This window comes from Trachypithecus francoisi, unplaced genomic scaffold (assembly GCF_009764315.1).
Source record: "Trachypithecus francoisi isolate TF-2019V2 unplaced genomic scaffold, Tfra_2.0 Lachesis_group2, whole genome shotgun sequence".
In the NCBI taxonomy this organism is placed as follows: Eukaryota; Metazoa; Chordata; class Mammalia; order Primates; family Cercopithecidae; genus Trachypithecus; species Trachypithecus francoisi.
This window is the reverse complement of record NW_022681465.1, coordinates 37,544,602-37,688,780: the sequence shown is the minus strand read 5'-3', so window position 1 is coordinate 37,688,780 and position 144,179 is coordinate 37,544,602. Positions and strand designations below refer to the sequence as shown.

Genomic DNA, 144,179 nt, shown 5'->3' with positions numbered 1-144,179 from the left:
TAATTTTAAAATGGGCAAAACAAATCTGAATAGACATTGCTCAAAAGAAGACAAATGGTCAGCAAGTATATGAAAAAATGTCCCAAATCACCAATCATCAAAGAAATGCAAATCTAAACCACAGTGAGATATCATCTCACCCCATTCAGAATAACTATTATCAAAAAGAAAGGAAATAACAGAAGCTAGCCAGGATATGGAGAAAGAGGAACCTTCATACACTGTTGGGAAGGATGTAAATTAGTACAGTTACTATGCAGAAAAGTATGGAGATTCTTCAAAAACTATAAACAGAACTGCCATATGATACAGCTATTCTGCTTCTGGGTTTATATCCAAAAGAAAAGAAATCAAAATATTGCAGAGATATGTGCACTCCCATATTTATTGCAGCACTGTTCATAATATCCAAGATATGGAATCAACCTAAGTGTTCATCAATAGATGAATGGATAAAGAAAACGTGGTACATACACAATGAAATACTATTTAGCCATAAAAAAGAATTAAATCCTGAGCTTATTATGTTTAGTGATAAGAAACCAAGCACAGAAAGACAAATATTGCATGTTCTCACTTGTATGTAGGGGGAGGATACAAAGGAGGAAAGGATGTAGAAAGGTTGATTTCAAAAGTTTTTCAAAAAGAAATGACAAGAGTCTCTGAAGAACTTCCATGGATATGGATTACATCTGCCAATATTTACTATAATTTATATTGATTAAATTGAAAAACACTATGTACTGACTCATTTTAAAATAACCATAATAAAGAATTACCTGTTCACTATTAATGACATATTTTATTTAAAACCAAAAATTTAGTGAGAAAGTAGTATTTTCCATTTTTATCAATCTCTTAAATGTTTAGCTAATAGAAAGAAGACAAAGAGATTCTCATGTTTGCTTATACTTTTAATCTGCTACAACATCTTGGTTATGCAGCCTCTGGAAAACTCCACAATAATACACTGTGATAAGTATGAAGGGCATTGATATTTCGGCAATTATGAAAATAATTTTTAACTTTCAGATCCCTCGGAAGTATTTTCAAGAGATCCCAGAAAACCATGTGAATAACCACTATCCTTGAGTGTTCATTTGTTATCTAACAAATATGTATCCAGCAGTATTGTACACTGTGAGGTACACGAGAAAAAGAGAAAATTAAACCCCTTTTAAAAACTTTATATTCTCGCTAAAGGGATTCAAAATATACATATTCAAAATTTCATGACATTTTAAGGTATTTCTTTTTTTTCTTTCCTGTACTATGTTAAGAAGTGTATATGCATTAGCTCCTTAGGTGAGATTATAGATCATAAAATTAGGGGGAAAGCCAAAATAATTCAAAGGAAAAAAAAATAACTGTAGCCTGAGAAAATTTCAAGAGTGGAGTGACTTGAATTGAACCCAAAATAATCAGTAAGACATAAATGGAAATTAAATATTGAGAAGGAGATTTCAAACAGCATGACAAAGTAGGTGCACTCATGGTTCTTTCAGAAGTTGCAGAGGAAACACATGTAAAAGCAAAACGAAAGACAGAATTAGACTGGGACTTAATTGTGGAAATATTTGAATTTGCATTGAGGATGTCAGAATATTATGTAAGTAATGGGAATCACAAATGCTTTTGGATATTGGAGTAAAGTGAAACGTGTAGTCTAGATAAAGAAGAAAGAGGATTGGAAAGTGGAGAAGTTGGAAAAGGATGAAATCATATAGGCATTGCACAACCAATCAAAAACATTTTAAGGAATTTTAGATTTTGTGGACTAGAGTTAGATGATATATTCCACTACCGCTAACCACTTTAACAGCATCAGTAGCCAGGCCCCCTTACCATGCAAAATTGAGAAAGATTGGATAGCATATATCACAAACACCCACATAAATTCTGAACCGCAACAATTTGCAAAATCTGTAAACCATCACATAATTCAGTTCTCTGGGTTTCACCACTGCCCACATATCCTATAATTAATAGCTTTTATCCTTGCCATGAAACACCTGCCTCTGAGAGGGACCAACCATTCTCCTGGGGACTTGCAATGTGATAGTTTACCATTGGCACTTTCTGCTAGTTTCTAGGGCATGCTATTATCCAGATTTATCTGACCATTATAGTTTCCATTCTAGCCAATACTTTTTAAATCAGGAAATAAGTAGGAAATGGGAAGTTAATATCAGCAGTCATCATTTTTTTCTATGTTATGATCTTTTTGTGGACAAATTATTATTGCTATTATTATTATTATTATTATTACTATTACTTATGGTGTGCTTACCATGGGTCAGCTATTTTCCTAAGCAAAGGAAACATTGTAATCATTTTTAAGATGGTTTTTCAGAGGTACTACTTAGTGAGATGTTTTTCTATCCTGCTGGAACTGGATATAGGCCATTCTGTTTGTTTGTTTGTTTTTAGACTGATTTTCGCTTTTGTGGCCCAGGTTGGAGTGCAATGACATGATCTTGGCTCACTGCAACCTCCACCTCCTATATTCAAACTATTCTCCTGCCTCAGCCTCCTGAGGAGCTGGGATTATAGGCATGCACCACCACGCCCAGCTAATTTTTTGTATTTTTAGTAGAGATTGGGTTTCTCCATGTTGGTCAGGCTGGTCTCAAACTCCTGATCTCAGGTGATCCACCCACCTTGGCCTCCCAAAGTGCAGGGATTATAGGCATGAGCCACCGCACCCGGCCAGGATATATTTCATTCTTAACTGCAATCTGGGAAGATGAATATTCTAGTTTTCCAGTCTTTCTAGTGGAGGAAATCAGGGAAAAGGTGGTTGTAAATGGCCTTGGTGCTAACAATTACAGAATCTGTCATAATACCAAAGAATGGCAGCATTATTGCTTTTGTGGGCCCTTGGTACTTTTACCTTTGTGAGTCTCTTTCTCTGTGAAAATATAAATATACGTCTTTATTGTGACAAAATAATGTTTTGTGACTATCTTGATATAAAAATGAATGTATTAAAATAATTATTTCAGCCTAAAAGCTTACTTTTTCTTCTGGCTTTATAAAAGATTAAAATTTCTTGTGAGCTCCTAAAAGTATTGTTGGTTATAACTCTATTGTGTCTAATGATTGAGATTTAGCACTATAAACTTTCCTCTTGAAATTGTTTTAGCTGTGTCCCAGAGATTGCGGTAGGTTGTAAATTTGTTTTCATTATTTTTAAATAATTTCTTGATTTCTGCCTTAATTTCATTGTTTACCTAGAGGTATTCAGGAGCAGGTTGTTCAACGTCCATGCAATTGTATGGTTTTGAGAGACTTTCTTAGTATTAATTTCTGTTTTTATTGCCCTGCAGTGCAAGAGTGTCATTGGTTTTTTTTTTTTTTAATTTGTTGAGTATTGCTTTGTGGTTTACTATGTAGTTAATTTTAGAGTATGTGCCATATGTAGATAAGAAGAATGTATATTCTGTTGTTGTTTGGTGGAGTGTTCTATAGTTGTCTCTTAAGTCCATTTCATCAAATGTCAAGTTTAGGTCCCAAATATCTTTGTTAGTTTTCTGCCTCAATGATTCTTAGTATGATTAATACTTGATATTTGTATTAATACTGTCTTGGTATTTATGTTAATACTGTCTTAGTATTAATACTGTCGATGGCGTGTTGAAGTCTCCCATTATTATTGTGTGGTTATCTAAATCTCTTTGTAGGTCTCTAAGACTCCCTCTTTGTCTTTTATTATCACCGTTGTTTTCAAAAGGTTTAAAGTCTCTTTTGCCTGAAATTAAAATAGCAACCTCTGCTTTTTTGTTTTCCATTTGCTTGGTAGATTTTTCTCCATCCTTTACTTTGAGCCTATGGGCATCATTGCATGTGAAATGGATCGCTTGAAGACAACATACAGTTGGGTGTTTCTTCTTTATACAACTTTCCACTCCACTCCACTCCATGCCTTTTAAGTGGAGTGTTAAGCTTATTTACATTCAAGGTTAATATTGCTATGTTCACATTTTATCCTGTCATCACATTGTTAGCTAGCGTTTATGCAGACTTGATTATGTAGTTGCTTTAAAGTGTCAATGTACATATAGTGTTTTTGTGGTGGCCAGTAATGGTCTTTTGTTTCCATGTTTAGCATTCCCTTAAGGACCTCTTGTTAGGCAGGTCTGGTAGTAACAAATTCCCTTAGCATTTGCATGTCTGAAAAGGATTTTATTTCTCCTTCACTTATTAAGCTTAGTTTGACTGGATATGAAATTCTTGGTTGGAATTTATTTTCTTTAAGAATGCTGAATATGGGCCCCCATTCCCTTCTGGTTTGTAAAGTTTCTGCTGAAAGCTCCACTGTTAGCCTGAAGAGGTTCCCTTTGTTGGTGACCTACCCCTTCTCTCTAGCTGTCTTTAATGTTTATTCTTTTACATTGACCTTGGAGAAGCTGATAACTATGTGTGTTGGGGATGGTCATCTTATAAGTATCATGCTGGGGTTCTCTGAATTCCCTCAATTTGAATGTTGACCTCTCCAGTGAGGTTGGGGAAGTTTCCAAGGACAATATCCTCAAACATATTTTCAAAGTTACTTGTTTTCTTTCCCTCTCTTTCAGGGATGACAATGAGTTATAAGTTTAATCAGTCTCTATACATAATATCATATTTTCTGTAGATTTTGTTCATTCTTACTTTTCTTTCTTCATTTTTGTCTGACAGAGTTGATTCAAAGAACCTATCTTCAAGTTCTGAGATGCTTGGCCTGTTCTGCTGTTAATACTTCCAGTTGTATTATGAAATTCTTGTAGTGAGTTTTTCAGTTATATCAGCTTAGTTAGGTTCTTTCCTAAAATGGCTATTTCATCTTTCACCTCTTGATATCATTTTATTGGATTCCTTAAATTCGTTGGATTGGGTTTCAACTTTCTCTTGAATCTCGATGACCTTTGCTGCCATCCAAATTCTGAATTCTAAGTCTATCATTTCAGCCACTTCAGCCTGGTTAATAAGCATTACTGGGGTGCTAATACACTTGTTTGGAGGAAAGAAGACACTGACTTTTTGAGTTGCCAGAGTTCTTGCCTTGGTTCTTTCTCATCTGTGTAAGCTGATGTTTCTTTAATCTTTGAAGTTATTGTCCTTTGGAAAGGGATCTTTGCTTTTATATTATTTTATGCCATTAGGGTTTGATTTTAGTTTCAGTCTACTGGCTTAATTTCTCGATGATATCAGGGTGCCTAGACTCAGCTCAGTACTCCCGGGCTGCATGCTGTAACTCCTGGGCTGCATGCTAGGGGGCTGGGCCGAGGCCCACAGCTTTGTTCTCTTGTCTCTCAAGGTTAAGCAGTTGCTGCACTGGAGAGGCTGAGGTATTCCTGATCAATTGGCAACAACATTCTTGTGGGGAATGCCAGCAAAGTACTTCACTGAGCCTTGGCAGCAAGGGGTCAATGCTTATGTGCATGTGCCAGCAGCAGCCAGGCAGTGGCATGGCAGGATCTATACATACACTTCCACCATCGGCAGCAACGCATCAGGGTTTGTGCACATGTACATGCCACTGGCAGTAAGGCAGCAAAGTCCAGGCATGTGAATGCCAGCAAAGTGGTAGGGGGAGGCCATGGGTGAGTTAATGTGAGCAAAGTGGTGCTGGAGGCTGTGAGTGGGTGTGTGGTGGTGGGGCCTGTCTGCTAGATCTCTCTGATGGTAAATCAGGGTCTGCTAGTTACAAGGCAATGGCAGCAGCTGCTGGGATGTAGCCTGGTTGGGCATCCAAGGCCACGCAGCCAGAAAGGGACCCTGGAAGAGGCCGGCAGACAGCAGGGCACTCAGATCAGACTGGCCCTATCCCACACGGGAAGACAGTCCTGTTCTGTCCAGGTCCACTGGTTAACAAAGGCCAAAACCACCTGGAGGAGCATGGCAGGTCTTGGGAGATGGGCATACATAGCTGTGCTACACTGCAGCCATTCCCACATCAAACTCTCTGGGCTCCACACGGCTAGAGTCCTGCTCCTGCCACTTCTCCAGGCAGCTTTTCCTGCCTGCTCAAATGTCCATGGGGGTCGTGGGGTCTCCTGCAGCTAGGATTTCAGAAGTCTGTAGCAAGAGTGGGCCATTCCTCCCCTATTCAACTCAGTCTTTCCCCAGGAGACACTGGGGGCTGGGAATGAGTCCCTATACTCAGCAACCCCATATAGGATCCCGTTTCCTCCTTCTTTGGCCTAGGGTCTGCATCCTCTCTCATTAGCTCTCAATGACTTCCTTATGAAGACCTGCTTAAAGTGTGCCAGTCTTCTTGATGGTCCAGTCTATTGGTCAGTATTTTAATATAATTTGATTAAACTCCATTTCCTGGAATCCTCCTTATGGATCTTCCAGTACCTGCAGGTCACCAGGCAACAGAGCTATGGCAGAGCCACCTGTCCTCACCAAGCAGAGGGAATGGAGCAGTGGAGATCCACCAGGACCCACTGAGCAGAAATAATCCACATATATTTCTTATTTTCTCTTCGGGGATAACCAAACTGAGTATCAGGAAGACTATTGCCTTGACCAAAGTAACACAACTTCATTGTTTTATTGGCCATGAGAGAAGCTTGAACTGAGTGGAGGGCAAATCCCAAGAGTTCCAGCACTTGGCTGCGTATTCTGGGTGGGGGCTGGAGAGCACCATCTTGGATGCAGCAAGATTTGGGGAAGTGCCTGACATGGTAGCAGCTACATGTCATAGGCTGGGTTGGAGACTGGCCCTCTCCGAGTGGAGACAAAGCACTCTCCTGCAGATTGTACTAGCAACTAGTCATTTTAGAATAGAAAAAGAATATAAAGTCTTTATTTTTTTTTTATAAAAGGGCTCAAATTATTTTTGTCTCCAAAGTCTTTTGAGAAACAGTCAAGGTCTTCTATGACATCAAATTCATTTCTTGCCACCAGACCAAGACTACGATGCAATCTAGATATACTAAGGAGTTTAAAGTTTCCAAATATACCATGTTAACTGATTCATATTTCTATAACTCTGTGCTGAATAATTTCCATTTTCCCTTTTTGTATATTACACAGTGTATTACAAAAATTATTTAGCATTAGTATATCATGATATCAGAGAATATCTGGAGCTTTAGAAAAGAGAAGAACTTCAACTTTAAGGAAGAGAAGATAATTTCAACTTACAATAAACATGATGACAGAGAGAGGCACTGGAATGTAAGTTCCATGAAGAGACAGAAATTTTTTCTGTCATTCATCAATGTACCCAGGACACTGCCAGATAAATAGTGGAGACTACATTCATCTGCTGAAATCTGCATGCAAAGCCCTATAAGGTAATCTAAGAGGTACACAAATTGTGACTTCCTAGAACACTTATTGTTCTATGTGACCCTTGATTCAACCTTTAATATAAATGTGGGGCAGCTCCAAGATGGCCAAATAGGAAGAGCTCCAGTCTACAGCTCCCAGCGTGAGCGACACAGAAGATAGGTGATTTCTGCATTTCCAACGGAGCTACCGGATTCATCTCACTGGGGCTTGTTGGACAGTGGGTGCAGGACAGTGGGTGCAGCCCACCGAGTGTAAGACGAAGCAGGGCAAGGCATTGCCTCACCCAGGAAGCACAAGGGGTCAAGGAATTCCCTTTCCTAGCCAAGGGAAGCTGTGACAGACGGCACTTGGAAAATCAGGTCACTTCCACCCTAATACTGTGCTTTTCCAATGGTCTTAGCAAATGGTACACCAGGAGATTATATCCCACACCTGGCTCAGAGAGTCCCACACCCACAGAGCCTTGCTCATTGCTAGCACAGCAGTCTGAGTTTGAACTGCAAGGTGGCAGCGAGGCTAGGGAGGGGCACTCACCATTGCTGAGGCTTGAGTAGGTAAACAAAGTGGCCAGGAAGCTCAAACTGGGTGGAGCCCACTGCAGCTTAAAGAGGCCTGCCTGCCTCCATAGACTCCACTGCTGGGGGCAGGGCGTAGCCGAACAAAAGGCAGCAGAAACCTCTGCAGACTTAAATGTTCTTGTCTGACAGTTTTGAAGAGAGTAGTGGTTCTCCCAGCACAGAGCTTGAGATCTGAGAATGGACAGACTGCCTCCTCAAGTAGGGCCCTGACCCCTGAGTAGCCTAACTGGGAGGCAGCCCCAGTAGGGGCAGACTGACACCTCACATGGATGAGTACCCTTCTGAGATGAAGTTTCCAGAGGAACGATCAGGCAGCAACATTTTCTATTCAGCAATATTCGCTGTTCTGCAGCCTCCACTGCTGATACCCAGGCAAACAGGGTTTGGAGTGGACCTCCAGCAAACTCTAACAAACCTGCAGCTGAGGGTCCTGATTGTTAGAAAGAAAACTAACAAACAGAAAGGACATCCACACTGAAACACCATCTGTACGTCACCATCATAAAAGACCAAAGGTAGATAAAACCACAAAGATGGGGAAAAAACAAGCAGAAAAGTCAAAAATTCTAAAAATCAGAGCACCTCTCCTCCTCTAAAAGAATGTAGCTCCTCACCAGCAATGGAAAAAGCTGGATGGAGAATGACTTTGATGAGTTGAGAGAAGAAGGCTTCAGACGATCAAAATTCTCAGAGCTAAAGGAGGAAGTCTGAACCTATCACAAAGCAGCTAAAAACCTTGGAAAAAGTTTAGATGAGTGGCTAACCAGAATAACCAGTGTAGAGAAGTCCTTAAATGACCTGATGGAGCTGAAAATCATGGCACGAGAACCACGGGAAAAATGCACAAGCTTCAGTAGCCAATTCGATCAACTGGAAGAAAGGGTACCAGTGATTGAAGATCAAATGAATGAAATGAAGTGAGAAGAGAAGTCTAGAGAAAAAAGAGTAAAAAGAAATGAACAAAGCCACCAGGAAATATGGGACTTTGTGAAAAGACCAAATCTACGTCCGATTGGTGTACCTGAAAGTAACGGGGAGAATGGAATCAAGTTGGAAAACACTCTGCAGGATATTATCCAAGAGAACTTCCCCAATCTAGCAAGGCAGACCAACATTCAAATTCAAGAAATACAGAGAATGCCACAAAGATACTCTTTGAGAAGAGCGACTACAAGACTCATAACTGTCAGATTCACCAAAGTTGAAATGAAGGAAAAAATGTTAAGGGCAGCAAAGAGAAAGGTTGGGTTACCCACAAAGGGAAGCCCATCAAATTAACAGTGGATTTCTTGGCAGAAACTCTACAAGCCAGAAGAGACTGGGGACCAATATTCAACATTCTTAAAGAAAAGAATTTTTAACCCAGAATTTCATATCCAGCCAAACTAAGCTTCATAAATGAAGGGGAAATAAAATCTTTTACAGACAAGCAAATGCTGAGAGATTTTGTCACCACTAGGCCCGCCGTATAAGAGCTCCCGAAGAAGGCACTAAACATGGAAAGGAACAACCAGTACCAGCCACTGCAAAAACATGCCAAATTGTAAAGACCATTGATATTAGGAAGAAGTGCATCAACTAATGACTAAAAGAACCAGCTAACATCATAATGACAGGATCAAATTTGCATATAATAATATTAACCTTAAATGTAAATGGGCTAAATGCTCCAATTAAAAGACAAGACTGGCAAATTGGATAAAGAGTCAAGACCCATCACTGTGCTGTATTCAGGAGACCCATCTTACGTGCAGAGACACACATAGGCTCAAAATAAAGGGATGGAGGAAGATCTACCAAGCAAATGGAAAACAAAAAAAGACAGGGATTGCAATCTTAGTTTCTGATAAAACAGACTTTAAACCAACAAAGATCAAAAGAGACAAAGAAGGCCATTACATAATGGTAAACGGAACAATTCAACAAGAAGAGCTAACCTAAATATATATGCACCCAATACACGAGCACCCAGATTCATAAAGTAAGTCCTTAGAGACCTACAAAGAGACTTAGACTCCCACACAATAATAACAGGAGAATTTAACACCACACTGTCAACATTAGACAGATCAACGAGACAGAAAGTTAATAAGGATATCCAGGAATTGAACTCAGCTCTGCACCAAGCGGACCTAATAGACATCCACAGAACTCTCCACCCCAAATCATCAGAATATACATTCTTCTCAGCACCACATGGCACTATTCCAAGATTGACAACATAGTTGGATGTAAAGCACTCCTCAGCAAACGTAAAAGAACAGAAATTATAACACAGTCTCTCAGACCACAGTGCAATCAAAATAGAACTCAGGATTAAGAAACTCACTCAAAACCGCTCAACTACATGGAAACTGAACAACCTGCTCCTGAATGACTACTAGGTACATAAGAAAATGAAGGCAGAAATAAAGATGTTCTTTGAAACCAGTGAGAACAAAGATAAAACATACCAGAATCTCTGGGACACATTTAAAGCAGTGTGTAGAGGGAAATTTATAGAAAGCAGGAAATATCTAAAATTGACACCCTAACATCACAATTAAAAGAACTAGAGAAGCAAGAGCAAACACATTCAAAAGCTAGCAGAAGGCAAGAAATAACTAAGATCAGAGCAGAACTGAAGGAGATAGAGACACAAAAAAAACCTTCAAATAATCAATGAATCTAGGAGCTAGTTTTTTGAAAACATCAACAAAATTGATAGATCGCTAGCAAGACTAATAAAGAAGAAAAGAGAGAAGAATCAAACAGAAGCAATAAAAAAATGATAAAGGGGATATCACCACCAATCCCACAGAAATACAAACTATCATCAGATAATACTATAAACACCTCTAGGCAAATAAACTAGAAAATCTAGAAGAAATGGATAAATTCCTGGACACATACACCCTCCCAAGACTAAACCAGGAAGAAGTTGAATCCCTGAAGAGACCAATAACAGGCTCTGAAATTGAGGCAATAATTAATAGCCTACCAACCAATAAAGGGTCCAGGACCAGACGAATTCACAGTCAAATTCTACCAGAGGTACAAGGAAGAAATGGTACCATTCCTTCAGAAACTATTCCAATCAATAGAAAAAGAGGGAATCCTCCCTAACTCATTTTATGAAGCCAGCATCATCCTGATACCAAAGCCTGGCAGAGACACAACAACAAAAAAAGAGAATTTTAGACCAATGTCCCTGATGAACATCTATGCAAAAATCCTCAATAATACACAGGCAAACCAAATCCAGCAGCACATCAAAAACTTTATCCACCATGATCAAGTGGGCTTCATCCCTGGGATGCAAGGTTGGTTCAACATACAAAAATCAATAAACATAATCCAGCATATGAACAGAACCAAAGACAAAAATCACATGGTTATCTCAATATATGCAGAAGAGGCCTTTGACAAAATTCAACAGCCCTTCATGCTAACAATTCTCAATAAATTCAGTATTGATGAGATGTATCTCAAAATAATAAGAGCTATTTAAGACAAACCCACAGCCAGTATCATACTGAATGGGCAAAAACTGGAAGCATTCCCTTTGAAAACTGGCATAAGACAGGGATGCCCTCTCTCACCACTCCTATTCAACATAGTGTTGGAAGTTCTGGCCAGGACAAATAGGCAGGTGAAAGAAATAAAGTGTATACAATGAGGAAAAGAGGAAGTCAAATCGGCCCTGTTTGTAGATGCCAGAATTGTCTATTTAGAAAACCCCATTGCCTCATCCGAAAATCTCCTTAAGCTCATAAGCAACTTCAGCAAATTCTCAGGATACAAAATCCATGTGCAAAAATCACAAGCATTCTTATACACCAATAACAGACAAACAAAGCCAAATCATGAGTGAACTCCCATTCACAATTGCTTCAAAGAGAATCAAATACCTAGGAATCCAACTTACAAGTGATGTGAAGGACCTTTTCAAGGAGAACTACAAACCACTGCTCAATGAAATAAAAGAGGACACAAACAAACGGAAGAACATTCCATGCTCATGGATAGGAAGAATCAATATTGTGAAAATGGCCATACTGCCCAAGGTAATTTATAGATTCAATGCCATCTTCATCAAGATACCAATGACTTTCTTCACAGAATTGGAAAAAACTACTTTAAAGTTCATATGGAACCAAAAAAGAGCCCACATTGCCAAGTCAATCCAAAGCCAAAAGAACAAAGCTGGAGGCATCACGCTACCTGACTTCAAACTATACTACAAGGCTACAGTAACCAAAACAGCATGGTACTGGTACCAAAACAGAGATATAGACCAATGGAACAGAACAGAGTCCTCAGAAATAATACCACACATCTACAGCCATCTGATCTTTGACAAACCTGACAAAAACAAGAAATGGGGAAAGGATTCCCTATTTAATAAATGGTACTGGGAAAACTGGCTAGCCATAAGTAGAAAGCTGAAACTGGATCCCTTCCTTACACCTTATACAAAAATTAATTCAAGATGGATTAAAGACTTAAAAGTGAGACCTAAAACCATAAAAACCCTAGAAGAAAACCTAGGCAATACCATTCAGGACATACACATGGGCAAGGACTTCATGACTGAAACACCACAAGCAATCGCAACAAAAGCCAAAATTGACAAATGGGATCTAATTAAACTAAAAAGCTTCTGTACAGCAAAAGAAACTACTATAAGAGTGAACAGGCAATCTACAGAATGGGAGAAAATTTTGCAATCTACTCATCTGACAAAGGGCTAATATCCAGAATCTACAAAGAACTCAAACAAATTTACAAGAAAAAAACAAACAACCCCATCAAAAAGTGGGCAAAGGATATGAACAGACATTTCTCAAAAGAAGACATTCAAACAGCCAACAGACACATGAAAACATGCTCATCATCACTGGCCATCAGAGAAATGCAAAGCAAAACCACAATGAGATGCCATCTTACACCAGCTAGAATGGCAATCATTAAAAAGTCAGGAAACAACAGGTGCTGGAGAGGATGTGGAGAAATAGGAACACTTTTACACTGTTGGTGGGATTGTAAACTAGTTCAACCATTGTGGAAGACAGTGTGGCGATTCCTCAAGGATCTAGAACTAGGAATATTATTTGACCCAGCCATCCCATTACTGAGTATATACCCAAAGGATTATAAATCATGCTGCTATAAAGACACATGCACATGTATGTTTATTGAGGCACTATTCACAATAGCAAAGACTTGGAATCAACCCAAATGTCCATCAATGATAGGCTGGATTAAGAAAATGTGGCACATATACACCATGGAATCCTATGCAGCCATAAAAATGGATGAGTTCGTGTCCTTTGTAGGGACATGGATGCAGCTGGAAATCATCATTCTCAGCAAACTATCGCAAGGACAAAAACCAAACACCGCAAGTTCTCACTCATAGGTGGAAATTGAACAATGAGAACACTTGGACACAGGAAGGGGAACATCACACACTGGGGCCTGTCCTGGGGTGGGGGGAGGGGGGAGGGATAACATTAGGAGATATACCTAATGTAAACGACAAGTTAATGGGTGCAGCACACCAACATGGCACATGTATACATATGTAACAAACCTGCACGTTGTGCACATGTACCCTAGAACGTAAAGTATAAATAATAATAATAATGATGTTAAATCTCAGAAAGTCAAAATAAGCTTCAAGAAGATATTTGTGAAAACTTTGCATTAGTCACATTAATCAAACAAAAGGGTGGCTCAAGCCTGTAATCCCAGCACTTTGGGAGGCCGAGACGGGTGGATCACGAGGTCAGGAGATCGAGACCATCCTGGCTAACACGGTGAAACCCCATCTCTACTAAAAATACAAAAAATTAGCCGGGCGAGATGGCGGGCGCCTGTAGTCCCAGCTACTCGGGAGGCTGAGGCAGGAGAATGGCGTAAACCCGGGAGGCGGAGCTTACAGTGAACCGAGATCGCGCCACTGCACTCCAGCACTCCAGCCTGGGCGACAGAGCGAGACTCCGTCTCAAAAAATAAATAAATAAAATAAAATAAAATGCGCAAATTCTTAGTACCTAGGTAACAAAATAATCTGTATGCCAAACCCCCAAGTCACAAATTTACCCATATAACAAACCTGTACATGTACCCCTGAACCTAAAATCAAAGTCAAAATATTTTTAAGTGCCTAAATTGTATATAGTAAATTTTGAAATGATTTTTGAATAAATAATAAAGAAAATATGTTCAATAAATAATTAATCCATGTAAAAGCAACTAAAATTAAAACTTCTCTATAAGCTAAGCATATGCCAAACTGAAAATAGACTTGTGGTAGCAGAAAGTGTAATATGAATACCAAATGGATTTTGTACATTGCATTGTTTCATCACAAGATAATTCAGGCAAAACTGTTGGTTGCAATTCTAGTCCCACAATATATGGATGAGTCAGTGTGCTCTAATCAGGACTCAAACCCAGTTCATCTAATAGTGAATAATGATATCTTTATAGAAATTTAAACCTAATTCCTAATCTTAAATGACCAAAATAGTATGTATTATTTCTTAGTCTCAAAAAGTCTGTGGCTATAAAGGAAGTTTAGTTTCGCGTAAATACATGGCTATGGCATGGGCCAATAGACACATGTAAGGTGTTCACATGCAAGGACAATCTGTACTTCTTTATGCCACTCGTGCTTAGCAGTATTTGGAATATACATATGTTCAATAAATGAACAAAGAATAAATGAAGCATGGATGAATTAAGTAACCCCTAGGCAATGACTGTTAACGGTTGCTGAAACAATTGGATCAAAAGCCGTTGAGAGGCTCTACAATATATGAATCAGGCTGAAAACACCTGATTCTACTTATCAATCTTAATGTCACAAAGCTAGAGACAATGAGACAGTATGAGCCTCCTCATGTGATGCAAAAGGAAGCACATAACATGAAATAGTGTGCTGAAAATTTAACCTGAATCTGCTCACCCCTCTGTGCCTTTCTACCAGTTTACAAGATACACAAGGACAGAGAAATGTTCCCTGCCACTTAGAATGCTATCAGCAAACTCCAAAATGTGGGACAAGCTATGATATGGACAAGCAAGTTTCTTCAACAAATAACTTGTAAGGAAAATAAAAGGAAAAGATAACCTATGGATCAGACTATGAGATGTGGAGGGGGAAATACTGTCAAAAGAACAGAAAATTAGGGAAAATTGAATATTCAATATGGATGACACTAAAGAATTACTGTTATTTTTGAGCCTGATACTCTTTTGCTTATGTTAAAAATAAATGAAACAGAATCACTTATCTTTTAGAGACTCATACTGAAGTATTTGCAAATAAAATGATATGTAGTCTTGAATTTCCTTAAAAATAATGTAATGGGATAGAAGTGAGTGCAGGCATAGGGGAAACAAGGTCAACTGTGTGTTACTAATTATTGAAGTTGCTTGTCTGATAGATAGAGATGCTTTTTACTTGTTTTTCTTCTGTAAATGGGTGATAATTTTTTAAAATATAATTCAGTAATTGTAAAGCTCCATACACACTATGTAGCCCAAAGTAAGCACTTAATGAATATTAGCTAATATAATTTTAAAAAGTAAGTGCTGTGTGGATGGTGCTTACCTGCATCTGTTTACTTTGTGCAACTGTATGTATAATGTAATTTCTTAATGTTTACATTCCTTTTATGGTAATGACAGAATAGCTTATTTCAGACTAACTCTCCCACTGATAATTAATATAAACTCTGGGCAAAATATTTTCTTTTTTTTTTTTTTTTTTTTTTTTTTGAGACGGAGGCTCGCTCTGTCACCCAGGCTGGAGTGCAGTGGCCAGATCTCAGCTCACTGCAAGCTCCGCCTCCCAGGTTCACGCCATTCTCCTGCCTCAGCCTCCTGAGTAGCTGGGACTACAGGCACCGCCACCTCGCCCGGCTAGTTTTTTGTATTTTTAGTAGAGACGGGGTTTCACTGTGTTAGCCAGGATGGTCTCGATCTCCTGACCTCGTGATCCACCCGTCTCGGCCTCCCAAAGTGCTGGGATTACAGGCTTGAGCCACCGTGCCCGGCCAAAATATTTTCTTAAAAAAAAGTTTGAATGCACTGCAGTAAAAACAAAAGAAGGCATATATGAGAGAGGATATACTATGTGAAAGAAAGGAAGCAAACTAGATGACTGCCTTTAATCACTGTTCCCCTGAGGGCACATCCTAGTTTGCTATGGAGTCTAGTGAAATCCATCTCAGATGGAAAGAGGTAGCCTTAATGGGCTATTACAAAATACATTGGGTTGTCAGAAAAATCCTAGAAAGGAGGAATTCACAGAAAGGGAAGAACAAAATCTGCATTAAAATTTTATTCAAATTATTGGTTGACTATTAAACTGTTCATGTATAAGAATATGATCCATGACTCAGAAGAAAGCAACAGCTGAAAGGCAGGAATTTTACCAGCCACCTAGTTCAGGGGATGCATAGTTTGGCTTTTAAGTCTTACGAAGTTAGAGGAGCCTGATGAAGACATCAGGCTTTCCAACAAAAGCCCAGAAGGACCACACCTTAGAAAGAAGGCCAGTACTAAGGACTACGCTGTCTAGGACTAAGGACAAACCAAAAAGTAACCCACTTTACACCAGCCAAAACCATCTATCCATAGGTCAAGAGGTTTACTCAATAATTTAACAGCCCAAAAGAACAAAACGCAACACCTTTAGAGGAAAAAACAAAATCCAGAGTTTCTACAACATATCAATCATCATGTCCCATAATACAGTCAAATAATACAGGACAAAGAAGCAGGAAAATCTGACCCATAATCAAGAGAAAAGGAATACAATAGAAGCTACCCCATAAGTGGCCCAGCTATTTTTATTAGCAGATAAGAACTGTAAAACAGCTGTTACAAATACGTTATGGGTTTATAGAAAAAAAAAAAAAAGACAGAACAGGGGATCTTGGCAGAGAAATGGAAAGTTTAAAAGCATTTAAAGTTTATTTTAAAAGAAGGAATTGTTTGGCTTACAAATTCATCAACCAGTAAATAAATAAGAGCAAAATGCCTCTGAGTAGGTCCTGCATGGCAGCACATTCAGTCATAGGGTGGGAGAGAGGTTGTGCTGCTACCCTTCAGCCAGAGCAGTGTCTATTCCCTCCTTTCTTCCCGCCTTGCAGGCCTAACCTTGGGACAGATCCAAATAGATAATAGCTCATGGGCTCCAGACCAGGCAGGTGGCTTCCATGCTTCCATAAGTGACTGAAATTAAATATTAACTACAGCCTGTCAAATTATAACAATAGACCCTTGTATTTTGTATTTTTATGAAACTTTATATTTAGCAAAGGCTTCCACATATCTTTCCAATGTTCCTGGCAATAACTAGAAGCTAGTGTGATATGAATGTCATGGTCCCTTCATAAAATAACTGTCTCTCAGATAAGGTTTCAAAAGATGCCGTTGCCTTCAGTATCTTAAAAAGGATTGCTATACAATTAATTGGTAAAAAGCTCAAGCCTCATTAGAAAGAATGGCATCAACTCTGAGCTAGGGGACCCTGAGCATATGGGGGTACCAGGTGATGTATTTATTTTGCAATTATCCAAGAGTGCTTGACTAAAAGGTAATTGACAATCCTCTAGATACTAGATGTTGACTCAGTTCACAGCTTCATCTTGAGAATCTGGTCTATAACCAGCTCTAATCTCAGAAATCACCACAATAAATATATCATTGGAAAATGATCTACAAATCACCGCATATCTGAATCTGAATTCTGTCATCTTCCAGAATTTCTAAGTCTGTCTTAAAATACATTTAAAAATCACTAAATGCCTTTTACTAAAGTAATCTTCAAAGTTTCATTTGCAAAAAAAAAAATTACACAGTTCAAAAGATAGCATCTCTGGTGAGGCCTTGCCTTGCCATTATGTGATGGGAGGACATTCTGGGTAAAGTATCTAATAACAGTGATAGCAAGTGAGGAAATCTGAAAGGCAGAATGCCACATAAGCTGATCAGGTCATTTTGCCTGAATGCCGAGGCAATCAGTTAAAAGTCCTCCTTCAAATGCCACTTAAATTAATCACCAAACAATTCGTTTAAATACCCTTTTGACACATCAGGCTACTGAAAAGCTTTTATTTGGGTCTATATTGAAATTTTCAAATCAGGTCAGGTGTAATTGCAAACGCCTTTAATCCTAAAGTTTTGGGAGGCCGAGGTGGGAGGGTTGCTTGAGTCCAGAAGTTCAAGACCAGCCTGGGCAACATAGCGAGACCCTCTCTATATAATTTTTTTTTAAATTAGCTTGTTGTAGTGGTGTATGCCTATAGTCCTAGCTACTCAGGAGACTGAGGCAGGAAGATTGCTTCAGTTCAGAAGTTCAAGTCCAGAAGTTCAGTCCAGAAGTCCCTGAGCTAGCAATGCACTACTGCAGTCTAGCCTGGGTGACAGAATGAGACTCCATCTCTAAAGTAAAAATTTGTAAAATCAGTTTCTATGGTGCAAAAAAAAAATGTATATTATGATTTCCAAAAAGACACAAATGAAAAACCATTTTTCAAAAATATTTCAAGTGAAAGAGTTCTATTTCTAGGATGTTTATAAAATGTCATATATGAATATCCTAGTGGGTACGTTGTAGATTATTTGGGTGATGGATACCTCAAAAGCCCTGACTTCACCACTACACAATCTAACCATGTAACAAAATTATACTAGTACCCAAGAAATTTACACAAATAAAATTGTTTTTAAAAAATCACTTAAAGATATTTTCTCCAACTTGTTACTTGAAAAGATATTTTAAGAAGTAATTAACCCTTTCTTCATACACCATATACCAACTTAAAAATCCAGTTTCAATGTTCAGGCTCATAGAGAGTGAACCTTATACCCTAGGGCAAATGATGAAATCTGAGAAAAACTTACTGAAATTTTATATAGCCTCACAGTATATTTACTGACTTAAAATGAAGCCTAGTCATCAAGAATTGGACATCTTTTCGAAAACATTTATCTATTAAAAACTTAAGAATGCAAAGTTCTACTTAATGCTGGCCTTAATATTTAGAAACATATCATTGCTATGTTTACACAATGTCAAATACATTATTTATTTTATTTCTAAAACTAAATCAGGGGATGACATTCATTGATCCACCTGACTTATATCTAGGATAAGATTCCATTCCTCTACCCTGATCAGTATGTACCTTACTGGGTGCATACTAAATTGAGTTACTTCCTAAAATAAAGAAAGGTGCAGGAAATCATTTGCCATAAGTTTCCAGGAAAGTTATTGACCCTTCAGGATGAGCTTTCTGGTGACCATAAATTCAGTGCGCATATAGGTCTAAGAGTTGCAATAAGTCTCTCAAGTTACAAAAAAAAAAAAAAAAAAAGGCGGAGAGCATTCTTTCTTAGTCAGAACTACTGGTATAAGAAATGCATTAGGTCCACTGCCTAAGAGTTTGCAGGGCCAGTTATTCCGTTTGGTCTGCAAACTTTCAGATGAGCCTGCAAGCAAGTTGACAATATTTTAAAATACATGGACAAAAAATTTATCAGGTAATGTCAGGATAGTAACAATTATATGAATCAGTTTCAAAATGAATCATGAAAAAGCACTGTGTTCCACAACAAAGAAGTGATTTACATACATAAGAAGAGTAAATTAGTTTTGTTTGTGTGTGTGTGTGTGTGTGTGTGTGTGTGTGTGCCTGTGTGTGTTGTCCCAAATTTCAATGCAGAAGTCTAGCATACCTGAGTTTTCCCCATGCTTCAGTGTTAAGAAAAAAATACAGGTCATGAGAGTTGATCTTTTCATAGTAGGAAAGGCTCAAATAAATTACAACTGAGAAAAATAATGTGCAATAAAAACCACATTCGAGAACAACAACAAAAAAATTGCCTGAGAAAGATCTTATTCTTTTATGTGGCATTTGTAACCACCTAGATATAGTTTGTTTGTTCTTTTTGTAATGGGGCCAGATGTCACTCAGAATGTGTTTTTCATTCCACATGTAGTATCCAGATTGAAACGAAATGAGGTAGAACTGACTCAGGCTGGACAAGGAAGGACTATGGAAGAGTTAAGGCAGGATTTACATAAAGTAATAATGGTAGAATTATCGATCACGTCTCCTTGGGTTTGTGCTCTTTTCAAAAAGGAAGATACAAAATTAGGTAAGGGGGGAAATGTAAGATATAGGTATGGTTGACCTCATCTGCACTGAGTCATGTTTGGAAGGTTAAGTCCAGGAAGTAGTAGGAAATTGACTGAGCAGAAAACAGAAGAGAAGAAAGTACTCCGACTGAGAGGTTACTTACTTGGCCCTGGAAATAGAGAAGTATTTAAAAGCTTACATCTCCCAGAAAATTGGAATTCAAAAGAAAGAATAATAGGTGGTAACAAAATAAAAATAATCATATCTAACATGTGGGTGGCTTTATTTACTTTTAATTTAAATTCTTATTATGAGTCTAAAGGGTATTAGTTGCCCACTGTAAAGATGAGGAAACTGGAGCTCAACGCTATTAAATGATGGGCACAGTGACACAGAGGTCATAAACAAAAGGCCCAGAACCAGAACTTCTGTTTCCAAGTTCATATTCTGTACTCTGTAGCTCAGCTGGCTCTATAGCAGGGGGAAAAATGACTCAAAACAGTTTTTCTTCTCCTCTTCAATTGAATACAATTTTATTCGACAACTGTGTATTGAATATCTATGTTTTTTACACTTTGAATATATTTATAAAACACAGTCTCTTTCTTGTTTCAAAGACCTTCAAAAATAATTCTGGGAAAAGGAAAGTAAAGATAAATAAAGTCATAGATGTAGAAATAAATACTAAAATATATGTGTGGAATATATACATGTACATTAAATATACAGATTTATTTTTGTAAACTTTACTATTTATGAAAAATCAGCAGTTATGTATTGGTTGTAAGGAAATTTCAAAACATTTCCTAAGCTTATCTGGTGATAATAATAACGACAGCAATAATAATAGTTAATATTTATTAAATGCTAAATGTGAATCAAGCATTCTTCTAAGTACATTTATCTATTAACTCTTTCAATCCTCATAACTCTCTAAGATAGATAGCATTAGACCTATTTTATAAGTAAAGAGGTAAAATAGTTTAACCAAGATCATATGGCTAATAAATTGCAGTCAAGATTCAAACATAGAAAAATGGTCACACAGATCAAGCCACCTTATATTAAGCCCTAAATATCCATGAACCTCAAAAGTTTATTAGCTTTCCTTCTCTTACTAAATTAGCCATGAAGGTAAACAACTGTACTTTTGTATTTAATGAAGATTAAATGCTTTCCATACCCCAACCTGCAGCTGAGAAAATCAGTCACATTAGTTTCTTTTCTGTAGGTGACCATGCTTTCTAATTTGGGATTTCATGCTATAACATATGATCTCAACTAAATGGACCACAATTTGTGCCTGTGTCAATAGTAGCTGTCCATTGGCAAACCAATGGCAAGAATGTTTTGAGCACATTCTTTCATGTCCTCAAGATGCATGTCCAGCACTGGGTAATAACAATGGTGCTTAAACTAGAGACATTACAAGAAAGTTGTCTGTAGAGCAATAGAGTACGGATCAACTTACCCAAGAAGTAAGAGTTATTCTTTTGCTAGAGACCACTCATGGGATGTCTACATATTTCCATGGCATTTAATAATTTTAGCTGTTGAAATGTCTGTAATTGTGACTTCAGTGAGCTAAGTTTAGTATTTCTTAAGTGCTACAATAGTGATATTCCCTTGATACATGGCACATCCTCAAGGATCAGGTAAATTGAGCTAATTAACATATGAATTAGCTCATAAATTTACATTTTGTAGTGAGAACACTTACAATCTACTGTCTTAGCTATTTTCAAGAATATAATACATTGTTATCAATATAGTCAACATGTACAATAGATTTCTTGAACTTACTCATCTTATCTAACTGAAATTGTGTATCCTTTGACCAACATCTGCTCAAATCCCACCGCCAACCCTCAGTCCCTGGGAACCACCACTCTATTCTCTAGTTCCATGAGTTCAACTTTTAAAAATTCCACATATGAATGAGATTATACAGCATTTGTCTTTCTCTGGTTTATTTACTTAACATAGTGTCTTTTGTCTATGACATAAGGTTCATCCATATTGTCGCAAGTAATACGATTTTCTTTTTTATGCCTGAATAGTATTTCACTGTGTGTGTACCTTGAAAACTCTAAAACATTGATTGAAGAAATTGAAGAGGACACAATTAAATGGAAAGATATTCTGTGTTCATGGATGGAAAGAACTAATATTGTTAAAATATTCATATTAACCCAAGTGGTCTATAGATTCAATACAATGACATTTTTCATGAAAAGAGACAGACAATTCTAAAATTTGTATGAAACCACAAAAGACCCCAAATAGCCAAAGCAAGCTTATCCTAATAGGACAAATTACAAAACGTGATACTTTCTCTCTCCATTTATTTGCTGGACACTTAGGTTGATTCCAGATCTTGGCTATTGTGAATAATGCTAGGAACGTCAGAGTTCAAATATCTCTTCCACATACTGATTTCATTTCCTTTGGATATTTGCACAGTTGTGGGATTGCTGGATCATATCATAGTTCTAGCTTTAATTTTTTATCAAATTTAAAAATTTTTTAATCAAATTTTAGAAATTAACTTAAATATAATTTTTGAAGTTATGTTTTTTGTAATGCCTATGCTAATTTACATTCCCACTAACAGGATACAATGATTTCCTGCTCTCCACATCTTTGCCAACACTTGTGATTTTTCATCTTTTTGGTAATAGCCATTCTAACAGGTGTGAAGTGATATCTTGTGTTTTTCACTTGCATTTCTGTGAAAATTAATGATGCTGAGAGTTTGTCCATCTACCTGTTAGCCATTTGTATGTCTTCTTTGAAGAAATAACTAGCCAGGTCCTTTGCCCATTTTTAAATCAGGTTATGTGTTTTCCTGTTATTGAGTTGACTTTCTTATATATTTTAAATACTAACCCCTTATCAGATGTATGAGTTGCAGACAGTTTATCTCATTCAGTTGATTGTCTCTTCACTCTGTTGATTGTTTCCTTGGTTCTACAGAAACTTGTTAATTTGATGCAATCTCATTTGTCTATTTTTGTTCTTGTGGCTTATACTTGGGATCATATCCAAAAAATCATCCCTAGATCAGTATCACAAAGCTTTTTTTTCTATTTTTCTAGTAATTTTATAGTCACAAGTTTTACATTTAAGTCTTTAACCCATTTTGAGTTGACTTTTGTATATAGTGTGAGATAAAAGTCTGAATGTGGATATCCAGTTTTCCCAACATCATTTATTAAAGAGACTGTTCTTTTCTCATTGTATGCTCTTGGCAACTTTGTTGAAAATCATTTGGTTGTCACCTGTGGGTTTACTTCTGGGCTCTCCATTCTGTTCCATTGGTATATATGTCTGTTTTTATGCCAGCAGCATGCTTTTTTGATTACCATATCTTTGTAGTATATGTTAAACTATGGTAAGGTGATGCTTTCAGCTTTGGTCTTTCTGCTCAAGCTTGCTTTGGCTATTTGGAGTCCTTTGTGGTTTCATACAAATTTCAGAATTGTCTCTCTCTTTTCATGAAAAATGTCATTGTATTGAATCTATAGACCACTTGGGTTAATATGAATATTTTAACAATATTAGTTCTTCCCATCCATGAACACAGAATATCTTTCCATTTAATTGTGTCCTCTTCAATTTCTTCAACATTTCAGAGTTTTCGAGATATATGCCCTTAACCTCCTTGATTAATTTTATTCGTATTTTATTTGTGACTGTTGTAATTTATTTCTTTTTTTGCATCCTATTTCAGGTTCCTATATATGTGTATGTGTCTGTGTGTGCACACGTGCACACACACACTTGTATATGAGTCATTGTACTTCTTATTTCTAGAAGTTTAATTTCAATCTTTTTTATATATTCCATATATCTACTTAAATTGTTTAACTGTATGGAATATCATTATATAAAACATTTAAAATGTTCTTGTCAGCTAATTTTAACATCTGTGTCAGTCCCAGGATGGTTTTAATTGATTTGTTTTTCTCCTCACTATGGATCCTATTTTTCTGCTTCTTTGTATGCCTGGTGATATTTGGTTAGTTGCCAGACATTATAATTTTACCTTATTGAACTAGATATGTTGTATTTCTATAAATATTTTGCTTTGGGACACAATTAAGTAATTTGGAAATAGTTTGATCTTTATACATCTTGTTTTTAAGATTTGACAAATGAGAGCAAAACAGTTTCAGTCTAGGGCTAATTATTTTCCCAAAACAAGGCAAGACCATTTTGAGTACTCTCTCTTCATTGCTCATGCATTATGAGGTTTTTCCCTTGTGGCTAATAGGACAAAGCAGTGTTCCAAGCCCTACCTGGGCATTAGGCACTGTTCCCTCTAATCCTTTCTGGTAATTCTCTCCTCACTCTTGGGCTGTTTCTTCACAGGCATATGCTGGTTAGTAAATATTAACACTCTTTAGAATATACTTTATAACAGATTATAGAGTCTCAAATGTCCAAGATACAATCCAAACTTACTCAACATTCACAAACCAGAAACATGTTACCAAATCTCGAAGAAAGACAATCAACAGAGCCCAATTCTGAGATAACCCAGATGTTGGAAATATTACAAAGACTTAAAGCAACTATAATTATGCCCAATGAGGACAAGAAAAATATTCATATAATGAACTAATGGATGGAAAATAGCACAGGAATAGGCAATCTAATAAAAACAAATGGAAATTTTAGAAATGAAAAAACCTAACAGGTGAAAATGTAAAATTCAGCTTCATAGCAGAATAAAGATGACAAAGGAAGGAATCTGTATACATAATAGATCAAAATAAATTATCAATTCTGATAAACAGAAAAAAATTATAAAATAAATTTTAAAAGCCTCAAGATTATGTAGGACATATCAAAGGGGTAATTGGAGTCCCAGAAGGAGAATAGTGAGACATGAGTTTGTATATATATATACACACACATACACACATACATATACATTATTTCTTTGAATCTTTGAATATCTATAAATATATAAAAAGAAACAATATCTATAAATATATAAAACTCATGTCTCACTATATATATATATATATTTATATCTTTACCTAGTTTTACCAAATTAAGTGAAGGTATGAATTTATAAATCCAAGATGTCCAAATCCCCAAACAGCATAAATATGAAGAAAGCCATGCCTAGACACATCCAATTATTGAAAATTAAAGGCAAAGAGAACATTTCAAAAGCAAAAGAGAATAAGAAACAACATGGCCGGGCGCGGTGGCTCAAGCCTGTAATCCCAGCACTTTGGGAGGCCGAGACGGGCGGATCACGAGGTCAGGAGATCGAGACCATCCTGGCTAACACGGTGAAACCCCGTCTCTACTAAAAAAAATACAAAAACTAGCCGGGCGAGGTGGCGGGCGCCTGTAGTCCAGCTCCTCGGGAGGCTGAGGCAGGAGAATGGCGTAAACCCGGAAGGCGGAGCTTGCAGTGAGCTGAGATCCGGCCACTGCACTCCAGTCCAGGCGACAGAGCGAGACTCTGCCTCAAAAAAAAAAAAAAAAAAAAAAAGAGAATAAGAAACAACATTACATACAGAGGAAGAAAGACTTGAATGGTCACAAGCTTTCTGCCATCACATAGCATAAATGCTAGGAGACAGGGAACAACATCTTTAAAGTACTGAAAGAACAAAACTGCCAACCCACAATTCTCAAGTGAAAATATCTTTTAAGAATAAAGAAGTGATGAAGACATTTTCAGAAAAACTGAAAAAAAATTAAAAAATATATGTGTACACCAGACCTATGCTATTAGAAATGCTAAACAAAGTTAAAGGAAATGATGTCAGAGGGAAACCTGGACCTTCAGCAACAAATAAAAATCATTAGAAATGCTTATTGTTAGTAAATTATACCTCCGTAAAGTTATTTTTAATTTTTTAAAGTAAATTAGTCTAGCTAACATCATGGTTCAAATTAGAAAAATGACAAAACTTAGAAAAATGAGGTAGAAGTATATTAGCTGTTTTGTACCAAAATAACCCAAGGAGGGTGAACCTAAGAACAGATTCTAAGCTTTTATTCATTGCCTTTGAAAGCAAAATTATTATTTTTTCTCTCTCTATGTCAAAAACAAATGTGTAGTTTTAAATGAGTTTTATATTCTAACTGGATGATAGATGCAATACATACCATCTTGGTTTTCAAATACTGGTAAAACTCAGCTCTGGAAGAGAATTAGGGATAAGTTATGGCATTCTTTCACCCCTGAGCCCATTCTAGTTCTCAAGCCAGAATGCTTAATGAGCTTCAAGTGAGAATTACATGGAGCAATAAGAGATTTAACGTTTTACAAATTCACTGGAAGAGCTAAAAAAAAATAGTGATGATCAAAACTTTAGAAATCAGAATTTGCAAACAAAGAGAAGCCTACAAGATTAATTAATGAGTGCATGGAAAAGAAAAATCAGAAATTAGAAACTGAAAATGCAATGGAAATGAAATAAATTGACTGAAGACATACATCAACAAAGTCAGTGAAATCAGACCCAGTTTTTCTTTGCTATCAAAATTACCACTTAGTTAAAAAGCAAAAACTAAGTAGCTTGACATTTCAGAAATTCTCCTTGAAATAACATTCAGTGTTAATTTCAAATGAAATTACGGAGCATTTCTGGATAGGAATGATTTACCTCCATTGTGTTTTAAATGAACTGATTCTAATATCTATTTGATTCTATGCATCTATGCGAAACAAACACTTGTAACCCCTTTGTTCATTTGCAAATCCCCACATCTACCAAACAAACAAACACAAATATGTTTATAGGAAGCAGGCTTTCACAATCGTGAGTATGTATTGCCCTATAAATTAGTTGTTGACATGTGTGTCTCCTTTGTTATAATGAACTCCCAAAGAGAAGAGGAATTCCTTATTTACCTTTGAGTTGCCAGTGCCTAGTACATGAGAGATGTTCAACAAAGCACTGTTAAATAAATTTAATTCTGCATTTATTTCTGCAGGGCTAGCTATATAATTTGAGAGCAAGAGTCCAGTGTATAATGATAAGGTGGGGTCCCTTGTTAAAAACATTATTAAAAATTTCAGGATGGTGACTATAGAGCATGAAAACAAGACCAGGTCCCTTCTGAGAATGAAGCCCAGTGTGACTGCTCAGGTCACTTGCCCAGGAACCCACACTACATTCCTGCTGTCAAATGCCTACCAGCATTTACTTCTGCTCCTGAATAGGAAGTAATTTAGAAATGACTCCATTCCAAAATGGTTAAATAATAACAATAATAACAACAACAGGATTTTTTTTTTTTAAATAACAGGCTTTTGGCCTGTTATATACAATGTACTAGGGGGAAAAAAACTGGAGAATCAGAGGTACAACAATTGAAAAGTGACCAGTTCCCAAATAAGGTTAAGAATGCAAAACAGTGAAAAATGTAGTGGGAAGGTGACAAGAATTAATGTCCAACATTTTACTAGTCAGTTTTGTAGCTTTGCTCTTTCTAAATGTACCTGTTTAATAAAAATGGTACAATTAATCAGAATATTTGATTAGTCAAAATATTTTTGGATAATTTCAAGTTCCCTATATTTACACGGAGGATTCTAATGTCAAATATTTGATATTATGATAAAATGTCATTGATGCTAAATATGTTTTTTGCATGATTCAAAAGACTCTTCAAGGCATTGTTACAAGGTATCTTTTTCCTTTCACCTTCAGATGCAAAGGGTTGAGTTAATCAGGTCGTGTAGGTCAGGGCATATTATTATATCGGGCTATTAAAAAAGTCTCTTTTCTTTATTTGGTTCCTTTTATTCCCTCTCCTACATGCTATTCACTACTCCCCTCTAGGCAGTCATTTCATTCTGTTCAATGTGTTTCTTTTTCATTATATGTTTTACTATAAAAATGTGAATTTTTTTTGTTTTAAATGCATGAATTCCAATTATGATTTCTAATATATGAATTAATTTAGGTAAATAGTGTTTTCATGTTTTTACTAAGCACTGTGTTTTTAAAATCCATCTATATTTGCTATATGAACATAATTTACTGTTTCTAACCACTATATAGTATTCCATAATATACACCCAACACATTCTATTATCTGCTCTGCCAGTGATGGTTTGTTCAAATCTCACCACCCCAAATAATATGGCAATAAACATTCTTGTACATGTTCCTTAATGAATCTGTGCAAGACTTTCCTTGGGATGTATATTGAAGAAAGAAATAATTTAGGCATAAGGTATGAGAATATTTATTTGAATAAGTGAGCTTATCTTGCCCTTCTGAGTGGATACATTAGTTTTATCTCCCACCAGCAATAAATATGAATACCTATACCTCTACAAACTTGTCAATATTTGGCATTATTTAGCATTCTACTTATTGCCTGGAGCATAGGTATAAAATGGTAGCTCATCATCCTTTTGATCTGCATTTTCAGCATTACAAATGAATTTGAGCATCTCTTTGCTTGTTAACCTCTTGAGACACTGCTTTGTAAGCTGCCTTTCAAATCTCATGTCCATTTTTTACTGGGGTTTCTGTTAGCTTCTTGTTAATTTGCAAGAATTCCTTTTCTAGTCTAGCTATTAATGCCTTATTACTTGTAGATATCGCAAATGATTCCCTCCTTTTGTCATCCTGTTACCTTTGCATTATCATTGTGATGTCCTTCTTTGAACAGATATTTAATTTTGATAAAAAATATGATCAGTTTTCTTCTTATGCTTTACAGGTTGAAGGTTGTGTTTAAAATCTCCTTCCCTACAAGGCTACAGTAACCAAAACAGCATGGCACTTGTACCAAAACAGAGATATAGACCAATGGAACAGAACAGAGTCCTCAGAAATAATACCACACATCTACAGCCATCTGATCTTTGACAAACCTGACAAAAACAAGAAATGGGGAAAGGACTCCCTATTTAATAAATGGTGCTGGGAAAATTGGCTAGCCATAGGTAGAAAGCAGAAACTGGATTATTTCCTTACTCCTTATATGAAAATTAATTCAAGATGGATTAGAGACTTAAATGTTAGACCTAATACCATAAAAACCCTAGAAGAAAACCTAGGTAGTACCATTCAGGACATAGGCATGGGCAAGGACTTCATGTCTAAAACACCAAAAGCAATGGCAACAAAAGCCAAAATTGACAAATGGGATCTAATTAAACTAAAGAGCTTCTGCACAGCAAAAGAAACTACCATCAGAGTGAACAGGCAACCTACAGAATGCGAGAAAATTTTTGCAATCTACTCATCTGACAAAGGGCTAATATCCAGAACCTACAAAGAACTCAAACAAATTTATAAGAAAAAAACAAACAACCCCATCAAAAAGTGGGCAAAGGATATGAACAGACATTTCTCAAAAGAAGGCATGCGCACAGCCAACAGACACACGAAAAAATGCTCATCATCACTGGCCATCAGAGAAATGCAAATCAAAACCACAATGAGATACCATCTCACACCAGTTAGAATGGCAATCATTGAAAAGTCAGAAAACAATAGGTGGCTGGAGAGGATGTGGAGAAATAGGAACACTTTTACACTGTTGGTGGAGTTGTAAACTAGTTCAACCATTGTGGAAAACAGTATGGTGATTCCTCAAGGATCTAGAACTACAAATACCATATGACCCAGCCATCTCATTACTGGGTACATACCAAAAGGATTATAAATCATGCTGCTATAAAGGCACATGCATATGTATGTTTATTGAGGCACTATTCACAATAGCAAAGACTTGGAATCAACCCAAATGTCCATCAGTGACACACTGGATTAGGAAAATGTGGCACATATACACCATGGAATACTATGCAGCCATAAAAAAGGATGAGTTCGTGTCCTTTGTAGGGACATGGATGCAGCTGGAAATCATCATTCTCAGCAAACTATCGCAAGAACAGAAAACTAAACACTGCATGTTCTCACTCATAGGCGGGAATTGAACAATGAGATCACTTGGACACGGGAAGGGGAACATCACACACTGGGGCCTATTGTGGGGAGGGGGGAGAAGGGAGGGATAGCACTGGGAGTTATACCTGATGCAAATGACGAGTTGATGGGTGCAGCACACCAACGTGGCTCATGTATACATATGTAACAAACCTGCACGTTGTGCACATGTACCCTAGAACTTAAAGTATATAAAAAAAAAAACTCCTTCCCTGCTCCTAAATCACAAAAATATTCTCCTGAATTATCTTCTCTTACTTTATACAATCACTTTCCACATGTAGGTATTTAATTCAGTATACATTGTGCAGTACTCTATATAGAGAACAAATTTTCCTAACATCAACAATAATCTATTCTTTCCCATGGATTTGTGCTGCAACATCAAAATATTGTGCTAGCAAAAATTAAATGCTAAAGAAGTCAATTTTTGATAACATATCATTTTATGATTTGCTTTCTGACATGCTGAGCAAAAAATAATGAAAAGTAAATTTTGTAAAAGGAAAATTTGTAAATGGAAATTTGCATAAGAATTTGCATAACAATTTAAGACACTCAATATTGGGACAGTAGCCACAAGAAAAGCGTCCTTTCTGTCACTGGAAGTATTTAAGCAGAGGTTGAATGTCCACCTGATGGATCCTATATAATAAGTGTATGGTTGATGATCTGTCCTCAGTTCTTTCCATGTGCAATATAAGAGGGCCATACTATCTACTATCTAGGACCTACATCAGATTAAGTTCCATGATTCTTTAAATCTGTGCCATCTAAATTTCCTTTCAGCTTAAAGAAACTCTAATTTTTTTTTAAACATTCAGTCTTCTCTCTTTTATAGAATATTCTTAAAATTGGATCAAATATCATAGCCCTAGAACCTTACCAGTAATTATGTATATATCTTCATTCATAAAATATTCAGAGTACCTTGACTACAGCTCCTTGGTAAATGAGATGAACTGTCCCCAGTATTTTTGCTCACCTTAGAAAACTTCTGGACCAATTTTTCCCAATAAATAAGGTATATCCAGTAAGACTTGTCAAAGGATTGCAGAACTTTCCTTGTAGACATCAAAAGTAAAGTCATGCACACTGATTTATTTGAGGAACAGCTTTGTTTGTTTGTTCATAACTTATCAAGAGCTCATTAATCATATTAAGTGCCCAATAAATATTTCTATGTTCTACCACTTTTCAGAGTCTTTAAAACCCCCGATTAAGTGTAAAAATTTGGGGTATGGTGGCAAAGTAAAAGTTCACAAGTCTTAATTTCAAATCTTATCCCTGGGTCAGAAGCAAAGAAAAAAGACATTCTCTTAAAAGTTGACATCACCAGCTAAAACACCATGCCCAAGTCTTGCCCTAACTGCCTCTCTGAAAATAGTTTATTAATATGTTACTGAAAAATTAACATCTAAATTAAACCTCACATTATTTTGTGTCTGCCTGAGACCTTAGCGATACATCTCGTGTTAGAGAGGTGTCCATAGATTTCTAGTCAAATCTAACTAGGAAATTATAAAGACAATGAACCTATTACTTATGAATAAGTGCATTTGCACAATAATTGTGTTGAGAAGGTTACATTATAGCGATATATTACTCCCTGACACTATTTGGGCCAAGGTTATTACATTACAGTCAAATGACTAGAGTAACAGTAAGATGCTGTTTGATTGTCTAATTATTATTAAAGAATGCCTCCTGAGCCCAGCCTCAGAGGCTTCTCTTTTGAATCATCTGCAACTCACGCTGCTTTGCATGCATTATACATTAAACTCATATGGCCGTTTGAGTGGAGGGTCTCTAGAGAGAAGTTTCATACTGCTTTTTTCACTGCAAGAGGGAGAAAGGTAGAAAAAACAAGAAAGAGAGGAAAAGGGGCTAGTGAGAAGGAAGGAAGAACGTGACTGGGCAAAGATCAGGATCCAAGCAAAGGTGAGTCCAATTAATAAACATCAAATAGAGATGGGAGCCAATTCTAGAAGATATTGTTTACATTTTTGTTGCTGAACTTGAGGGCGCTCCTGAGCAAGGGTGCTGTTTTTAATCTGTCAGTTTTTAGTAAGCAACTCTACTCTATCATTTCCTAAGATGAGAAAGAGCTGGAGCTATTTGTCAAAAATGTATATATACAGTTGAAGTTTGACTTTAATGAAATCATGTTAAAAATTACTATTTAAAAGGCACCTATGCAATGTGGTACATCCAAAAATATTTCCCCAAGTTTGACAAAATACATGTAATTTTACTGAAAAATAATATAAATTCCCCAATATGCTCAGAACTCCCCCACTTAAAGTTCCCCTTTGAGAACATATAATAAAGTACTAATTCCTCAGAAATTAGTCACAGAATTCCTTCATCCATTCTCAACAGAGTAATCCACTTGTACTTTAACTTATGCAAATCCTAAAAGTAAAACCTATTTATTAGTCATATTCATTCTTATTTCTCTGCTCTGGAACCAGTTCTATCCTTCAGCTTCAGTAGATTATGAATATCACCTAATAAATCAAATACAACTAAGCATTAATCATATGTCAGGCATTATGCTAAGTATTAAAAATCCATTATTTTATTTATTTGTTATAACAATCTTATCCGATATATATTCATATTATTGTAATTATTTTCACTTTACAGATGAGAAAACTAAGGCTCAGAAAGATTTTATATTTACATAATGTTCAGCTCTATGTTAACTTTTATAATTTAAATACTAAATTATATAAAAGGCAATTTTTAATTTTTGTTCTTGCAATGTATAGATGGATTGATGCAATTTCATCTTTAATTTGATTAGTCATCTTGTCCACAGAAATATATTTAGCCTTCAAACTCACAGGTCATTTTCTCAGATTTTCTTAAGAGAAAAACAAAACTAAATGACAAGGACAACAAAACTATGTGAGATTAATTATTAATGATATTTCAGCCAATGGGCTGTTAAATGTTCTCCAACTCACATTTTCATTATCTAAACCTTCCTATAAATGGAGTTACATTGTTTTTTGATGCAAATATTAATTTCCCGATTAAATAATTATCATTTAAAATATTTTTTAAAGAATCTGATATAGGTTAGTAGCACAGAGTTGATGGAAGAGAAGCATGCAAATAGCTCTGAACAGATTCTCTGTAGTTTTAAATGAAGCAGGACTCCAAGAAAGCATTACATTTTACTATTCCCATAAAGGTGGTGATTTTCTGTTTATAATTCTGGCTTCTTTTCCCTGCTCCTATTTAGCAAGGTGCCTAAGTGAGCTCCAGATCTTATTTTCTCACCCTGGCTTCCATTAGCAGCAGACAAAGTATCTCCCTCATGGCCAATCTACGACTAACCCATACGTGGCACATCATCTATCCCTTACTAATCAGAATGAGATATGCATCTGTTTTCCCAAATTATCAAGCATGTGAATTACTACATGTGAATAAGAACTGAAAAGAACCAGTTAAAATATAAAATTGTCCATTATGCAAAATCTTGAGCACTTCCCTTTCTGAAATAATATAATCAGAAATTGTTATATTTGTTTTCTTGAGGGTAAATGGTTCTCAGGAAATATTCATTCAATTACAATTAAAAAGGAAGTTTTAAATAAATGCCTATCAATATTCCATTGCTCCACTTTAAAAATTAGGAAAATAGGGCCTTAAAACTTCCTTTAATAAATACAATTACATGCAATGTACGTATTTGTTTCTATCTGTGTTTTCCATTGGATTGAGTCAAAACCAAGAAATATTTCATTTATCTTTGCAATTTGCCCCACTGGTAAGTGCTTTCCACAACACCTGATAAATAGAAGAGTCTCAATAAAATTTATTAAATGATGACTGAATAAACAGATAAATATGTAAAAGAAAAAAATTCACAAAATAATAGAAAGGAGATATTTAAAGTTTATGTAGCTCAACAAATGGGAAAATTAATGGCTTTAGGTATAAAAAGAAAATGTCTGAAATCTGGTTAGTGACAGAACCAGAACTGAGTCCCAGCTCCACTCACCATGCTTCCTGCTATTCCACACTTAAACTCTGAACTATGTCCACATAACTGTGAGATACAAAAAAGGGATTAGTGACTAGAGATGTATTTGTGCAGACAGAAAGAAACAGACAAATGGGAAAAAACATAGAGAGAAGCACAGAAACATAGTACAATAGACTCAAAACTACATGGAATATAAAGACTCAAACCCAGAGATAGACTTATGACCCAGTATCCCCATCTATGAAGCTCTGTTGCATTTTCGTAACTTTAAACAGTGTTGTTCACCAGTTGGTATGTCCATCAGTAGGAAGTTGGTTAAATCGTGGTGCAGGTATATAATGAAACACTATATAAATGTTAGGTGAAAGATATACATATCTGTATATGTGTGTATATATATACAGATATATATGTATTTGTATATGTGTATATATAGTATATATTTATATAAGTATACATATATGTATATACTGTATATATACTGAGATAGACCAAGTTTTTTAAAAAGTAAATGTAAAAACAAAGTGCAAAAAAGTAAGAATCAGATACTACTAAGGGGAAAAAAGAAAGTATAAGTTACAGATATTTACATACATGATGCTTGGAGAGACTAGAATATCTCGGAATATGTATACACAAGAATCCAAAATCTGGTTGACTTCAGAGAAGAAGCTAAAGGACTAGAGATAAGAAGTGGGCATTTGTTTTGTTATATGTATTCTCTTTGGCAGTGTTATCATTTCTTACTAGATACAGATGACTTTTTAAGAGAGAAAAATGAAAATAAAGGATTTGCCTGGCTCATAATTTACTATAATACCATTATTGACATTCTTTTTTGAAATTCTCAAGTTTTACCATGATTTTGGAACCAATAGTTATTAATCAACAAGAATTAAAATTAAAATTAAAGGAGATTATATTAGAGGTTATAGATGGAAAGAAACTATGCATTCTAGTTCAGAGCACAGTGCTAGACATCAAATAGACAAAAAATCACAAAACCTGATGCTAATAATCAGTAAATTACAGAGAAAGATCACTTTCTTCCTTCTCCCTTCCAATCAAACCTCTCTCCAAGATCTACCTATTACTTCTCAGAGATTCCAAGCCAAAAATCCAAAAGTCTTATGACTTCTTTTCAGTTTTGAAAGTACACTTTATCACCCTTTGATTAAGCCTCTGAATAGGAGACCTAGTAACACTGTTAAGCATATGGTTTGATATGGGCATTTGAATTAAACCACAAGACCAATTACACTAGACACTTTTTCTCTAAGATGGCAGGCGTAATTCTTGAGAAAATATATTTCTGACAGGGAGCAACTGGAATAATACAAATTTTATAGGTACATAGTAGGTGTATATACTTATGGGGTACATGAGATATTTTGATACAGGCATACAATGCATAAAAATCACATCAGAGTAAATGGAGTATCCATCACCTCAAGCATTTATCATTTCTTTGTGTTAAAAACATTCCAATTATTCTCATTTAGGAATCTGTAGACAATACATTTATGTTGACCTAAGTCACTTTGTTGTGTTGTCAACTACTAGATTGTATCCATTCTATCTAAATACATTTTTGCACCTATTAACATGCTCAACTACCCACACTTCCCTTTCCTGCCTCTGGTAATCATCATTCTATTCCCTGTTCCCATGAATTCAATTGTTTTCATTTTTAGCTACCACAAATGAGAAGAATATGCAAAGAATAAATGCCTGGTTAATTGCACTTAATATAATGTCTTCCAGATGCATCCATGTTGTTGCAGATGACATAATTTTCTTCTTTTTTATAGTTGAATAGTACTCCATTGTGTGTAAGTATCACATTTTCTTTATCCATTTGCCTGTTGATGGACATTTTTGGTTGCTTCCAAAGCTTGGCTATTATAAATAGTGCTGCAATAAACATAAGGGCACAGATATGTCTTTGATTTATTTTCTTTCTTATGAATATATACCTACCAGTGGGATTGCTGGGTCATATGGTAGTTATATTTTTAGTTTTTTGAGAAACCTCCATACTCTTTTCCATAGTGGCTGTACTAATTTACATTCACACCAACTGTGTTCTATGGTTACTTTTTCTCCACGTCCTTGCTATCTTTTCTTACTGCCTATCTTTTGGATAAAAACCATTTTAACTGGGATGAGATGATTTCTCATTGTAGTTCTGATTTGCATTTCTCTAATTATCAATGATGTTGAGCATCTTTTCATATATCTATTAGTCATTTGTATATCTTCTTTGAGAAAAGTCTATTCAGATCTTTTTCCCATTTTTTGATTTAATTACTGGATTTTTTTCCTATAGACTGGTTTGAGCTCCTTATATATTCTGGTTTTAAATCCCTTGTCAGATTGGTAATTTTCAAATATTTTCATGGCTATTCGAGTTATTTTTTGGTTCCATATGAATTTTCAAATAGTTATAATCCCTTTGAATAAACTTCCTACTCCTATCTCTTTCTCTACCTCCTCTTTAAGGCCAGTAAGTCTTAGATTTATCCTTTCAAGGGTATTTTCTAGGTCTTATAGATATGATTTTTTTTTCTTTTGTATCCTCTGATTGTGTATTTTCAAATAATCTGTCTTCAAACTCACCAATTGTTTCTTCTGCCTAATCAATTCTGCTATTAAGATATTTTGATGCATTATTCAGTATGTCACTTGCATTTTTCTAGAATTTCTGTTTGATTCTTTTCAATTATTAATATTTCAATCTCTTTGTTAAAGTTATCTGAGAGAATTCTGACTCATTCTCCACACCACACACCCACTGATGGTGGACAGGAGAGTGGTAGTGTTGGCAATACAAGACTGTCTCTCCTACCCAATTCCATGCCTCTTTCAGTGACGTGAAGTTAAATCCAGGTACTGTGATTGCTGAACCTGATATTGATTCTTGTGATGGTGCTTTTCTCTGTGCAGATAATTGTTGAAATTTGGTGCTCCTTTCAGGCAAACCCTGTAGGCTTCTATGGCACCATTTTGGTCTGCCACCCTCCTCTTGATACTAATTTCCAATTTTATTCCATTGTGGTTAGAGAAGATACTTGATATGTTTTTTTTTAATTTTTAAAGACTTGTTCCTTGGCCTAATATACAGTCTGTCCTTAGATATGATCTGCATGCTAAGTAAAAGAATGTACATTCTGTAGTCACTGAATGAAATGTTCTGTAAATATTAATATCTATTAGGAACATGTGGTCTATAGTGCAGATTAAGTCCAATTTTTTTTATTTCTTTTCTCCCTGGACCATCTGTCCATTACTGAAAGTAGGCTGTTGAAGTCTCAAGCTATTATTGTATTCAGGTGTTTCTCTCTTCTTAACTCTAATAATATTTGGTTTATATATCTAGGTGCTCCAGTGTTGGGTGCATATATATTTACAATTGTTATATCCTCTTGTTCAAATGACTTATTTATCATATACAATGACCCTCTATGTCTCTTTTTATAGTTTCTGTTTTGAAATCTATTTTATCTGATTAAGTATAGCTACTCTGCTCTTCTTTTTGGTTTGCATTGGCATGGAATATCTTTTTCTATCCTTTATTTTCAGTCTACGTGTGTTTTTATAGGTAAAGTGCTTCTTGTAGGCAACAGATCATTGGATCTTTTTAAAAATTGATTCAGATACTCTATTTTTTAATTAGAGACTTTAGCTCATTTATATTTAATGTTATTATTGATAGGTAAGAACTTTCTATTGCCATTTCATTATTTGCTTTCTGATTGTTTTATAGTCTTCTCTTCCTCTCTTCCTTTCATTTTTTTTCCTTTTTTGTGTGAAGAGGACTTTCTCTGCTCGTGTGTTTCAGTTTCTTGCTTTTCATTTCTGTGTATCAGTTGTATTTTTCTTTTTTTTAATTATTATTATACTTTAAGTTCTAGGGTACATGTGCATAACATGCAGATTTGTTACATACGTATACTTGTGCCACGTTGGTGTGCTGCACCTATCAACTCGTCAGCACCCATCAACTCGTCATTTACATCAGGTATAACTCCCAATGCAATCCCTCCCCGCTCTCCCCATCCCATGATAGGCCCCGGTGTGTGATGTTCCCCTTCCCGAGTCCAAGTGATCTCATTGTTCAGTTCCCACCTATGAGGGAGAACATGCGGTGTTTGGTTTTCTGTTCTTGTGATAGTTTGCTAAGAATGATGGTTTCCAGCTGCATCCATGTCCCTACAAAGGACACAAACTCATCCTTTTTTATGGCTGCATAGTATTCCATGGTGTATATGTGCCACACTTTCTTAATCCAGTTTGTCACTGATGGACATTTGGGTTGATTCCAAGTCTTTGCTATTGTGAATAGTGCCGCAATAAACATACGTGTGCATGTGTCTTTGTAGTAGAGTAATTTATAATCCTTTGGGTATATACCCAGTAGTGGGATGGCTGGGTCATATGGTACATCTAGTTCTAGATCCTTGAGGAATCGCCATACTGTTTTCCATAATGGTTGAACTAGTTTACAATCCCACCAACAGTGTAAAAGTGTTCCTATTTCTCCACATCCTCTCCAGCACCTGTTGTTTCCTGACTTTTTAATGATTGCCATTCTAACTGGTGTGAGATGCTATCTCATTGTGGTTTTGATTTGCACTGAAAGCCAATGATGATGAGCATTTTTTCCTGTGTCTGTTGGCTGTATGAACATGTTCTTTTGAGAAATGTCTGTTCATATCCTTTGCCCACTTTTTGATGGGGTTGTTTGTTTTTTTCTTATAAATTTGTTTGAGTTCTTTGTAGATTCTTGATATTAGCCCTTTGTCAGATGAGTAGATTGCAAAAATTTTCTCCCATTCTGTAGGTTGCCTGTTCACTCTGATGGTAGTTTCTTTTGCTGTGCAGAAGCTCTTTAGTTTAATTAGATCCCATTTGTCAATTTTGGCTTTTGCTGCCGTTGCTTTTGGTTTTTAGACATGAAGTCCTTGCCCATGCCTATGTCCTGAATGGTACTACCTAGGTTTTCTTCTAGGGTTTTTATGGTATTAGGTCTAACATTTAAGTCTCTAATCCATCTTGAATTAATTTTCGTATAAGGAGTAAGGAAAGGACCCAGTTTCAGCTTTCTACTTATGGCTAGCCAATTTTCCCAGCACCATTTATTAAATAGGGAGTCCTTTCCGCATTTCTTGTTTTTGTCAGGTTTGTCAAAGATCAGATGGCTGTAGATGTGTGGTATTATTTCTGAGGACTCTGTTCTGTTCCATTGGTCTATATCTCTGTTTTGGTACCAGTACCATGCTGTTTTGGTTACTGTAGCCTTGTAGTATAGTTTGAAGTTAGGTAGCATGATGCCTCCAGCTTTGTTCTTTTGACTTAGGATTGTCTTGGCAATGCGGGCTCTTTTTTGGTTCCATATGAACTTTAAAGTAGTTTTTTCCAATTCTGTGAAGAAACTCATTGGTAGCTTGACGGGGATGGCATTGAATCTATAAATTACCTTGGGCAGTATGCCCATTTTCACGATATTGATTCTTCCTATCCATGAGCATGGTATGTTCTTCCATTTGTTTGTGTCCTCTTTGATTTCACTGAGCAGTGGTTTGTAGTTCTCCTTGAAGAGGTCCTTTACATCCCTTGTAAGTTGGATTCCTAGGTATTTTATTCTCTTTGAAGCAATTGTGAATGGAAGTTCATTCATGATTTGGCTCTCTGTTTGTCTGTTACTGGTGTATAAGAATGCTTGTGATTTTTGCACATTAATTTTGTATCCTGAGACTTTGCTGAAGTTGCTTATCAGCTTAAGGAGATTTTGGGCTGAGACAATGGGGTTTTCTAAATATACAATCATGTCATCTGCAAACAGGGACAATTTGACTTCTTCTTTTCCTAACTGAATACCCTTTATTTCTTTCTCTTGCCTGATTGCCCTAGCCAGAACTTCCAACACTATGTTGAATAGGAGTGGTGAGAGAGGGCATCCCTGTCTTGTGCCAGTTTTCAAAGGGAATGCTTCCAGTTTTTGCCCATTCAGTATGATATTGGCTGTGGGTTTGTCATAAATAGCTCTTATTATTTTGAGGTACGTTCCATCAATACCGAATTTATTGAGCGTCTTTAGCATGAAGGGCTGTTGAATTTTGTCAAAGGCCTTTTCTGCATCTATTGAGATAATCATGTGGTTCTTGTCTTTGGTTCTGTTTATATGCTGGATTACGTTCATTGATTTGCGAATGTTGAACCAGCCTTGCATCCCAGGGATGAAGCCCACTTGATCATGGTGGATAAGCTTTTTGATGTGCTGCTGAATCCGGTTTGCCAGTATTTTATTGAGGATTTTTGCATAGATGTTCATCAGGGATATTGGTCTAAAATTTTCTTTTTTTGTTGTGTCTCTGCCAGGCTTTGGTATTAGGATGATGTTGGCCTCATAAAATGAGTTAGGGAGGATTCCCTCTTTTTCTATTGATTGAAATAGTTTCAGAAGGAATGGTACCAGCTCCTCCTTGTACCTCTGGTAGAATTCAGCTGTGAATCTATCTGGTTCTGGACTTTTTTTGGTTGGTAGGCTATTAATTATTGCCTCAATTTCAGAGCCTGCTATTGGTCTATTCAGGGATTCAACTTCTTCCTGGTTGAGTCTTGGGAGGGTGTAAGTGTCCAGGAAATTATCCATTTCTTCTAGATTTTCTAGTTGATTTGCATAGAGGTGTTTATGGTATTCTTTGATGGTAGTTTGTACTTCTGTGAGGTCAGTGGTGACATCCCCTTTATCATTTTTTATTGCGTCTATTTGATTCTTCTCTCTTCTCTTCTTTATTAGTCTTGCTAGCGGTCTGTCAATTTTGTTGATCTTTTCAAAAAACCAACTCCTGGATTCATTGATTTTTTGGAGGGTTTTTTGTGTCTCTATCTCCTTCAGTTCTGCTCTGATCTTAGTTATTTCTTGTCTCCTGCTAGCTTTTGAATGTGTTTGCTCTTGCTTCTCAAGTTCTTTTAATTGTGATGTTAGAGTGTCAATTTTAGATCTCTCCTGCTTTCTCTTGTGGGCATTTAGTGCTATAAATTTCCCTCTACACACTGCTTTAAATGTGTCCCAGAGATTCTGGTATGTTGTATCTTTGTTCTCATTGGTTTCAAATAACATCTTTATTTCTGCCTTCATTTCGTTATGTACCCAGTAGTCATTCAGGAGCAGGTTGTTCAGTTTCCATGTAGTTGAGTGGTTTTGATTAAGTTTCTTAGTCCTGAGTTCTAGTTTGATTGCACTGTGGTCTGAGAGACAGTTTGTTATAATTTCTGTTCTTTTACATTTGCTGAGGAGTGCTTTACTTCCAATTATGTGGTCAATTTTGGAATAAGTGTGATGTGGTGCTGAGAAGAATGTATATTCTGATGATTTCGGGTGGAGAGTTCTATAGATGTCTATTAGGTCCGCTTGGTGCAGAGATGAGTTCAATTCCTGGATATCCTTTAACTTTCTGTCTCGTTGATCTGTCTAATGTTGACAGTGGGGTGTTGAAGTCTCCCATTATTATTGTGTGGGAGTCTAAGTCTCTTTGTAAGTCTCTAAGGACTTGCTTTATGAATCTGGGTGCTCCTGTATTGGGTGCATATATATTTAGGTTAGCTCTTCCTGTTGAATTGATCCCTTTACCATTATGTAATGTCCTTCTTTGTCTCTTTTGATCTTTGATTGTTTAAAGTCTGTTTTATCAGAGACTAGGATTGCAACCCCTGCTTTTTTTTGTTCTCCATTTGCTTGGTAGATCTTCCTCCATCCCTTTATTTTGAGCCTATGTATGTCTCTGCATGTGAGATGGGTCTCCTGAATACAGCAGACTGATGGGTCTTCACTCTTTATCCAGTTTGCCAGTCTGTGTCTTTTCATTGGAGCATTTAGTCCATTTACATTTAAGGTTAGTATTGTTATGTGTGAACTTGATCCTGCCATTATGATATTAACTGGTTATTTTGCTCGTTAGTTGATGCAGTTTCTTCCTGGCCTCAATGGTCTTTACATTTTGGCATGTTTTTGCACTGGCTGCTACTGATTGTTCCTTTCCATGTTTAGTGCTTCCTTCAGGGTCTCTTGTAAGGCAGGCCTGGTGGTGACAAAATCTCTAAGCATTTGCTTATCTGTAAAGGATTTTATTTCTCCTTCACTTATGAAACTTAGTTTGGCTGGATATGAAATTCTGGGTTTAAAATTCTTTTCTTTAAGAATGTTGAATATTGGTCTCCACTCTCTTCTGGCTTGGAGAGTTTCTGCCGAGAGGTCTGCTGTTAGTCTGATGGGCTTCCCTTTGTGGGTAACCCAACCTTTCTCTCTGGCTGCCCTTAAGATTTTTTTCCTTCATTTCAACTTTGGTGAATCTGGCAATTATGTGTCTTGGAGTTGCTGTTCTCGAGGAGTATCTTTGTGGCGTTCTCTGTATTTCCTGAATTTAAATGTTGGCCTGCCCTACTAGGTTGGGGAAGTTCTCCCGGATGATACCCTGAAGAGTTTTTTCCAACTTGGTTCCATTTTCCCCCTCACTTTCAGACACCCAATCAGACATAGATTTGGTCTTTTTACATAATCCCATACTTCTTGCAGGCTTTGTTCAATTCTTTTTCTTCTTTTTTCTTTTGGTTTCTCTTCTCGCTTCATTTCATTCATTTGATCCTCAATCGCTGATACTCTTTCTTCCAGTTGATCAAGTCGGTTACTGAAGCTTGTGCATTTGTCATGTATTTCTCGTGTCATGGTTTTCATCTCTGCCATTTCGTTTATGACCTTCTCTGCATTCATTACTCTAGCTATCAATTCTTCCACTCTTTTTTCAAGATTTTTAGTTTCTTTGCGCTGGGTATGTAATTCCTCCTTTAGCTCTGAGAAGTTTGATGGACTGAAGCCTTCTTCTCTCATCTCGTCAAAGTCATCCTCCATCCAGCTTTGATCCATTGCTGGCAATGAGCTGCGCTCCTTTGCAGGGGGAGATGCGCTCTTATTTTTTGAATGTCCAGCTTTTCTGCCCTGTTTTTTCCCCATCTTTGTGGTTTTATCTGCCTCTGGTCTTTGATGAAGGTGACGTACTGATGGGGTTTTGGTGTAGGTGTCCTTCCTGTTTGATTGTTTTCCTTCTAACAGTCAGGACCCTCAGCTGTAGGTCTGTTGGAGATTGCCTGAGGTCCACTCCAGACCCTGTTTGCCTGGATATCAGCAGCAGAGGTTGCAGAAGATAGAATATTGCTGAACAGCAAGTGTATCTGTCTGAGTCTTACTTTGGAAGCTTCCTCTCAGGGGTGTACTCCACCGTGTGAGGTGTGGGGTGTCAGTCTGCCCCTAGTGGGGGATGACTCCCAGTTAGGCTACTCAGGGGTCAGGGACCCACTTGAGCAGGCAGTCTGTCCGTTCTCAGATCTCAACCTCCGTGTTGGGAGATCCACTGCTCTCTTCAAAGCTGTCAGACAGAGTCGTTTGCGTCTGCACAGGTTTCTGCTGCTTTTGTTGTTGTTGTTGTTGTTGTTGTTTAGCTGTGCCCTGTCCCCAGAGGTGGAGTCTACAGAGACAGGCGGGCTTCCTTGAGCTGCTGTGAGCTCCACCTAGTTCGAGCTTCCCAGCGGCTTTGTTTACCTACTTAAGCCTCAGCAATCGCGAGCGCCCCTCCCCCAGCCTCGCTGCTGCCTTGCAGTTAGATCGCAGACTGCTGTGCTAGCAATGAGGGAGGCTCCATGGGCATGGGACCCTCCTGGCCAGATGTGGGATATAATCTCCTGGTGTGCCCGTTTGCTTAAAGCGCAGTATTGGGGTGGGAGTTACCCGATTTTCCAGGTGTTGTGTGTCTCAGTTCCCCTGGCTAGGAAAAGGGATTCCCTTCCCCCTTGCGCTTCCCAGGTGAGGTGATGCCTCACCCTGCTTCAGCTCTCACTGGTCGGGCTGCAGCAGCTGACCAGCACCGATTGTCAGGCACTCCCTAGTGAGATGAACCCAGTACCTCAGTTGAAAATGCAGAAATCACTGGTCTTCTGTGTCACTCGCGCTGGGAGTTGGAGACTGGAGCTGTTCCTATTGGGCCATCTTGCTCCCTATTTTTCTTGTTTTGAAGTTGCCATGAGACTTGAAAATAACATCTTACAGCCCATTATTGTAAACTAATGACAATTTAACTCTAATTGCCAAAACAAACCAACAAGCAAATAGAAAAGTAATAAAAACTTTACACTTTAATTCATCCCCCTGACTTTTTAACTTTTTGATGTTTCTATCTATATGTTATTATACTGTCTATGTCTTGAAAAGTTGTTGTAGTTATTATTTTTCATAGGTTCATATTGTAGTCTTTTAACTCAAGATATGAGTAGTTTATACACAATTACAGTGTTATACTATTCTATGTTTTTCTGTGTGCTTACCATTACCAGTGAGTTTTGTACCTTTCAGATGATTTCTTATTGCTTGTTAATGTCCTTTTCTTTCAGATTGAAGAATTTCCTTTTGCGTTTCTTATAGGAAAGGTCTGGTATTGATGAAATCCCTCACCTTTCATTTATCTGGAGAAATATTTATTTATTTTTCACGTTTGAAATATAGTTTCACTGGATTTACTATTCTAGGATAAAAGATTTTTTTTTCTTTCAGCACTTTAAATATTTCGTGCCACTCTCTCCTGGTCTGTTAGGTTTCTACTCAGAAGTCTGCTGTCAGATGAATTGGAGGTCCTTTGTATCTTATTTGTTTCTTCTCTCTTGCTGATTTTACCATTCTTTCTTTATCCTTGAACTTTGGGAGTTTGATTATTAAAAGTATTAATATAGTTTTATTTAGATTAAATTACTTGGTGTTCTATAAGCTTCTAGTGGCCAGGTTACCAATGGTTAGGGAAGTTGAGGTGAGGGGTATTGTTTTAAATCATCCTCCTATTTTTCAGATGTCTTGTTCGTTATTTAGGTTGTGGATAATAGATCCGGAGAAAATGAATAATATAGCTTTAAAGAAGGCACGAGTGCAGATGTGTAGGAATGCTAAGTATGGTTGGTTGATGCTGATAGTGACTATTATTAGTCCTAGTTGGCTTGAGGTGGAGAAGGCTATGATTTTTTAAATATCATTTTGTGTTAAAGCACATACTGCTGTAAATACAGTGGTAATGGCTTCTAGGCATAGTGTAAGGCTTTGAATTAATGTATTGTTTTCTATTAAGGGGTGGAAGCGGATAGAGAATATTGATATCTTTTCTTGGATTGTGAAAGTTCTCTGTTTTCTCTTTGCATGAATTTTCTACTCCCATCTCTTTCTCTACCTTCTTGTTAAGGCCAATAACTCTTAAATTTGCCCTTTTGGGCCTATTTTTTAGATCTTGTAGGCATGCTTCATTTTTTTAAATCTTTTATACAATCTCTGATTATATGTTTTCAAATAATCTGTCTTCAGACTCACTAATACTTTCTTCTACTCAATCAATTCTGCTGTTGAGAGAGTCTGACACATTCTTCACTATGCTAATTGAACATTTCAGCTATAGAATTTCTGCTTGAATTTTTAAAAATAATTTTAATTTCTTTGTTAAATGTATTTTATAGGATTCTGAATTTCTCTGTTACTTTAAATTTTGTTCAACTTCCTCAATGCAGCTATTTTGAATACTTTGGAGGATCACATACCTCTGTCACTCTGGGATTGGTCTCTGATGCCTTATTTAGTTTGTTTGGTGAGATCATGATTTCCTGGATGGTCTTGACATTTTTGGATGCTCATCGATGTCTAGTCATTGAAGAGTTAGGTGTTTGTTATAGTCTGAGCTTGTTTTGTACCCATTCTTCTTAGGAAAGCTTTCCAAGTATTCAAAGGGAATTGAGTGCTGTGATCTAAGTCTTTGGTCATTGCAGCCGTATCTGCATTAGAGGCCTTCCCAAACCCAGTAATGCTGTGACTCTTGCATACTCATAGAGATACCCCCTTGGCTGTCTTGGGTAAGACCTGAAAGAATTACCTAGATTACCAGACAGAGACTCTTGTTTTCTTCCCTTACTTTCCCCCAAACCAACGGAGTTTCTGTCTCTCTGTGCTTAGCTGCCTGGAGTTGAGGGAGGGGTGACAGAAGCACCCCTGTGGTACCACCACTGGGACTCTGCTGGATCAGACGGAAGTCAGCACAGTGCTGGGTCTCACTCAAGGCCTGCAGTGACTATTGTCTGTCTTCCACTGATATTTATTTAAAGCCCAAGGGCTCTTTAGTCAGCAGGTGGTGAATCAAGCCTGGATTGTGTCTTTCCCTTTAGGGTAGAGAGTTCCCTTCTAGCCCAGTGTGTGTCTAGAAGCGGTGTGCAGGAGCTAGGACCTGGAGGTGAGAATGTTAGGAATCTACTTAGTACTTTATTTTACTGTGACTGAGCTGCTAGTCAGGTTGTTAGACAAAGTTCTTTTTTTTTCTTTTTTTTTTTTTCTCTCTTTTCCTCAAGCAGGAGTCTCTTCTCATGGCCACCACCGCCTCTGTGGTAAGTACTGACTGGCTACTACTGATGTTCTTTTCAATGCGCAAGGGCTCTTTAGTCTGCGCGTGGTGAATTTTGCCAGGTTTGGATCTCTTCTTTCAGGGAAGTGGGTTCCTTTCTGCCCCCGGATGGGTCTAAAAATGCTGTCCAGGAACTAAGGTCTGGAACCGGGGATTTTAGAAATTTGCTTGGTGTCTTATTTTACTGTAGCTGAGCTGCTACAAGCTGCAAGAAAAAAACATTTTTACTCTTCCTTCTTTCACGAAGCAGAAGGACTGTCTCTGTGGCCACTACAACTGGGAATCCACTGTCACACCAGAAGCAGCACAGTACAGGGTCTCACCCAAGTAAGCACCCATGGCAAGTACTTCTTGGATACTGCTGATGTTTATTCAAGGCCCAATGGCTCCTTAATAAGCAGGTGATGAATCTTGAGGGAACCGGGTCCTTCCCTTCAAGGCAGCATTCCCTTCTGGCCCACGGTGTGTCTAGAAATGTCATGTAGGAGCTAAAGCCTGGAATGGGTGCTTCAGGACCCTGCTTGGTGCCCTATTCCACTGTGGCTGAGCTGGTAGCCAAGTTGAAAGACAACGTCTTCTTTGCTCTCCCTTCTTCTCTCCTTAAGCAGGGGGAAGGAGTCTTTCCTGGAACTGCGAGCTCTGCTGCCTGGGGTTGGGGGAGGGATTAAGCAAGCACTCTGTTGGCTGCTCTAGGTGGTGTCTCACTAGGTCATGTGTACCCCAAGTCCACTGTCTCTGAGCCCAGAACAGCACCAGGACTTACAGTCCTTGTGGCCTAAACTGCCTTTCAAGTTTATTTAGGATTCTAGATCACTTGGATCACTTAGGATTCTAGCCCATGGGAGTGAGGCTGGCTGGAACTCAGTTCCCAAGCACTGGAATGGGTGATTTCCCTCTGTCTAGGGCTGGTCTAAATCCTCCCTCCATGGGCACCAGCTGAGTTCTGCCCTGTATTGCTTTCTGCTGTAACAGGTACTACTGAGTTCCAATGCAAAGCCCACAATCACTGCACTTCCCTCTGTCAAGTGTGCAGATTCTCTCTCAGCGCTATACTGTGCACTGGGAGATGGAAGAGGGATCATTCAGGCGATTCAAGACTGTCTTTCCAACCCTCTTCAAGTGTCTCTTTCCTTAATGTGATGTTAAAACCAAGTACTGTGATAACTCACATGCTTTTTGGTTCTTATAAAGGTGCTTTCTGAGACAGGGCCTTGCTTTTTCACCAAGGCTGGAGTGTAGTGTTACAATCTCAGCTCATTGTAAGCCCTGCCTCTGGACTCCAGTGATTCTCCCACCTCAACATTCCAAGTAGCGGGGACTAGAGGCACACACCCCTATGCCTGGCTGATTTTTTATTATTTGTAGAGAGGTATTTTTGCCATGTTGTTGCCCAGGCTGGTCTTAAACTCCTGGGCTTAAGCCATCCACCCGCCTTGGCCTCCCAAAGTCCTAGGATTACAGGTGGGAGCCACCACACCTGGCACAAAGGTGCTTTCTTTTGTGGATAGTTCCATCTGGTGTTCCTGCAGGGGGTGGGGGATGATCACTGGAGGATTCTATTTGGCCCTCTTGCTTCACCTCCAAATCTCCTAGCACATATATTGATAGCCATTCACTTCAATTATTGAAGTTAATATATTTTAAAATTATTTTCCCATTTTTTCTTTCTCATCCCAGATTCCCTTTCTAAAACATGAATCCAATCATGCTCCTCTCTTCCTGATAAACAGCCATCAATGTTTCATATATATGTCTACAAGAAGTCTGCGTTCATAAACTACTTGGCATTCCTCAGCCTCAGTATGTGAACTGTGTAATATATACGTATTTTCAAAAAATATCTTCTGCTTGTTTCTATGACAAATTAGCTTACTGTGGATATACTGAATCAAGAACAGTTTATTTATAAGCTTCTTTTTATCTATTATTGAGCATTTAAAAATCAAAACCTGAACTGAGTAAAATCTTTTTAAGTGCTTGGCTGCCTCAGAAATGAGGACACTATGAACAACTTGCAATAGAAATGGGAGGAGCCTATGTGAAGATATAGATTTCTAACATGTTATATGTGGTTAGAAAATGTTGCCTGGTAGCATCATTAATCAAAGCTTAAAATTTACCTAATGGAACCCAGCAGCCCCAAACTCTAGCCATTTCCTCACTGGTTTCCTATAAAAACATACCAGTGTGAATTTGATTAACACCTATCCCTAACTTGTCTGTTCAGCCCTACCACCTGTTTTACAAATTATTATCAATCAGGGATTGGGATTGGTTTATTTGTCTTCAGGAAAGGTAGAACCAAAAAGAAGAGTTTTCTGGCCTAATTACATGTTTTTTAAACAGACACACCCACACATTCCTGTGGACTTAGCAAGCCTTTTGCCTGCAAATTGTGATGCTTTGATATGCAGTAAAATTATTTTCACTCTGATGAAAATGGCTAATTTTAGATTGAGCCATTTATCACAGAACATCAAGGACTATCTTAAAAGATGAAATGAATTGCGCCTCAATTGCCTAGTTAATTTCCTAAAAATAAAGGTTCCTTGTTTGTATTTAGCATGAGGATTACTCATGCAAACATTTAGTCTTCCTCACTGGGTGATTCTAAGTCCCTTAAGGTTAGGATTCCTGCCACACTCAAGACACACAAACACACACACACACACACACACACACACACACAATCTAGCCCAATGTCATGGACATAGTAAACACTCAGCATATCCGAGAAATTAATAATTCAAATTCTCTACCTTGTCTTTTTAGTATGTGCTAGATATTGTATACAATTCCAACTCCCGGTTAATTTTATCTTTCTGGTAATAGCTTGTTAGATTTGTGGAATTATATAGCCCACAGGCAGCTTCAAGGTTCACTGGATGCACCTCTTTATTTCCCAGATGAGAACATTGAGGTTATATGGAATTAATAAGAGAGTTGTCTAAAGTCATGCAACTAGGGAGTAGCAAATCTGGAACTAGTCTCATTCCTGAGTTCCGGTGATCTCTTCTCTGAATCACACTGACCTGTATCCTATCAGAGCCATCTAATCGTGTGGTTGAAATGCAACCCTATGAACCTTGCTATATCTGTTTATTTCCTAGGATACATCCTTTTTGCCTTTAAGTGGAAAATATGAATATTTGTCCAAGACATACATGGAACAATCTGAACATCCCCAAAGAACGTCATTGATTAAAAAACGCCAACAACTTTTGGTATTATCACAATAAATAATGAAGTGAGAGAAAGTCCTTGGACTTTATTCTTAAGTTGATTAGTGCAATGATTTCCTAGCCAAATTTACTATCTTACACATAATTTGCATTAAGTACAAAGACAGGAGTAAATAAAAAATAATACATTGGCTTCATCTAGTCTTTCAGATACCTTGATTGAGAATTAGCTTTGCCAGACTCTATGTGGAATAGATATAAAGAAACCGGTTTTCATTTTCAAAGAAGTAACATGAGATTTGATTGCTCACACTCCGTGAAGCACATGGGGACATTCATCACAGTCTACTAAATAAAGAGCGATTTTTTCATTGCCACACCTTAAATGCATAATAGCAACTGAACATTAAAAATTTCAGTGTTTAAGTAACTGATAAGCTCCTCTTACTCCTCAAAGTGTTTAACTGAGAAGATAGAAAAAAATGTTTTCAACTATAGTTATAGTAATTATAAAAACCAAAGAGAAGCCTCCAGAGTCCCTTAAGCTGGATATCACAGACAAAGCAGACAGTCCTCTGATGAGCTATGATGTGATCTTTGTGTGGCTAATGTTTAAGAGGAATGATGGAGTTCACAAGCTAGGAAAGTTTGCCGTGAAATTCCTCAACTTAGGGAGAGAGGAATGTCAACAGGAACAATGAAGTCTCTAGGAAAACCAAGGAAATAATTTTCACTCCCAGATATGTTTCTTCTCTTGGAAATCCCAACAAACCTGAAGAGGGAGTTTCTTGTGGAATTCGGAAGAGGCGGTGATAGCAATAACCAGGTACAACTAATGCACTGTAGGTGTTAACAATCTACCATGCCCTACTTATGTATTGATTTGAAATCAATATGACTGATTTAGTCAGCCCTCTGGCCCAGTGAATTCAAGGCAATCAAATAGTAAACGCAGATAGCTACACAAATGTGATCATTCTTATTTAAATAAGCTACACTGGAAAATAAAAATAGCAGCAACTATAAAAATGAAAATAACGATAGCTAATATTTGCTGAGACTTTGTCCCAGTTGCTCCCTGTGGATTATATGTTGCATTTAATCCTTACAATACCCTCTCTGAGATATATATTATCTGGCAAAACTCATGCTACTACCTTTTTCTGTTTGAATAAGCATTCCAACGCACTCTGTTGGTAATCTTTTCCAAGGCATAAGCATATTCTGCCTTGATTTCTGAGTTATGTGCTTGCTTATCTCTTTTTCCTGATTATAAACACCTTGAGAGCAGGAAGCATTACAGCAAAATAACAGTGCTTGCTATTTAAGTGAGAATCAATACATATTTACTGGATTGAACTGAATTAATTTGCATTGAAATGTAGATTGTAACTGTGCAGGAAAAATCCAAATTACATAGGAGTTAATTAGCAAGTCACTGCTCAGACTCCAGGTGTTTATATCAATTACTAGAAGATGCATATGGTTTTAAATTTAAGCCAATTTGCTCTTTCTACATTTCTATTCTACCGTAATTGAAAATATTATCAACCATTGTTATCCTGTTGAAGGATAGGATGGCTAGAAATCAGGGTATGAAATGAGGAGCAGACCCCAAAGCATATAATTCCATGTAGCCAGATATTGCTATGCAAGATTATTGATGCAGTAATTAATGCAAATATCACAGGTCATGGGAAAAATGTATTATACTGAATTCATTAAAATGTTACTCTAACATGCATTTTTGATGTTCTCTTTCTTACTATTACTTTCATTTTGTAGGTATTGTCCTGGATCATAGCTTTTAATGACTTTGTGTCATAAAATATAGTTTGCTTTGGACTGCATTGAAAAGGTGGATAATTAATTTGTTGGCAGAGAAACATACCTAAAGAATAAAGGTAACTTTCTCAGGAACTTAACGGAAGCATACTGCTGAGCAAGGCTAAGTATGCTGGACCCACAAGTCATTCTAGTCATTTTCTGTCACATACTGCAACAATCTTCTGAAAAGATATTTACTATTACTTTTTTCTTATATAGTTTTAGATAAAGAGACTTGCACAGGAAGTGTTGATATTGTTCTCCTAAGGTCAATAATTATATCATTTTTGGAACTAATGTTGGATTTATGAACTTTTATTTTGTACAGGTCATAGAACAATTTACAGTAGTGTGAAACTTCTTGTAGCTGCTCATATAATCTGTTTCCATTTTCTATTATCAACTATTACTAATTTGAGATAAAAATTATTCAGAAAATTACTACTAAACTGGAAAATCTTTTTTTTTTTTTTCTTTTTTTCTGGCAGAGCTACCTGAGGTTTTATTTTGGACAAAAAAAAAAGCAACTGAATTGTTTTGTAGCTGGAGAAATGGGTAAGAGGCCCAGGCAGTAAACTCCCTGGCAGGTGAGCTGAGGGCTAGGGCTGAGCCTCAGGTGCGTCTCCCATTCCCTGTGCTACTCCGCAAGCGGCCTCCCTCCCAGGCTCTGGGGCAGCCTTAAGAGGGTAGGCTGGGAGGGGCTGCCGCACCTGTCACTTGGGCAGGACGTCAGGAAGTCAGAGGACTCGGACACCAGCTTCCCATCGCGGGTTTCAATCTTCTTCACAATCACGGTGCTGGTGGAGCTGGTGCGGCTGAAGAAGCTGGAGTCCATGCCAGAGCCAAAGCTCGAGCCCAGGCTGTACCCGGGGCCCGGGCTTGTGAGGGACCCCATAGACCGAGCTCAGACCACTTGCCACTGGTGGTCTTCCTATGGATGAACACTAATGTTCTGCATCCCAGACTCCAGCCAGCTCTCTTCGCCCTCCAGCAGCTTCCTGTAGGTGGCAATCTCGATGTCCAGGGCCAGCTTGACTTTCATCAGCCTCTGGTACTCACGCAGCTGCCACGCTATGTCCTGCTTGGCCCGCTGCAGGGCAGCCTTCAGCTCGGACAGCTTGAATTTGGCATCCTTAATGGAAAGCTCCCCACGCTGCTCGGCATCTGCAATGGTGGCCTCCAGGGAAACCTCTGGCCTTTGAGGCCCTCCGTCTCAACCTGGAGCTGGCTGATGTTCTAGTTCATCTTAGAGATCTGAGTCTTTGTGCTCTGCAGGTCATCCGCGTGCTTCCCAGCCAGCGTCTGCAGCTACTCATACTTGATCTGGTACATGCTGTCAGCCTCAGCCCGGCTGCGGTTGGCAATCTCCTCGTAATGTGCCTTGACCTCAGCAATGATGCTGTACATGTCCAGGGAGCGACTGTTGTCCACGGACAGCACCACAGACGTGTCGAAGATCTGGGACTGCAGCTCCTGGATCGCCTCTTCATACAGCTGCCTGAGGAAGTTATCTTGTCAGTCAGCCCTTGCAGGCCAGACTCTAGCTCTACCTTGTGCATGTAAGCTTCATCCGCTTCCTTCTTGATAAGGACAAATTCATTCTCCATCTCTGTACGCTTATTGAACTCATCCTGGTACCTGTTCTTGAAGTCCTCCACCAGCCCCTGCATATTGCCAAGCTTCGCCTCCAGCTTCAGCTTCTGTGGCCCAGAGTCTCCAACTGCTGCCTAAGGTTGTTGATGTAGCTCTTGAACATGTTCTCCATGTTGCACTGAGCTGTCTTCTGCTGCTGCAGGAGGCTCCACTTGGTTTCCAGCAACTTGTTCCACTGCTCCAGGAACCATACCTTGTCTATGAAGGAGGCAAACTTGTTGTTGAGGGTCTTGATCTGCTCCTTCTCCTGGGTGCACACAGCCTGGATGCTGGGGTCCACCTCCAGGTTAAGGGGGCTCAGCAGGCTCTGGTTGACCATGAGGGCGGTGATGCCTCCCATGCCGCTGGCCCCACCATAACGTCTACCCAGGCCACCCAAGAAGCTGCTGTTGCTGCCCTCTCGGGAGAAGCTTGAGGAGCTGGTGCGGGCACTGGGCCCACTCGTGTAGGAGCAGCTACTGAAGTCCCAGGGGCCAGAGGTGGACACCTTGTAGGACTTCTGGGTCACCCTGATGGACAAGGTGGAAGCAGGAGTGGAGGCAGACAGGTGGGCTGAACCAGGCAGAGATCCCAGAAGGAGCAGAGAAACCGCTTCTTGGTGGAAAATCGTTTTATACTTTAGGATTTGTATTCCAAAGTATCAGTAAGCTTTCAAAAATGGTAACTATGACCCATGATAAGAGGTAATATTACAGCGTGACCCACGCAAAAACAAACATATATAAAACATGAATCAAAAGCTTTATTACATAGTACCTATCCTTACTATACACAACTAATTTTGACATTTTCTGTTAAATACTATTTTATTTCATGTTTTAAAAATACTTATCATAACATTAAATTAATTTCACAACCAATAATAATCACAGCCTTCATTTTTTTAAATGTCATGAACATTAGAACGATGATATAAATTAGAAGTGAGCTATTCTTAAATATATCCTTTTCTCTAGTGATTCCTTACAGATTTCCAAAAACTGCCACTTAGCACCTCAGCTAAATGATTAGATTTGTGGTTATAGACATGAATACTTTGCCTGTAAAGGTGATGTAAGTACTTCATCTTTTGGGTGTGTGGTATGTTAGTTTTGATTCAGAGCTGTAGACCCAGGCAACTGTTAGGTATGGGCAGAAATATTGATAATTTTTTCCTCCACAGAGATGAGAGTTCTTGAGAAAAACAATGAAGTACATGATAGAAATAAAAAGGAAGACTATGAGATACAGCTGAATAAAGATAAAAGTAATAATTAGTCTCTCCTTTCCCAGTCCCAGCAAATGGGATTATCTGGCCAGGTCAGTATCTATCTTGACAGAGAAAAGTGAAATTCCTTCTCAGACATCTGCTTGTAGTTTCAAAGTAGAAATTAACAAATAACAAAATCACCAAAAGAAACTATAAAGGAGAAATACTTTTCTTCATTTTCTTAAAATTTTTATCTATAAATTCAGAGGATAATAATTATTTAAACTATTTAAATTAATAATTTCCCCCATGTTGCTGACATTGTGTAAAGAAAGATTAATAGTAATATTTGTTGAATTAAATTTATTAATATGTCCAACTTATTAAAAAATATTTTTAATGAATTAATAAAAATCTTCTCAAAGACTTATGAGAAATGTTTAATATTACCTAGTCTTCTAAAGTAAGTTTATATTTGAAAATATGTAAAGTACAGTTTCTCTAACGTATTTTTTTAGTTCATTCATATTTACCATCTGCAATTATTAAATTATTCAAACAATTTCTTCATTCCAGTATCTTCTTACTTCTACTTAATTCAACGTCTAATCACCAGATGAGACAGTATTCTGGAAAACCAATATGTATTTCATTATCCTTCTACCTCATATAGCCAGTGCCTTCTAGTTTATATCCAAGGCCCTAAAATTAGAAATAAAGGTTTCCCTAACCTGGATCTAGCCAGTCTATCTCAGTCTAACTCCTTACTTCACTGTGTGTTCAACACTGTGGACAAATGGAAGCCAATGATAATCCCGAAAGACACACCCACAAACACCATAAATCCAAATGTTGAGCTCACAAAAGATCAAAATCCCTGACACCATAACTCTGCAGAAAGTAATTTAAAAATTATTTAAAAGATATTTACATTTTTTGAAAGGAGATTTATTTGAGAAACCTACAAAAACACAGCAGAACACTCATAAGCCACTTTACCCAATAACATAGGCAATAATAACACAGATTTAAAGTACGAACATTCAAGTATACTGATAGTCACACTGATACAACAGTTATGGGCAGATGAACTACATTCACAAAAAATAGGTCAAGGCCGGGCGCGGTGGCTCAAGCCTGTAATCCCAGCACTTTGGGAGGCCAAGAGGGGCGGATCACAAGGTCAGGAGATCGAGACCATCCTGGCTAACATGGTGAAACCCCGTTTCTACTAAAAAATACAAAAAACTAGCCGGGCGAGGTGGCGGGTGCTTGTAGTCCCAGCTACTTGGGAGGCTGAGGCAGGAGAATGGCGGGAACCCAGGAGGCGGAGCTTGCAGTGAGCTGAGATCCCGCCACTGCACTCCAGACCAGGCGACAGAGCGAGATTCCGTCTCCAAAAAAAAAAAAAAAAAAAGGTCAAAAAGCTAAATGTATGAATACCTATCACTATGGTTGGTAATAGTGTGTTTTAGGACTGCCGTCCTAAATACTATGAGGAACAAACTAAGTCTTTTGACATGATTGATCGAAAACCAGGATGGGTTACAACTGTACCAATCACCCAAGAAACCACGATCTCAAAAAATTTTATCTTTCACAAATGCAGATGTACAAAAATTGTCTTCATTTACTGAGGAAATTCCAATGGTTTTGCATACATGCCCCAATGCTTACACTCAAAGTCAATGTTGTGATAATGCACTTTCACGGAATCATATTTGCAAAAAATGCATAAAACAAATTAGAAATTTCTAGAAGTCTCTACACAATCTATACCTCCAGTACTGGAAATGATGCAAAGATAGAATACATATCATAGAGAATTGCAAAAGAAAAAAATGCCAAGAATGTAAAATACTGGGGAAAAACTGAAAAAAGTAAAAGAAAAAAACTCCAGAAAACTGAAAAGAAAATTTAGCATTTGAAAATGTGTATTACAAGGATAGATTATGAGCAATTGCACAGAGATAGTTCATAAGAGCTGGCTGACTTTCACGACATTAACAATATTTTGTACCCTAGCATCACAATGAGTAGCTGATTTGTTTTCTTTTACAACGTGGCTTTTCTCAAACAATATGTTCACCTTCACTTTCTACATGGTGCTGCTCTTTTTGAAATGCTTCTATGATTTGATATACACAGACATTAAGATTTTCTATTATATTTTCCCATCTTCTGTGCCATGCTTCTGTGTTGTTTTGCATACACAGAAATCTATTCCACAGGCACTTATATACAGACCACAAATTTGGCAGAAACGATAATGGTGATCAAACAGCAACATCATTGCTTAAGTGTCTTCTTATCCTACCATGCATATAATTATTTATGCAACAGTCAGCAACTTCACGAGCTTCTTCAGACAGCTTCAATTCATTAGAAGCTCCTGGAATATCATCAGCTGAAGGAAATGCCAACGCAGGCAATGACGCATTTTTAAACTGAAGTTCTCATTGTTGCTGTAACATGTGGCCAATCCTCTCCTCTGAATTTTCTGCCAAATGCATTGGCTGAATGGAAAAAAACAAACCTTATTGGTAACACCTTGAAATTCACTTTTAAAGCCTTGATGGCACCTAGTTCTAAATCCATCATTATGGCTTGGGGATTCAATTGAAATTCATTTTCTTCTGCAAAAAGACAGTAACAAGGTAATTGTTCTGCCTAACAATGCAACTATCCTGTGATTGTGATTTTCAGGATTTTAGGCATCAGGAATTTAAACTTTAGGGATATTGATCTTTAGGAAATTGGATCTTTTGGTATCTTATGGCCTCAGGATGGTGTCTTTCAGGATTATGACCCAAACCTCAAGAAATCTGTCCCTTTAAATATAGATGTATTTGTCTTTCTGCCTTAAGTAATATTCATCCCTCTTTCAAGAAAGGCTTCTCATTGTTTCAGCATCCAGCTAAATCCCACCCTTTACTTAAGGAGAAATTCAAGTCTTACCCAAACTCTCCTCAGGTCTTTCTATCTTGTGAGTAAAAATGGGGTTCATATTTCTGCATGGCTTATTCTTCTATAACTTAGTGGTTTTTTAAAAAAACTATTAATCACACTTATTAGTATTTCTCTTTCTTTCTCATATTAGGAATTTGGAAGAGGGTTGTCTAAGCAATTCTGGCTCAATATCTCATGAGGCTGCAGTCAGATGTGGGTCAGGACATAGTCATCTGAAGACTGACTATGTGTGAAAGATACGCTTACTCACGTGGATGGCAAGTGTGGGCTTTTGGTGGGAGGTCTCAGTTATCCTCCCTGTGGGCCCTTCCATAGGGCTGCTTGGTTTTCCTCAAGACATGGAGTTTAGTTTCTCCCACAATCCCAAACAACAAGGTGGAAGTTGCAATGCCTTTTATGTCCTAACCTCAGATATCATACACCATCACTTCCACAGTATTCTATCGGTCGCATGGGTCAGCACTAATTAATGTATATGGGCTCTACCCAAGGACATGAATATCAGAAGCCAAGGACTGCTGGGAGGCCTTTGGGAGGCCAGATACCACAGCATTAATTATAATAAATGGCCTATTTAGGGTCTGCTTCTACCCACTATTTGAAATACCTGGAGTCCCTCAAAGTTTCCCTTTATTATTTCTATAAGTATCTCATATGGATTGAAGCACAGAGTTATCTCAGCCACCACACAATCATTGCCATTTTTTTCTCTCTTTTGGCCTCAGGCTTATGAAATCCCATGAAGGCCCCTTTCTTCAATACCTGGCACAAATCCTGATCATTGTGACTGAATACACACCATGCACATGCCCCACTGGGCCAAATCCTCTCTGCTGTGCCAAACATGATGTGGTGCCCAAAGTTGCGAACCTTGGGAGGCCTCCCATACGTTTGATGCCATCAGGTGGCAGGCACACTCTGTTGTCTGTTCTCTGCACATGTATGGTAGAATGAATCCCAGGGAGTCAGCCCTTGTGGCACTGTACATTATATGGTTATGGAGCTCCCAGTGATTTCAGATCTTTTGATAAAAGAGCCCTTTCATGTGTTACCTCAGTTTTCCTAGCACTGGACCTAAGTTGTTTTAGGCTGAAGGATTAGCTGAGTGATAGGCATTATTCTATATTAAAAACAGCTCTTCACTTCCAGTACCTATCATATTATGGCATAGTTATGTGCCAAATTTCTTTCTCCCTTGTAATAATTATTTCCCAAGAGGTTTGCTTTCTCATAAAAATCTGTCTCTACGAGTCCTAAAGTCCATTCAATTTAGGTTCAATTGGGACTCCAACTACACTCCTCCTGCTAATATTCTTAAGAGGTCGCTAGTCTCAGAAATGCACAATCTTTTTATTGGAATAAACAGAATCTTTTCCTAGGCTTGACTCTGAGGGATGCTGTTATCAAGATAACAAATAGCCAAGAGCCACCTGTGTAAAGACTTTCCAGAAGCTCTAATGACAGAAGTAGTAGAACAACATTGATTTAACATCTCTTGTGAAAAGTTGATTTAGAATAGCTTTATCCGTTCCCTCACAGTATCACTTAAGGAGGCAAAGAGACTAGTTATATATTTCATAGGTTTTGAAGAAAAAAAAGGTTGAAATTAAAAGCCCAGTTTATCCACATAGCAGCAAAATATATTTGGTAAGTTACTAAGTCTAATTTTCCTCATCTGATATTATATGGTTATCATAAAAATTACCTAAGACTGTTCAAGTCTTTGTTTAAAAATAAATGATAGGAACGTTCACTATTATCATTAACATCCTAATAATTACTGAGAATGTCCCATAACAAGACTTCTCATCATTCTGTAAAACTCCCTTTTGTAGCTTTGGGGCTAATAGTGGACTGAGGTCCAGCCTGTAGCTGATTTTCCAGGTCATATCATCAACAGTACCCTCTTTGTCCCCAGAGTCAAATTTTAATTTTGGATCTTCAGGGCACAAGCAAGTGGGAGATTGAATCTCAACTTACTTCTAGTCTTTATTATGGGACTTGGAATAGACAAAACTCTATTGTTAATATCAAATTTGAAATCAATTTGAAAGGCAAATTCATGGAGTTTCTGACTACATTCCCTGCTCTGTTCTTTCCTTCTTGGTGGTTGTCTTCCTCCCCCTGCCTTTCCTCAGAATTCATCAATCAAAATCTCCCTGGAACTATGCTTCTCAAAGTACGGTCCCTACAGTGCTTACCACTTCAAGAAGGAAAGCATAATAGTTGAAGTTAAGATTCCCAGGCCCCAACCCCAAATCTCTCTCTCTCTCTCTCTCTCTCTCTACATATATATGTATATACACATATATATACACATATATACACATATATACACACACATATATACATATATATAAAACATACAAGTGTGTGTATATATATATATAACATGCACATAAACATATATATGTGTGTGGTTTTTTTCTCAACACACTTCTGAGGTGATTGATGTTCAGGAGCTTGGATCCAAACTTTGGGTAGCACCACCTGACTGCACAAAATGTTTGGGAGCCATGGTATCAAACCATCATTAATTAAGCCTCATGTTTAAAAGACCAGAAAAGCTAGGCTTGACATGGCTTACCAAGTAAAACTGGACTTTAACATTACTAAAATTTTGCTTTTGCTGTGGCTGTGTGCCACAAGAAGAAATGGTATTAATGAAACAGTAATGAAATGATTGATTGTTCCAATTCGCAGTTCTATATGTTTATTACACACAATATTAGGGAAGAACTTAATGATCAGCCACTAGTTTGGGTCACCTCAAAGTTAATTCTAGGCTAGTGAAATGCTGGATAACTTGTAGCTGTTCCAATGATTAGTGCTTTCCCATCTTGGGTTTTGCCCATCTTTATGCTGTAAATGATTTTCTATTTCTCCTCCTCTATCAATTTGTATTAAGTGTGGGAATCATACTTTCTTTCCTTTTATCCTAGCCACCATTAAAATATTTTACTCTAGCAACCATTTGCTTAGAGTGAACCTCATCTCACCTACTACTTCTATTACTGTCGATAAAAAAGCTTTTTTTCCACAATTACAGGCACAAATGTCCTACAGTCTGATATATCTTTAAAAAAGGAATCCATATGGTCATGGGGCTTTTTCTTTGGCTTAAAACACCTATGTACCCATCACCAAGCATTCCCCCACAATTGTAAGACATTCTTTGCCCTGATAGAGCAGATATTATTCCCTATGGGTCCTGTAGGGTTCAATCAACACACTGTTCATTCTATTTTCCATCCCTACTTCCTTTTACACAATGCCTTGGTGGAAAGTTCCTGCTAGGGTCAAAACGTTCTTTGACTAATGCTGGCAGGGACCCTCTAGTCTCCAGGGAAGACCATCACTCTTCCCTTGGAAACTAAACAGCCTTTTCTACTAGCTGCAACAATATTTCTAACCCAGTTTTCTATTGCTATGCCCAGGCTTGGAGATATATAAATAATCTCTGGCAGTACACATTTTCTCTATGCTCATGCTATTATCTGTTTAATACAAGGCAGTTAGTTCTCATCTTTGGGTAGCAATTAGTCCATGCTATGAATAGATGCTATACTAGAATTACTAATTACCCAGAGAAACCCAAGGAATATAATTTCTGTTTCACAGAGCACACCAGCCTGACGATTAAGAAAAATCATAATGGCAGTATATTATTTCTCTAATTTGGCTCCATTTCATGACTGTGGAATTTGCAGGCTTCCTTTTCCTTGGTGCCCACACACAGAAACTTCTGAGCTCTCACATTGCCTCTGTCAGTCCCTCCTTTCCTACTTTGGCTCTGACACACTGTGGTAGCCTAGATGGCTTCTGTCTGTGAAACCCCTTCCAGGCCCCTCTCCATAGGCAGGGAAGGTAGTGCCATTTCACACTTATGCCCTCTGCAGTCCAAGGTACTCTTAATGCTCCAACCACCCAGGGAAGCCCCTCTTCCTCATAACAAAGTTACACCCTGGGAGCACAAAGCAGAGTTGCTTTGTGGTCAGTATATCATCTTCCAGAAATTTTGGTAATGTTTGTCTTTTCTAGAAAACTTCATTTTTCTCAAAGCAGCTTTCTCCACATTCCTGTTTGTCCAGGATAAACAGTCCATTTAAGTACAGCATCAAGCTGTGTTCACTCCTTCTCTAACACTAGGACCTGACAAATGTAACAAATCTTTTTAGGAAGAGTTTATTCCCAGGATGCTTTTAAGTGTTCCATGCAAACGTATTCTCAGCATGTTCACTTTATCAGTGTCATAGATATACACGGTCCAACTTTTAGGGTGAACAGAGTTTTGCCTTATGCTCAGCTCTCCCCTTCCTCCACCTCTGCCTTTGCTAACTTCCACGAAGTACTCAAAATCCAACACTTGGTTGAAGGTACAGTCTTGAGTAGGTTACTAATTTTTTTATGAGACTTTAAGATGCTCAAGGCTGGTGTATTAGTTGTCTATTGCTGCATCACAAATTACCCCAAAATGTCATGACTGCAAACAACAAGGGTTTGTTATCTCACAGGCTCTGTGAGTCAGGCACGTGGGAGCAGCTTAGCTAGCTGGGTCTATCTCAGAACCTCCCATGAGGCTGCAATCAAGGTGTTGGCCAGGGATGCAGTTAACTCCAAAGTCAATTCAGAGACCTTTATAAAAAAAAACATTTACAGTGTTATGCCAAATTAGATATTGATTACATATATCATAAAATTAATAAATCAAGCAGATTTTTCTACTTTATAATTCATGTCAAATTTAATAGTCTCTTCACTGATTCTTTGTACTGAGAAAGGGCATTTTCATTTTCCCCCTCATTCTTAAGACTAACAAAGGACATTCTGTAATCTTCAATTTCTTGGGTACCAAGATGCTCTTATTTATTCCTTATATTTCTCAGTAGCTTTAATTTGGATAAATGTTTTCAGAATTTTTTTTTTTTTTCAAACCTCACGCTCAGGTCATTGTTGACTCTAGACTGAAAACACCAGTTCTTCCTCAAATCAGTCGCCCCCTAAGAGTTGCTCACAACATGGTAACTGGCTTCCCTCAGAGTAAGGACTCAAAAAAACAGAGGCAGATAGAGAAAGAGGGAGAGACAGATACAGACGGAGAGAGAGAGAGAGAGAGAGAGAGAGAGAGACAGAAACAGAGAGACACACAAAGAGAAAGAAAGAGAAGGAAGGAGATGCTCAGAATTCCTATGTCTGGCTACATGGATTTTGTGTATGTGATTTTTTCCATTGTAATTTAACAATATTTCAGGGTAGAGTCATTTTATAGTGTTTATTAGGAAATTCTAATGAGTATTGCGCTCAAGGAGAACTCTTTAGAAATGGCATGCGACAACTATGTGAATATTAATTCATTGCCATTACACTGAACACAAAATAATAAATATATCCAAAGTAATTGACTGTTTAAAATCACATTTGCAAAACAGCCTGTGGCTAAACTGCTTGTTAACTTGGCAGTGGCAAAATAGGACAATTTTATACTGAAATGATTTTTATATAAAAGGTCTCTGCCAGAACTAAGGACTTTCCTGGAAATGATTTGTAAAAGGCTTTGCATAGAGACATACTGCAAATAAGGCCACCAACTTCTTATTTCTACAGTCATTCTTTATTGTTGTAAGCTGAATAATACCCACCCCCCAACCCCAGAGATGTCACATTGTAATCCTTGGGATCTGTGGCCTTATATGGAATATCTACAATTAATAGGTGGCCTTACATGGTAAAAGAGGCTGTAGACATGATCAAATTAAGGGTCTTTGAATGGGGAGATTATTCTGGATTATCTGAATAGGCCCAGTGTAATCACAAGGGTCTTTATAAGAGAAAGAGGTGTGGCCTGGCATGGTGGCTTAAGCCTGTAATCCCAGCACTTTGGGAGGCCAAGTTGGGCAGATCATGAGGCCAGGAGTTCAAGACCAGACTGACCAACATGATGAGACCCCCACTCTACTAAAAATACAAAAATTAGCTGGGCATGGTGGTATGCACCTGTAATCCCAGCTACTTGGGACACTGAGGCAGGAGAATAGCTTGAACCCAGGAGGCGGAGGTTGCAGTGAGCTGAGATCGTGCCACTGCACTCCAGCCTGGGTGACAGAGTGAGACTCTAACTCAAAAAAAAAAAGAAGAAGAAGAAGAGAGAGAGGTGTCTCAGAGTGAGAAAGATGACTAGGTAGTGACACAAGCAGAGGGACAGAGAGAAAGAGATTTGGAGATGATGTACTGCTGACTTTGAAGACGGAGGAAAGGAGTCACAGTCAGGAAATACTCTGGCCTCCAGAGTATTTCTACTTGCTAGAGAAGGCAAGTAGATGGATTCTCTCCTAGAGCCTCTAGAAGGAACCAGCCTTGCTAACACCCTGACTTTGGTCCAGTGACACTGATTTTGAACTTCTGGCCTCCAAAATTGTAAGAGACTAAATTTATGTTGTTTTAAGCCTCCAGGTAATTTGTAGTAACTCATTACAGCAGTAATAGGAAACTAATATAATTATAAAAGAAATAGTGATGAGTCTGTCAGCATTTTTAGAAGTATTCCATGATAGGTTAAATGTCTTGAAGCTTTTTTAACAAACCTGTAGCCAACCCAGTTCTCCAAATACAGAGAGAAGCATCATTTCCACATGATGGAAGAGCTAGACTAAGAGGGCATTCCTCCTCAAGAAGACCTCTCCCTCTTCCAAGTGGAGGTGGGGCTGGGAGCACAGCCTGAGCATCAGCTGGGGTACAGATCCTCTACCAAGGGACACAGAAGGGGAGAAACCCTGGCAGCAACTATTCCCTGGGATCCCCAGTGGGCAGAGCCCAGGGACTGCAGGCATCATTGTTTCCATAGCAACCCATGGATTTTTTTTTTTTTTTGGAAGATTATATGGTGGCTCTATTCCTGCAGAAAATTAGGATTATTCACCCATTTCTACAAAGATGTATAAATTAAGAAATATGAAGCATATCCGTGTCTCCCATGGCCCAAGTTAAGCACTCCAATCCTTCCCTGAACTTTTCATTTCATGCTGAATTGACCATGAAATGAAATTTCAAACAAGGTTCTTAGAGCTCATGTTAGAGAAAGTTACTTGTAAGACAAAAGTACTTATTTTACAAAATATGTATACCTCTCCCACAAATATTCCATATAGTTTCAGAATCAAAACTAATTTATGAGACAAAGGTTTAACATATTTCTAGCCACTGTGGCTTTGTTTTATTTAGAAGACATTTTACTATAGCATTTAAAGAACCACTTGTGCATGGGAGATGAAGAGTTGGCAGACCTCTTTCTTACAAAAATGGAAGCCGTCAAGGGGACTTTGTAAAAATCTCAGAAATGAAAGTGTATGATAGCTCATTGGAGGAATGCCACTAACTACTGGGGAGTGATGCTGGTAGGCAGAGGGCATTTTCAGCTCATAATTGGGTTTCAGTGGCTTGGCTTGGGAGGCTTCACTGAGGAAAAGACTCAGGGCTCATTAGGCAAAAAAAGTATAAAAGCTAAAAGTAGTGATGTGTACAGTGCCTCCAGCTGCCTATCCCTTCTTCTAGTTGACCCCAAAGAGGGGCTCACTGGCAGGGAGGGCTGCTGTGCCTATTCTGTGGCAGGGCAGGCACTCCAAGTGAACATTCCCAGCATGAACACCACTACATAAACTAAAAAAGATTTCTGTAATTTAATGCTCAACAAAGAATCTGGCAGAGCCTTGTCCTGAATCCCACGGCACTCTATTCCTCAGTCTTCAAGGGTAAGGAGAAGCCCCTGGTGACTCCACAACCTCCCACAATCAACCATATTAAACTCAAGTCTCTGCCAACAGCACCTACCTTCAGAAGGACCTGTCCCCATGTAAGTGCCCACATGAGGCTGGACTCAGGGGGCCATAATGCCTGTCCACCAAGAGTTTTCCACATTTTCCCTGGTCCTCAATATCTCCATACTAGATAACCATGACATCATCCTCACCTGAAGGACCCACAAGCTAAAATTCTTTGAGCATTGCTGTCAACACTGCCTGCAACTCTGGAGGAATGCCATCCCCAGTTCTTCTCTTCTTTGACCAGCCCATTGCAGGGCAGATGTGCTGCCTCCCAGGGGATATGTTCACATACTCCCACTCCCCCTATATCTGGAGAGTAATCACATTATAGACCTAATAGTGATACAGACTTTTTTGTTTGTTTGTTTTTTGGCCAGATTCAAAGACCTCTGAAGACACATAGCTCTACCCTCTGCACTGCACACAACTGCGAAGGGGTCTCAGGCACTCTGTCACTTCAGTTCTTCAAAACCTAGAGAGCTTCATCTATGCAAAATAACCACAGCCCAATGAGATAACCAAGGGAGAGTCCTCATGGTCCCCATGAGTCCCAGCACCTGAGCCTATAGAGCCCAGCAACACATGAAACAACTATATTGAATAAAACAGTTCAGACTTGCAAAACCATCAAAATAAAGAAGACACTCTTACAGATTTTTCCCATGTACTTTGAGTAGATTTTCATACAGTTTTCATGTAACCTCCAGATAACTTTAAATGAATGAAATACTATCTTACCTCCTGGTCCATGGCCACAACTAAAACTTAAATGACACTTTAACAAAGTGGATTGATTTCATCTCCCTCAAATTCCTTATTCAGGCCACTCACTCACTCAAGCTAGGTACTGAGACATGTATATTCAGGACTATGAAAATTGAATTTCTGCCTTGCAGTGTTAGCGTAGAGATTTACATGCCTGTGGACAAGTTACTAACAGTTCTGAATGTTAAAACACCAAACAATCAAGGATATCCAGTGGTTCTTGGATTTGCATTAAGTGACCACTTTAAGCGCTCAATTTATCATGCCGCTCACAGGTTCTTCTGAAAGGAAAGAGATTTATTATGTATTTACACAAAGACAAAATATTTGAGTAACTGGAATCCCTGTCTGCCTCATCGTGATTTTATTCTACTCTGATCCAATCCAGGACACACAAGATGAAACTGTTTGCCCCAACATCAGAGTGGAGGCCATCCTATCTCCTCACTGGTGGAGGTAAACATTGGGCCTGCATCTTCAAGATGTTGGTCTCAGACATGGACAACTGCCTTATGAGAAAGAAAGAGTTTCTGGTCATTAGAGCCAACTTTGAGACATGAAATTCAGATAGTCTTTCATGGTGGCACAATCTTATCACTGCAGCCTTGAGTACTGAGGCAAGGGCAGACACACTGAGTCCCCTATTGGGTAAGATGGGAATGATTTTTAAATACTTCTGCTCTCATATTATTTATGGGTCAGACTGCATAAACCATCAGGGAAAAGCAAAGTTTCACAAGAGACAAAACAGAGTGGAAGAGGTTGCCCTACAGTCCCCATTTTCTCAATATAATATCCATGGAATATTGTGGCTGCTTGCCATCCTGGCCAAGGACACAGGTGAAAGCACAAGGGCTAACAAAACTTCTTGCTGTCACTGCTTGTTCCCAGGTGATATGGTTTAGCTGTATCCCCAACCAAATTTCATCTTGAATTGTAGCTCCCATGATTCCCACGTGTCATGTGAGGGACCTGATGGGAGGTAACTGAATCATTGGGGCAGGTCTTTCTCATGCTGTTCCTGTAACAGTGAATAAGTCTCATGAGATCTAATGGTTTTATAAAGGGGAGTTTCCCTGCACAACCTCTCTCGCCTGCTGCCATGTAAGACATGCCTTTCACCTTCTAGCATGACTGTGAGACCTCCCCAGTCATGTGGAACTGTAGTCCATTAAACCTCTTTTTTTTCTTTATAAATTACTCAGTCTCAGGTATGTGTTTATTAGCAGCATGAGAACAGACTAATACAATAGGATTTGTGCGGAGAATTTGCCTTTCCTCCATGACTTGCTGGCATCTGGGTGGTGGTGAGCCATTCATCAACATGCTGCCCCTTATCCCACACCTTGCCTCCTTCTGATCTAGCCACTGCTACACTGTTCACCAAGGAAATCTCCTTCTTCTGTGTGCCATTCAGACACCTGGGCTATTACTATGACTCTCAGTTTAAAAACTACTATTAAAAGCATTGTTTGAATTCTTTAGCTTTTGTATTCTTCTATCTGCTAACGTTTAGATACAAATCTACAGCCAGATGCAGAAAGTTAAACCAAACACGTGGCTGAAAGAGCATCCACTCAAGCTAACCCCATGGTCAGAAAGAAATGCAAACTATGTGGCTAGAAAAGCAATTATTGCAGGACTGGCTACATCATTTATGGGTCCGGTGTAAACTAACAACGTGGGGGCCCAATGTGGGGGTTCAAAAACTATAAGAATGTCAAGGTGGTGACAGCAGAGCATTAAACAGAACATGGGGCACTTCTAAGTACAGGGCCCTGTGCAGCTACACAGGCTGCACACACAGGAAGCAGCCCTGATTATGGGAAATCATTTCCCACTGCCCAAATTAGGAATTTTCACCAAGAATCCACCAGAACATGAGAAGCCTTTCTTCTCAACAATCCACAAGAAGCCTTGGCACACTCCAACTGGAGAAGAGAGCCTATAGATGATGGAACCAGCATCTGTTATTCTGCTGAGCCTGACCCAATGTGGCTACACCTGGGCTGTTACATTTTTTAAAAGATCCTGATCTGGGAGGAAATTCTAGATACCTCCCTTCTATTCTCACCTTGCTTGTGCTTGTTCTAGTCTTTGTAGTTTCTGCTTTCCTGGCTCCATAACTCAGCTTTGATATCTGATTCTGCTGCCTTGAGCTTGGTAATCATCCAGATGCCCCCTTCTGACTTCTCAGACTCTAGTTTCAGCTCTGGCTGGTTTCAGCTTTCCTGGCTCCCCAGGTTTTGATATCCCACATATCACATGAGACACTCTCTTTTTGTTTCCTCCCTAGTTCATTGTAATCTCACTGGCCAGACTAGCCTTCTTTCCCTTTTACATAGGGAAGGGAAAAACTAGAATCAGAAGGTAGCATATGTAACCATTACCTAGTAGTTACTTTCTTAAAAAATAGTCACTACTTGACTTCAAACTATACTGCAAGGCTACAGTAACCAAAACAGCATGGTACTGGTACCAAAACAGAGATATAGACCAATGGAACAGAACAGAGTCCTCAGAAATAATACCACACATCTACAACCATCTGATCTTTGACAAACCTGACAAAAACAAGAAATGGGGAAAGGATTCCCTATTTAATAAATGGTGCTGGGAAAACTGGCTCGCCATAAGTAGAAAGCTGAAATTGGATCCTTTCCTTACTCCTTATACGAAAATTAATTCAAGATGGATTACAGACTTAAATGTTAGACCTAAAACCATAAAAACCCTAGAAGAAAACCTAGGTAATACCATTCAGGACACAGGCATGGGCAAAGACTTCATGTCTAAAACACCAAAAGCAACGGCAACAAAAGCCAAAATTGACACATGGGATCTAATTAAACTAAAGAGCTTCTGCACAGCAAAAGAAATTACCATCATAGTGAACAGGCAACCTACAGAATGGGAGAAAATTTTTGCAATCTACTCATCTGACAAAGGGTTAATATCCAGAATCTACAAAAAACTCAAATTTACAAGAAAAAAACAAACAACCCCATCAAAAAGTGGGCAAAGGATATGAACAGACATTTCTCAAAAGAAGACATTCATGCAGCCAACAGACACATGAAAAAATGCTCATCATCACTCGTCATCAGAGAAACACAAATCAAAACCGCAATGAGATGCCATCTCACACCAGTTAGAATGGCAATCATTAAAAAGTCAGGAAACAACAGGTGCTGGAGAGGATGTGGAGAAATAGGAACACTTTTACACTGTTGGTGGGACTGTAAACTAGTTCAACCATTGTGGAAAACAGTATGGCAATTCCTCAAGGATCTAGAACTAGAAATACCATTTGACCCAGCCATCCCATTACTGGGGATATACCCAAAGGATTATAAGTCATGCTGCTATAAAGACATATGCACACATATGTTTATTGTGGCACTATTCACAATAGCAAAGACTTGGAATCAACCCAAATGTCCATCAGTGACACACTGGATTAAGAAAATGTGGCACATGGCCGGGCGCGGTGGCTCAAGCCTGTAATCCCAGCACTTTGGGAGGCCGAGACGGGTGGATCACGAGGTCAGGAGATCGAGACCATCCTGGCTAACATGGTGAAACCCCGTCTCTACTAAAAAATACAAAAAACTAGCGGGCGAGATGGCGGGCGCCTGTAGTCCCAGCTACTTGGGAGGCTGAGGCAGGAGAATGGCGTGAACCCGGGAGGCGGAGCTTGCAGTGAGCTGAGATCCGGCCACTGCACTCCAGCCTGGGCGGCAGAGCGAGACTCCGCCTCAAAAAAAAAAAAAAAAAAAAAAAAAAAAAAAAAAAAATGTGGCACATATACACCATGGAATACTATGCATCATAAAAAGGATGAGTTCGTGTCCTTTGTAGGGACATGGATGCAGCTGGAAACCATCATTCTCAACAAACTACTGCAAGAACAGAAAACCAAATGCTGCATGTTCTCACTCATAGGTGGGAATTGAACAATGAGATCACCTGGACACAGGAAGGGGAACATCACACACCGGGCCTATTGTGGGGAGGGGGAGGGGGGAAAGATAGCATTAGGAGATATACCTAATATAAATGATGAGTTAACGGGTGCAGCACACCAACATGGCACATGTATACATATGTAACAAACCTGCACATTGTGCACATGTGCCCTAGAAGTTAAAGTATAATAATAAAAAAAAAAAGAAAAAAAATAGTCACTAAAAAACCTTTACATGAATGAGGGAATACAATGGTATTCTCTGAGATCTCTTCTCCTTTCTATGGCATTTTCTCTAAGTGTCACATACTTTCTATAAATTACTAACCCCCATCTCTGACTTCATCGAAAATTTCAAACCCCTACATGGGTTCCTAGTGACTATTTTTTAAGAAAGTAACTACTAGGTCATTGTTACATATGCTGCCTTCTGATTGTAGTTTCTTTCTTTACTTGCCTGTTAACCTCCTTCTTGTAATGCTGTCTTTTAACTTTACCATTGTACTCTCCTCTCCTTCCTCATACCCAGCTGAAGTGCCTTCTCTTTTTTCTTTTCTAATTAGTCTTCCTCTTTCTACTTTGCTTCCTCCATCTCAAGCACCACAACTACCATGATCTTACTTTACTTTGCTGTAAATGTTGACATGGCACAGTGTACATTCCTGTGCTCTCTTCTCTTTTGTATGACGTTTTCCCTAAGTGTCACCACATACTTTCTACAAATTAATGACCTCCATCTCTGGCTTCATCTCAAATTTCAGGCTTGCATATTTTACTGCTTTCTTATATTCATGTATTTTGCTTACCAAACTGGCACATAGATTCTAAAAAGACTGTTATTCCCTCAGTCTTTCCCATCTTGGTAAGAGTAAATGTCAAATGTATTAAGCTAAAAACCAAGCAGGCATTAGTTATCCTGTTCTCTTCTTCACTCATTTATTACTATCAGTAAGGATTAATGTAGAGTACTACTGAATATACCTTCTGTCAATACACTTCTCTCCAAAGCCTCTGCTATCTCCTTTATCTGAACAATTATAAAAGAATAAACCTTATTTTTATAAGGTTATCAACTGCAAAGAGTTGAAATTCTCCTGGCTTTAAGTCTGTTGTTGGAATCATATAAGAACAGAAGCCTAAATCTTCATAGTCTGTATGTTGATAGCTTCAATACCATTGGTGGCCAATTGCTTTGACGGTAAGAGAAGGGTTGTTAACCTCATCTGTTATGTACAGAATACATAGATGGGAGGGCAATTAAAATTAAGATAATGGCGGGTAAAATAGTTCACACAGTCTCGATTTTGGGGGCATCTATGGTGCTAATATGAGTTAATTTTGTCGTGAGCATTAGGGAAATAATGTATAGGACTAGGGAACTAATTAGGAAAATAATTATAAGAGTGTGGTCATGAAAGTGTAGTAGTTCTTCTATAATCGGGGATGTAGCATCTTGAAGGCCTAATTGAACTGCATGAGCCAATAAGGCATATAGGGTTTAACCTATAAATTAACTTTGACAAAGTTATGTAAAAATCTTACTAATATCTTATCAAGAGGGCCACAGAGGTTATGGGATTGGCTTGAAACCAGTTTCAGGGAGTTCAATTCCTTCCTTTCTCATTTAGGTTTTCACATAGGCTGGCTCTTCGAATGTGTGGTAAAGTGGTGGACACTCTAAATTAGTAGATGGTTGTTCAATTGTTAGTACTTTTTGCTTTGAAACAAAGGCTTCTCAGATCATAAAGATTATTAGCATAACTGCTGTTAGTGAGATAAATGGGCCTACAGATGAGATAATATTTCACGTAGTGTACGCATCGGAATAATCAGAATAATGTCGAGGCATACTGGATAGGCAGAGGAAGTGCTGTGAAAAAAAGGTTAAATTAACACCTACGAATATAAAGGTGAAGTGGATTTTCGCATAGGTCTGATTAAGTGTATAAACTGAAAATAGGGGAATCAGTGGACAAAGCCTCCTATAATGGCAAATACCACTCCTACTGATAGAACATAGTGGAAATGGGCTACAACATAGTATGTGTCATGTAAGACAATATCTAATGATGAATTAGCTAATACAATGCTGGTTAAACCTCCTACTATGAAAAGGAAAATGAATCCTAGGGCTCAGAATATTGCAGAAGATCATTTGATGTTACTGCCTTTCAGGGTAGCTAATCAGCTAAAGACCTTGATGCCAGTAGGGATAACAATAATTATGGTAGCAGAAGTGAAGTATGCTTGTGTGTCCACGTCTGTTCCTACTGTAAATATATGGTGAGCCCATGTGATAAACCCTGAGAAGTCAATTGATATCATGGCTCGTACTAAGCCCATGTATCCAAATTGTTCCTTTTTTTCCAGACGAATATGTTATGATGTGGGAGATTATCCCAGAGCCTGGTAGGATAAGGACATAGACTTCAGGGTGACCAAAAAATCAGAATAAATGTTGGTACAAAATAGGGTCACCCCCACCAGCAGGGTCAGAAAAAGTAGTGTTGCGGTTACGGTCAGTTAGTAGTGTAGCAACAGTGTAGTAATGCCGGCGGCTAGGACTGGGAGGGAAAGGCGTAGAAGGACTGCTGTAATGAGGATTGATCAAACGAAAAGGGGTGTTTGATACTGGGATACAGCTGGGGGTTTTATGTTAATAATTGTGGTAATAAAGTTAATGGCCCTTAAAATAGAAGAGACATCTGCCAAGTGGAGTGAGAAGATGGTCAGGTCCACAGAGTGTCCTGCATGTGCTGAGTTTCCTGCTAAAGGGGGATAAACTGTCCAGCCGGTTCCAGCGCCAGCTTCTACTATTGAAGACGCAAGTAGGAGTAGAAAAGATGGAGAGAGGAATCAGAAGCTCATGTTATTTATCTGGGGGAATGCCATATCGGGTGCACCAATTATAAGAGGGACTAGCCAGTTGCCAAAACCCCCAATTATGATTGGTATCATGGTAAAGATTATAACGAATGAGTGGGCAGTAACAATAACATTACAGATCTGATCATCTCCTAGCAGAGCTCCTGGTTGGCCTAGTTCTGCTTGAATTAGAAGGCTTAAGGCGGTGCCAACTATCCCCAACCATGTGCCGAATAACAGGTACGGTATTCCCTTATCTTTGTGGTTAGTTGAAAACAATCAACGATTGATGAAGATAGGTGGGTGGTGGGTGTTATCTTATAAAAGAATAAGGTTTGTAGGCTTATAAAGAAAAGGCTTATAAACTTATTCTTTATTATAAAGAATCACTTGAATGATATCACTTGAATTATATCACAAGTGGTATCACTTGAATTCTGTGTAAAATAATTCTTAAAATGTCCAGGCATGACCCTTTCTCCAGTGTGAAGGCACTCAAGTGATCATGGACCCTTTTGAAGTTGAACTGGGAGGGTCAACAATAGGTTTATAAGCCTATTCTTATAAAAGAGTAAATCAGTTCTTTCCAGAATTACAGCAACAGCCTTCTAAATGCTCTCCCATCTTAGTTTTCCCCCAAAATCCACCCTTTAAATAGAACCAGAGTTATCTATTTAAAAACATAAATCAGAAATGTAATTTCTCACTTAGAACTCTCCAGTGTCTTCTCATTGAATTTAAAATAAAATTAAAATGCTTTACAATTCTCACACTTTCCTCTCCCACTTCAAGTCCTACCGCTCTCTCTTTAAGTCAATTTGTTTGACAACACTGCACTTCACTCTCTTCTCAATCACACCACAGAGACTTTGAATTTGCTTTGTCCCATTATTGGAATATTTTTCCCAGATGTTGAAACATTCTCAATTATTACCGAATGTGGAAAAGTATTTGCTGGCAACGCTATCAAATGTGGCCTGTCCTACCATCTGATTTCTCTATCTCATCCCTCCACCACTGCCGCCTTTTATTTCTTATTATTTTTTCTTGCTTATTTGCTTGTACATTTTTTGCATTCTCTATTTTTTTCTTTTTTCTGTTCTTTCTCTCTTCTTTCTTTTTATGTGCACTTATTTATTGTTTGTTTGTTTATCAAGGCAGAAAGCTTTCTTTGATTGTCTATTTTGTCCACCAATGTGTCCCTACAGGAGTTGACACACAGTATGTATTCAATATATATTTGCTGAACAAAAAGTTCAAAAAATTATGAAGGATAATGTGATTTAACAATATATTGGACAACAGATCACAACTCATAGGCCAAATGTGGCCACCACCTGTTTTGATAGATACAATTTTATTGGAATACAACTATGTGTATTTGTTTACAAATTGTCTATAATGCCTTTTGAACTATGACAGCAGAACTGTGTAGGTGCAAATAAGACCGTATAGCTCACAAAGCTGAAAGGTTTACTATCTGGCCTTTTACAGAAAAAGTTTTCTAACCTCTGCAATAACATATACCAGGCCAAGTTAACATTCAATTTAAAAGAAACACAAACATTGTCAGGTACTGTTTCTGAAAAGGTATATAATTTTCTGTTGCCGATGACTTGGCCCTGGATCTTACAGGACTTGTCTCCCTTCCTCTGGAGTTCATGTATCTTACCAAGGCCTCCAGGGCACTAACCATTCCTGCTTACCTAGTCCAATCAGCATGATGTCATCAATATAATGGATCAATGTGACATTCTGTGAGATGTCAGAGAATGCATATCTCTTTGGAATATATTATGTCACAGAGGACAAGCACTGACATAACTCTGGAGCAAACCTATAAGTGAATATTGGTGTTCATTCTACACAAACTTGAACTTCTTCTAATCTTTCTTTCTAGTAGAAATAAAAAGGAAGGCATTCCCCAAGTCAATGGCTGAATTCCATTTACTTAATACTTATTAATCTGTTCTAGCAATAATACCACAGTCAGCACGGAAGCTGTAAATGGAATGTTACTTTATCGAGTTTGTGACAGTCTACAAGTTGAACAAAGTAAATCACCATTTAATTTGACTATCAGACCCCTACATAAAATGGATAAATGCTGGGAAATTAAATGGTGATATAATAAGGACCACCATCTCAATAACTTCTATATCTGTAACTGAAGCACTAATCCCAACCAACCATTTCCTGCAAGGTGTTATAATATTTTTCAATTTAATATCTTGGTCAGGGGGCTGTGAATAGCATTTTCAAAGTTTTCCACTTGGCACTGGTATTCACTGTGATAATTCTTACTCCACAGGTCAAAGACTCAGATGGATGTTATCCAACTGCCAAGAATATCATTTCCTATTATGCACTCAAAGACCAGGGAAATAATAATTAGGTGCTTCTACCCAGGAACCCAATAGCTTAACTTTTAGCCAGAACTCTATATATTACTTGGTCCTTGTTACTCCCTACTCTCTCAGGGGGACCATAATAATCTTTGAGTCTCCTAGTATGAATATCAACTTGAACTCTCTGTAAAATAATTCTAAAAATTTCCAGGCGTGACCCCTTCTCCAGTGCGAAGGCACTGAAGTGATCATGGGCTCTTTTGAAGTTGAACTGGGAGAGTCATTGCAGTACATACTGGCAGCTCTTTCCTCTAGAAAATCCAGCTGCTTCTGTCAGTAGCTGCTATATTTGAAAATTGGCTTAGATCTGGAAACTGAGCAAGGAATTATGATTGCTTATTGAAGTGTCTCCCTGCAGCCTCCTGCTCTTCCATTCTTACCATGTTCTGGTTCTAGATATTAGGCAACACCTTGTTGGCTGCCCATCTATTTTTCCTCTATAGCCATCCTCTGTTAACTGTCTCCCTGAATCTTGACTGCCCGCTGAACTTTCTGATTGTTACAGTAATTGTAACCTCCTGGCTTCTGATTTTAAATGCCACCCCCTGGTGTTTATTATTTGGGTGCCTCATCATCCACATGGTTATTAAAGAGCCCAGCTCTGTGGGCCCCTCACCTGCTATCAGCCCTAACTTAAAGAGAAGATACACTGCTGAACTTCTCGGTGATGCCAATGACCCTCCCACCAGAACATTCCTCATGGCCTTAGTGACAGAATGTAATCATCTGGTGGGCCTTCTGGCCTTGCACAATATATCCATTCCAGTATGTCCACATCCCTGAAACATTTTATTCCTTTTTCTACAATATAGCAAGAAAATTAATGAATTTCTACTTTACTCAGCATGGCCCTTTGATTTTCCATACACTGAATGGTCACCTCAGCAGTAAGTTTTCCTCATTCTCTTCAGTCCTTGCAAGCTACTAAATCACATCTCCTGAGAAAGTACCAACAAGTAAATGAATTTTCAATTATCCTGCCTTATATTCTGCTCCCCTTGATCAAAAAAACCTCTAATCTAATCTAAAATTAATCTCTGACCATGCAGAGAGGGAAGGCCATGTGAGGACACAGAAAAAAAGTGGTTGGTCATCTGCAGGCCAAGAAGAGAGCGCTCATCAGACACCAATTCCACCGGCACCCTGAACTTGAACTTCCAGTCATTAGAATTTGAGAAATAAATTTCTGTTGTTTAAGTCATGCAGCCTGTGGCATTCTATTATGACAGCCTTGAATGATTAATACATGACTCCAGGCTGGTCTTTCCACAGAAGAGGAGGGGATTTTTATAAGCTACCAAAGTATTTAACTGTCTGTTAATTACCCTCAGTGTTAATACAAGCTAGTAGTAACTAGGCAACTCCACAGTCCTTAAAAAGGAGTTGTTCTCCACATATCCCTTAAATACCTGAAACATTGCACCAGCAAAATTATTTCTCTATACCAGGACATTTTCCCAGGGCTCTTCAGGAATTAGGCCATTATTTTGTGATGGGGATTATCCATGCTGCACATTCCCCTTAAAACAAGCTTATCTTTGTTAGCCAGGTAGGGAGTGACTCATTCTCAAAACTCATCTTGTCTTATTTTCTAAATAAATCAATCCTAGCTCCATTTTTGTCAGTTTAGGTCCTCCAGTAAGGAAAAATCAAAATAGAATTAGACAGTCAAGAGGTTTATTGTGGTGGTTCTGTGAAAGATAAAAGTGGGAGTAACAGTGACGATAAGAGCCTTTAGACCATCCTATAGGTCTGACACTTATGAAAGAAGAGAGGGAAGAAAAAAATGGTTAGAAGCAATCTCTGAAAACAGTGCGGTTCCAAGAACGTCTTGGCCAGGCCAGGTCAATGGTGAACTCTAAGAACCAGTTGCTCTTGGAGAAATCTCACTTTGAGCATTAATGGTCTGTTTCTTACATTCCCACTAAGCTCAATCATTGACTCACCGCAGCTTGATGTATTGACTCAAATGTGTAATGGCTGGGGCTGTAAACCAACTATGCTCCCCTCATCAGGTCCTCTTGAAGGAGATTTGAGTGGCCTACTTCCATGGCCGACATAGTGTGAGTATTACTACTTTGACTTAATTAAAGAGTGAAACTGAAATGCTGCTATTTTCTTACTAAATCCATTTCTTTTTCCTGCCTCTCCTGAGCACTATATTTCCCATCATCCTTAAAGGTGGTGGGGCCATAAGATGTCACTTTGGTCGATAGAATAGGTGCCATTTCAATGCCTGGCCCCTTAAATCTCCCACAAGCAATCCTCCACTCTCTTTCCATTTCTGAGGCAAGCATGAAGGTCATGTGTTGAACAGGCACCAAAAGATGAAGGGAGAGGATTAGCTTCTGCATCACTATTTTGAAGAGAGATGCCAGACTGCCATGGACTATGTGATGTGAGCAAGCAACAAATCTTCACTGAAATAAGATTCTGACATTTAAGAGCTGCTTATTTCAATAATTAGCCAACTTTTTTAAATGTTCTAGGAGGTAGCCTACTATTTTGATAGAAATATTGCTAAATAGGAAACTTTTAAAATTGACTTTTGGTTACTTAGCTAGAACCATCATGTTCAATGTGTTTGAGAGGCTTGAATGAAGAGAAGATGGAACATAGAAACTAATAGTTATTTATTATTATTATTATCTACTCTATCTTTTATAATGATATTCTATAAAACACAGCCAACTCTACTAAATAATCAAATAAAGTTCTAAATAACCAATGTAATATATACTTTTTAGTCTCTTAGACAAATTCTTTGAGATCAACTTGCAAAAATATGACTCGCTGGTATTCTTTAAAAATGAGAATGACCACAATTTCTAACAACTAAGTCACTCTTGTTCAGATCATGCCTGAACAAGAGTAGCATTTTAAATCAATTTTCATGTTTTCTCCAATAATGTATTAATGAAATAAGCCTTTACCTTATATTTTCACAATAACTTATTAAAATTGTGTGTAATGTTGCAGGACAGTGTGAAGAGTTATAGAAAATCTTTTTAAACTCAGTGAAATACATACAATTAACTTTATCTCCAAGCTTTTAATATGCAATGGTTGAATCATTTTTACATGATTTGTTAATCTGAGAAGTAAGTGCCAAATCACAAGTGAGATGATTTGTAATCATCTAAACTCTATTATACTTCACCTACCCAAGAAACTAGCATCTTAATACTTTGCAAGTTGCCAGGATGGTGTGTGTTCAGCATATCATAAAAGTACAAAAGTTATTATTTCATTGCATGTTTTAAAAATTCACGGTCTGTCTCACCTATCACCTTAAAGGCACAAATGTCTGCTAATTGTAGTTATTTTTCAGTGGGTCTACTTTTAGCAATTTCCTCCAATAATTACATCTAGATTGACTAACCAATTACTTTGCTATATGATTTCTTCATTTTTTCCTGGAACTAATCCCCCATAGACACTGAGGAACTACTGTACACAAATGTTCACTGCTGCTTTATTTGTAATGATACCAAACTGGAAATAAATAAACTTCAATGGGTGAGTGGATAAACAAATTGTGGTACATTCATACAACAGAATACTACTCAGCAATAAAAGGTGCAAAGTTTTGTTAGATACAATAACTTGGATAGATCTCAATGGGATTATGCTGAGTAAAAAAAAAGCCTATCCCAAAAGATTACATAATTTATGATTCTATTTATATAGCATTCTTGATATGACAAAACTATGGAACTAGACAAGAGATTAGTGGCCACCAAGGATTAGTGGCCACCAAGGAGAATAGAGTGTAAGTATAAAAGCTAACACAAGGGAGTTTTGGGGGTTGAAACCATTCTGTTTCTTGATTGTGGTGGTAGTTACAAAAATCTACAAATGTGATAAAATTTTATAAAATAATATGTGAAAAATGGCTCCAGTAAAAGCTCCTGAAATCCAAATTAAGGTCTGTAGTTAACAGTATTATACCATTGTCAATTTTCTGTATTATTCTATTAAAGTTATTAAGACGTTATCATTGGGTAAAGCTGGAAGACTGGAATGAAGGAACTCTCTATACTATTTTTGAAAATTCCATGTTAGTCTAAATTATTTCAAGATAAAAAGTTTAAGAACAAAATACTAATCTCCAGGACTACTCCCAGAGATTCTAATTCAGCAGGTCTAAAGTGGAGCATGGGGATCTCCCCAAGTGGTTGTCATGAGCAGTCATATTTGAAATCCCCCCCATCTTGGCAGTCAAGATGACAGCAGGTTCTACACAACAATTTTCTATAATGCCTCTTATTGCAAGCTGAAGGAATCATGCCAAAGCACAAGATAACAAATCTATGAGGGCCTAAAACAATATCCAAGGGGGTCCTGGAACTAATACCCCACAGATACTGTACACAGATGTTCACTGCTGCTTTATTTGTAATAACCCCAAATTGGAAATAACACAGCATCCCAGTAGCATGGCTTGATTCCCAGTTAGCATCTAAACTAAGACTAGATGACTTCAAATATTTCAAGCAGCACTCCATAAGCATTAGTTCTTACCCCTAAATGTTTCATAAGATGTTTCACATTGCCAGTTACAATCTGATTTTATGCCAAGTTGGAAGTAATGGTGACATCCTTTTAAGAATATTACAAAAGATTACTATTTGAAGAGTAGACCTCCCACCTTCAAATGGAGGTGGACTAAAGGAAGACCTGTGAAAACGGTCAAGATTTTACTAGAAAATCTGCATAGAATTTAAAAAGTAATTGAGCCCTAAGGCATTATCTTTTAATTAAAGTCCAAAATGTGATTTATTTTAATGAATATCACTTGCATTCAGTGAATAAGGTCTACAATATGGTAAAGAGCTCAACACTTCTGTATTGCTTGCATAACATCAACTTCTACCACATGATAATTCTACTATCCTGAAGAAAATCACTATGTCAAAATATTATCTCTCAATTGTTTTAAGTATTACCATTAATATAAAAATTAGATGGGTAATATTGGTAATAAACACTTGAAACTTTATTTAAGCATATACATAATAAGAAGAAAATGATTCATTTAACAGATACATTTTTTAGTATGTCTACTATATGGAAGTTATTATACTAGATACTGACATTGAAACATATAATATGTTGTTTCTTTCCTCAAGAAGCCAGTGTCTATTGGAGTAAATAACTCAACAATTACTATATAGTCCATGGATTATAGTATGGGTGTCTCTTAATTTGAATCTTGAATGCTGAGTAGAATTTAGCTAGATGAAGAAAAGGTACATGTGCATTGCAGGGAGAGGAAACAGTTTGAATGCATGGAAGAATGCAATTAAATGATGTATTCAAGTAGCAGTGACTATATCTGAAATCGATAAACAATGAGGTATTTGAGTATAGGTTTGTGGGTGGAAGAATAACTACCTAAAGGCAGGTGACAGTGGGTGTGTGGGTGTGTTCAGCACAACACTCTGGCATGCAAGGCCATCCTGAAAGTATTCAAGCATTTTGGAAACAGCATTCATACAGTAGTGTTGACAATGGACTGGAATATGATTAAACTGAAGGCAAAGAGAAAAATAAAATTATTGAACCAATAAAATGGGGTGCAGAATTATGCAGTATGATGATTTTCATTGTCATTATAACTTATACTGGTCTTTGCACATTGGAAAGCCACATCTTTGTTAAAGCAGCGAAATTAATTAGCAAAAATCCCAAAAGTCAGTCGGGTTATGCCTGTAGTCAAACCATCTGTACACAATAATTTTAAGGAAATTAAAAAAAAAATACATGTGTAGTGAAGTTTCTGTTAAAAGAAAAACAAGTGTCCTTTGGGTTGAAAATACCATCTGGATCATTTCAGACTTACTAGGTACAAAACATAGCACTGAAAAACCTAAGGTCTGAAATATATAAACAAAAAAAATCTTGAAAGAGATCTTAAATCTTTAAAACATTCCCTCCAGAAAGCAGGTTGGCATTTTTCACACTGCACCTGGATTTTCTTACATTAAAATGTCATGTTACTTCCTAGAAGGGATATTGTGAAGATTAACACAATCACGTTTTAAAGCTCTTTGAGTTTGTCAGAGTGAAGTTCTGTAAGTACAAGGTGTAACATTCACCATTCACTGCACAGTTATTTGAATCCTAGTTATGTGGGATATCACAGTGAAGCAGATAAACTTCCTTTTACCCACATGAAGTAGAAAAATGAAATTCAGTAGAGAATTAGAATTGGTAATGTTTGAATTACTATGCAAAAATTGCTGCATTCTTGTTACTTTTAGGTGTCTTGACAGACCCTTCATAATATAGAAAAAGATTTATACCCAAGTCAAGTAATAAAGGAATTTACTCATTGATTTTTAAGGTTCTGGGAGTGAAAGAATGTTCTTGCAAGTTTTAAAAAAAAAGTGTAGATTAAAAATTTTTTTAATATGGGAAAATCAAATTTACTTATTTTAATCTATTTTAGCCAGTAACAATACACATTCAATAGTCCTTGATGCTAGGCATTTCAAAAATTACAAAAAGCAGTAAACTCAATCAAATAATCGGAGTCTTTTTTATCTTTTAAAATACTTAAATTTACAGAGATAGATTCACACACAAACAACGGAAATATTATCTGGTGTTTACTAATAATATAGTCCAGGAGATCTGTGCCACACTGTTAAAAATGAAGATCTGCTTTTTTTTTTCCTTCTATTCACTCATTTAAACAACTTTTATTGATTACTTCATGCAAATGAAAACAGGGTCATTTGGCTTGCACTGTAATTCATTTGTTCATTCAAACATTTTTTGAGACCCAGACACTAGAGCAAATATGAAATACAGTAAGCTCTATTTTATGTCTTAAGATTATTTTTCTATAGTGGTGGAGTCAGATATGCAAATATATCATAAGGTCGTATTTTAAGGTGGAATAGTAACTACAATGTATAAATAATACAATGATGCTTGAGTACTTAGACACGCGTTCTCAAGCCTAGCTGCATTTTAGAATCATCAGAAGCATTTTCATTTAAATAAAATGCACAGGCCTCATCCATCCCGCCTCAATTCTGATTTAATTGGACTACAATGGAAAACTAGAGTGTTGTTTTTTGTTTGTTTGTTTTTTTCTCAAAACTTTCACTGAGTGTAATATGTGCCCAGGGTTGAAGCTTCCCTACACCCATGCTAAGTGGTTTGTTTAAAAAACTAATGAAGAGAGAGTTTTAAAATTGTGTTGAAACTGAGGACACCCTTGAGAAAATCTGTAGGTGAAAAGTGAGATACCTTAAGACAGCTATCACTAAAATTGAATACAATACGGTACATATATTCTAACAATTCAGAAAAATATAGCAGATCTTTTTTTTTTTTTTTTTGAAACGGAGTCTTGCTCTGCCACCCAGGCTGGAGTGCAGTGGCCGGATCTCAGCTCACTGCAAGCTCCGTCTCCCGGGTTTACGCCATTCTCCTGCCTCAGCCTCCCAAGTAGCTGGGACTACAGGCGCCCGCCTCGTCGCCCGGCTAGTTTTTTGTATTTTTAAGTAGAGACAGGGTTTCACCGTATTAGCCAGGATGGTCTCGATCTCCTGACCTCGTGATCCGCCCGTCTCGGCCTCCCAAAGTGCTGGGATTACAGGCTTGAGCCACCGCGCCCGGCCAATATAGCAGATCTTTAAATGAAATCCACTAAACCCATGAACCCAAACCTAGGACCAAGTATATTATGCAAATATTTATCCTTGGGCCCTCAATCTCCAAATTCTTCCAATTACCCAATTAAATTCAAACTAGTCAAAACCTCTAAGTCAGGTAGTGCCATGTTTTATATTTGGAATAAATGAGTGATGATGTAAAGATGTTACATTCAAGAAGCCTGCATTTCAAAACAAAACTGCATTCCAGGCATCATCAAGAACAGTGGAGAATCTCATGGAATGACCAGATCTATGATCATCTGAAATGTCAGAAGGCAGTAGTCTACATCAGCAGGGTATTCAGTCAGGAATTACAGTTCTGGGATTTGGGGTTCTTGCTCAGTTTTCCTTGGTAATAAACAAAAAAAAATAAATTAAATTTAAAAACCCAAGAGTGTCTTCATTTAAGAGTTTTCCAAGAAGTTCAACTTCCAGGTATTTCTGACCACAAGATTAATGATGTCACACAACTATAATGAGACTACAAATCAGACAAGAGGTGATCACTTATTAAGCTGGGCAAAGGGAGGCTTAATATAAATAAAAACTCAGGACCAAAAAGCAGTATATTGAAATTTTCAACCATGAAGTATCCAAAAAATCCAAAGTTTATAGCCTTTTAAAAATATTTATTCTGTAACATCACACCTCCATGTACTGTTTTAAAGCATGCCTAGCAAGTTGAATTCAACACAGTTAGAGAAAAAGAATCATATAAATGAGTAGGTAAGTTTCTTCACAAGGGGATTTAGAACATAGTCACACATTCTCTCCACTTCACCACTCTTTTGGTGGCTTATTGTCTTACATTTAAAAATAGGGTTCTGTTTTGGTTTCTCTGATTGATATATGTAAATACACCTTTGAAATATATCAGTAAGTTATAGACCTAGAATTGTTATCAAATACTCATAATAGAATTTTTCAAATCTAAATGGTCTATGTACCTATAATCTATTGACATGGTGCTTTCTTCATGTTTGAATTGTTAGAACACAATACAGGATTATATAAACACGTATACATAAAATTTATGGGGACTTTTTTATAGCTAACAGAAATGAGTGGTCAAAAGCAACCTTTTAACTCTTAGCATTATTCATAGAGGAAATAAAGACACTTTTTTATTTCTTTGGGTGTTCTAAAATAGCAAGCTGGATGATTGAATAAGTAAGCTTCTTGTTGGGTATTGGCTCCCATGAGGTATTTGCTTTTTATTCCTGATCTATTCCTATAAAGCTTTCTGGGTTTTTTTTTTTTTTTCCTATCACTCATACAACCCATACTTACTACTGAGACAAGATCACTATCAAAAGAATATTGGGAGGCTGGAAGTCCATTGGCCAAGCAGTTATGATCACAGAAATCTCCACGTTAACTCACAGCCCCTGCATAAGGAGTTCTACTAGATTAGTAGTCCCCAACCTTTTTAGCACCAGGGACTGGTTTTGTGGAAGGTAATTTTTCCATGGTTTGCGGGGAGTGCAGAGGGATGGTTTCAGGATGGATTCAAGCATATTACATTTATTGTGCACTTTATTTCTACTATTACTACATTGTAATATATAATTAAATAATTATGCACAAAATGTAGAATCAGTGGGAGCCCTGAGCTTGTTTTTCTGCAACTAGATAGTTCCTTCTGGGGGTGACAGGAGACAGTGACAGATCATCAGGCATTAGATTCTCATAAGGAGTGTGCAACCTAGATGCTGCACATATAGGGTTCACAATAGGATTCATGCTACTATAAAAGTCTAATGCTGCCACTGATCTGACAGGAGGCCGAGCTCAGGCAGTAATGCGAGGGATGGGAAGCAGCTTCAAATACATATGAAGCTTTGCTTGCTCACCTGACACTCCCCTCCTGCTGTACAGTCCAGTTCTTAACAGGCCATGGACTGATACTTGTCCATGGCCTCGGGGTTGGGACCCCTGTATTAGATGAACTGAGACATTGTTTATCATTTTTAGCAAAAGTGTTAATTCCTTGAAATACTCAGAATACAGGTAATGAGTAAGACACAGAGCAATTGGAAATGCAGAGGCTCTTTTTTGTTAGGCTACATGTAAGCTACAGACAACCTCTGACTGCTGCCAAAAAAAGACAGTCTTTTCCCCGGATATGGCAAGGACACTCAGCCTCACTTTAGTGTTTTAAAGTTCACCCTACATAAAGACAGAGATTACCATCTGGTGGTATCTTCTGAAACAAAGGGCAGAAATTGACATTTCTCTTAGTGGGAGATACTGTCAATATAATAACCCAACCCCTTCTGAAGATGGCAAAAATATTTTTTCAAGCTGCTAGTAAAATCTATTTTACTTAATTTTCACAAATAACATGATGGTTTTGTTTCCCTGACAACACTCTTGAATGTGACTGGCCTTCATGCTTTGTCCTCTAGTCTGTGTCCAAGTAACAGTCCAACACCTTAAATTAATCTTTGCATCCAATGAGGAGTCCCAAGGAAGACCGGACAGATGTTCCTGTGATTATCACTGTCATATATTCTATTAAAGATTGCACAGGTAAGAAAAGCTATGACTTCTCAGGAGTTTTGGGTTTTCTGTGGCTTTAGTAATAGAAGATGTCTAATTCTTTTGGAAATAACAGATACAAGATAATTTGTATATACAGGGTTTTTTTAAAGTTTTTAAAAATATATTGGTCAAGAAATATTGCCTTGGATAAATATGTAGAATATGTATGTATAAGTATAAGAAATGGACTAGAAACCAAGTGCATTAACCTCATGATAGATGTTGTCTCTGGGAAGACAACATAAATAATAGAATGGCGAAACGTGGTTACGGAGACTTTGGCTAAATCTGTAATGTTTGTCTCTTTAAAAAATGATAAGGCAAATATGACTAAGTGGTAAGTTTTAAATATTATGCTATTATGGGTGTCTTTATGTTGTTATTTAATCTTTTCTGCATTTGAAGATCTCCAAAATTTAAGGAAACAAGACTATTAGCTAATCACATGCCCATTGTGCTTTCTCTTTCTGAAGAAAATGATTGCAATTAGAACACCCTTCCTTGTTGTCCAATTAGTAGCTTGCATCAAAGAAATCTTCATTGGGCATTAATCAATTCAAAATCATGATTTTAATGGTACTAGTCACCCTGCTTTTAAAAACACATTAATATTCAAATTCATGTGTAAGTGCCCCATATATCTGATTAACTGGAAGTAAGAAAAGCCTTAATAAATGCAGAACACCATTCACGTGCTCTAAAAGGCAAATGAAGGCGCTCGGATATATTATGAATTATATGTGTCTATCTTTTATGAAAATGAAGAAAAATTCCCTTGAGAAGAACCCAGATATTTGGCCGTTTTGATATTTTACAAGGTATAGAGCAAAGCACTCAACCTGGCAAGCATCGGTAAGGAATAAAAATGAGTGCATTCACTTACAATAATAAATTCAAAATAACACTTATATCATGTACATGCATCACACATAGCAACTGTATAATTATGTAGAAGTTCTTTGAGTACTGTTTTTAAGAACTTTCAAAAAAAGATCCTAAAATTATTGATGACCATTTACTTTTGGCCCATGAATCATTTCCTGAATATATTTTACAATTCTGATTCAGCTTGGTTTTTCATTAATTTATTTTTTTTGTTTCTTTTTTAACAAAATCACCATTTCTCTTTTCACATTATCCACAGGTTTGGCCTATCTCCTGAGGTAACACCAGGGACATCTGTTGATCTCCCCAAACACCAAGACAGCAACAATAATGGGTTTACAAAATAAAAGCTAGAGAGAGAGTCTTTTCAAAACACAACAGGAAAAATAACTCAAAATGAGATAACCAGCAGATGCTCCAGAATATGGAAGTCATCTGTAAGCATTTAGTGGAATGGAGAATGCTGAAACAGTTCTCCATTTGCCAGATGCCTGAAATAGAGACAGATGAGCTATTCCTCTGAACTTCAACAACAGCGCCAGCTGAAAAAGCAGACCCTTTCTGCCAAGGGTCACTTGTTGGAGCTGTTGACTGTAAATCAGAGTTCTCCTTTTGGACTTATGGTACCCAGAAAATGCAACCAAAATGTTCATATGTGCACCCTACCTTGGGTACAAAGACCATCATCCTTAGTTGCTGAAGGTCTGTGGGGGTGGGCACAAATTGTTTAGATATTTTGAACAAAGGTACCTTTTTATAAAAACCACATGTTGTACACAGCATTTCTTACCTTTTCTTGATGAGCAAGAAAGGTTCCCAAATAAAATAACCCACATTTCAACTTCATTGGTAAATAGTGGTAAAATATTTAGGTCTGAAAATCTTTATGAAAAGGCCCTTTATGTCATTTTTCCCTCACTAAAATAACTGCTGCTATATTACAGTGTCTTGTAACCTTCATTAGTGGGAAAAAAAAGCCTTTGTATGAAATGTACTATGTGGAATCCTTTTTCTCATATTGTTTAGATCAAGAGTCTGTTTTTTTGCACTCTCTCCCAGGGTGTCCGAAACATTTAAAAATAACAGTGGGTAGTCAGAACTGCTCGTGCTGGCAGTGGGTGCCTTACGGTTTGCCATCACATAAATGTCAACTTTGCTTTCTTTTATAGAGCTAAGCAGAGATAAATCTCAGTAGCAAAGAAAGAGGTCTTTAGATTTTATAGTTTCCTTCATTTCTGTGTGTGGCCTACCAATCAGCCCAGAGCATCTCTGCACCTCTTCATCCTGTTTAACTCTATCACCCATTTCTTTCAACTTTTCCAAATCTGCCAGGAGACTGGGAGGAATCTTTAGTGGGGTATAGTGGGATATAGACCAATAGGACTCACAGTGCAGTCCAAGACCAGCAGCAGCAGCAACACCTGGAACTTGTTAGAAACACAGATTCTTTAGACCTTGCCTTCCGAATCAGATACTCTGAGATTGAGATTTATTAATCTGTTTTAATAAGCTTTTCAGACCATTCAGACCCACACTAAAGTTTGAGAAACTCTAGTCTTGACCACTATGCCAAAATTTCCTGTAGGAACTCCATAAATATCACCTTTAGATTTCTCCACCTGGTATTTCCCAATTGTAAAAGCCCAAATATTTTTAGATGCCTGTTTAGTATCTATATTACAGTGACCCCAAGATACAAAAAGGACCCCATCTAAATTAAACCTGGTGTCAGCTTTTGGAATGTGTAGTGGTGAATTAATTTGCATTAAAAATTTGTCTTGGATCAGCAAAACAGATTGGCTAAGCTATAGCCCCAGTGCCTTCTGAAAATCACACTCCTTTGATTTTTCTACCAACAAAAGAGAGATTTAAGAACCTTGCAGAACAACACTGCCAGCTGTGCATAAGACAAGCACTTGGGTTGGTTGATGAACGGATTACACCTATCAGTGCAGCTGTCCTTATTCCTGGATAAAAACAACAGATTCATTCTCTCTCTTAATTAGCTTTGAATGTACTATTGCACTGTACTCACTGAGTGAGGCTTTGCTGAATATTTTAGGTTACATTCCAAAAGTAGGAACTGTGGAAATATGAAATTGAGGAACTGCAAAGTGTTTTATGACATTTAATGTAAAAGCTGATGAACCTAGAAACATAAAGAAAATATCGGCCAGGTGCAGGGCATGTGCCTGTAATCCCAACACTTTGAGAGGCCAAGGCAGGAGGATAGTTTAGGCCCAGGAGTTTGAGACCAGGCTAGGCAACATAGGGAGACCCTGTCTCTACAAAACATTAAAAAAAAATTAGCAGAGCATGGTGGTGTACACATGCTGTCCCAGCTTTTTGGGAGGCTGAGGCAGGAGGATCACTTGACCCCAGGAGCTTGAGGCTGCAGTGAGCCTTGATTGAGCCACGGCATGTCAGTCTGGGAGACAGGAAGACCCTGTTCTGATGGAAGGAAGGAAGGAAGGAAGGAAGGAAGGGAGGGAGGGAGGGAGGGAGGAAGGGAGGAATACCAACAGACATTTTTTAAATTGATGAAGTTGTTTATGAATCACCTGTGGAAAAAATATCTTGAACTTACATTAAGAAAATAGATGATTCTATCTACTTTTTAATGTACTTTCCAAAGGTATGCTTATGAAAAGCCTTTGAGAAAATTTCCTCAATGTCATTTACATGTAATCTTCACCAGGACCTCTCCACACCCCCAATTAGAAATTGCATGCTTTTCTCTTTTCCACCACCCAGCTTGAAGTCCAAGAAAGGGCCTTCCCTCTCTGCATTTGTTAAGTCTGTTAACCCAGGTCAGAGACAGCTTGCTTTACAGGTGAGAAGCCAGAGGACATGCTGGAGCTAAGAAGTGCTCTATTGTCAAATACACCAGGAGTTTGTTTGCTTTTAAAACAGGAACAAGATAATTCTTTCTTCGAGACTTCACCCATGAAGTGTTGTGGGAAATGCATTTTAAAATCAAAATGTCATTTTTCTAGCGCTTTTCTTTTTTTTTTTTTAAGGGTTAAGAAGACCAAATTCATTGGTTTTGACTGGGTTGCTGAATTCCGGGGTTGGCAGTCCAAAAATGAGTTCAGCTAGTCTCACGGCTAAGTACCACAGGATAGAGCTGTCTCCTCCAGGACCTAGTGGAACCTGAGGGCCCCAAGCACCCAGAAGCCTTTTTAGCAGGAGCCAGCCAAGCAAACGAAAGAATTTCCAGCCTTCCACAATGATTGGATTATAATATTTACTCTACCAACACTGAAAATATGTTCTTAATTATTAAGCATATACTTCAATGTATACTGTGTGCAGATATCCTGAGTGCTATGAAAAAGTATGGAAGAGATAAAAAACAAAAGACAAAAAAACAAGTTCATCACAGGAATAATCTGCAACTCAGCTGAGAAGAGCAAACCTATAGTAATGAAATGGCACAAGGGTGCTACGAAGGAGTCCCACCTCAAATCAGGGTGTTAAGCTCCATTACTTTGCACTGAAGCTCCTCTCTCCAAACCCAATGCTCTGAAAAAGTGCAAAAAAGGCAATCATGTTAAGTATATTGCTGAGAATCTGCATATGTAGGTCTGGGAGACATTAATAATACATGGACAAATGTATCAGGTATTAAAAAACTAGAGACTACATCATTTCAATTATTTTTGATAAAATATTCATGTTATTCTCTGAGTCAGAAATGCAGGCTTTGTTGCAAACATAGGGGCATTTCATGCAGTGATTGATCTCAATAACTATATCAGGAGGAAGAATTCACCAAGAGCAATCCATACTCTTCTCTCCTACTCTAGAGGTAAATTAGGTCTTCAGAGAAATCTGCCTCTAAATAAAAAGTGAAGGAATTTAGCTTTCTAGTTCTGTGGCTGTTTAAGATGCTATCTTTTCACGTCTTTAAATAAAAACTTTAGAGTATTTTCGTGTACATGTAATGTAAACACATGCATGCACACACACACATACACACATATAGTATTTGGTTGCATTTTAGCAACTAACATTCCTTTTGTGAAATAAATGGTCCTCAGTGTGACATTACATCCTCTAACAATACACTATGGCATTTCTAGAGCATAACATTAGGTTCTGAACTTAGAGCTATGTGAACAAACTCACACCCAAAGCAAAACCAGCAAAGTGCCTGGCTTGCTTCCAGTTTCACTTTCCATGTTGTTTTGCAGAAATGAAGAGCAATTTTGCGGTTGAAAATGAAAATGTCTTTTCCCAACTGTGATCAACCCTTTGACCTGGCAGAAAATGGCTTGAAGCCTGTGCCTTTGAGGCCCTGAAGGCTTCTACCCTAAAACAATTTCTGCTCAAGAAGACAGTTTCTAGAAGTTTTAAAGCATTTCAAGTGCTGTTCTACACTTACCTACCTGCTTGGTCTTGCCCTGCTTTCCTCTATATGTAACTCTTGCCAGAGTACAATAAGTTCTCTTTTTTCCCATAGTCTCTCAAAAGGGAAATGTATTATTTGAAGATGTGACTTAGGGGCATATTTAAGAGTTAAGCTAAATCAGATCTTTAAGTTAAAGTGCCTACAGGGCCAAATACAGTACAAAGTGGACCCCATACAGTATGAAATGAAGGGAGTTAAACTTAAGAGCAGGATTTCCGAATGGTGTCAAACCTGTTCATTTGGTCCTATTACATGCTTTTTTTTTTGACACAAAATAGAGTGTTCTACAGGGAAAAGCTACTCTTGGATTGAAGTAAAATTATTCAATGTTACAAATTATACACTTTGACAATTTTTTTATGAGGGATTCATGGAGCAAAATGGTGGTAGTGTAAAACAATGGAACTAAACTTTGAAGAATTGTGTACCAAAGAGTTTTAGGTTGGTATCATATAAGCAAGCACATATAGAGAAAAATAAACAATAGGTAAAATGTACTGGGTGATTTTTTTTCTTTTAACTTGTGGAAATGGAGAAACGAATGGATTAAGAGCTCTACAAAAAGTGTTTAAATTAGTAAATGGAAATTAATTATTTAATCTCTGGTGTTATGAAAAAAATCAACATCATTTCAGTTTTAGCATTTACATATGGAATTAAATATATATTTTAAATTGAATTCTTTTTAACAGAATTGAAATTTGAAATCTTCTAAAAGCTTTAAAATTTAAAATTACTCAAAATGAGATGCTATATTTTAAAGACTCAATAAAATCACCTACTTTGCAAAACAAAATTCAATGTACTTATTTTCAAAAATTTTAAGAGAACAATACTAACAAACGTCTCTCTCATCTTCTCCCTTTTAAAAAAATTTCTCTCTCCACTTGTTCACCCACTCTTAGTGCCTAAATGTTTTTCTATAAGCAGAAGACAGTGGGTTTTCATTTCTATTTTCATATCCCCCTTTGGTATCCTCAGTTATCTGAAGGAATCTCTTCATTTCAAAACAAAGACAATTTATACTCTCTCCCCACTTTCTGAGATACATTGGTATCATTCAGTGTCATTAGAAATGAAGAGATAACTGGTGGTATTAGAAACCCAAACAAACTATACATTCTTTGTGTGCTCCTCCTTTGAAAAAAAAAGTGTAACTCAATGAAACAAATTAAGGAATTAAGTTTAAGCTATTTCAAAATGTGCTGAAAATTACAATTGAGTCTAATGTCTTTTTGAGAGAAGAAAGAACTCAGCTGGACCTTTTGACTCTCACCTTTATTACGCCATATGCACCATTTCTGGGCAATATATGCAACGTACAGAACTTGGAAAACCCTTACCCTGTAGAACAAAGTAAATGCTTAAAGGAAAATAATGACTATGAATTTTCTTCCTTTTCATATTATGGAAAGCTCAGCCATAATAGGTCCCATTGCAGTAAGACTAACTACAAGCATAATATGGAAAGAAAAGTTGTGTCAACCATCTTTATCCTTGTTTTTCCTACAATATCAGAAAAATCTAGAAATCTGAAGCTGGAAGGGATCCTAAAGATCATCTAATTGAAATGCATTCTTTAAAAAATTATGGGAATAAGGTCTATACGAATTACCTGACACTGAAGATCACACAGCTAAGCTATGAGAAATAGAAATCTCCTAGCTTCTTAACTGTTTCATGTTGCAGAAGCAGTATAGGACTCTTGCCAGCACATAGCTAAAGGCACAGTCTAGTTGCACCATGTCAATGGTAAGCTGATGCTTTCAGATATTACAAGTATCCTTCATAACTACCCCAACTTTCTCCAGTTGAAGAAATTGTAAAGAAGAAGGAACAAAAATCTATTTCTGTGGTTAACATATTCACTTCCTAATTGAAACACGGTTTTCACCTCTAGCTTAAAAATCATATTTGAATTTTTTTTTACCTATTTGTTGTTGGTTTTAAAATAACAGGAGATACCACTTTGCTTCTCACAGTATCGAAACTTCATACACAAGCCTTCAAGCAAGCCCATGGCCAAATTACCAATGGCTAGATATGTTGGTCCATAAAGTCAAATAGCTGCAGAGAAGGATGTTTGGTGGACTAAATCTAAAGAAGGGAGCATTCTTCATTTCTTTCAGCTATAAAACACTAATAAGAATGTTCACCCTAAAATTAAAGAGTAATATAATAACAATGTGTACCTACAATGTGGTCAATTTCTATGTTGAGCAGAAGATGCAGAGATGAGTAAGAGACAGACTCTCAACTCAGAGTTGACAGTTGAGCAGGTAAGATGCAATAGTATGCACACAACTGATTACAATTCAAAATAGCTCAGTTCCGTGAAAGTTGTACAAACTCTAAAGGGACTCAAAGAATATAGCTTTTTAGAATACATGAAAAACATCCTGTAATAAGTGAATTTGAGGTGAAACTCGTAGACTTCCATAGGCCTGGAATAGCAGGAAAAACAAAATTTGTTTAGGGCTGAGTGGCTTGGAAGCCACCTCAGACCTCTTACCTGTTCTTTCTCATTTCCCTACCTCTGTGTCTTTGTGTATGAGTTTATTCTTCTGAAATACCTACTCTTTGCCCCCACATCTCCCTCATTGTTTATTTGTGAAACAGATAAATATTATGAGCTGTACAGCTCCAGACATATAAATAACTACTTGCAAAAAATTGAACCCATGTTTCTGCTTTTAGTGGACTTCCCCAATGGAGCCTGATAAAGTGCCACACACATAATAGTTTATCAATATTCATTTGTTCAGTAAATATTTATTAAGCACTTACTAAACATGAGGCACTGTGTTAGCAGGTTGAGGATATAAATAAATTTAATGTAATCTTTAAGTCTATGGAGTTTACAGAAATTTAAATAAGCAATTGCAGCAATGTGATGAGCCTTATGATGGTAGAAGCACAAGATGCAGTGGTAGTGCAAGGCAAAGATACCTGCTCAAGTTAGAAGGGTCAAGGAAGCATCTCAACTAAAAAACAACTTAATTTTTCAACAATGGTTATAAGTTAGCAGGTGCCATCGTACACTGGAAATGTGAAACTGCTGCCACACTAGGAAGCCTGTGGCCTTATATGAAGGCACGTCTGAAGGCAGCAATAACTAGGAGCAGCCAGCAAAATGACTGTTACCAAACATTTTGAAGTGAAAAGCTAACCATTTCAGGTGAATTATGAGGCCACTGACCAAAGGTCAAAAGAAGGGGAAAGGGAGCTGAGGATTTCCTAGAGTCAGTGAAAGGTAGGACTGCCATTGAGGTTAACAGCAAGGAATGTATCAGATAAAGGGAATGGAGCCTAAGATAAAGGATGGGGTATTGCAGCCTTTTGAAGCTTCCCCATCAATAATTACGACCGGAGGTCAATCCATCAGAAGTTCAGACAGCTAAAGCTTCAAATGAAGATGACTTGTTCTCATGCAAATGTCTCTTAAAATGCAAACTAAGGAGAAAACAGGTAAGAGAATGTGGCATGAAAGACAGGAGAGTGTCTTATTCAGCAGCAATTTCTTTAAATTAAAAAAAACAACTTGCAAATGGATGGGTAAAACATGTCTTTACAGCAGCAGGTGGCTAAGTATGTTCCATGTAGATGGCATTCAGCTACAACTCTCTAAATTCCATCTTTTGAAACATTACTCTAAATTCTTTCTTTTAAAACATTGATTTACCAAATAGAATAAGCCTTAAGAACATTTCACTCTCTAATTTCAACAGAGTAGGCACTTGGGGTCCACCAATGCAAAAGAAATATTCTTTAAATAACAGAATGACTGTTCTGTGACCACACTGGATGAGGTCTCCTGCTTAGGGGTTTTGACAAAAAAGAGTAGATTTAAAGATAGTGTACTTGACTCCAAAAATGGTGCTGCAAAACTGAATATTACTTCACTGTGGGCTGTAGGAAATGTGTTTTGTCTGTTCTGTTTAATTCTGGGGTTAAAAGCAGTAGTCAAATCATGACAGCAAGGAGCTTTCTGCTCTGTTATATTACAGCTCACTTATTTCCCTCCAAATATTAAACAATGCCAAAAAAACTTTTAGTTATTTGGGATGGGATCCATTTTCATTTTACTCTTGTCCTTTTTTGGTTGTGAGATGAGAGTTTAATATTCCAGGCTCCAAAGCAGAGCTTTGCAAATGGATTTTTTAAAAAAATAGCGTTCAGTGCCGTAGGGAAGAAAAAAGGTGTGTAATTAATTTTCCATAAGAAATTGTATAACTGGTATTATACAAAGATGACTGACTATGTTTATCATCTATTTATCTCATACAATTCTTTGAATTTTCTGAGATAACATAGCACATTCATAATTTTACTAACATTGATTCATCTTTGGTTTTATTATATAAAAATTGACTCTTATTTTGTTCTATTTGAGGTTTTTTCAGTTGTTTTATCATCTGGATTCACTGTAAGATAATATAGGAATTATAAATACAAATTTGAGAATTAAATTCAAATTTGAATCTTCACTGAACTCTACCCTTAGAAATGGTGAAGGTGGTAAATTTTATAAGTATAATGCACCTCAATTTTAAAAAGGTAAAAAAAAAAACTAAGAAGAAAATAAAGCAAGTTAATACTCAAAAAAAATAGTTTGAGTCTCACTCATGACTCATAAATTGTGTCACCTTAGGAATGTTATTTAACCTCTCTTAGCATTAGTCATCTTTAGAAATGATAATATTAATAATTCCAAATTCCCTGTGCTGTTCACAGGATTAAATAACATAAAACATATGAAGGAGCTGATAAATAATAAGCTTTCAGTAAGTTAAAATTTTGTAAAATTTCAGTAAATTAAAATTGTCATTAAATGAACGGACTGTTCTGAAGATTTGGAAAGCCTTCCTTGGCCAGGGTCACCATTTTGTTCACACAGAATACAATATTTTTCTACGTATTTCTGTATTTTATTATTTCATTTCAAAAAACAATGTCACTCCAAATATGTAGAAAACATCAGAGCTAGCTCAAAAAAATGAAATAAAGCCATTTACTCAAATGAGTATACCTAACCTGACTAAGAGCTAAAAGTTGACCACTAAGATGATCTCAGAAACTCCTTCACCACAAGAGAAATCAAAAAAAGAAAGACTCATGTGCCCAGTTGCCTTGTTTACTACCAAACATAGTATAAAAAACAGTCTGTTTTTGGCTTACTAGCTTCAAGGCTTTCTTTTAAATCCAAGTTTAAAAAATGAATATAACTGAGAAAAAGTGCAGTTCTGAAAATGCCAGGTGCTGTGAAGAAATGCTACCAAAATAATGAGAGGATAAGAGGTTGAGAATATTTGATATCATAATTGTCAGGCCTCTGAGCCCAAGCTAAGCCATCATATCCCCTGTGACCTGCAGGTACAAATCTAGGTGGCCTGAAGCAACTGAAGAACCACAAAAGAAGTGAAAACAGCCAATTCCTGTCCTAACTGATGACATTCCACCTTTGTGATTTGTTCCTGCCCCACCCTAACTGATCAGTTAACCTTGTGACATTCCTTCTCCTGGACAATGAATCTCAGGAGGTCCTCCACCAAACACCTTGTGAGCCCCACCCCTGCCCACAAAAGAACAAACCCCTTTAACTGTAATTTTCCACTACCTACCCAAATCCTATAAAACTACCCCGCCCCATCTCCGTTTGCTGACTGTCTTTTCAGACTAAATCTGCCTGCACTCAGGTGATTAAAAAGCTTTATTGCTCACACAGAGCCTGTTTGGTGGTCTCTTCACATGGAGGCGAGTGACAATTGGTGCCGAAGACCCGGGACAGGGTCTCCTTTTGGGAGATCAATCCCCTGTCCTCACCCTCACTCCATGAGGAGATCCACCTATGACCTTGGGTCCTCAGACCAGCCCAAGGAACATCTCACTAATTTCAAATTGGGTAAGCCATTTATTCACTCTCTTCTCCAGTCTCTCTCGCTACCCTTCAATCTCCCTGTCCTTCCAATTCCAGTTCTTTTCCTCTCTAGCAGAGACAAAGGAGACACATTTTATCCATGGACCCAAAACTCTGGTGCCAGTCACAGACTCACCAAGACAGTCTTTCCTTGGTGTCTGATTGTTGCGGGGATGCCTGCCCTGATCATTCACCCACGTTGCATTGGTGTCTGATCACCGTGGGGATGCCTGCCTTGGTCATTCACCCACATTCCCTTGGTGGCAAGTCCATTGTGAGGACGCCTGCTTTGGCTGCTCACCCACATTACTGCCCAGGGCTGCTCCCCACCCCCTTCTCCCTTTCTCTACCTTTCTTTTAAAACTCACCTCCTTCACTATGTGCAATCTTCCACCCTCCATTCCCCCATCTTCTCCCTTAGCTTGTGTTCTCAAGAACTTAAAAACTCTTCAACTTACACCTGACCTAAACCCTAAACAACTTATTTTCTTCTGCAATGTCGCTTGGCCCTAATACAAACTCGACCATGATTCTAAATGGCCAGAAAACAGCACTTCTGATTTCTGCATCTTACAAGACCTGGATGATTTTTGTCGAAAAATGGGCAAATGGTCTGAGGTGCCTGATGTCCAGGCATTCTTTTACACATCGGTCATTCCCTAGTCTCTGCTCCCAATGTGACTTGTCCCAAATCTTTCTTCTTTCTCTCCTGGCTGTTCCTTCAGTTTCCACCCCGAGCTCTGAGTCCTATGAATCCTTCTTTTCTACGGACTCATCTGACCTCTCCCTCCTCCCCGGGCTGCTCCTCACCAGGCCAAGCCAGGTCCCAATTCTTCCTCAGTCTCTGCTCCCACACCCTATAATCCTTCTATCACCTCCCCTCCTCACACCTGGTCTGGCTTACAATTTCGTTCTGTGATTAGCTCTCCCTCACCTGCCCAACAATTTCCCCTTAGAGAGTTGGTTGGAGTTGAAGACATATTCAAGGTTAATGTTTCTTCTTTCTTCTCCTTCTCCTTCTCCTTCTCCTTCTCCTTCTCCTCCTCCTCCTCCTCCTCTTCTTCTTCTTCTTCTTCTTCTTCCTTTTCTTCTTCCTCGTCTTCTTCTTCTTTTCTTCTTCTTTTCTTCTTCTCCTCCTCTCCTCCTCCTCCTCCTCCTCCTTCTTCTTCTTCCTCTTCTTCTTTTCTTCTTCTTCTCCTCCCCTTCTTCTTCTTCCTCTTCTCTTCCTCTTCTTCTTCTCCTCTTCTCCTCCCCTTCTTCTTCTTCCTCTTCTTCTTCTCTTCTTCTTTTCTTCTTCTTTTCTTCTTCTTCTTTTCTCTTCTTCTTCTTTTCTTCTTCTTCTCTCTTCTTCTTCTTCTTCTTCTCTTCTCTTCTTCTTCCTTCTTCTTCTTTTCTTCTTCTTCTTCTTTTCTTCTTCTTCTTCTTTTCTTCTTCTTTTCTTCTTTCTTCTTCTTCTTTTTCTTCTCTTCTTCTTCTTCCTCTTCTCCTCCCCTTCTTCTTCTTCCTCTTCTCCTCCCCTTCTGCTTCTTCTTCTTTTTCTTTCTTTCTTCTTCTTCTTCTTCTTCCTTCTTCTTCTTCTTCTTTTTTCTTCTTCTTTTCTTCTTTCTTCTTCTTCTTCCTTTTCTTCCTCTTCTTCTTCTTCCTCTTCTTCTTCTTCTTCCTCTTCTTCCTCTTCTTCCCCTTCTTCCCCTTCTCCTTCTCCTTCTCCTTCTCCTTCTTCTTTCTCTTTTTTGAGACAGAGTCTCATTCTGTCACCCAGGCTGGAGTGCAGTAGCACAATCTCGGCTCACTGCAAGTTCTGCCTCCCAGGTTCACGCCATTCTCTTGCCTCAGGCTCCCAAGTCACTGGGGCTACAGGCACCCACCACCACACCTGGCTACTTTTTTTTTTTTTTTTTAGTAGAGGCGGGGTTTCACTATGTTAGCCAGGATGGTCTTGATCTCCCGACCTCATGTTCCACCCACCTCAGCCTCCCAAAGCACTGGTATTACAGGCATGAGCCACCACACCTGGCCAATGATCCTTTCTCTTTATCCAACCTCTCCCAAATCAGTTAGTGTTTAGGCTCTTTTTCATCAAATATAAAACCCAGCCCAGTTCATAGCCCATCTGGCAAAATCCCTTAAATGCTTTACCGCCCTAGACCCAGAGGGGCCAGAAAGCCATTTTATTCTCAATATGCATTTTATTACCCAGTCCGCTCCTGACATTAGAAAAAGCTCCAAAAATTGGATTCTGGCCCTCAAACTCCACAACAGGACTTAACCCTACCTTCAAACAATAATAGAGAAGAGGCAGCCAAACGACAATGTATTTCTGAGTTGCAGTTACTTGCCTCTCCTGTAAGAGAAACCCCAGCCACATCTCCAGCACATAAGAACTTCAAAACGCTTAAACCGCAGCAGTCAGGCATTCCTCCAGGACCTCCTCCCCCAGGATCTTGCTTCAAGTGCCAGAAATCTGGCTACTGGGCCAAGGAATGCCCACAGCCCAGGATTCTTCCTATGCCAAGTCCCATCTGTGCAGGACCCCACTGGATATTGGACTGTCCAACTTGCCCCGTAGCCACTCCCAGAGCCCCCAGAACTCTGGCCCAAGGCTCTCTGACTGACTCCTTCCCAGATCTTCTCGGCTTAGCAGCTGAAGACGGACACTGCTCAGTCACCTCAGAAGCCTCCTGGACCATCACAGATGCTTTGGGTAACTCTTACAGTGGAGGGTAAGTCCATCTCCTTCTTAATCAATACGGAGGTTACCCACTCCACATTACCTTCTTTTCAAGGGTCTGTTTTCCTTGACTCCATAACTGTTGTGGGTATTGATGGCCAGGCTTCTAAACATCTTAAAACTCCCCAACTCTGGTGCCAACTTGGACAACATTCTTTTATGCACTCATTTTTAGTTATCCACACCTGCCCAGCTCCCTTATTAGGTTGAGACATTTTAACTAAATTACTTGCTTCCCTGACTATTCCTAGACTATAGCCACAGCTCATTGACACCATTTTCCCCAGTTCAAAGCCTTCTTCACATCTTCCTTTTGTATCCCCCGACCTTAACTCAGAAGTACGGGACACCTCTCCTCCCTCCCTAGCAACCAATTACTATCCCATTAAAATGCCCATTACTATCCCATTAAAACTCAATCACCGTTACCCCATTCAAAGCTAATACTCCATCCCACAGCACACTTTAAAAGGGTTAAAGCCTGTTATCACCCACCTGTTACAACAGGGCCCTTTAAAGCCTACAAACTCTCCTTACAACTCTCCTATCCTACCTGTCCAAAAACTGGACAAGTCTTACAGGTTGGTCTAGGATCTTTGCCTTATCAGCCAAATTGTCCTGCCTATCCACCCCGTGGTGCCAAACCCATATGCTCTCCTATCCTCAATACCTCCCTCCACAACCCGTTATTTCGTTCTGGATCTCAAAGATGTTTTCTCTGCTATTCATTTATACCCTTCATTTCAGTCTCTCTTTGATTTCACTTGGACTGATCCTGACACCCGTTGGTCTCAACAACTTACCTGGGCTGTACTGCCGTAAGGCTTCAGGGACAGCCCCCATTACTTCAGTCAAGCCCTTTCTCATGATTTACTTTATTTCCATCCATCTTCTTCTCACCTTATTCAATATTTTAATGACCTTCTATTTTATAGTCCCTCCTACAAATCTTCCCAACAGGACACCCTCCTGCTCCTCCAACATCTATTCTCAAAAGGATATCACATATCACCCTCCAAAGCCCAAATTTCTTCCTTATCCACTACTTATCTCAGCGTAATTCTTCATAAAAACACACGTGCTCTCCCTGCTGATCATGTCCAGCTAATCTCCCAAACCCCAACTCCTTCTACAAAGCAACAACTCCTTTGCTTCCTTGGCATGGTTAGGTACTTTTGCCTTTGAAAACTTGGTTTTACCATCGTGACTAAACCATTATATAAACTCACAAAAGAAACCTAGCTGACCCCATAGGTCCTAGATCCTTTCCCCACTCCTCTTTCCATTCTTTAAAAACAGCCCTAGAAGTTGCTCCCACACTAGCTCTCTCTAACTCATCCCAACCCTTTTCATTACACACAGCCAAGTACAGGGCTGTGCAGTCAGAATTTTTACACAAGAGTTGGGACCGTGCCCTCTCCAAATAACTTGACCTTACTATTTTAGGCTGGCCCTCATATCTGTGTGCAGCAGCTGCTGCCACTTTAATACTTCTAAAGGCCCTCCAAATCACAAGCTATGCTCCACTTACTCTCTACAGTTCTCATAACTTTCAAAATCTATTTTCCTCCTCATACTTGATGCATATACTTTCTGCGCCCTGGCTCCTTCAACTGTACTCACTATTTGTTAAATCTCCCACAATTGCCACTGTTCCTGGCCCAGACTTCAATCCATTCTCTCACCTTATTCCTACACTTGATCTTAGCCAAAAGGCCGAGAAGCGATCTCTCACCTTATTCCTGATACTACATCTAAACCCCATGACTGCATCACTCTAATCCACATGGCATTCTCCCCATTTCCTCATATTTCCCTCTTTCCTGTTCCCCACCCAGACCACACTTGGTTTATTGATGGTGGTTCTTCCAGGCCCAATCGCCAATCACTGGCAAATGCAGGCTATGTTATAGTGTCTTCCACATCTATCATTGAGGCTACTACTCTGCTCCCCCCACTACCTCTCAGCAAGCCGAACTCATTGCCTTAACTCAAGCCCTCATTCTTGCAAAAGACTATGTGTCAATATTTATACCAATTCCAAGTATGTCTTCCACATCCTTCACCACCATGCTGTTATATGGGCCAAAAGAGGTTTCTTCATTACACAAGAATCCTCCATCATTAATGCCCCCTTAATAAAAACGCTACTTAAAGCTGCTCTACTTCCAATGAAGCTGGGGTCATTCACTGCAAGGGCAATCAAAAAGCATCAGATCCTATTGCTCAGGGCAACACTTATGCTGATAAAGTAGCTAAAGAAGCAGCTAGCGTTCCAACTTCTGTCCCTCATGGCCAGTTTTTCTCATTCTCATCAGTCACTCCCACCTATTCTCCCACTGAAACTTCCACCTATCGATCTCTTCCCACACAAGGCAAATGGTTCTTGAACCAAGAAATATTCCTCCTTCCAGCGTCACAGGTTCATTGCATTCTATCGTCCTTTCATAACCTCTTCCATGTGGGTTACAAGTCACTAGTCTGCTTCTTGGAACCTCTCATTTCCTTTAAGACATTTGCCCCTTGTTCTTCGGACTCTCCTCCAAGACCCCCTTCTTGTTTACTTATACCCAACCCCATGAATAGCAATGAAAGGTTGCTTGTAGACACTCTGTGCTTTCTCATACACCATAAAAATCGAACTTCCCTCTCTACCCAGCTGCCCCATCAATCCCTGCTGCAACCTCTAATGGCTGCTGCCCCCACTATATCCCTAAGAGTCTGGGTGCAGGACACCTCTTTTTGTGCTCCCTCTCACCTTTTCACTTTACATTTCCAGTTTTGCCTTACAAAGGTCTATTCTTCCTCTGTGGCTCCTCCACCTACATGTATCTACCTATTAATTGGACAGGCACATGTACACTAGTTTTCCTTACCTCCAAAAATCAATTTGCAAATAAGACCAAACAGCTCCCTGTTCTCCTCATGACACCAACACTTCACCACTATTTTGTTTTATTTTTCCTATTAATATAAGAAGGCAGGAATAGGCCTCAACTTATTCACTGCTGAAAAAGGAGGACTCTGTATATTTTTAAATGAAGAGTGTTGTTTTACCTAAATCAATCTGGCCTGGTATATGACAACATAAAAACTCAAAGATAGAGCTCCAAAACTTGCCAACCAAGCAAATAATTATGATAGACCTCCCTGGGCACTTTCTAATTGGATGTCCTGGCTCCTCCCAATTCTTAGTCCTCTAATATCTGTTTTTTTCCTTTTCTTATTTGGACCTCGTGTCTTCCATTTAGTTACTCAATTCATACAAAACTGCATCCAGTCCATCACCAATCATTCTATATGACAAATGCTCCTTCTAACAACCCCACAATATCACCCCTTATCCCAAAATCTTTCTTCAATTTAATCTCTCCCACCCTAGGTTCCCACACCACCTCTAATTCTGCTTGAAGCAGCCCTGAGAAACATCGCCCATTATCTCTCCATACCACCTTCAAAAATTTTCGCTACCCCAACACTTCACCACTATTTTGTTTTGTCTTCTTATTAATATAAGAAGACAGGGGCTGGGCACGGTGGCTTGCACCTGTAATCCCAGCACTTTGGGAGGCCAAGGCAGGCGAATCATGAGGTCAGGAGATCGTGACCATCCTGACTAATACAGTGAAACCCTATTGCTACTAAAAATACAAAAAATTAGCGAGTGTGGTGGTGGGCACCTGTAGTCCCAGCTACTCAGGAGCTGAGGCAGGAGAATGGCATGAACCCGGGAGGTAGAGCTTGCAGTGAGCTGAAATCACACAACTGCACTCCAGCCTGGGCGACAGAGCAAGACTCCATCTCAAAATAAAAAAGAAAAAAAAAAAGACAGGAATGTCAGGCCTCTGTGACATTCCCTCATATCCCCTGTGACCTGCACATATACATCCAGATGGCCTGACGCAACTGAAGAACCACAAAAGAAGTGAAAATAGTCAGTTCCTGCCTTAACTGATGATATTCCACCATTGTGATTTGTTCCTGCCCTACCCTAATTGATCAATTAAACTTGTGACATTCCTTCTCCTGGACAATGAATCTCAGGAGCTCCCCCATCAAGTACCTTGTGACCCCCACCCCTGCCTGCAAGAGAACAACCCCCTTTAACTATAATTTTCAACTACCTATCCAAATCCTATAAAACTGCCCTACCCGTATCTCTCTTTGCTGACTCCTTTTTCGGACTCAATCCGCCTGCAGCCAGGTGATTAAAAAGCTTTATTGCTCACACAAAGCCTGTTTGGTGGTCTCTTCACAGGGACATGCATGACACTAGTGAGTTTGAGCTAATACCTTTATAAAGATGTATCATACATAAGTGTAAATAGTACTGTATTAGTCCATTTTCACACTGCTGATAAAGACATACCCAAAATTGAGCAACTTACAAAAGAAAGAGGTTTAATGGACTTACAGTTCCACTTGGCTAGGGATGCCTCACAATCATGGCAGAAAGTGAAAGACATGTCTCACATGGTGGTAGACAAGAGAAAGAAAGCTTGTTCGGGGAAACTCCCCTTTTTAAAACCATCGGATCTTCTGAGACTCATTCTCTATCACATCTGTTTCCAGTATGGGAAAGGCCTGCCTCCATGATTCAGTTACATTCTACTGGGTCCCTCCCACAACACATGGGAATTCAAGATGAGATTTGGGTGGGGACACAGGCAAACCATATCATTTCATCCCATCCCCTCCCAAATCTCATGTCCTCACATATCAAAACCAATCATGCCTTCCCAATAGTCCAGCAAAGCCTTAACTCATTTTAGTGTTAACTCAAAAGTCCATAGTCCAATGTCTCATCTGAGACAAGGCAAATCCCTTCCACCTATGAGCCTATAACATCAAAAGCAAGTTAGTTACTTTCTAGATACAATGGGTGTATAGGCATTAGGTAAATACAGCCATTCCAGATGGGAGAATTTGGCCAAAATGAAAGGGCTATAGGCCCCATCCAAGTTTGAAATCCATCATAGCAGTCAAGTCTTAAAGCTCCAAAATGATCTCCTTTGTCTTACATGAAGGTCACATTGATGTAAGAGGTGGGTTCCCGTGGTCTTGGGCAGCTCCATCCCTGTGGCTTTGCAGGGTGCAGCCTCCCTCCTGGCTGCTTTCACATGTTGGTGTTGAGTGTCTGTGGCTTTTCCAGGTGCATGGTGTAAGCTGTCAGTGGATCTTCCATTCTGGGGTCTGGAAGACGGTGGTCCTCTTTTCACAGCTCCACTAGGCAGTGCTCCAGTAGGGACTCTGTGTCGGGGCTTGAATCCCACATTTCCCTTCCCCATTGCCCTAGCAGAGGTTCTCCATAAGAGCCCCACCACTACAGAAAACTTCTATCTGGATACCCAGGCATTTCTATACATCCTCTGAAATCTAGGCAGAAGTTCCCAAACCTCAAGTCTTGACTTCTGTGCACTTGCAGGTTCAATACCACGTGTAAGCTGCCAAGACTCAGGACTTGCACCCTCTGAAACCACAGCTGAGCTGTACCTTGGTCCCTTTTAGACATGGCTAGACTGGGTGGGACACAGGGGACCAAGTCCCTAGATTGCACACAACACAGGGACTCTGGGCCCAACCCATGAAAATATTTTTCCTCCTAAGCCTCAAGGCTTATGACGGGAGGAGTTGCCATGAAAACCTCTGACATGCCCTAGAGACATTTTCCCTATTGTTTTGGGGATTAACATTCAGCTCCTAGTTACTTATGCTAATTTCCACAGCCAGCTTGAATTTCTCCTCAGAAAATGGGATTTTTTTTTCCTATCACATTGTCCAGCTGCAAATTTTCCAAACTTTTATGTTCTGCTTTCCTTATAAAATTGAATGCCTTTAACAGCACCCAAATCACCTCTTGAATGCTTTGCTGCTTAGAAATTTCTTCCACCAGATACCCTAAATCATCTCTCTCAAGTTTACAAATCCACAAATCTCTAGGGCAAGGGCAAAATGCTCTCAGTCTCTTTGCTAAAACATAACCAGAGTCACCGTTGCTCCAGTTCTCAACAAGTTCCTTGTCTCCATATGAGACCACCTCAGCCTGGACCTTATTGCTCATATCACTACCAGCATTTCTGTCAAAGCCATTCAACAAGTCTCTAAGAAGTTCCAAACGTTCCCACATTTTTCTGCCTTTTTCTGAGCCCTTCAAATTGTTCCAACTTCTGCTTGTTACTCAGTTCCAAAGTTGCTTCCACATTTTCAGGTATCTTTTCAGCAATGCCTCACTGTACTGGTACCAATTTACTGTATTAGTCCATTTTCATGCTGCTGATAAAGGCATACCCAAGACTGGGCAATTTACAAAAGAAAGAGGTTTAATGGACTTATAGTTCCATGTGGCTAGGGAGGGCTCTCAATCTTGGCCTAAGGTGAAAAGCACATCTCACATAGTGGCAAACAAGAGAAAGAGAGCTTGTGCACGGAAACTTCACTTTTTAAAGCCATCAAATCTCATGAGACTTACTCCCTATCACAAAAACAGCACGGAAAAGACCTGTGCCCATGATTCAATTACCTCCCACTGGGTCCACCCCATAAGATGTGGGAATTCAAGAAGAGATTTGGGTGAGGACACAGCCAAACCATATCAAGTACTGAGGGCTCCAAAGGAGCTCAGAGCAAGAGAAAGAGTTGGGAATTATCTGATGCAAGTTGAAGTACAAAGAGTGTTGAGATTACATCAAGAAGGAGTATACAAGAGAAAAAAAGTTGACCGTCACAAATTGAGTTCCCAAGGAAGCAGGCTCTAAAATGAAGATTAGTGAGCATGATGATTACTATGGAATATGCTTGGAATCAACAGATTGGGCAAAGTGAGAAGTCAAGGAGAAATGCAGTCTCAATGGGAGGTTCAGCTAGTCCTACAGGATGTTCTACAGATAGTATGATCCTTTAGAGCTGTCTCAAATTGACGTAGAGACTGGGCTCTAGGCCAATCAGCCATGGGAAGCAGCTGCCTTGCAAAGAAAGCATTCTTTTTGGCTAGGTGACTCTTTCTCCCTCATCTGAGGTAACTCCTGAGATGTGCTGACAGTTGAGAGTTTTCTTCTGGCAGTACACCCAGCAGCAGGGGTATTAATTGCTTCTTTCCTGTGCTCTTGGTGGTACACCACACATCCACTAGGATGAGTAAGCACAAAATATTGCAGGAAAACTATATTGAAGAATCTGAATAGGGAAGAATGAAACAGCAAAAGTTTCTGAAGATTTATGAGGAATACTGAGATACAGGTGCGCTTTGGAAACCAAGATTCAAGAAGGAAGAGAAATATAATAGAGGCAAAATTTGTAGAAAGTTTAAGATTAAAGAACAAGAAGAGGACACTGGGTTTAATATAAAAATAAGTAATGCTTTTTAATGCTACCTTGTAATAGTGGAGAAAGTAGGGGGAAAGTGGGAACGATGTTTGGCCACAAAAGATAGCTGAAAATAAAGATGGAACACCAATATGCTGAGTAAAAGATAATAGGCATGATATGTTCTATTATTTCTATTAAAAAAATCACCTGCCATTAAAAATCCCCTACACTGATCTGATTTTGTCAAACATAAGAAGTACAAATGCCAAAACCCAGAAAAAAAGATTAATCAAACTGGTTCGACACATATATGCATAAAAGAAAGCCTATCCAATGGAAAAAGTCATCCTTATTCATGTAAATTTTCTTTTTTTTTTTGAGACAGAGTCTCGCTCTGTCGCCCAGGCTGGAGTGCAGAGGCCGGATCTCAGCTCACTGCAAGCTCTGCCTCCCGGGTTTACGCCATTCTCCTGCCTCACCCTCCCGAGTAGCTGAGACTACAGGCGCCCGCCACCTCGCCCGGCTAGTTTTTTGTATATTTTTTAGTAGAGACAGGGTTTCACCGTGTTAGCCAGGATGGTCTCGATCTCCTGACCTCGTGATCCACCCGTCTCGGCCTCCCAAAGTGCTGGGATTACAGGCTTGAGCCACCGCGCCCAGCCTTATTCATGTAAATTTTCTAATATCGGTCCTCTTAAAACATTTCAAATTATGTTTTGTTCAAGATGTTCAAGAAATGTCTTTCTGGATATACACTTAAGAGTCCTAAAATTCTCCAAGCAACTTTACGGTACTGATTCCAATAAACTCCAAGCTATTTTCCAGATTAAGTCTTGGATAGTGTGAGTACCTTTATCTGGTTGAAAGCCCGGTTCTATGGTATTGCATAAATAAGTACCCTTATGTAAAATTGCATGTTACTTGACAGATCTGTGACAGCATATTGCTGCAAAGAGCTGAAAAGTCTTCAAGAAAAATAAAAGACATAAACTTTTATTGACCAATTATTATGTTCTAGATATTTTTTCAGATGTAAACAAAATGCCATTTGTCTTCACTCCAAATCTGTGAACTATTCCCTGTCTTATAAATAACCTTTCCATGTTTCAGTTTCCCAAATAACTTGCCCAATATTGTACAATCTATAAGGAATAGAACTAGGATTCATCAAATGATTAAATGGTTTATTGATTCTTTCATTAATTTAACCTATAAGAAATATAGCAAGGCTTCATTAAATGACTGAATGATTGATTTTTTCATTAATTCAACATATATTATTAAATATCTGCTTTTTGCATTATTGAAATCCAAATCTACTTGGTTACAAAGCCCATATTTTTAAATTTTTATTTATATGAGAATTTTATTTTTATGCATTATCATATTATAAAAACAAAAGCCAAACCACTCAAGAAGACTTTCTAAGATAGTAATTCAAGTTGTACCTGAGTGGAATGACTGAGGTGGATACCACTGCTCCTCAGGGGGAAGTTGTTCCATAGCATGCACATCAGTAGACACCAAGAACGGTGCCTGTAACTGGTGAAGAATAATAAATATTGCTTTTCAAAAAATTTATATATTATAAAATAGCAACTTTTTATTGAACACCATGAATAGCTTTTTCCTCTTTTTTAAATCCATTTTTTCAATCTAAAAATCAGAAAATAAATGGTTGAATCATGGCATGTTTCAAAAAAATAAACAACCAAAGAGAAAGCAGAGATATTTCTCTCATTTTCCTATATATTCACTATAGAACTTATGTGAACAGGAAATAAAGTATTTTAGTGCTGAATATCTACATTTCATTCTTGTTGAAACTACTGGAGAATTTATATGAGGTCAATGGTTTCAAATTAAATCTTCTTTTATATTTACATGCTGAGTAACTGAGGCACCTTCTTATTTTAATGTCTATGTAGTAAAACTATGTAACTATCTATATAATTACTTTTTTTTTTTTTTTTTTGAGACACTCTCACTCTGTTGCCTAGGCCAGAGTGCAATGACGTGATCTTGGCTCACTGCAACCTCCGCCTCCCACGTTCAAGCAATTCTCCTGCCTCTGCCTCTCAAGTAGCTGGGATTACAGGTGCCTGCCACCACGGTTGGCTAATTTTTTAAATTTTCAGTAGAGATGGGGTTTCACCATGTTGGCCAGGCTGTTTTCGAACTCCTGACCTCAAGTTATCTACTCACCTTGGCCTCCCAAAGTGCTAGGATCACAAGCATGAGCCACCATGCCCAGCCTATATAATTATGCTTTTTGAGACATATAATTCTGAAGTAAATCTGAAGAATGAATTGCTGAAGGGAAATACGCTATATTTTCACAATAGTATTTTAGTATTGGTTGTTGCAGGTGGAAATGAGTTAGCAAAGTCTATACTTAATGAACTTTAAGTAGAAAATTTTATCTCATTAAACTTGTCTCGGTATTTCTATAGTAGAAAAACATTTATAAATTAATAAAATATCTACTTTTGGATGATATTTGGTATATTATACTCTGTCACTTGCCAATGGCCTTTTCAGTTGCACCTGAACACATAGAAGTTAATTCCAATAATTGAAAATATTCTTATATAAAAAATGAATGTGTACTTCTGCATAAAACTGAATTATTGCACACCTGTAATCCCAGCAACTCAAGAGGCTGAAGTAGGAGAATCACTTGAACCCAGGAGGCAGAGGTTGCAGTGAGCTGAGATTGTGCCACTGCACTCCAGGCTGAGTGACAGAGTGAGACTCCATTCCCCTCAACAGAAAAAAAAATTATTACAGACATTTATATGCACGTTCTTTTGGATACTATATTAGAACTGGCTAATGTCAATCAGTGATTTAACAAATTAATAGCTTGTGCTTATGTTATCACTCTATCTTCTGATTATCTGTTTCCTTTACAAATGCCTTTTTTAAAAGCAGCCATTAAAAATGTTTTAGTGCTTCCTAAAGGCAAAACAGGAGTAATTAAGGCAGATATAGATTAAAGGTTACACTTATAGACTAACAGGTGTAATTATGATCAATAAATAACTCAACATTTTTCCCCAGGGAATGAGACACATTTGTAGATTGAGGATGTTCTTGAATCTGCCCAATTTGATACAAGACTATCTGTCTCCAGTACTTTCCCTGGAAGACTTAGCTGATCTGACTGGTAAACCTGGTCTCCTTTCATTGTTCCATGTGCACTCTTCTCAAACCCTCTACTGATTGAAAACTGACAAGTAGAGGAGAAGCATTATGCAGCTAACAATTTTAAAATGGTTGCCCTCTCCTAGTAGAAATATCTGCAAATGAAACCCATTGAATAAACAAACTTTATTTTTTTAATTTAGTATCTTTAATAAACATGTAAATGTTTTACAAGGTATAGAAAATAAAATATATATGATTTCCTAGGTATAGAAAGTAAAGTGAAGTTGGTCTAAACAAGATAAAATCATTGGCACAAATGGTTTAAGATAAACATTTGATGAGCTTCTCACTGTGTCTTACAGATCTCTAAAGACAAGTTTTCAAAATTTACTGGCTCATTTGAAGAAATTGGAGAAAACTTTTTTGCCTGAGTGTACATATCTGTATATCTATAACTATTTATTATGGCTTATCTCCAGTCTACAAGTGTATGTCTGCATTATAATTCTGAGAAATAGTCAAATAGTTCTAACGAGAAAACTAAGGCATTGATGGTGAGACTGTTAAAATTGTGGGCCAAAAAAAAAAAAAAAAAAAAAGCTAAAATACATTTAATTTTATATCATTGTTTCAACATTTTTAAGAAAAGCTTTTAAGTTTTTTTTTTTAACTTTAAAATTTTTAACAGTTTAAAACACTACACTTTCAAAGATGGAAGAAATCCTTAAAATCATCTAGTTTATTTCTTTCTGAAATTATGCATATGGACATTCTCTGGGCTCTGTGTAAGCCTCCCAGGACAAAAGAAAGAATGATCAAGAAGGAACGGAGGGCAAAGATTCAGGCTTGCCTCCCTGGCTTATAAAGATAGGCTGTTAGGATGGGGCAAGATGGCAGAATAGGACTCTTTAGCAATCACGTCCCCACAGAAAGATCAATTTTAAAAACTACTCACATACAAAAATACCTCCACAAGGGCTAAGAAAACCAGGTAAGAAATCACAGTACCTAGTTCTAGTGCAATGATTTTTAAAAGATGCATTAAACAGGGTAAGAAGGTTAGTTTTACATTACCCACACATCACCCTTTCACAACCCCAGGGAGCACAGCGTAATGAAAAATACTATCCACACGGGGAAAGAGAGAGAAGTGAACACAGGACTTTGCCTTAACTCCAACACTGGGCCTGTTACAGTAAAAATCAGCATCATGCAGACCTCCAGAGCCCCATATTCCAGGCTGGTACCCAGGACTAAGCCTCTAGACTTGCTCTGGCATCAGTGGGACAACATAGCTCCAGACTTCAGGCTTGTGTGGTGGACTTCATCTATGTCTTGTACCAACACTAGGCTGACTTCAGTGGCCCTGGGCTTCTGACAGCCTTGAATGACAAGTAGCCCTCCATGGTCCTGAGCTTCTCTCATGCCCCAGCTCCATGCCCTGCTGCATCTGCCCAAAGGTTCTGGCCTGCCACAGTGTTGCACCTGTCATAGTAACAGTAAGTACCTTAAAGTATTTAAGGCAAGAATAAAGACAAAGTCAAATTCAAAATATGTTAATACTTTAATGGTGATGTATAAAATATAGATATATTTATTATGAAGGCTAAAAAACTAAACTATTAAAAAATAACTACCATAATGTGTTAAGGAATATCCACTATAAAACAATGTGATATCAAAAACTCAAAATTTAGGGGACGGAATGGAGTAAATGTATGAAATTTTTTGTGCGTGTGATCAAAGTTGTTATTAGCTTAAAGTAACCTGTTATAACTATTAAATGTTTTTTGCAAGCCACTTGGTAACCACGAAGCAACAACCTATAAAAGATACACAAAAAGTAAAAGACAAAGAATAAAAACATATCACAAGGGAAAAATCACTTAGAAAGGTAGATAGCAAGAGAGGAAGAAAGGAACAAAGGAAATTGACAAAATGGCAATAGCAAATTCTTATCTATTAATGGGCACCTGGGATGTGATTGGATCAAATTCTTCCATCAAAATACAGATACAGTGGCTGAATTGATCAAAACACAAGACACAACTACATGCTGCCTACAAAATACTAAGTTTATCTGTAAAGACACACATAGACTGAAAATGATGATATGTAAAATGATATTTCATGTAAATGAAAACCAAAAGAGAGCAGGAGGTGCTATACTTAGATAATATAACCTTTATTAAGCCAAACACTATAAAAAGAGACAAAGAAGCCATTATATAATGATAAAAGGGTCAATTCAGCAAAAGGATGTAACAATTATAAACATATATGTACCTACCACCAGAGCACCTATATATACATAAAGCAAATATTAATAGATCTGAATAGAGAGATACTGCAGTGCAATAATAATAGTGGACTTAAATGCCACACTTTTAGAAATGAACAGGTCATCCAGATAGAAAATCAATAAGGAAACATTGGATATAAGCTACACTCGAAATCAAATAGGCTTCTCAGACTTACAGAACATTCCATGCAATAGCTACAGAATGTGCATTTTTCCCAACTGCACATGGAACATTCTTTAGAATACAATATATGTTAAGACATAAACCAAGTCTTAACAATTAAAGAAGATTATATCAAGTATCTTTTCTTACCGCAATGGTGTAAAACTAGAAATCAGTAACAAGAGAAACTTCAGAAAATTCACAAATACATGGAAATTAAACATGTTCATTTAATGGAAATTAGACAACATGGTTCATTGACAACCAATGGGTCAATTAAAAAATTAAAAGAAAAATGTAAAAATTGTCTTGAGATTAATAAAAATTGAAACACAACATACCAAAACCTATGAGATGCAGCAAAAACAATTCTAAGGGAGATGATTATAGCAATAAATGCCTACATCAAAAAAATAAGAAAGATCTCAAATAAAAATCTTAATGTTGCATCTCAAAAAAACTAGAAAAACAAGAACAAATTAAGTCCAAAGATCAGAGCAGAAATAAATGGAGACTAGAAAAAAAATCTAGAAAAGATCAATGAAAGTAGGAGTTGTTTTCTGAAAAGATAAACAACAATATACCTTTAGCTAGAGTAAGAATAAAAAGGCTCAAATGAATAAAATCAGAAATGAAAAAGGAGACATTACATCTGATACAATAGCAAGTAAAAGAATCACAAGAGACTATTATAAACAATTACATGCCAATAAATTGAATAACCTAGAAGACATTGATAAAATTCTTGATGCATGCATCTATCAAGACTGCATTATGAAGAAATAGGAAATTAACAGAATATTAACAAGTGAGGATATTGTATTAGTATTTAAGTCTCTCATTAAAGAAAGCCAAGGACCTAATGGCTTCACTGTTGAATCCTTCAAACATTTGAAGTACTAATACCAATTATTCTCTGATTATTCCAAAAAAAAAAAAAAAGGAAACGGGGGAATACTTTCAAATTATACTATGAGGCCAGTATTACCATGATATCAAAGCCAGACAAAGGCAGTACCAAAGAAGAACTAGAGGCCAATAGCATTGATGAACACAGATACAAAAATCCTCAAAAAAACACCAGAAAACCAAATTCAACAGCACATTAAAAAGATCACTCATCATGATCAAGTGGCATTCATCCCAGGGGTACAAGTATGGTTCAAAATATATAGAGCAATAAATGTGCTACATCAAATTAGTAGAATGAAGGACAATAATCATCCACAGATACAGAAACATCACTTGAAAAAAATCAACATCCTTCCATGAGAAAACTCTCAACAAGTTTTGTATAGAAGAAATGTTCCTCGATACAATAAGGTCATATATTATAAACCCACAACTAACATCATATTCATCAGGGAAAAGCTGAAAGTTTTTTCTCTAAGATCTAGAACAAGACAAGGATGCCCCCTCTCATCACTTCTATTCAATATAGTATTGACAGTCCCTAGCCAGAGAAATTAGGCAAGAGAAAGAAATAAATGGCATCAAAATTGGAAAGGAGGAAGTATTAATAAAATTGTCCTGGGCCGAGCACAGTGGCTCACACCTGTAATCCCAGCACTTTGGGAAGCCGGGGCAGGGGGTATCACCTGAGGTCAGGAGTTCGAGTCCAGCCTGGACAGCATGGTGAAACACCGTCTCTACTAAAATACAAAAAATTAGCTTGGCGTGGTAGCGGGTGCCTGTAGTTCCAGCTACTTGGGAGGGTGAGGCAGGAGAATAGCTTAAAACAGGGAGGCGGAGGTTGCAGTGAGCCGAGATTGCACTATTGCACTCCAGCCTGGGTGAGAGAGTGAGACTTCATCTCTAAAATAAATAAATAATAAATAAATAAATAAAATAAAATAAAGTTGTCCCTGTTTACATATGATAGGATTTTAGATATAGAAAATTCTAAAGATGCCATCAAAAAACTGCTATTTTTTGTGTTTTCACATTAACAATAGTTACAAAAGAACAAAAAATAAATAAATTTAACCAAGGAGGTAAAAGACCTGTACCCTGAAAACTATGAAATTTTGATTAAAGAAATTGAAGAAGACAAAAGCAGATGAGAAGACAGCCTGTACTTACGGATTGGAAGAATTAATACTGTTAAAGTATTCATACTGCCGAAAGTGATCTATTGATCCAGTGCATTACCTCTCAAAATACTGATGACATTCTTCACAGAAATAGATAAAACAGTCCTAAAGTTTATGTAGACCACAAAAGGCTCCAAATAGCCAAAGCAATCTTGAGCAAAAAGAACAAAGCTAGTGGCATTACACTATCTGACTTTAAAACATACTACACAGCTATGGTAACCAAAACCACATGGTACTGGCATAAAAACAGACACGTAGACCAATTGAATAGGATAAGAGAGACCAGAAATAAATCCATGCATATAAAGCAAACTGATTTTCAGAAAAAGGCATCAAGTACACACAATGGGGAAAGAACAGTCTCTTCAATAAATGCTATAGGGAAACAATTTCCATAGGCAGAGGAATGAAACTAGACTCTTCTTTCTCGCCACATACAAGAAATAACTCAAAAATTGATTAAAGACTTAAATTTAAGACCCAAAACTATGAAACTATTGGAAGAAAACTTAGGAAAAGAGCTTCATGGCACTGGTCTAGGCAAGGGTTTTTCGAATAAAATTTCAAACTCATGGGTAACAAAAACAAATACAGATAAATGAGATTACATCAAACCAAAAGCTTCTGCATAGCAAAAGAAACAATCAACAGATGAAGAGACAACCTACAGAATGAAATAAAATATTTGCAAACTCTATATCTTATAAGAGGATAATATCTAAAATATGTAAGAGCTCAAATAACTCAATAGCAAGAAACAACACAATTGAAAAATGGGCAAAATATACATTTCTCAAAAGAAGACATACAGGAATATTAGGTATGCAGACCAACAGTATATTAAAAAGTTCTCAACATCACTAATCATCAAGGAAATGCAAATTAAAATCACCAAATATCACCTCTTACCTGTTAGAATGGTTATTTATCAAAATGGCAAAAGATTATGAATGTTTGTAAGAATGTGGAGAAAAGGGAACCCTCGTATATGGTTGTTGGGAATGAAAATCAATATAGCCATTATGGCCGGGCGCGGTGGCTCAAGCCTGTAATCCCAGCACTTTGGGAGGCCGAGACGGGCGGATCACGAGGTCAGGAGATCGAGACCATCCTGGCTAACACGGTGAAACCCCGTCTCTACTAAAAATACAAAAAACTAGCCGGGCGAGGTGGCAGGCGCCTGTAGTCCCAGCTACTCGGGAGGCTGAGGCAGGAGAATGGCGTAAAACCCGGGAGGCGGAGCTTGCAGTGAGCTGAGATCCGGCCACTGCACTCCAGCCCGGGCGAAAGAGCAAGACTCCGTCTCAAAAAAAAAAAATATATATATATATATATATAGCCATTATGAAATACAGTATGGAAGTTCCTCAAAAAATTAAAAATAGAATTATCATATGATCCACCAATCCCATTACTGGATATATAGCTACAGAAAATGAAATCAGTATGTTGAAGAGACAGTTGCATCCCATCTTGATTATAGCACTATTCACAATAGCCAGGATATGGAATCAACTTAAGTGTTCATCAATGTATGAATGAAGAAAATACAGTATACACACACAATGGAATAGTATTCAGTCATAAAAAAAGAAGAAAATCCTGTCATTTACAACACGGATGAAGCAAAGGACACTATGTTAATTGAAATAAGACAAGCACAAGAGACAAACACCGCATGATCTCACACATATATGGAAACTTAAAAAGTTGATCTCATAGAAGTAGAGAGTAGAATGGAGACTGGAGTGGTTAGGGGGAGAAAGGGTTTGGAAGACGTTGGTCAAAGAATACAAAATGTCAGATAAGAGGAATAAATTCAAGAGATCCACTGTACAAAATAATAATATAGTTAATAATATATTATATTCTTGAAAATTTCTGAGAGTGGATCTAAGGTGTTTTCGCCACAAAAATGTGAGGTAATGCATGCATTAATTAACTAGATTTAGTTATTCCAAAATGCATGTATATAGTCATGGGCCACATAATGATGTTTTGGTAAAGATGAACAGTAGATACAAGGACTACATATATGTTCTGAGAAATGCTACAGCATATGACCCAAGAAATTAGTAGGCTATATCATCTAGGCTTGTGTAAGTGTGCTTTATGATATTAACACAACAAAAACATTACCTGACACATTTCTCAGAATACATCCCCATTGTTGAGTCATTGCTTTAAAACATCATGTTGTACATGGTAAGTACATATATTTTTCCCTGTCCATTTACATAAATAAACAAAATCATAATCTTCTTCCTCAAAATGATCACCATGTCAATAGTAGCTAATATTTATTAAATTTTTCTTATGTACATATTAATAATTCTATTCAGTCTATATATTAGCTTAATTATGAAGGTATTATTTAATATTTTAGATTCACAATGACAATGTATATCTCTCCAGTGAAAGAACTGACAATGACAATGTACATTTCCCCAGTGAAAGAACATTTCACTGTTCTTTCCATTTTGCTACTTCCAAACACTTTTATAATATAAATTCAGTTATATATTCATATTTTGGTAACTCCAAAATCTGTACTTGCATATCAATTTATATCTTAAAGGTGCCCTCTTCTAAAGTTGAAGAGATTGTTAAGTTGACAAGTTCCTATAAGAATTAAATTTCAGCCGGGCGCGGTGGCTCAAGCCTGTAATCCCAGCACTTTGGGAGGCCGAGACGGGCGGATCACGAGGTCAGGAGATTGAGACCCTCCTGGCTAACACGGTGAAACCTCGTCTCTACTAAAAAAATACAAAAAACTAGCCGGGTGAGGTGGCGGGCGCCTGTAGCCCCAGCTACTCGGGAGGCTGAGGCAGGAGAATGGCGGGAACCCGGGAGGCGGAGCTTGCAGTGAGCTGAGATCCGGCCACTGCACTACAGCCTGGGCGACAGAGCGAGCCTCTGTCTCAAAAAGAAAAAAAAAAGAATTAAATTTCAAGGAAAAAAATAAAAAAGGGAACTTCAGCAAAATTTTTTCAAAAACAAGAATAATTCTGAGAAAATGCCAGTAACAAAGTGGCTAAATCTTCATAAATGTCCTTGTAAAAACTGGTAGAACAACTAAATATCAAAACTCAAAACACACAAAAAACACATACAACAAAAATAGGTGACACATTATCCCCATGAATTTCAAAATACAAGTAGGTAGAAATAAATGACTGACAACCACAAGAACTGTGAAGCATCACCTCCTGGCTGGGAGGAAGTAAAGGAAAGTACCAGGGAGTCTGACGGACTTGGGAATAAGAACATTTCTGAATAGCAATCTTGGTTGATTTTTTTTGTGTTAACTTGGGCCAGATCATTGTGCACTGGCTTAGATGTTGCTAGGAAGGCATGATTTTAAATGTGATTAACATTTAAAGCAGTAGATTTTCAGTAAAGCAGATTACACTTCATAATGCAAGTTGGCCTCATCCAATCAGTCAGAGGCTGTAAGAAAAAAAAATGGAGCTCTTCCAAAAAGGATGGAATTCTACCTCCAGACTGCACACAGAAGTTCTGCCTCAATTTCCAGCCTTTGGACTCAAGACTTCAACACTGATTTTTGCAAAACTTTCCAGTTTCCCAGTGTGCCCTGCAGATCTAATACTTGTCAGCGCCACAATCACGTAAGTTAATACCTTAAAATAAAGAAAGATAGATGTTGAGAGAGAGTTGTGCACACATGAACACATCCTATTGGTTCTATTTCTCTGGAGAGCCTTGAATAACACAACAGCCAACTGATACTCACTGGAAAGCATGGTTGACCAATTTAAAAATTATTGTTGGAACTACGAAGATTTTGTCCAATCTAATAACAAGTGACTGCAAGAATCCCACAGTAATGTCTGAAGGGACTGGGACAGACTATATCATGTCATCTCTTGATGTCAGTCATCCAAAACTCAACCAATATAGGCCCAACTTGAGAAAAAATGTGGAAGAGAATCAAATTTCAGCAGGGCATGGAGAATAAAGATTAAGAAAGAAAAGTTCTTCATAGGATAAAAATAAGTATAGGAAAAGAATAGACCCACGAATCTCAGAAAGTATGACAACATATTTTTAGCACTTTTAGAAAAAAAGACAAAAGAGAGAAATATATGAAGTTATATGTCGTGAGCCACATCTTCTTCTAAAAATTCAAAAAAATACATACAAATAAGCAACAGAAAAATGTCAATGTCAAATCTCATACAAGTTATAAGAAGAAAGGAGAACAATAAGCAAAACAACCTCCCTATAGACAATAAATGCATAATAGAAAGATGAGTCCACAAAATATATCAACGGTCACCTACTATTTCAAAGCAACCTTAAAAAATGAAGAAAATGATACAAGATTTTAAAGAAGTAAATACATTAAGAATTATAAAAACTTGGATATGAGGAAAAGTACTCAGGAAAAACATATGAATAAAAAATTTCAGAAATGAAGTATATATTATAAGAAGCATGAAAGAAAATAAACATAATAATAAAGGTTTAAGAGAAACTAAAGGTGAAAAAGGAAAATTTTCAATTGAGTAAAGAAGGCTATAAAAAGAACCAAAAAAGTGACAAATATTGAAGACAAGCAAAGATGACTAAATATATCCATAATAGGAGGCAGTGAATAAGAAAATCAATGCAAGGGGAAAAAACATGCTAAATCCTATAATAAAACCCTGAAATAAAAAAGATTCAAAATCATATATCAAAAAAGCATATTTTATATGCTTTTATCCAACTTATGACAACCCAGAATGACCAACTTCAAGACATATTTTTAAAATTTTTTGAGATTAAAAAAGGCAAGCTCTTTTGGACAAGAGACTTAGAAGGAAAGAAAAGTGGGTAATCACTGCATTTTTCTACAGCAACACTTTATTGCAGATGTAAATGGATTAATACAATTAAGATAATCAAGAGTAAAAATGTAGGGCAAAGATTTCATATCTAGCAAAGGGACTTTCAAGAATAAAAAGCATTCCTGGTGGTCTAGTGGTTAGGAAAAAAAGGAAGAAAAGGCAAATTTGCAAGTTATCAACATGCAAGAACTCTAAAAATACTGTTTCCATGAGGCCTTCTTGAGAAATCTACCAGAGAGCAAACTTCACAAAACCAAAATGACTAGAGAAACATTGACGTAAAACTAGTGGTGAACACTAAATACAAATTTACTTGTAAAATTAATACTAAAAGAGAGCTAAAAAGGAGAGATTATAGTGTTTAATATTATATGTAGATATAGGACAATGTAAGACAATTATGTTTTTTAAAAAAAAGATGAGAGTGGGGAGAGCAAACAAAAAAATTGTTTTTTCTAAATAATATTGATGGTAATAGAATTGTTATCCTGAGACCATTATGCAGGTGACGTGGGATAAAGGAAATGAGAAATCTTCAGAAATGCTAATTATATTATCCCCTGTGTCCTTGAGAACCGAGTTTCTTAATGTGAAAGAGAAGAGATACAGATGTAATATAAAACAAATTAAGTAAAACCTTGGTACTCCAAAATTTGTATGGGAAGTACCAATGTGAGTTTATGAGGTATTTTATCTTTGATGTGAACTTATTAAATACAAAATATGCATATATGTGTATATTTTTATATATGTACACATGAGCATGCACACACAGACACACACACAAAATGCATTAGTTCTGTCCACTGAAAAAGATCAACTCTGAAAACCTTAGCTCTGTCCATTGAAAAGATCTAGAAATGATGACCAACAGAACTGCAATGAGTAAACCAAATATTATATTCCCACCAAAGAACAAACAGATTACCATTGTGTGGTCTTGCTAAAACTATCAAATCTAAGGTAGATTTTGGATAAAGATGACAAGTTTGACTTTGACATCCTGTGTTACACAAATGGAACAGCATAAGAACTGAAAATATGATGCTGAAGGTTTAGGAAAACAAAAATAAACATTCAAGTGTTATTCAATATTTTAAGAAAAATAGAAGAGGTCTGACCATTAGAAATCAAGAATCAAAGCATGAATAAATAATAATAAATATCCATCACAACATTTAGAGAAGTGAGAGATGTTTAGAAGAGGTAATAAAATATTGGGAGTCATATAAGGACAAAGTTTAGAGAAGCAACTTCTTGAAGTATTAGTTTTCAGCCAAAGACTTAAATGTACAAGATAGTCATCACTTCCCTGGCCTTTTCACAGTGTAATTGCAACAATAATTGCATCATAAAATTACAAAACAAACACAAAAAAGCTGGAAACTTCATTCACACTTCAAATTTAAATCACAACTGCAAAAATAAAATATTTGCAACATACATTGTGTAGTTATTAACATCTTCATTTTCTAAAGGAGAAGATTGACACACAGAGATATCAAATGACTATGGAAATCTTAGTTAATCGGTGGAAGAAGAAAATGAATCCATTTTTCTGTTCTTTCATTATCAGTATCAGGGTCTATTTTGGGGGCATCCTGTCTCTATTCTTGAACACTTTAACTAGAATATTGAAAGACTGTCTTATGTGTGTCATTTATCACTATGTATTTATCAATATTCAGCTGAGAAGAAATTGTAAATTTATCGCTTGATTCTGTATCTTGGAAAATATCAAGGCCCTATCATAGCAAGATGGACAACAGAGGGTGCCCTTCACTTTTTGAGCATAAGATGCATTGACTAATCATTTCCTGAATCATTACTAAGTGATGCTTCATACAATTCTTGGCAACCGAGTCTTTTAAACTGCAACAGATGTGAAGTAGTGAGTAATACACTTCCGTATTTTCCTCCCTAAAGGCAGTTGAAATTCAAATAATCATAGTCAAAGTGAAGGCAAACTCACAATACTTAATTAAATTTCGATGCCAACGGAAAGCCTTATATAATATCTGGAGTTGTTAACAAAGAAAGCTTTGCAAAATGAAATCGGAAGCTACTTGGTGTTAACTGATTTCCAAGTCAAAAGAGAGGGGGACAAGTAGTAGGAAAACTTTCATGCTGATAGTAACAACGGACTTCCAGGAAAATGTCGTTCATAACAAACAGTGCCTTTGCTAATTGCTTTTAGATTTTTCCACTGAGTAGAGTTACATATTCCCCATACAACTTATTAGGAAAACATTTACTTAAACCCTCCTTGACTTTTCACTGAAATAACAGTAAAGGGCATCACCTTCTGGTACTTGAGTTGAACAAAATGCTTTCAGCAAAGTCATTCTATATTTTTGGTAAACTAATTTCTCATAAAGAATCAAAGTCCCATATAGGGAAAAAGTAACAATTTTCACCATAATTTGTGAGATGCTTTCGCAAGAACAATGAAGCATAGAATCCACAGGTTTCAAATGAAAAACTTGTCTGAAAATAAGGTGAACAGCTGGCAAACTTCCTGGTTTCCCCAAGAGTTTCAGGCTGAGAAGCCCACGGCAGCACGTGTACATCTGTTCTAATCCTTTTAACCCCACCCCCACACACTTACATACAAAACATTGAAATCCTTAAAAATCGCTAGAACTGATGACTAAGACTTGATGTTGTTCTAGGAGCTTCTTCAGAACTCCTGGTAACATTTTTCCTGTCCGGATGTGCAAACTTTATATTATCAACTATATCAAATGAAAACTATCCACCTCTGATCCTTTTGCTTTACATTCAAAGTAAAAGAATGAATTTCTATTTTATTAATTTCAGGTTCCTTCAGATATGTAATTTAATATGCCAGTGATATAAGTAATTCTCCAGAAAACACAGCACAGATTCTCAGGCTTTCCAAGGATAGGATTTTCTCACTCTGTCCCCCAGGCTGGAGTGCAGTGGTGCAATCTTGGCTCACTGCACCCTCTGCCTCCCAGGTTCAAGTGATTCTCCTGCCTCAGCCCCCCTGAGTAGTTGGGATTCCAGGTGCCTGCCACCATGCCTGGCTAATTTTTGTATTTTTAGTAGAGATGGGGTTTCACCATATTGGTCAAGCTGGTCTCAAACTCCTGACTTCAGGTGATCTGCCCACCTCGGCCTCCCAAATTGCTGGGATTAGAGTCATGAGCCACAGTGCCTGGCCAGGATTTTCTTTTTAATATCAAAAGCTTTGCAGACCCTGCTGGTGGTAACAGTTGTATTTTTATTATAAGGTGATTAAGGAATTATAATGATAAGAGGTTACTAAGTATCCAATATCATTTTTAATGATTTATATTTTATCTACAATATCAACATCAACATATACTTGAAAAAAGATGTTTAGTCCATAATCATGAGATTTGTACCCATAGGAATTTGTAAGTATTATCAAATAAATAACTCTCTTCCCATTACTTTTCCTTTTCCCTCTTGAGAACACCAGTACTGTTTTCCAGAGGGCTCATTTTTATCTTAAGATCCTTCACGTGTATCCATCAAAATTAAGAATAAATGTATAAAATAAAAATTCTTCATGTGTTCAAAGAGGATTCAACACACATCTGAGTATTATGGTAGGAAGCAGTGCTGTTTTCTCACTCAGCTGGCTCTACTACATCTCCTACACTCAGCTGGCTCTACTACATCTCCTACAGACCCAGGCTGAGGTGAAGCAGCTGGTGCTTTATGCCTCCTCAATGTTCTACCTCTCTTACCTTCTCAATTTCAACTAATGATATGCATCTTTTGTTTACCTGTCTGAGATAGGCACCTTGGCGAGGTCTCTTGACCCATTTAATCTAACACAAGTTATGCCTGCTACTACTGTTCCAATTGAGCTCTTCACATTTTCACACCCGGATAATGCTAGAGTCAATGGTCATATTGCTGCCTGAGTTGTTTTTCCTGAACACAGACTGCAGGCTATAACAGAGCCCAACTCTTACCTTACATGAGGCCTTCCCCTCTACCTTTTCCTTCTCACTTCCCACTTCAAGTCTTAATGACCTTGTGAATACTGAAGACCCAGAGAAAATGTAACTTCCACTGTCAGTTACCTTGGTTTCTCTAGAAGTGTTTTATATTATGGAATTTACACTTAGTGCCACCTAAACAAATGATTTCAAAATAATCTAATATCTCCTATCATAGTTTGCAACCAACACAGGCCAGGGACTACATCATCATGACTATGGTCATGACTATTCAATATATGTCTGTTCGTGGCTGTCAGCACACATCTCTATCAAAAGCTTCTAACAGCTCTCCCAGATTGTACAAACTCAAGTTCAAGAACTTTAGGTTTATCAGAACCCAAGTGGCCCCTAATCTCTCTCTTTATTCACATCTCTCTACCATTAGCCTTATATCTGTCTATCACTTTACTAGTAATTATCAGATATTTCAGCTACATGGCCTCATTTTCTGTCTTTCAAATGTATTTTATTTTTACTTTCACATAATGCTATTTATTCACTTAATACATTTTCTCCTGATACCCTTTCTGGTCACTCTTCAAGTCCATCTACTTCTCTTTCTAACTGTTGAAGTCTTCCTCATCTTTTATACATAATTAAAATGTTAGCACTTCCGTGGAAACATCCACATTTTATCATTGAGAATTAATTTCCTTTTTTTCTCTTGTGTCTCAGAGTGCTTCACATATACTTCATTTATAGCAGAAAACACAGTAGAGTCTATATCTTCCTGTGGCAACAACTAAAGCCTAAAATTTCAACAATTGAATCCAACAAAGCTTATTTCTTGCTCGTAGAAAATTTAGATAGGTCTGGCACCTTCCCAGAGCTGTTCTCTATGAAATGACTTCATTGGTCCACAGGCTGCTTCCAAGTTGTGTCTCTGCTACAGAAACATGAGGCTTCCTTAATCACCTCAGGAGGACAGAAGAAACTGAAGACCTGTGTGGCGGCTTTTAATGACTCAAAAGTGACTTGCTGAGAATCTATATGCAAAATTAGTCACATTATCTAGCTTAATGCAAATGTGCCTTCAAAAAAGAAGATGACTGGGTATCGGTGAGCACTCATATTAAGTATCAGAGAGACTTACTATATTAAATATATTTACATATTCACTTTGTCTCCTTTTGCTAAACTGTGAGTTCAAGAGAAAAGCGGTAACTACATTTCCATACCCCAGAACTTTAGCCAGTATCATGCACTGAGTAAGACATCAATAAGTTATTGTTAGACTAAATTGAATTAAATTACAGGTGAGATAAGGTTGTGCTTAGCTTTGAGTAGGAGAAACAAATTATATTTCATCACCTTCCTTAGCATGTTATATTCACACAGTCATAAAAATGAATCTGTAAGTTTAATGGAGTAAGCAAGAATTATGAAGCTAGACTTCCCAGCTTCAAATTCTGGCTCTCTCACATTTAGCTGTATAGGTTTGGGAAAATTACTCAATATATGTTTACCTCAGTTTCCTCAAAAGTTTGTTATAAATATTAAATGAATAATTCATGTAAAATATTCAAACAGTATCAGTATGGTAAGTACTCAACACCTTACATATGATTATTCATTTATTGCATGAATAAGATACCAAAGCTTTCTAATTGTTCTTAGAGAAAAATTTAAAGTTCTTTCCACACCACCTAGGATTTGTATGACCTGGCCCTCATCCACTGCACCAACTTCAATGAAAACTATTTCCCTCTTTCTTAGTGACGCTTCAGGCATTTCAATCTTCTTTCTGAGTTTTGTTGGTTGGTTGGTTGGTTAGTTGAGTGGTTGGTTGGATTATGCCAAATTAGCTCCTACCTTCAGACTCTTCAACAGTTTCCCCAAATTATTACTCTTCCACCCCTACCTCCACTGGAAAACCACAGGTATGGCCTTTCTCATCATTTAGGTTTCAGACAACAGTTGATCACCTCATCTAAAGTTGCCAACTACATTGCCCAGTCATCCTCTAACATATTTCCTTGTATTATTATCTTCATACCTTGACTTATACCTATTAAGTTGTGAGATGAAAACTTGTTCTTGGCTCGGTGCAGTGCCTCACACCTGTAATCCCAGCACTGTGGGAGGCCAAGGTAGGCAGATCACCTGAGGTCGGGAGTTTGAGACCAGCCTGACCAACATGGAGAAACCCTGACTCTACTAAAAATACAAAACTAGCCGGGCGTGGTGGTTCATGTCTGTAATCCCAGCTACTTGGGAGGCTGAGACAGGAGAATCGCTTGAACCTGGGAGGCGGAGGTTGCAGGGAGCTGAGATTGCACCATTGCACTCCAGCCTAGGCAACAAGAGTGAAACTGTGTTTCAAAACAAAACAAACAAACAAACAAAATCAACTTTTTCTGTCCTCCCAATATATGACATTGCAGAGTTTAAGCAGTTTGTGCATTGTTACATTGCAAGTACTAGATTAAAACTCAAGGCTGGCCCCAATGCCTCTACTCTTGATCACTATGCTCCACTTCCTTATTAAGCACTTCACCTATTTTCTCATTTAACACAAAATATTATGGTGGTTTTAAGTGCAAGTGCTAGAATAGCTCATTCAAACTGACTTAAATGATAAGCATCTGCACTATATCACATAAAGAAAGTCTTCCAGGTAGTGATGTAATCAAGGATGCAGACTGTCCATCTTTCCGCTCTGCTATACTCTGGAGGTCAGTGATGCCTCTCCTCAAGGTCAGAGGACTAAAACAATTTCAGACATCACACTTGAGAATGAACATACTAGGGAAAGATGGCCTTTTTGTCCATGAATATATTTTAATGAAGAAAGAAACTTTCCCAGGAGGAGTTCAGCGGTATTTCCCTGGATCCAAGTGACCAGGCCTGGGTCATATGACCCTGATCTGACTGAAGAGAGGTTGAGATAGGAACTGATATGTGGAGCCTCTAGAATTAGAGGCAGATTTTTACAGCATGTGCATGTATATGTGTGTAAAAGCAAGACCAAGCATATGCAGTGTGTGGAGGGAGGCAAGCCAAGAGAGCATTACGATGGCAGTGGGTAGGCAATTAGTAGTGCCTCCCAGAGGCAAACCTTCTATCCTTGTACCACAGATGAGGAAACAGACTCCAAGAAGTTAAAAACTTGCAGAAAGTCACCTAATTGGTAAGAGGCAAAATTGTATTCTAATCTAGAGTGTGGTTTTAAAATGAGAACTGTAACAACCATAGTATACTACTCCACATTAACCCCTAATCTATGCCATAATGTTTGCCTTAATCCATGTAATTCACTGGTGACTCATGCTTTGGTTTGTAACTTGGTATCTTCATGTTATATTCAACTTCCTCTTCTTACAAGTCATCTTACCCTTAACTGTTGCATGCAACTTAGGTTAAATGTGTCAAAGTACTATTCAATGTCAAGGTTCTTAATATTTTTGAGTTCCTAAAATTGTATCCTGTGGTGACTAAGAAAGGAACAGATACAAGAATAGCTATTTATTGAAGGCTCAACTAAGCATTGCCTGTGTAACCATGACTGACTCATCCTTGTAATTTTAAAGACAACTACATAACTTTAAACAGCATAGATGCTTAAAATAAGTTTTATTTTTGTTTATTTTAACATGTAACCACATTATAAAGTCACATCATGCATTTCTCAACTTAGAATTTAAGTGCATTTCCTTTCAGTCTTTTGCTTTAAAGGTTATAATTAGAATTAAAATTTATATTAACGTTTGGCACCCTTATTTTTTACTTAACTTTGAAACAAAATATAATTTTATGTTTACCATATAAGCTTTAAAATCATCATTTAAATACGCAATATTTCATCATTTAGGTGCATCTTAATCACTGCCTAATGTTGAGCATTTAGTGTTTCCAATTGTTCTGCTATTATAAGCAATGTGTGACATGCGACTCTGTGCATATTCTGAATTATTGTCTTAGACCATATTCCCAGAAGTGGAATGATTAGTCCAAGAAGATGAAAGATTTTTTTTTTATCAAGGAGTTTGCCAAATTGCTTTCTGAAAGTATGGGGTCAATTTACAGTGTGATCAGTAATGTATGGGAACAGTAATTTCTCTGTGCTCTCACCCTCGGTGAGAAATACATTTCTAAATCGATAACTTAAAGTGAGCCTTCATTTTGTAATACGAGAAAGACAAAAAGAGAGAAATCGAGTGAAAAGAGTCATAGAATCTATGCACTCTGCTAGGGGCTCACAGTTTAGAAGGGGCAAAATAAATACAAATAACTGTCAGTAAAACACTATTGTGGATAGAGAATGGACAGAGAAAGTATGTAGTGAGAGAAATGTGCCCTGACTATTGTGGAAGCTTGGAAAGTAGAACAGCACTTGAGATACCTCATTAAAGGGCAAAGAAGGGAAAGGTGGATAGAGAGGGCACACAAATTATAGGTATAAGCAAGGGCAAAGAGGTGTGTAATCAATGAGGGACACATGTTGCAATTTGCAGTCTGGGGTCATAAGACAGTCAAAGGGGAGTCAAAGAATGAAAGAGAGAATTCCGGTAGGAGAGAAAGAGTAAGATCTTGGAGGGTATTATGTGATATAATAACTTATATGTAATCCTGTCAATTATGGAAAAATTACTGCATAGTCTTAAGAAAAAAGTGGGCAAGTCAAACTTCTTTTTAAATCACTGTGTTTCATCATGAAGTCTATAAAAGCAACATCAGCATCACCCAAGAACAAATAAATGCAAATTCTCAGTCCCACATGAGATGTACTAAGTCCAAACTCCAGTAGAGCCCAGCAATTTGTATTTTAACAGTCCTCCAAGTGGATCTGATGTACAGAAAAGTTTGGGAACCACTAACTTAAATTAACATTCTGGTTACTTTGATGGGGTAAGGCTAAATATAAGAGGACCAGTCAGGAGGCTGCAGCAAAGATCAAGTGGAGACATGATGGGTCCTAAACCTGATTAGGGGGATTGAAACCATTCAGGTGGACTGAGTTTACATAGGAGACGTATGTAGATTGGGGACTTTGGCTTAGGACAGAACCCTGGGGTTATTATATACAAATTCTTAAGAAGAGGCGAGGCTAGGCACAGTGGCTCATACCTGTAATCCCAGCATTTTGGGAGGCCAAGGTGGGTTGATGGTTTGAGCTCAGGAGTTCAAGGCCAGCCTGGGCAACAGGGTAAAGCCCCGTCTCTACAAAAAATACAAAAATTATCCAAGCATGGTGGCATGTACCTGTAGCCCCAGTTACTCAGAAGGCTGAGGTGAGATCACTTAAGCCCGGGAGGTGGAGGCTGCAGTGAGCCATGTTTGTGTCACTGCACTCCAGCCTGGGTTAAAAAGAGAGATCCTGTCTCAAAATAATAATAGTAATAAATAAGACTATGCCAAAGAAGAAGTTCTCTTTAAGAACAGAAAAGATATAGTTAAGGAAGTGTGAGAAGGGAAAACAGTGAGTATTGGGAAAGCCAAAGAGAGAAAATTTTAAGAGGATTTGAGAATCCCAAATCAGATGAGGAATAGTAGTCCAAAAATATAAAGACAAAAGAACATATTATATTTTGTAATTAGGGCATCATTTTTAACTTTAGAGAAAGCAATTATAGTGTAGCACTGAAGATGGAATCCAATTAAAGGAAGATAAAGAAGAAATGACATTTGAAAGAATGCAAGAAACTGCATAGATCCAGAGGTTAACAAACATTTTCAGAAAAAGTCAAATAGTAAATATTTTAGGATTATGGGCCTATGGTCTCTGTGGCAATGACACAACTGTTATATTGTGGAGCAAAAAATGGCCATAGACAATATATACATGAATGTTCATAGGTCTTCCCACAACTTTACTTGTAAGAACAGGTGGCCTGCTGGTCAAAGTCATAAAGTGCCAATCCCTGGATTAGACAATTGCAATAAGGATTAAGGAAAGGTTTTTTTTTTTTTTTCCTTTTGTTTACTTTTGCTGTTTCTAAAATGGGAAAGTAATATACATATTTATAAGCTAGAAAAAAGAGTCAGTAAAAATTAACTGTCAGGAAAATTAAAGAATGCACCTAGTCTTTTATTTATCAATATTTACTGAACTTATACTGTGTTCCAAGCATTATTCTAGGTATTGAGACTTTGGGAATAAACAAGATAGACAAGGTCCTAAGGACATCAAAAAAGATAGAATCAACAGATAACACAAAAGATATACTAGATGATGATAAGTGCCATAAAAAAAAAAAGAAAGACCAATAAAATTGGGTGATGTAAAGCGAGTACCAGCTGGGCTACTCTAGTTTTACAAACAGGGAAGACTTTTCTGATGAAGTTGCATTTAAGCCTTGTTATGGCGTGAATGTTTGCATCTCCTCAAAATTTGTATGTTGAGACTGAATCCCCAATATGGTGGTATTAAGAGGTAATGTCTTTGGGAGGTCACAAGAGCGCTGCAACTGCCCTCATGAACAGGATGAGTGACATTATAAAGGAGGCTGAAGGTAGATTGTTTGCCCCTTCCACCACATGAGGATGGAAAGAAAGCACTACCTATGAGGAATGGGCCTTCACCAGACACCAAATCTGCTGGTACCTTGATCTTGGACCTCCCAGTCTCCAGAATGATGAACAATAAATTTCTATTGTTTGTAAATTACACAGTTTAAGGTGTTTTGTAATAAGAGCCTGAACTGACTAAGACACATCTTGACCTGAATGCCTAGAAAGTATAGTAGAGAGAGGTAGTGACTGGCAGGACAAGTCCCTAGGAGGAAGGAGTGTAGGGACCAAAGGGATGAATTCTACTTGGATGAAGGAGAACTGCTCATCTTATCAGATAAAGAAATAGGTGGAAAGGTTGGCTATATGTTTCTTTAAGTTCATAGGTGGAAAGAGCAAGAGGTTCAGAATGACTACATTTAGATTTCATGATGAAGGAAATGATAAGATGACCCAACTAGAATGGTTAGAATGGAAGTTAAATTAAGAATGAGGTAGAATTGTGAATAATTGGCGAGGAAAGGACAAGAGGAACTCATCAGAGTCAGAAGGAATTAAAAGGTAGCAGTGAAAATCCATCCATATTGGGCATAGTTATGAGAAATGTCTGCCTACATGAATACTGCCAACATTATCAGGAAGAGAGACTTGCAGCATGTTCTGCAGGGTACAAAATCTACTTCAAACACATGTGTCTCTGACCAAACCACTACATCCATGCTGTATTTGAAGATTCAATGATCTATAGATTAGTATAGTATAGTAGTATAGATGCACAGAGAAAACTTACTCAAGAGAGTGTTTCACAGACTTATAGGCAAAGACTAGAAACTGTGGAAACCATTTGTATCACCTAAAATAGCCTATCACAATGATTTGTAAGACAATGAAATTGAAGCCTTATATATGTTTTCAAAAATACACTGGAGGCTGCTGTGGGACACTGCAGTATATACCACAGGGTAAAGAGAAAAGGGTCATTCTGGAAAATCCACAAAATGTAAGAAAGGGGAGAATCAGAACAGATCCTAAGTATGGCAAATTAGATAAAGTAGGAAAACAGGCCTTAGCCAGTTGGATGGAATGTAGGATTTTATACTCTTAACAGTTACTAGGGACTGTAAGGGTAGAAAGACGACAAAGAAATCCTAAAACTTGGTACTCAATTCCTTAGCTAAGTGGACTTTGGAAGTTGAGCATAAGATAGTTTGTAGCATCTTAGAATTTTCAGCTCCAAGAAATTCAGAGATGAGGTTTCACTTCCCCAAGTGCTATTAAACAGCTTGCAAGAAGTGGAAAAGAAAATCCCTAGGGACAAATTCTAAGGAAATGTTGAAACAATGTCTCAATGTTGGACATACCATAAAAATAAGCCAAAAATCTGATGAGTTAAAATAGAGGAGAATCCAAAAACTAAGTGAAAGAGGAAGTAGATATGAATTAAAAGATTTTGACTAGAAGACAGTACAATATAGAACAGTTACTATCTGTGCCAGTGAGAGTAGAGCAACTGTGACTTTTTCTAGAAGGCCGAAGTCTTAATGTAATCAGGAACATGGCCCTAAGAGTACATATCTAGATCTAGGAAACATACCAGTCTCTGGCATGGCAGATTGATAGATAAGCCGGGATCACTGAACAAGTCTTGATATTTTTTCTCCTAGGGATAAGTAGGCCAGGGTTTATTTTCAAACTCAGGCAGGACATTGGACAAGGATTGTCTCTAGACTATTTTCAAAGTTCCTCCATGTGAATGAGAATTGGTCATCCTGCTACAAAGTGGGAATAGGGCTAGGATAAGGTAGTGCATTACAGTCAACCATCATTATTACATATTAAGACAGAATTCTTGATTTTAGGTAAGAATTTATATTTTTCCCATAATTTTCTACTGTTCCATGGATATTTCCTGCCTATTTAGGACACAGGTGATACAGCAAATTTCATTGATGTATCAAAAAGACACAACACAAAGACAGATACCGTGTTGATGCAATATATCAGTGCATGTCAAAATGTTCAATGGAGTATTAGTGAATGTGATGAACAAAAAGGATTTTATGATTAAAAAGCATGAGAAACACTCAGTTCAATAAAGTAGATACTTTCTATATTACAGGACTTCTCAGAGGCACTGATATGATAAATTTATTGTAGCTTCCCAAAGGAAGTATATAGAATAGAGTACTTATCAATGTTATCTGACCATGGGACACATTTTGAAAGTACATTTAGTGAAACTTGTCTTCTATAGCATGCTTTATAAAATCTTTTAGAGTTAAGAAAAAAAAATGATGTGAGAAGGGTATTACAATTTCACCTTCTACTGTACAGCACAAATGTATTGCCCATTCAACATAAAAAAAAAAAAATCCTGGAAAGAATCTACAAGTGAAAACACAGAGAGATATACAAGATGTCCATAAGAACCTTATTCATAACAGCCCTACCTAAAAGTCCACCAACAGGAAAATAGAAAAGTAAGTTTTTACATATTTACACAAAGGAAAATAATACAACTATAAAAATAGAATAAAAAGCATTTCATATGGCAACACAGCTGATTAAACAATTTTTTAAAGAGGAAAGTATTATGGTTATATTTGTCTCCTCCAAAATTCATGAATATTTGTCACCTCAAAAACTCATAATTAAACTTAATTCCCAAAGTGGCAGAAGTGAGAGATGGGGACTTTAAGAGGTAATTTTGGCCGGGTGGTGGCTCAGGCCTGTAATCCTAGCATTTTGGGAGGCTGAGGCGGGAAGATTGCCTGAGCTCAGGGTTTCAAGACCAGCCAGGATGACATGGGGAAACTCCACCTCTACTAAAATTACAAAAAAATTAGCTGGGTGTGGTGGTGGGTGCCTGTAGTTCCAGTTAATCGGGAGGCTGAGGCATGAGAATCTCTTGAACATGGGAGGCGGAGGTTGCAGTGAGCCAAGATCACTCCACTGCCCTCCAGCCTGGGTGACAGAGTGAGACTCTGTTGAAAATAATAATAATAATAAAAGAGGTAATTGTGTCATGAGGAGTCAGCTTTCATTAATGAACTAATTAACTAATTCATTCGTGGATTAATGAGTAATCAGAGAAGTGGGACTGGTGGCTTTTTAAGAAAAGGAAGATAGACCTAAGTTACCATATGCAGACCCCTTGCCATGAGACGCCTACCTTAGGACTCTGCAGGGTCCCCACCAGCAAGATGACCTTCACCAAATGTAGTCCCTCAATTCGACTTCCCAGCCTCCATAACATTAAGAAAAAAAATATTATTTTCAAAGATAAAGAGGGCATTATACAATGATAAAGGATTCAACACAACAAGATTTAACCATCCTAGAAATAGAAATATATGCATCCAACATCAGAGCATTCAGATTTAAAAGACAAGTACTACTAGACCTAAAAAAAAAGAGATAGCCACACAATAATAGTTGAGGACTTCAACTTCAACACTTCACTGACGGCACTAGACAGATGATTGGGGCAGAAAACTAACAAAGAAACTCTATACTAAAGTTGGACTCTTGACCAAATGGACCTAGTAGACATCTATAGAACACTGCACCCAATAACAGCAAAATATACATTTTTCTCTCTGCACATGGAACATTCTCTAAAATTGGCCTTATGCTTGGTTGTAAAGAAAGTCTGAATAAATTCGAAGAAATAAAAACTACATCAAACATCTTCTCAGACCACAGTGGAATAAAATTAGAAATCAACACCAAGAAGAACTCCAAAAATCACATGAGTACATAGAAACTAAACAATTTGCCCCTGGCTGACTTTTGGGTAAACAAAAACTAAGACAGAAATAAAAAAATTTTTTTTGAAACAAATGAAAATAGAGACACAACATAACAAAAACTCTGGGATACAGTAAAAGCAGTGTTAAGAGGAAAGTTTATAGCACTAAACACCTACATCAAAAAAAATCTCAAATTAAGAACCTAATATCACACCTAAAGGAGCTAGAAAAATGAGTACAAATGAAACCCCAAGCTACCAACAGAAAATAAATAACAAAGATCAGAACAGAACTAAATGAAATTGAGACCAAAAGAAATCATACAAAGGAGTAATGAAATGAAAGTTGGTTCTTTCTTTGACAGGATAAATAAAATTGACAGATCATTAGCTATAATAGCCAATAAAAAAAGAGAGAATATTCAAACACAATCAGAAATGACAAAGGTGACATTACAACTTATACCACAGAAATACAAAAGATCCTCAGAGACAACTAGGAACCTGTCTATGTACACAAACCAAAAAACCTAGAGAAAATGGATAAATTCTGAGAAATGTACATCCTCCCAAGATTGGACCAGGAAGAAGCTGAAATCCTGAATAGTCCAAGAGCAAATTATAAAATTGAATAAGTAATAAAAAATCTACCAAACAAAAAAGTCCTGGACCACATGGATTTACAGCCAAATCTTACCAGACATACAAAGAGTGGTATCAATCTAATGGAAACTATTCCCAAAAAATCAAGGAGGGATTCCTCCCTAACTCATTCCACAAAACAGATATCAACAAAATCTGGTAATGATACAACAAAAAAGAAAACTACAGCCCAGTATCCCTGATGCACATATACACAAAAATCTTCAACATATACTATCAAAGTGAATCCAACAGCATATCAAAAATATAATTCATCATGACGAAGTGAGCTTTATTCCTGGAATGCATGGATGATTCAGCAGACATGAATCAATAAGTATGATTCACCACATAAACAGAATTAAAAACAAAAAAGTATGATCATCTCCATGTACACAGAAAAAGCCTTCAATAAAATCTACATCCCTTTATGATAAAAAAACCTTCAGCAAACTAGGCATCAAAGGAACATACCTCAGATAATAATTATTATTTTGACAAACTCACAGTGAGCATCATATTGAACAGACTTAAGTTGAAAGCATTTCTCCTAAAAACTGGCGCGAGATAGGGATGTCCACTTTCACCACTCTAATTCAACACAATACTGGAAGCCCTAGCCAGGGCAATCGGGCAAGACTAAATAAATAAATAAATAAATGTCATCCTAATGAGAAATGAAGCAGTCAAATTATATACCACATGGTCCTATACCTAGAGAACTCTAAAGATCCTCTAAAATACTCCTAGACCTGATAAACAACATCAGTAAATTTCAGAATACAAAATTAATACAGAAAAACCAGTTGCTTTTCTCTACACCAACAATACTTAAGCTGAAAACCAAATCAAGAATTCAATCAAATTTATAAATACCACATATAAAAGAAATACTTAGGAATACATTTAATCAAACAGATGAAAGGCCTCTGAAAGAGAACTGCAAAATGCTGATGAAAGAAACTGACACAAACAAATGAGAAAATGTCCTATGCTCAAGGACAGGAATACTCTCAATATTCTTTTTTTTCTTTTTCTTGAGATGGAGTCTTGCTCTGTTGCCCAGGCTGGAGTGCAGTGGTGTGGTCTCAGCTCACTGCAACCTCTGCCTCCCAGGTTCAAGCAATTCTCCTGCCTCAGCCTCCCAAGTAGCTGGGACTACAGGAATGTGCCACCACGGCCGGCTAATTTGTTGTATTTTTAGTAGAGATGGGGTTTCACCATGTTGATTAGGCTCGTCTCGAACTCCTGACCTCAAATGATCTGCCTGCCTCAGCCCCGCAAAGTGCTGGGATTACAGGCGTGAGCCACCGGGCCCAGCCTCAATATTCTTAAAATGACTATATGGCCCAAAGCAACCTACAGATTCAACACAATACCTGTCAGATTACCAACACTGTTTATCATAGCATTAGAAAAAATTTTTTTTTATTTCTCCTTCACTTATGAAACTTAGTTTGGCTGGATATGAAATTCTGGGTTGAAAATTCTTTTCTTTAAGAATGTTGAATATTGCCCCCCTCTCTCTTCTGGCTTGGAGAGTTTCTGCCGAGAGATCTGCTGTTAGTCTGATGGGCTTCCCTTTGTGGGTAATCCGACCTTTCTCTCTGGTTGCCCTTAAGATTTTTTCCTTCATTTCAACTTTGGTGAATCTGGCAATTATGTGTCTTGGAGTTGCTCTTCTCGAGGAGTATCTTTGTGGCGTTCTCTGTATTTCCTGAATTTGAATGTTGGCCTGCCCCACTAGGTTGGGGAAGTTCTCCTGTATGATATCCTGAAGAATGTTTTCCAACTTGATTCCATTTTCCCCCTCACTTTCAGGCACCCCAATCAGACGTAGATTTGGTCTTTTTACATAATCCCATACTACTTGCAGGCTTTCTTCATTTCTTTTTCTTCTTTTTTCTTTGGGTTTCTCTTCTCATTTTATTTCCTTCATTTGATACTCAATCGCTGATACTCTTTCTTCCAGTTGATCAAGTTGGTTACTGAAGCAGGTGCATCTGTCACGTATTTCTCGTGTCATGGTTTTCATCTCTGTCATTTCGTTTATGACCTTCTCTGCATTAATTATTCTAGCAAATGCTTAGAGATTTTGTCACCACCAGGCCTGCCTTACAAGAGACCCAGAAGGAAGCACTAAACATGGAAAGGAACAACTGGTACCAGCCATTGCAAAAACATGCCAAAATGTAAAGACCATCGAGGCTAGGAAGAAACTGCATCAACTAACGAGCAAAATAACCAGTTAATATCATAATGGCAGGATCAAGTTCACACATAACAATATTAACCTTAAATGTTAAAGGACTAAATGCTCCAATTAAAAGACACAGACTGGCAAACTGGATAAAGAGTCAAGATCCATCAGTCTGCTGTATTCAGGAGACCCATCTCACATGCAGAGACATACATAGGCTCAAAATAAAGAGATGGAGGAAGATCTACCAAGCAAATGGAGAACAAAAAAAAGCAGGGGTTGCAATCCTAGTCCCTGATAAAACAGACTTTAAACCATCAAAGATCAAAAGAGACAAAGAAGGCCATTACATAATGGTAAAGGGATCAATTCAACAGGAAGAGCTAACTATCCTAAATATCTATGCACCCAATACACGAGCACCCAGATTCACAAAGCAAGTCCTTAGAGACTTACAAAGAGACTTAGACTCCCATACAATAATAATGGGAGACTTCAACACCCCACTGTCAACATTAGACAGATCAACGAGACAGAAAATTAACAAGGATATCCAGGAATTCAACTCATCTCTGCAGCAAGCAGACCTAATAGACATCTATAGAACTCTCTACCCCAAATCAACAGAATATACATTCTTCTCAGTACCACATCGCACTTATTCCAAAATTGACCACATAATTGGAAGTAAAGCACTCCTCAGCAAATGTAAAAGAACAGAAATTATAACAAACTGTCTCTCAGACCACAGTGCAATCAAACTAGAACTCAGAACTAAGAAACTCAATCAAAACCACTCAGCTACATGGAAACTGAACAACCTGCTCCTGAATGACTACTGGGTACATAATGAAATGAAGGCAGAAATAAAGATGTTCTTTGAAACCAATGAGAACAAAGATACAACATACCAGAATCTCTGGGACACATTTAAAGCAGTGTGTAGAGGGAAATTTATAGCACTAAATGCCCACAAGAGAAAGCTGGAAAGATCTAAAATTGACATTCTAACATCACAATTAAAAGAACTAGAGAAGCAAGAGCAAACACATTCAAAAGCTAGCAGAAGGCAAGAAATAACTAAGATCAGAGCAGAACTGAAGGAGATAGAGACACAAAAAACCCTCCAAAAAATCAATGAATCCAGGAGTTGGTTTTTTGAAAAGATCAACAAAATTGATAGACCGCTAGCAAGACTAATAAAGAAGAAAAGAGAGAAGAATCAAATAGACGCAATAAAAAATGATAAAGGGGATGTCACCACTGACCTCACAGAAATACAAACTACCATCAGAGAATATTATAAACACCTCTATGCAAATAAACCAGAAGAAATGGATAATTTCCTGGACACTTACACTCTTCCAAGACTAAACCAGAAAGAAGTTGAATCCCTGAATAGACCAATAGCAGGCTCTGAAATTGAGGCAATAATTAATAGCCTACCAACCAAAAAAAGTCCAGGACCAGATGGATTCACAGCTGAATTCTACCAGAGGTACAAAGAGGAGCTGGTACCATTCCTTCTGAAACTATTCCAATCAATAGAAAAAGAGGGAATCCTCCCTAACTCATTTTATGAGGCCAACATCATCCTGATACCAAAGCCTGGCAGAGACACAACAAAAAAAGAGGATTTTAGACCAATATCACTGATGAACATCGATGCAAAAATCCTCAATAAAATACTGGCAAACCAGATTCAGCAGCACATCAAAAAGCTTATCCATCATGATCAAGTGGGCTTCATCCCTGGGATGCAAGGCTGGTTCAACATTCGCAAATCAATGAACGTAATCAAGCATATAAACAGAACCAAAGACAAGAACCACATGATTATCTCAATAGATGCAGAAAAGGCTTTTGACAAAATTCAACAGCCCTTCATGCTAAAAACGCTCAAGAAATTCGGTATTGATGGAACGTACCTCAAAATAATAAGAGCTATTTATGACAAACCCACAGCTAATATCATACTGAATGGGCAAAAACTGGAAAAATTCCCTTTGAAAACTGGCACAAGACAGGGATGCCCCCTCTAACCACTCCTATTCAACATAGTGTTGGAAGTTTTGGCTCGGGAAATCAGGCAAGAGAAAGAAATAAAGGGTATTCAGTTAGGAAAAGAAGAAGTCAAATTGTCCCTGTTTGCAGATGACATGATTGTATATTTAGAACACCCCATCGTCTCAGCCCAAAGTCTCCTTAAGCTGATAAGAAACCTCAGCAAAGTCTCAGGATACAAAATTAATGTGCAAAAATCACAAGCATTCTTATACACCAGTAACAGACAAACAGAGAGCCAAATCATGAATGAACTTTCATTCACAATTGCTTCAAAGAGAATAAAATACCTAGGAATCCAACTTACAAGGGATGTAAAGGACCTACCTCTTCAAGGAGAACTACAAACCACTGCTCAGTGAAATCAAAGAGGACACAAACAAATGGAAGAACATACCATGCTCATGGATAGGAAGATTCTATATCATGAAAATGGCCATACTGCCCAAGGTAATTTATAGATTCAATGCCATCCCCATCAAGCTACCAATGAGTTTCTTCATAGAATTGGAAAAAACTGCTTTAAAGTTCATATGGAACCAAAAAAGAGCCCACATTGCCAAGACAATCCTAAGTCAAAAGAACAAAGCTGGAGGCATCACGCTACCTGACTTCAAACTATACTACAAGGCTACAGTAACCAAAACAGCATGGTACTGGTACCAAAACAGAGATATAGACCAATGGAACAGAACAGAGTCCTCAGAAATAATACCACACATCTACAGCCATCTGATCTTTGACAAACCTGAGAGAAACAAGAAATGGGGAAAGGACTCCCTATTTAATAAATGGTGCTGGGAAAATTGGCTAGCCATAAGTAGAAACCTGAAACTGGATCCTTTCCTTACTCCTTATACGAAGATTAATTCAAGATGGATTAGAGACTTAAATGTTAGACCTAATACCATAAAAACCCTAGAAGAAAACCTAGGTAGTACCATTCAGGACATAGGCATGGGCAAGGACTTCATGTCTAAAACACCAAAAGCAATGGCAGCAAAAGCCAAAATTGACAAATGGGATCTAATTAAACTAAAGAGCTTCTGCACAGCAAAAGAAACTACCATCAAAGTGAACAGGCAACCTACAGAATGGGAGAAAATTTTTGCAATCTACTCATCTGACAAAGGGCTAATATCCAGAACCTACAAAGAACTCAAACAAATTTACAAGAAAAAAACAAACAACCCCATCAAAAAGTGGGCAAAGGATATGAACACACATTTCTCAAAAGAAGACATTCATACAGCCAACAGACACATGAAAAAATGCTCATCATCACTGGCCATCAGAGAAATGCAAATCAAAACCACAATGAGATAGCATCTCACACCAGTTAGAATGGCAATCATTAAAAAGTCAGGAAACAACAGGTGCTGGAGAGGATGTGGAGAAATAGGAACACTTTTACACTGTTGGTGGGATTGTAAACTAGTTCAACCATTATGGAAAACAGTATGGCGATTCCTCACGGATCTAGAACTAGAAATACCATATGACCCAGCCATCCCATTACTGGGTATATACCCAAAGGATCATAAATCATGCTGCTATAAAGACACATGCACACGTATGTTTATTGCGGCACTATTCACAATAGCAAAGACTTGGAATCAACCCAAGTGTCCATCTGTGACAGACTGGATGAAGAAAATGTGGCACATATACACCATGGAATACTATGCAGCCATAAAAAAGGATGAGTTTGTGTCCTTTGTAGGGACATGGATGCAGCTGGAAACCATCATTCTTAGCAAACTATCACAAGAACAGAAAACCAAACACCGCATGTTCTCACTCACAGGTGGGAACTGAACACTGAGATCACTTGGACTCGGGAAGGGGAACATCACACACCGGGGCCTATCATGGGGAGGGGGGAGGTGGGAGAGATTGCATTGGTAGTTATACCTGATGTAAATGACGAGTTGATGGGTGCTGACGAGTTGATGGGTGCAGCACACCAACATGGCACAAGTATACATATGTAACAAACCTGCACGTTATGCACATGTACCCTAGAACTTAAAGTATAATAATAAATATATATATATACATTTTAAAAAGATATGTAATTAAACAAAAAAAAATAGAAAAAAAATATTTTTAATTTATACCGAACCGAAAAAAGCGTGAATAGTCAAAGCAACCCTAAGGAAAAAGAAGAAAGCCAGAGGCAACATATCACCCAACTTCAAACTATAGTAACCAAAACAACATGATACTGGTACAAAAATAGACACATAGATCAATGAAACACAATAGAGAACACAGAAATAAAGCCACACACCTACCATCAACTGGTTTTCAACAAAGTTGACAAAAATTGACAATGGGAAAAGGATTAAATAAATGGTGTTGGGAAAACTAGATAGCAATATCCAGAAGAGGGGATTCCTCTTGAGGAATCTCAAATCTATCTGAGTTAATTTTTGGATATGGTGGGACGTATGGGACCATATACAAAAAATTAACTCAAGATAGATTAAATATTTAAATGTAAGACCTAAACTATAAAAATCCTACAAGAAAACCTGGAAAATATTCTTCTGAACATTGTCCTTGAATTTACAAATAAAACCTCAAAAGCAAATGCAATGAAAACAAAAATAGATAAATGGGACTTAATTAAACTAAAGAGCTTAGTAAACAATCAATAAATCAATAGAGTAAACAGACAACCTACAGAGTGGAAGAAGATATTTTCAAGTTATGCATCTAACAAAGGACTAATATTAAGAACCTACAAGGAATTTAACAAATCAACAAGAATAAAACAGCACCACTGAAAAACAGGCAAATGATATGAACAGACATCTCTCAAAAGAAGACATACAAGCAGCCAAAAAATGTATGAAAAAATGCTCAACATCACTCATCATCAGAGAAATGCAAATTAAAACCACAGTGAGATACCATCTCACACCAGCCAGAATGGCTATTAATAAAAAGTCAAAAAATGACAGATGTTGGCAAGTATGCAGAGTAAATAGAACACCTATATACTGCTGGTGGAAATGCATATTAATTCAATACCTATGGAAAACAGTATGGAGATTTCTCAAAGAACTAAAAATAGAACTACCATTCAACCCAGCAATCCCACTACTAGGTATCTACTCAAGGGAAACGAAATCACTTTATCAAAAAGACACCTGCACTTGCATGTTTATTGCAGCACTATTCACAATAGCAAAGTCGTGGAATCAATCTAAGTGTCTATCAACAAAGGACTGGGTAAAGAAAATGTGATATATATACACCTATGAGAACAATGAAATATTACACAGCCATAAAAAAGAATACAATCTTGTCCTTCACACCAACATGGTTGCAGCAAAAGGCCAGTATCCTATATGAAGTAACTCAGAAACAGAAAAATCAAACACCACATGTATTCACTTATTAGTAGGAGCTAGTCAATGGGTATACATGGACATAAAGATGAAATCATAGACACTTTCAACTTAAATGTAGGAAGGATGGGAGAGGGAGAAAGGGTTGAAAAACTACCTATTGGGTACTATGTTCACTATTTGGGTGATGGGTTCACTGCAAGCCCAAACTCCAGTATTACACAATACATCAATAAGTATAGATATATGATATATCAATATATCAATATATCAAATGTATTACTTATATAATAAACCTTCAATGTACCCCTAAATCTATATTTTTTTAAAAAAGAGTTTTAGCTGCTCCAAATATATACCAAAATGCTTTAAGAGTCTAAACTTATCAAGTTGTACAATTTAAATACATTCAGTTATTGTATTTTGACTATACCTTCATAAAAGCTACTAAAATCATAACTGAAAAAATTTTTTTCTTTATAAATCACTGTTTCAGGTATTCTGTTATAAGCAACAGAAAGCAAACTATGACACAAGGGAATGGCAAACACAATATTTAGGGTGAGTCGGGGAGGCAAGTGAATTGAATAGGGAGGAAACACACAGATACATCCAACAGTGTTGATAAGTTCTACCTCTTAACTTGGGAATTCTCCAGGGGTGTTCATTTGATTATGTTTCACAGTATGCATATTTGCTATGGTTTTCTTTAATGTCTATCAAATATCATGTAATGAAATGTAATTTCCAAAAACTAATTGTTGCCTGGCACATAATAGGCACTCAATAAATATTTGTTTAATCGCCAAAATTATTAAGCCAAGAGGGGTACGAAGGCAATAGAGCTCCCTCATAGACATTTAGGTGGTTAATTATGACCAATGTCCAGAGAGATATTAAGAACATAGAAGCCTGTGCCCAAGCCTGGAGGGTAGAAGCACCTAAAAATTATTGAGAATGATTGTTCTACCACTCCCCAGAAACAGAGGACCCAGAGATGGACCTAGGATTATTTACATGAATTAAGAAAAGTGGTATTTCACACACACCTGGATTCATAGCCCCATAATCATATTTAGCACACGTTTTTCAAAATAGTCAACTACTATAGAGCAATTCAATACCTAGTGATGTAAGGTATTGAATTTGACAATCAATCCCAAGATTTGTGTACTTTCTGGAATGTCAACTTGTGCATAATGATGATACATAATATAAATTACTGTTTGAATCACTGAACCTCTTCTGCTTTTTGTAAGATAAAGGTGAGTTCCTCTGCAAATTGCTGTATGAGGCTGAGACTCCAGCTCTTCACTGAAAAAATACAAACCACGACAGAACTAAATCACAAAGTAGAAAAGTTGTGTTGCTATTGCAAGCATCAACACCTCCAAAAATATCTTTACTATTTATTAAGTGGTGACCCTCAGTATCAGAGTTCCCAAAAGCAGTGGTTCTCAACATGTGGCTCCCTAGACCAATAGTGTCAATGTCACCTGGGAAATTGTCAGAAATGCAAATTCCTAGGCTTAATCCCAGGCCTACTGAATCTGAAAACCCAGTATTGAAGCCTAAGAATCTGAGTTTTATCAAGCTCTCTAGATCTCAGACATTCATAAAGTTTCAGTATTGCTGCTTAGAATAATAGAGAAATCCTCACTAAAAAAGTAATCCTTTGCTGATGAAAAGATTATTTTAGCCAGTGCGTCTCTGTGGTTCATATATGTTTTTATCTTTCTTAAATTTCTTAACTTAATTTAAAAAGAGTAGTTCAGGACTTTTCCTCCAAGGATGATCCTTAAAGTCTTAGCTATCCTTACCTGTTTTATCAACCAAACACAATAGTGCCAGACACATAAGCTTCTCAGGAACCACTGAGAAATATTGTTCAGATCAGGGTAAGATAGAATTTTGAAACTTGAATTTAACAGTAAATCAAGTGCTTGCACAATTTTCCCAGAGTCTCAGAGCTCTTTTGCATGCAGGGGAAAAGAGCCCGTTGTATTTCCTGCAGGAGGCTGGTATGAGTGTCAATTTTTTTTAATTGTTAACGTTCAGGGTGAGCAATCTGTTAGAGCACTTGGGTGCTTTGGGAATGAAGATGAGATCCAGCACAACATGGTGCATCTTCTTCTAAAATATATGAAAGATGATTTATCTTAAGCAAATATGGGCACTTGGGTTTTTTCCATGTGCAGAAGAAATCATTCTTTCTCTCAGGAGCCTGGCTTTGCAGAATAATTTATATAGAAAATCATGAATCCCCTGGGGAGAGCATACAAATCATCCACAATAGAGGGAGAATATGGATAAAAATTCTTGCCAAGAAAGATGGTTTCCAGGGATCTAAACACAAGGACTCTTAGAATATCTAAAACACTAGCTTCAGTTTTAAAATATCTCAGAAGTTCTGAAGCAAAGATATTAGAAAGAAACATGGGATTCATAAATATTTTTGAAGTAACAAGAATAGTCAGAATGAGGTGCAGAATCTAAACAAGTGATTCTACAGTTAATTATGTATTACTTTAAGACATCTCCGATGCCTCAAAAAAAATTTATTGTTCCTGAATGTATTATTCAATGTTAATATGCGCTTGTGCTG

General features: G+C 37.7%; 1 long non-coding RNA gene and 1 pseudogene across 1 annotated transcript; one reads left to right on the top strand and one right to left on the bottom strand.

Moving 5' to 3' along the window:
- Nucleotides 1-52,033: 52,033 nt before the first annotated feature.
- On the bottom strand, nucleotides 52,034-54,954 carry LOC117066031 (annotated as a pseudogene).
- Nucleotides 54,955-57,517: 2,563 nt separating this feature from the next.
- LOC117064872 lies at nucleotides 57,518-71,910 on the top strand. The gene is made up of 3 exons (XR_004429718.1): nucleotides 57,518-57,529; nucleotides 64,318-64,322; nucleotides 71,736-71,910. It is a non-coding gene; the product is annotated as an uncharacterized LOC117064872 (long non-coding RNA).
- Nucleotides 71,911-144,179: the final 72,269 nt, after the last annotated feature.